Below are 121,741 nucleotides of genomic sequence, written 5' to 3'. Positions count from 1 at the left end.
ACTGCCAGCTCCCTAGGACTGTGTCCATCAGGCGATGGGGGACCAGGCACAAGGTGTGGTGGACACAGTTGTGGCAGCTAATAAAGATGGATGAGGGGAGAGATGAACACTTGTGACCTTGACCTCCTTGCTCCCACCTCCCCCTTCGTAATTCATCCATCCGTTTGTTCAGCCTTTCAGAGCAAAAGTCAAGAGCACCAGCTATGTGCCAGACACCCAGCTCTTATCTTCTCTAATGTCATTTTCCCTCTCTGTAAAATGGGTGCCCTCTTTCATGGTCATCGTGAAGATCTAAATGAGCTAATGCACAGAAGGCCCTTAGCATCACCCTCGGCTCCTTGTAAATTCTCAATAAATAAACATGTCGTTTTTCAGTGTAACCAGCACTGAGAGATGCCAGCTCTGGGCCAGGCTCTCAAGGGTCCAGTGGAAAAGGCTGATATATAACATACACTTCAAGTAACCGAGTGCAGTGCTTAAGGGCAAGGCGGGGCTGGGAGCTTGTGGTCCATATGCCTTAATGTCTTCTCCCTTCCCCTGGACCTGGAGAACTTATAAATGGGGTGACTTCTGCCATTTTGCTTTGTCTCTTCCTTCAAACTCGGGGCTGGACCATGTCTCTTCCGTATGTTTCAAATGTTGGCGTTATCTACCCTTTACTCTGCACGGTAACACAATACAACAGGCACTTCACATGCATTAATCTCAATTCATCATCAAACACAGATTTTGTTAATACCCCCATTTTACAGATCAGGAGGCTGAGCCTTCAGGAGGTCAAGCAACTTGGTCAAGGTCATTCAGCCAATAGACGGCGAAATGAGGATTTGTCTAGCGGCCCACATCAGGGTTATGGAGAGAAAGCAGTGTTAGTTCGGGTAGACCCTGAGCCCACACCCAGCTTTTTTACTCATTCACTAGCTGTATGACCCTGGGCAAGTCCCTGGAGCTCTCTGGCCTCGGTTTCCCTATCCCTATAAAAGGAAGAGCAACTCTAGGGGCACCCGGGTGGCTCAGTCTGTTACTTGACAGACTCTTGATTTCGGCTCAGGTCCTGATCTCACGGTTCGTGAGTTTGAGCCCCTCGTCAGGCCCTGCACTGACAGTGTAGAGCCTGCTTGGGCTTGTCTCTCTCTTTCTCTCTCTCTCTGCCCCTCCCCCGCTCGTTCTCTCTAAATAAATAAATAAATAAATAAATAAATAAATAAATAAAAACTTGGGGCACCTGGGTGACTCAGTTGGTTGAACCGACTGACTTCATCTCCGGTCGTGATCTCACGGTTGGTGGGTTTGAGCCCCACGTTGGGCTCGCTGCTGTCAGTGTGGAGCCCACTTTGGGTCTTCTGTCTCTCTCTCTCTCTTCCTGTCCCCCACTCACACTCTTACTCTCAAAAATATTTTTTTTCCACTGCATTTATTGCTAATATAAAAAAAATGTTAAAAAGAAAAAAAAATTCGTTCTCAGTTCCCCAACGGCTCTCATCCTTCCCTTTTGGCCACACAACCCCTGACCCATTTCCTCAGGGCCAGTTCAAAACTCACTGCCGCTTTCACAGGAAACAACCAGTGCCAGGGATGCAGGGAAGAAGGTTAGACGAAGGCGACAGTACTGTCCAGGTTCCACCCAAAGGTAGGCCGGGTGGAGATTCACAGAATTCAGACGAAAGGGCTGGTGGCCTCACAATGACATAGTCTAGCTAAAGTGGGCTGGAGAGGAGATAGGGTTGCCCATCAGAAGCTTTAGAGGACATCTCATGGGCTTGTGTCAAACCCAGAGAAACCGACACCAGGATGGGGAGACCAGGGAGGCAGTCTTGCAGAAAGGTTCACAATTCTCCCACCGTTGGGAGGTGTGGAAAGTCTAGAGGGCACCGAGTCTCACTCGTTTGGGCAGAAAAACTTACTCTAGTGTCGGGAAGCCACAAAGATGCCACGGACACTGAGAGAGGCTGTGTACGAAGGGTTGCGCAGTTTCACAAAGCACAGTGATCACAGACCAGAGAGGTGGGGATCGTGCTACTGACGCAGAAACTACAAAATCCAAAAGCAGGGAGAATGGCCTTTCAAGAAGTAACTCTACACGGGTCATCCATACTTGACCCCAGATTGACCTGGTGAGTTTCACAGAGTAACTGGCAACTTTGAGGGTAAGGTTTGTCACATAAAAAGGACTTAAGCAGCCAGAAGGCAATGGTAGGAAACTGTTCCAGAGCTTTCTGGAATCGAGGGCAGTACCGGGGGCTGGGTGGGCAGGTGCACAAGAAATAGCACCAAAGAGGTTTCCTGTTCAGCAGTCCGTTGGTGAGGGGGAAGAGGATCCAGGAGGCAGTTGAGGGGAGCAAAGATGGGGTCCTGAAGGCGAGTCACTGGAAGCTGGATCAGAAGAAAGACGACACCCTGGGCCCCAGTGATGAAACACAACTCTGGACCCCAAATGGGGAGGTGGCGGATGGGGGTGGGTGTCACTGACTGAGGGTGGTGGGTGGAACAGCCTCCCGGTAGCCATCCCAGGGTCACAGGGAAATATATGGCCGCTAGGTCACAGAGGGCTCCTTCCAGCCCAGATGGGAAGGCACAGTCTCACAGAGGAGGTCCATTGACGCCTGGGTGGTAGAAGGCACAGAGGTCCTCATATCGACAGTGACCCTTTGTGGCAAAGTGTCAGGGCGGTTGGATTTGTCTTCCATAACTTGGGGGCCATCCTTGGGTGGGCAGGTATTTTTGATAAGAGACCAACTTTTGAGCCTTCGAGGATTTCTCTGCTCTTTGTGAAAGCCTCCCCTGGAAGGACCCCCATGGCCTGGTCCAGGAAAAGGAGGTCCAGTATTGGCCCCCCACCAACCACGACCATATGGGCCACATCTGGGGCCTAGGCCCCCCCGAATTGGGCATCTGCCCCGGGGAGGAGGTGGGAGACTCAGCAGTGGTGGAATCATTGGTCCCCTTGAGCCTGGAGGACCTCCGTGAAGAGAGTCTTCATTCCTTTCTGTCTGGCTCCTTGCGCTCAACATCGTGTGTGTGAGATTCATCCTGGGTGCCGGTAGCAGGAGTTCATTCATTTTCATTGCAGTGTAGTATCCCATCACATGCACATGCAACAACTTATTTATCCATTCTTCTGATGGTGGACATGTGGGTGGATCCCAGTGTGGGGCTGACTTAGGGCCACCAGGCTTTCCATTGGCCATGGCGGGAGGGCCCAGAAGGCTGGGTGGTCCTATGGGACTCCCATCCTCCTCGTCTCCAGTCTCTTCCCGCGGGGGCTGCTGCGGTGGCGGCGGCTGCTGCTGACTCTGCCTCTTTCCTTTCGGCATCGTGGTTGAGGCAATGGCTACAGCGAGATTTGGAGGGCAGTGAGGAAGGGCAAAAATAAATTTTAAAAAATGAAAAAAAAACACATAAAAATTTTTTAAAAAAGGAACAGAAACTCTATGCATGTAGAATGTCTAGAATAGGACCTGGCATACAGTAGATGCTCAATAAAAGGTGATCCCTCATCCCTTTCTTCTCTCCTTCCTCTGGCAGGGACTCCAGGCTTGGGCATATGCCAGGCCAGGCTGACCTAGCTGTCTCAGAGACAGTATTTGCATTCTTTCTTCCCATTCTGATAAGGCCTAGAGGACTGTCGGGAGCCCTCCACCCCCATCCTCAAATTCTCCATTCCCAGGGAGCCTCAGTCTGCTGGGGGGTGGGAAGAGGGGAGATAAGAGGATAGTCTTCAGTTTGATGGAGACACAGGGCATTCAGAGAGGTGAGATACCAGCCCCAGGCCTGACGCTGGATGAGAAACCACAGCATTGTGCCGCCTCATTGTACAGGGTGTGCGGCCGGGGGTGTGGACACAGAAGGTAGAAATGTGGGTGCTCGGGCACGGAGGGTGTCTGGGGCTCTGTCCCATGTTAAGTGAGCTGGGGCCACTCGCCCTTTGGAAGGGGGAGGGTGTCATGTGTAGCAGTTGGAGAAGTTGGCATAGTCCAGCTGAGACTTGGTGAAGTGACAGCCCAGTAGGTAGCTGAAGCTGTACATAGTAGGACAAACAGGAATTGGCCCCTGAGGGCCTGAGGCCACCCAGAGTTGGCACACACTCTTCCACCCACCACCTACTGACACCCTCTCGAGCACTGAGCGCTCCTGGCCCCCCGAGGGCCTCAGATCTCACGGGCTGCAGGAGAGTAGGCTCCCCCACCCCAACAGGGTTCCCATACTCAGGAAATAAGTATGCCCTCCCCCATCAGTGCAGAAGGGACTGTGGCTAGACTGCAGAGACCCCTGGAACCAGAAGGGTCTGTGTCCATCAATGCCCCCTACTTCAACTCTTGGGAGAGGGCTGCTGAAAAGGGGAAGGAAGTCCTGCCCAGAGGCAGAGGGATGGTCAAGTTGGCCTGACCCTTATCTGGAAGCCCCAGAGCTCAGGCAGGATTCTGCACTGGGACTGGCTTCTCTTTGGTGTCATTGACTTGGAGTCAACAGCGGACGTTGGCTCCCAGGGCCACGGTCACCAGCATAGTCCATACGTCAGGACTGCTGGTGGCTGAAATGGAGGTGATGGCCTGCCGTGGGAGGAGGCAGGGGAGAGCACGAGCCTGGACTCCCAGGGATGCCCCTGGAATCCTTGGACTACAGACTCAGGGCTAAGGGGGCTCTCCGGACAACCTCAGGGTCACACACCGTCCCCACCACCATACTCGCTCACCTCTGAGACAATCTCGTTGCACCATGTAAAAGAGTCCGGCCCCCTCTGAAGTACCCCTGCTCCCTCAAATAATCGAGCTTCTCCCAGGAGACTTTAGCCTCCTCTGTAATATTCCTCTGAGATACTCCAAATCTTCTTCACTCCCCATAATCTTCTCACACCTTGTGAAATAACCCAGCCCTCAGTGAAGTCCTGTAACCCCCACTGTACCAGAGTCCATCATCTCTGAAGTACTCCAGACCCTGCTGTGAGGCTCCAGCTCAACTTTAAAATTTTTCAATGTTTATTTTTTATTTTTGAGAGAGAGAGAGAGAGAGAGGCACAGCGTGGGAGCAGGGGAGGGGCGGAGAGAGAGAGAGACACAGAATCCGAAGCAGGCTCCAGGCTTTGAGCTGTCAGCACAGAATCCAACACAGGGCTCGAACCCATGAGCCGTGAGATCATGACCTGAGCTGAAGTCGGGACGCTTAACCGACTGAGCCATCCAGGCGCCCCAACTCCAGCTCAACTTTAAAATGTGTGCCCCAACTTTCATACCCCAGTCCCCCTGAAACATACCAACACGCCTAATACTCCGCACCTCACTTTAGTACTCTAGTCCTCCCTCCCATTAGAGCTCTCCACCCCTAGTGAAAATCTTGCTGCCCCTTCAGGAACACTCCAGGCCTACTCTGAAACCCAGCACCTCCATAATGCTCTGTCCTGCCCTCAGGGACAGTGGTAGTACTTGAGTCAGCTCCTGCTGGTGCTCACGTCCTCCGGGGCTTCAGACAGCTCCTGGACATCACTGAAGTCCAACGTCAACACCCCTGGTGGGAGGAATCTGTGAGATGGCTCCACTGCCTTCCCCGTGGTGCTCCCAGCCAAGTACTGCCCTCCTCTAGAAACACTCCCCCCACCCCAGGATAAGAGCCCCCCCTAACCGGAAACATGGTAGTCCTCACAGAAGTTGGGAGCACCTAGGCCCTGGGGTGGCATACCCCTGACCTCCCACGTCAACTTGTCATGAGCCCCCTGGCTGGGTCAGCCGCCCAGAGGCAGTCCCACAGTCTCAGACAGCCCCGTACTGTACCAGTTTTCCCACTGTCCTGCTCTGGGACACCTGTCCTGTGGCTCCATGGATCTGTTGATAAATGGGCAGCTGAGCCAAGGCCAAGCTGTCTCTCTGTCCAAGGAGCATACTTCGGGGCCACCAAAGAGCAGAGTTGAGCCCCTGGATTGGGGGGGGGGCATACCCTCCCTGCTCTGTGTTTGTCCAAGTGCCACCCACCAGGTCGCCCTTATGTGACGGTGAGTATAGGCAGAGCCTGGCAAGTCCCTGACCACAGATGGCTGCATGGGAGGGGATCTCAATTATGGGTTCTGTAAGCAGAAGGTACTAGGTTCCAAACCCAGCTCTTCTGTGTTACTTTTGCCAAATCGCTTTACTTCTCTGAGCTGCAGTGGCTTTACCCTTGCAGCAGAGAAAACCATTATCTTGCCCCTTCCCATTTGGCTTCAAGGCTCAAGCGAGATAGTGGTTATAGAATGAATCTTTCTTTTAACAAACATTTGAGCGCCTACTATGTGCCGGGCCTGCTTTAGACATAGAAAGTATTTATTATTTCTCCCTGCATCAATCACCTTATGAGAATGGAGGGACTAGGGTAAGGATCGGTGGGAAAGATTCTAAAACTGATCAGACCTCCCTCCCTGGCTCCTGATGGCTCTTTATACTTTATACATCTGGTAAAGGTGCTTTCAAAGCCATCATTTCTTTTACTCCACATTCTGGAAGATAGCTATTACTGTTCTGGTTTTATTGATGTAGAAACTAAAGCCTAGAATTGTTAAATCACTTGCCTAAGACAACACAGTTAGTAACTTGTGGGGCCTGAATGACCCACGCTGCCTTTGACAAGGAAGGAGGTCAGAGGATCACCACACACCCCACAGCCACCCCTGGCTCCTGTGCTGTGCAGAGATGAGTCGGGTCCCTTCCTGGGGGTCCTGGCAGAGGGGCTTCAGCCAGTACCCTCCCTGTCCTCCAGGAGCCCCCAGTTATATACAGGCCAAGAGGACCAGGCAGACTTCAAGCAAGACATCTGGAGATTGAACAGCCCTCATTGAACGTCTTGTCCTACCCTATCCTTGTACAGATCAGGAAACAGAAGGGCAGAGACAGGCACTTTCTCAAGGTCATACAGTGGGTCAGAGGTCCTGCCTCTTAACTAGGTGAAGACGTGCCTGCCCATAAAAGGCCAAGCATGTGAAACGCCCCCTACGGTGCAGACAAGAAATGCTCAAGGTTCAGAGAAGGGAGAAATACCACCTGCCTAGAAGGCTGAGCCTGGGCAAAAAAAAAAAAAAAAGAAAAAGAGGAGAGAGGCCACCACATGGGGAGCACCATGGAGCAAAGGCTTGGTGGTGGAACTGGTTGTGCATCCCCATGGAGGCCCACCCCCTGCCCACATGTGGATTTCCTCCACCTGCTCACTCTGGCGCCTCCTGAGACCAACGATTCTGCTGCTGAGCTGTCCTGACCGTTGTCGTTCTTCCTCTGCTCTTGAGCTGAAACTCTGCCTGTCTGCCTGAGCTTCCACCCACCGGTCAGAGTTCTGCTTGCTGTCTGGGGCCCACAGAATGGGTGTCATCCCTGGCCCCAGAGCCATTGAGCGGGGGGCTCTATTAGAAGTTTCTCCTGTGGGCAGTCTCCTATTTATCTTTCAGAACCCACTCGGACACTCCCTCCTCTGTGAGGTCATCCCCGTCCCTCAAGCGAAAGTGATTCCTTCTTTCATACCTGCTTGCCACCAGCGTCTATCAAGCACCTACTAGGTGCCAGGCACTTGCAAGGTGCTGGGTAGACTTAGAGACAAAACTCCTGCCCTACCGGAGCTGGAAATCTAGGAGAGAAAGAGAAAAACATATCAACCACTACTGGCTTTAGCGGGTTTTTCTCCAAAAATATCTAACCAAGGTTCACACACTATATTTGGTAGTGATGTCTCTTTGGTCTCTTTCAGTATAGAACAGTCACCCCCCCCCATCCTGCCCCCCCCCCTTTTTTTTAATGGCAGCAACTTTTTAAAGTGACCAGGGCAGTGTTCTCATAGGATGTTCCACACTGTAGATGGGGTTGAAGTTCCCCTCATAACGCTGTTTACCTTAGTCCTCTAAGCTCTGTGTATCTTGTACCTGGAAGTCAGGTCGAGAGCAGGGATTGGCAAACTTTCTATAAAGCCAAGTAAATATTTTTGGCTTTGTAGATCATACAGCATCGGTTGCAACTATTCAACCCTCATTGTAATGTGAAAGCAGCCACGCACAATACGAAAGCCCCTGGAGCATGGCTGTGCTTCAATACAACTTTATTTATGGACACTGAAATTTGGATTTACCCTAATTATCATATGTCAAGCAGTATTATTCTCCCTTCGATTTTTCGAACCACTTAAAAATGCAAAAGTCATTCTCAGCTCAGGGGATGCACAAAAACAGGCAGAGGTCATATATGACCAATAGTTTGCTGACCCCTTGATTGCTTTTAGGTTAAGCTTCTGTAGCAAGAATTATTCACAGTGATGACGCATCCTTAATAGTCATCACCCAAGGAGTCACATGGTGCCAGCTTACTTTAGTTACGAGGTGTCTACCTGACTTCTCCATTAAAAAGGAGAAATCCCTTTTGCAAATCACAGATCGGCTGTGCCGTGCTCCTTCCCAGCACCGTGTTAACTGTCTGTCCCTTAAAACCTTTCACCGGGCATTTTTGGCATCTACAATGCACTGGATTGTGTCCCCCTTCCCCCCAGTTCACACGTTGCAGCCTTAATCCCTGTATTTGACTGTATTTGAAGATAGGGCCCTTCTGGAAGTAATTAAAAGTTAAATGAGGTATAAGGGTGGGGCTGGAATCCGAGCAGACACCAAAGAGTTCACCTTCTCTCTGTCCTGTGAGAATGTACCTGGAAGGTGGCTGTCTGCAAGCCAGGAAGAGAGCCCTCACCAGAAGCCAATCCCACCAGACCTTGATCTGGGACCTTCAGCCTACCAAACTGTGAGAGATAGGTTGTTGTTTGAGCCACCCTGCATTTTGTGACGACTGCCCAAGTTGACTCACACATCACTGATGATTCTTTTGCCTAAATTGATTATCTAATTGAGGCTGCAAAATGGGTTTTTTCTAGTTCTCACATCCCTTCTAGCGTATTAGGTGGCACTTTTTTTCTGCAAAGAAAAGCTTTGCCTCATCCACTAGGAATGAACTGCAGATCCTCCTAAGAAAGCAGGATAAATGCTTAATTCTCTGAGGGAAGCTATTTGTTTTGTTTTGGTGTTTTCTTTTTAAATGGGAAATTCTAGAACCTATTTGTATGCTGCAAGGATAATTCTGTGCGGAGGGAGAGATAGATGATGCTTGAGAAGGGGTTACGGAAGGTGGGAGGCATGCAAAAGGTGAGGGCATTTAGAGTACAAGTGAGGAGGGAAGAGGGGGGAAGGTGAAAGACAGAAGAAAGGGCGTGAACTGGTCCTCTGGGCAGATCTATAGGGCCAGCTTATTAGGAAATGCACTGGATGGTTGCCGGGGCTGGCTCATGTCCTTTTGAGGCTGGGAGTTGTGACCCTGCCTGCATAGCAGGTGGTTGTCTCCTCTGTACCCAGAGAAGGTGGGTGGTTGGATTGCTGCAGGCTTGGGGACTTCTGGGCAAGTACACTGGAAGGGAAGGGAGGCAAAGCAGAGCACGGTCTTTGCCAAGAAGGATATTGGGACTGACAACAGACACTATCTAGGCTGCTTGAAGGCAGCAGTGAGAACAGGAGGAGAGTGACGGCTAGATGGGAAATGGATGGCAGGTCTCAGCAGGCTTGCTGGACTTTGATTTTTGGTTTTGCTCGGAGTTTTCAGAAATGTTTTAAAGGAAAATGTGAGGGGGGGGTTAGAAGGATAGTGGGGGGTTTCAACAGGCCCCTCCTATGGCCTCTGGTCTCTCTGCCCCTGTGCCCACCAGTCTCCTGTGCCACACAGAGGTCAAGGACTGGAGCCTGATTCCTATTTGAGACACCAGCACCCAGCCTGGCATAGGGTAGTCACAGGGAAGATCTGAGGTTTGATCGAATGGATGAGTGAATGATAGCGAACACTTTTATGGCCCTCACTATGTGCCAACGGCTCATTGATTTTTCCCAAGACTCCTGTAAAGTGGGGTCTACTGGTATCCCCATTTTATGGATGGTGAAACCAAAGCACGGAAAGGTAAAATAAGTTGTCCAAGGTCATAGAGCTGGGAAGAGGCAGAGTTGGTCCACGAACCAGGTAGTCTGGGCCACAGTCTGTGTCCCTACCACCAGATTATTCTAAATGGATAAATGAGAGTCCTAGACTCTGTCCATCTGTCCCGAGTGATGCCAGGTATCTCTTGAGATCAGAGCCCTGATCTGGTCAAGAGAGATTCATAGGCAATAAACAATGAACTGGGAAATAGACCATTTCAGATTGTGGCAACTGCCATGAAGGAGACAAACTGGGTGTCAAGGGCAAAAATAAGGGGACCCTCCCTGAATGGGGTGGTCAGAGACGGCTTCTCTGAGGAGGGCACTTCAGGTAAAAGATGGAAAGGAGCCAGTACTGTGAAAAGCAAGAAGAGTGTCCTAGGAAGAGGGCACAACATGTGAGAAGGCCCTGAAGCAAAAATTCAATGTATTCTGGCAACCGAGAAGGATCCCAGTGTAGCCGAGGAGGAAGATGGCCCAAGTGGGACTGGAGGGGTGGACAGGGACAAGGCACACAAAGCCTAGGGGGCCATGGCAAAGCATTTGAATTTTGTTATTCTTTGTTATTGTGGCATTTTATTTTATTCTTATTACTCCAAGCAAACTGGGAGGGAAGACACAGGAGAATTTTAAGCAAGGAACTTATGTGGTCCAATTGGTATTAAAAAAAATTTTTTTAATGTTTATTTTTGAGAGTGAGAGAGAGACAGAGGGGGGGGGAGGGCAGAGAGAGAGGGAGACACGGAATCCAAAGCAGGCTCCAGGCTCTGCCAGGCTCTGAGTTGTCAGCACAGAGCCCTATGAGGGGCTTGAACTCACAGACCGTGAGATCATGACGTGAACTGAAGATGGACGAGCAACTGACTGAGCCACCCAGGTGCCCCTCCAATTTGTATTTTAAAGCATAAACAGGGGACCTGGCTGGCTCAGTCAGTAGAGCACAGGACTCTTGATCTCAGGGTTGTGAGTTCGAGCCCCATGTTGGGTGTAGGGATTACTTAAATAAATAGACATTTATATTTAATTTTTTTAATATTTATTTTTGAGACAATGCGAGAGACAGAGTGCAAGCAGCAGAGGGGCAGACAGAGGGAGACACAGAATCCGAAGCAGGCTCCAGGCTCTGAGCGGTCAGCCCAGAGCCTGATGTGGCGCTCAAACTCACGAACCATGAGATCATCACCTGAGCCGAAGTCAGACACTTCACCGACTGAGCCACTCAGGCGCCCCTAAGTAAATAGACATTTAAAACACATAAAAGCATAAGCAGTTTTGCTCTTCTATTCATTTGCTTATTTAGTCATTGATTCCTGAAATTTTCCATTCATTCTTTAATTCCTACCTTCACTTATTTATTTTTCCATTGGGCTTTCATTTGTTCACCTGTTAACTCCTTTGTTCCTTGATGGATTCATGCATTCCTGTGCCCGGAGCACATGTTACCCTGTGCCAGAACTACTCTAGGTGCTGGGAGCATTGATAAGAGTCAGACACTTGCCCTTGGTAGCAGGTGCTGCCAGTGGGGGTGGCAGTCAGAGAAGGCCTCCTGAGGAGCCAGAACTGGACGAATGACAGAGGGAGCCTGATAGATTGGGAATCCCTTAGGGACAGGGACCAGTCTCATTAATCTCTGCGTTCCCTAAGCCTGGTACCTGACAGGCAATAACTAATGTTTGTTTGTTTGTTTGTTTGTTAAGCGAATATGTGGACCAATAGCCAGTTAGGTAGCGTTTGCTGTTGGCTGTGAAGCTGCCCAGCCAACGTGAGACCACCGTTCCCAAGTCCCTGTGTCTCTGCCTCTTCCAGTTTCTTCCTTCCCATCACTGCTTTCCCTTTGCTAAGAGAAAAGCATTCTTACCTACATCCCACAATCACACTGGGACGTACCTGAGCGTGTGTGCACAAGCACACTCTCACACACATACACCCACATCATTCACACACATCCCTGCTCGTACATAGAAACACATGTGCCTGCAAAACGTGTCCCAGTTGTTGATTCCAACATTGCAGTCATCGATTTCATTGCCTATAATCACTCATCCAAGCACACGCACGCGCGCGCACACACACACACACACACCTGGGCTCACACACCCTCCCTGCCTTCCCACCATATCCTGAACACACCTACTTCACCAAATGGCCCTCCCACACACATCTCCTCCCCAGAGGAGGAGGGGTTTTCCTGGTCCTTGGTTTAAGGCTGAAGAAGTTAACAGTGGAGGGAGGATTGAACCTCTCCCCACCCCCCCCCCCGTGTGTGTGTGTGTGTGTGTGTGTGTGTGTGTGTGTGTGTGTGTGTGTGTGTAGGGGTCAGGGATTCCTCCTACTCAGAAAGGCTGGAACTGAGGGTGACACTCAAGTTTCTCTAAATCTTGGGTGTTTGGGGGAAGCTGACACTCTTCCCTCCCTGGGTGCGGCCTGAGGGCTGATTCCTCTGACAAGCAGTTTCCCAGAAGGGTCCCCGCCCTCCCCACCGCCCTACATCCCTGTGCCCCCACGTCTCCGGCTCCTGAGATAGGCAAGTCAAGGCGATTGGATCCGCAGTGGCTCCGGTGACAGCAATCTGATGTCAGCGGGCCGTGGAGAACTTGGGTAAAGCCTGCCTGCATTTGGTCCTCAGTTTTCCCAGCTGCAAAAGGGGGCGGGGGGTGGGCTTCAGTGATAGAGAACAGCTGCTTCTTCACCTGGACTCCAATCAGTCTAAAAGAGCAGGTGCTTCTAGGGGGTGAGGAACTTGCTCCTTTGGAGGGGCCGGTGCTAGGGGAGGCTGTGCTAGGGGGTCCGGGTCTGGGGGAGGAGCTGGGGAGCAGGGCGAGGGCTGGGAGAGCCGAACCCCGGTAACCCGGGGGAGGCGGGAAGTGGGAGCAGGCGGGCCCGGGATTTGAGGGCCCCTCCCCCCCGGGCAGCCGGCTCGGGGCTGGGGCGGGCCTGTGAGTTCTCGCCGCCGCCGCAGGGCTGCAATAAGAGAAGTCCGAGGCGGCTTCCTCCTCCGGGCCCAGAGCGGGCGGCGGTCTGAGGCCGGCAGCTCCCCAGCTCCCCGCCCCCGCCCCCCCCACGGCGTCGGCACTCGCGGCTGCTGGGAGCCCGGCTGGCTCTCCCGGGGTCTGTCCGAGGCGGCCTCCCCTGGGACCAGGTAGGCGGCCGTCAGGTGGGGCCGGACGGGCAGCGCGGCGCCCCGCCTCCGACCCGCCCGCGCCCTGGACGGAGGGCTGCGGGAGGCAGGCTGAACTTGAGCAGAGCTGAGCGAGCCGAGGGCCGAAGGGACCTCACCCCCCTCCCAGCCCCCCGGAGAAGGACTTGAGGAGGAAAACTGAGGAGACCTGGAGAAAGAGACTGATAAAATCTGGAGGGGGGGGGCTGAAGGAATATTGGGGAAAGCAGACCGAAGGGACCCTCTGCCCGCCCCCCCTCCCCCAAAATGGTAGGGAAAACGGAGGGAACCTGTAGAGTGAAAGTAATAGAATTTGGAAAGGGGGCTGAGTCAGGGCAGAGGGACTAAGGGGACTCTCCCAACAGGGGCTGGGGGATAAACTGAGGGGACCTTGAAAGTGAGGAACTGGGAAGAAGCTGGAGGGTCTGGAAGAGGGGAACTGGGGGTGGGGGAGGGTGCTGGGAGGACCAGGTGAGAGAGTTTGCTGGAGGAGGTCAAGGAGAACCGTTTCTGGAGAATGCACAATGTGGGGCACAATTCTGGGGGTCCAGGAAGTCCCCCTATCCCAAATCAGCAGAAGTCGAGGGTGAGGCCTGCAGCCCAGAGGGCGGGGAGGCAGCCGAAATCGCAGCCCCCTAAACTTTCCCGCCCCCGGCACTGGTGGGAGGGTCCCGGACGACTAGGGGACTCCTCCGAGGCGCTAGAGGCGTGGGTCCCGGCTTCCTGGGGAAGTCCCCGCCCTCAGCAGGGATGGGCCCCTCTGGGTGCCCCCTGCTCACCCCCCCCCCCCCCCAGTGGCGGTCTCGGTCCGCGTTCCCCTCGGGATCCGGGAATTGCTGGCAGCCCCGACGGAAATCCTGCTTTTGACCGCGATTGCCCGGAGGGGCTGTCTCCGTAGCAACCAGAGGGTGGAGAGGGAGAGACCAGCGCTTGGCTGCTGTTAGGCGCGTTGCCCACGCAGTCCCCTTTGGTACCCCCTCCGCCCCCATTTTGGGTCCTCAGTCAGGGGCAGGCTTCTGGACAGAGGAGTAAGGCAATGATGCTAAGTGTTCAGACATTCTGGGGCGAGGATCTGCAGTCGGGGGGGAACTGAGCCAGACTGGGCTCTTGATTCCTGTCTAACTTTGGGCCAGTTACAGGGCTTCACTGGGCCTCGTTTTCCTCATTTGAATTATGGGGGGCGGGGAATGACCTCTGCCCCCACTCAGCCCCCATCCCCCCATCCATCCCAAATCCCCAGAATCAGGTGCAGAAAGCGGTTTTTGCACAGTGTCCTTAGAGGGGTTATGAGTTATTACTGACCTAGGGGGATGCTTTCCTTCACCTTCTCAAAAGCATGGAGGGGGTACAGGAAGCCTGACAGGGTCTCCGGGAGCAGCACACAAGTGACATCCAGTAAATAAATGTTTATGGATCTGTTGAAGCCCCATACTGGGAAAGTGAGCAGGTTTGAGGTTCGGTCCCCCAACCCACTGGGTCCCACACCCAGTGACCCCCGAGCCTTTAGGCATCCTTCCATCTGTGGGACCGTGGAAAAGCAGGGCTCCGTTCTCACTTTACAGACAGGAAGATGGAGCTTCAGCAGTGAAGGACTGACAGGGCCAGCAGTAGGGATTTGAATCCAGGGCCTCTTGTCCCTGACGTGGTGAAGGAAGTAGCCAGAGCTGAGGCCTCGGTTCCCCCCCCCCCCACTCCTACTAAATCCCCTGCAGCCCTGTGGAGAGGGGAGTGGGTGACTGGGGAATGGTGGAAGATGGTGTGGTGTTCCTGGGCTGCATGGCTGGTTCCTGCTCCCCAGTGGGCCCGAAGCTGTGAGCGAGGTGTCAGGATGTTTGTGAGTATGGTTTGGACTTTGAATGAGCATGAGCCTGTGAGCATATGTGTGGGTGTTAGGGTGTTCTCTACAGCCACCTGGGGCTAATGTGGCAAAGGAAGTGGCCAGACCTTGGGAGCCTGGGTAGGGGGGACCTCAGAGCTGGGGAAAGAGAAGCCAGGACCCCTTGTGCACCAAGCAGACCAGCAGGCCAGCAGACCCCCTAGTTTAAGGGTGTGGGCTGGTTTAAGGTGGAACCAGGAAGGAGGCTTCCTGTCTGGAAGACTCCTATTCCCTCAGCAACCCCTGAACCACCCATGGCTCCCATCTCCCCAAAACCTTGAGTCCCTGAAGACCCTTATTTTAGAAGCTGGTGGGTGACTTTTCAGCAATAGATGAGAAACTACCATTACCCACACACATGGAGAAAATTCAGCTGACACATTTAGGATCATGTGGAGTAAGAGCAGTATGACAAAGATAGGCCCCCTCCTCCACATCCACCCCCCCCCCCCCGCCCCCTCCACCTGGCTCTACCAGGTGATAGAGTCTGACTGAGGTATGTCTTCTTAGGCCCTGGGTGTTCAGAGGTAGGGGGTTGTTAAGGCCTCAAGAGGATGGTGTGGGCTGGTTAGAGGTTCAATGAGAGCCAAGGCCTCAGTGAAAAAGATGGGGGTTAGTAAGGACCCTGGAGTTCAGTGAGGGGGGGCAGGGCCTTGGCAGGTGGGAGACGGAAGCCTTCAGGAGGGTCAGGTCTTGGTGAGGGGATGGGGTTCAGTGGGGCCAAGACTTGTGTCCTGCCCCTGGCTGGCCCAGAGCCCTGAAGAGTAGCCGGAACTCTTGCAGGATGGTGGTTTCCGGCTGCTGCCCAAAGTCCCAGTTCCCTCTTTCTGAAATCCCCCCCCCCCCCCATTTGACTGAACCAGCCCAGCCCTCCCACCTCACCCTGGGAACTTCTCTTTCTTCTCCACCCTTGCCTGCTCCACCTCCCTGGGCCCTGGAGGGGCTTCCTCAAGGGAAAGGGGCGGAAGTGAAAGTTCACTGAGCGCCAGCTGTGCGCCTGGTGTTTTCACAGTTGATCCTCAGACGCAACCCCACGAGGTAGAGATTTATATTCCTATTTTCTAGGCAAAGAAAACTACAGCTCAGAGAGGTGAACCAACTTCCCCAATGTCTCGAGCTAGTTGTCGGGCTGTGTAGAATTCAGCTTAAATCTGTTTCCAGGTCCCACTTGGATACTTGGCAGGGGTTGGGGGGGGGTGGAGGGGTGGGGGGAACAGGACATCCTGTGTCTACATCAAAGCCCTGACATGGCTTGGAGAAGTGTGGACCTCAAGAGAGGGTGGGTGGGCCCGGGGCTCCTGTGTCCAGGAGTAGGGCTAGGCTGGAGGCAGGCTCCCTGCTGCGTGGCCAGCTGCCATATGGCGGGGGTGGTATGTTCAGTTGGCCAGGGGCTAGAAATATGACGTATACGAGTCAGGGACAGCGTGACCTCCTGCACAGGCTCTGAAGAATGCAGCCACGGTGTGAACTCAACTCTGGACCTGAATTAATGGTCCTGGCTTTGAATCCCCTGTGTGGCTGTTTGACCTTGAGCAAGTCACTTCCCCCACTACACACTAGAGGGGGATGAACTGATAAATGGTCTCTGGGGGGCCTTCTAGCTTTGCTGCTTGTGGTTTTCAGCCTCACTTGACCACTGCACATTGGTCAAGAGCCACATCTCTTCAAGCCTTCCGAATAACTGCACGGATGCAAAAACTGAGGCTCAGAGGGGCTTATATCATTCATCCAAGGTCCCAGAGCTAATAACATAAAGAACAGGGACGCCTGGCTTGCTCAGTCGATACAGCATGTGACTCTTGATCTGGGGGTTGTGGGTTCAAGCACCATGTTGGGCATAGAGCTTACATTGAAAAAAAAAAAAAAACAAAAGAACAGAGTCGGGTAAGGCCACACAGAGGGAGGTGTTGAAGGCAGGAACACCTTGGTCTAGGAATAGACCTCAGCTCTGGTACCCACAACCTGATTTTGACACAGATGTGGCTATAGACACTGACTCCTGTCGACCAGCTGTTTAAGGGGCAAACTCATAAACCGACCCGAGTTCCTGTGGTGGCCAGAATGCTTGTGGCCCCTCTCTGAGCTGCTGGCTCCCTTTCTGGTGTTAGCAGGCAGCCAGTTCAGCTCTGAGAAGAGAAAAGCCTGGGTTCAGATTCTACGGCTGTGGAAATCACGACTGTCCGAGAGAACCTGGGCTTTGCCTCTCAGGGCTGTAGTGAGGACTTAGAACGTGTAGCACAGGGCCCAGCACATTGTAGGTGCTCATTAAGGGACACACATTATTGCTTCTACCAGGGCTACGAAATAGAACGGTGCCTACAGTGGAATTAGAGCCAAATTGATTGGGGTTGCATTTTAGTCTCCCTTTACTTACTGTGTAATCTTGAGGAAGTTACTAAACATCTCTGTGACTCAGTTTGCTTATCTGTAAAATGGGGGTAGTAATAAAACCTACTTCCTCAGGTAACCAAATGAGATCATGCATGGGAATTGCTTGGCACAATGCCAGGCGCTGAGTAAGTGTTTAATCAATTGGACATTTTAAAGCATAATCATTATTAGCCAGACTTCGAGGAAGTCAAATACCCTTGGCTTTGCACCAGTTAGGATCTGCGGGAGAGTCCTAGGGGCTGTCCGTATGCAGATACCCAAGCACGGAGGACCCAACCTGCTTCCTCTGCCTTGGAATCTTTCGTTCTCGGTCTTTCTCTTCATTCCTACCTTTCGCTTTTTCTGTCTCTGGCTCTCTGTTATCTTTCTATTTCTCATTTCTATCTCTCTTTGTCTCTTTCTTTTTCTTTCTTACTGTTAGCCGGCTGCTGGAACCAGCTAGGATTGGCTCTGGGGAGCTGACTGTGTGAGTCTCTTCCCAGCCCAGTGTTCAGGAAGTCACCTCGGCTACTTGAAATCAGCCATGGTGGGAATATTTATACCATGGAAATCAGCAAATGCTACAAACCAGGACCTTTTTCTTTTTTCTTTTGAGAGTCAGTGTACCAGCACACTGCACTGTTTCTCTCTGTGCCTGTCCTTCTCCTTGTCTCTCTGTATCTCTCAGTCTCTGTCTCTGCCTTCTTTTTCTTGGTTTCCCCCATTTCTTTCTTTCCTCTGACAAAGCTTTCTGAGTGAGGGCACATCCAGTGTGGCCCCCTCAATGCCTTGGGCCATGCAGATGCCAAACCCTTGCCCCGCCCCCTCACCTCACTTCCCCCAAACCCCTTGGCAAACTGGTGCCCAGAGAGCCATGCCTGGCCCTGGGCTTCAGTCCCCATCGGGGAGTTCCAAGTCCTGAGAGCTGTTCCCCATTGCCTGCGCCCTTCACTGTCACGTCTCCCTCAGCCCACACAGCCCTCTGCCTCTAGAATCTAGAGGCTGACGGTTCCTAAACCACCCCTCCCACCCCATTCCAGTCATGCAGAATTTGGGGCTCCCATCAGGCTGATTTAAAAATGTTGTGGTAGGGGGTACCTGGGTGGCTCAGTCGGTGAAGCATCCAACTTCGGCTCAGGTCCTGATCTCAATGTTCGCGAGTTCGAGCCCCACGTCAGGCTCTGTGCTGACAGCTCCGAGCCTGGAGCCTGCTTCAGATTCTGTGTCTCCCTCTCTCTCTGCCCCTACCCTGCTCACGCTCTGTCTCTCTCTCTCTCTCTCTCTCTCTCTCTCTCTCTCTCTCTGTCTCAAAAATAAATACACATTAAAAAATCTTTTTTAATTTTTCAAAAATGAAATAAAAATGTTGCGGTAGGGCGCCTGGCTGCCTCAGTCAGTGGAGCATGTGACTCTTGATTCCGGGGCTGTAAGTTTGAGCCCCCCATTGGGTGTAGAGCCTCCTTAAAAAAAAAAAGAAACAAAATAAAAATAAAAATGTTGTGGTAATATTTATCTGGGCATTGTCGGAAGTGGCAACCTTGTATCTATGTGGGGACCCAAGAGGTTGTGCGAATTTGTGTCTCTTCCAGAGAGGCGCTCTGTGTGGGTCTGTGACTGGGGAGAGGGGTCTGCAGATCTGTGTCCCTCTGGGGGCTCCGTGCATTTGTGCGTGCTTGCACGATTGGCTGTAATTATCCGTGTCTGCGACCAGGCAACGGAGAGAGGTGGTTCAGATGCTGGAGCCCAATGTCAGGATTCATCCTGTTGTGTGACCTTGGGCCCAAACTCTCTGTGCGTCGGTTGCCTTATCGATATTAGTAGTGCCTCGTGGTGGCGTTATGAGAATAAAACGTGGGGATATACGTAAAGTGTTTAACGCGGTGGCTGGCGCGTAGTGAGGGCTGTAAACTCTGGGTACGGCGTTCTTGTGGAGAGGCTGTGTGTGTGGCTGTGTGCGTAGATGGGCGAGGGCCGGAGGTGTGTGTACGTGGGAAGGTGGGTATCCTTGAAGAGGTATGTGTGGAGAAGAGCTCAGAGTCTCTGTGAGGTGCTGTGTGTAGGCGAGGTAATGTGCGCGTCCAAGAATGTGTCAGGAGGGCTGTGTGAATCTGGGCGTAGGCCCCGTGTGCCATTTGAGACGTGTATGTGTCTTCCTGTGAGAAGACCTCCATTCTCACCCTGCAACCTTTGTCTTCATCTTGTCCCCATCTGTCCCCTCAGTGCCTGAAATCCTTTCCCTCCCTGGGCCCTGGGTGGCCTCACCCTCTACCTGTATTCTCTCCCCGGCTCTGACCAGCCTTCAGTGTCCTGGGGCCTTTCGGACACAGTGGTTGCACCCCAGGGGAGGGGTCCCGAGGTGGAGATCCGCAGCAATGGCTTAGTGAGCACGGGCTATTTTAGGGCTCTTACCACAGCCCGCCTTCACAGTTCGCCAGATGGGTGTCCCTCCCCTACACACACAGGAGAACAGTTACGGTGAAGAGTGAGAGGTGCTGGTAGGTCTAGAGTGGGGGTCGGGGCACTGATGTGACAGAGCCATCGGCTAGGCAGCTGGATCTGGTGGAGCCAGGAAGCCTTCCTGGAAGAGGTGAGTGTGCTCAGTAGGAGGGGCAGGATCCAGAGAGAAGAGGAGGAGGCTATCCATAAGGGAACTGGACTTAGGGGTCAAGAAAGGCAAGACGAGGGCACCCGTCACGAAGGTCCTCAGCCCTTCTGGGAGAAATCAGGGTTCACTGGGTTGGCCCCACCCTACAACTGTCCATTCCTCTCACATCTTAGGAAACCGAGCCCTCTCCCCAGCAGTTCCTCTCTAAGTGTTGCAATGGCAGAGTTTCTGGCGGGGCGTGGGGAGCCCTTGCTCAATGATCTGCCTGCCCTGTTGCTCAGAGGACATAGCTACCGGGAAAGCCTTGGCTTGTTTAGGGGCTCCCCAAGGGATCCTGGTGGCCCTGGCTTCTAACCTGGGCCTTTTTTGACGTGGGGGTAGGAACCAGCTCTGGAGGTAGGTGTCCCCCTTCAGTCTGCCACCAGACGTAACCCTGGGGCTGCTGGGGGTTTACGGAGCCCGGGGTGGGCGCGGGGGCATCGTGCAGAGGAAGGGCCAGGGACTGGGGGCCTATGAGTGAGAGAGCACCGCTTGGTAGAAATCCAATGAGAGGGACCAGTCTAGCGCAAAAATATGAGCATCTGACTCCGAGTCTGTCAACCCGAGAGGCAGCCTGTGTGCCTTTGCGCGTGTGCGCGCGCGTGTGCGCGTCCACGCGCGAGAGCTTGGGCTCGTGTGAGAGCTGGTTCGTGTGAGTGTGTTGGTGTTGGCGGGCACGCCCATGCAAGTGTGTGCGGTGGGTGTTGGTGTGTGACTCTGTGCCGGGGCGTGTTACTGTCCGTGTTGGTGAGCCGGTGTGTCAGGTGGATGTGAGTGTGAGAGAGTTGGTGTGGATGATGTGTCCTGCGTGAGGGTGGATGTGTCAGCTTGCCAGGGGCGGCAGGAAGGAAAATGAAGGCAGAAGTCATGCCGGGACAGAGCCCAGGCCTGGCTTCCCGAAGAGGGCAAATCTGGCAGCTGGCTCGCAGGAACCTTGGCCGAGCCTCCGTCTTCCACGTCCTTCTCTCTCGCCCTCAGGTCTCTGGCCCCTCCCGAGGACCATGCCGCAGCCCCGCTGACCCAGGAGTAGGGGCCTGAGGGGTGAGTGGGGAGAGCGGGGACTGAGGGCTTTCAGGGTCAGGAAAAGGGGTGGGGTGGCCTTCCCGAGCCCCACAACCCATCACAGCCCCCTCCTCCTACGTGGGCCCTGTTGCTAGGTAACAGATGGGGGAACCATAAAGAGGCAGCCTGAGAGGCCAGAGGCTGGACCCACAACAGGAAATGGCCTTGATCCCCCTCCGCAGGGAATCTCCAGGTGCAGACACACAGAGCCCTCACACACGCTCACGCGCAAATACGCCTCGATACGTAGACATGCACATACGCAGAGGGAGACACACATATACACCCAGAGACATCCAGACGTACTTACACACACACACACACGGACACACACACACACAGACAGGCATATATGCTCCCGCACAGGGCTCTACACCTGGTCATGACACACAGACACGGAGGCACCTACTCACACAGGCCACCCGCATGCACGGAGAGATACACACACACACACACACGCACACACTTGCACAGAAGCACGTACATACGTGTGCAACTGATGAGACATGAACACACCTGGAGCCATCACATGCACAGACACGCGCCCACACTCGTACCCGCACAGACACACACTCACAAGAGGCTGCACAAACACGTATAGACACACACCCACAAATGTGTGTAGTCACAAATACTTAGAGACGCACAAAAGACGCACATGCACCAACACTCTGAAGAGTGTCACAAAACCACAACACGTTGATGGAACAGGAGGCAAAAATATATGAATCAACCCAGCGGCGTCCCAAAGCAGCGCATTGAGGGTATACATTCTCTCTCCGAACAAAGCAGCGGGGAGATAGACCCAAAGGTAGCCCTGCCCCACCTTCACCCCTCACTAGGGCGGGACCCGGAGAGGGGAAACTGCATGCCTGCGTGAGTGTGCGTGTGCACGGGTGCACGCGTGTGTGCATAGGGCAGCACGTCCGGCAGGGGCCCCAGAGTGAGGCATGCCCCGTTCTGTAGCAGGGCACCTGGAATGGGCTGTGTGTTCTGCAAGAAGTTGGAGCCGGGGACCAAGGAGGATGTTGGCCTGCAAGGGGACTTCAGGGGCAGTGGGGCTGTGGACCACTATGGCCCTGACCCTACTCAGGCCCGGCCTGTGTCCTCCTTTGTCCATATCCCCAACTACAACAACTTCCCCACTCAGTCCACCAGCACCCCCTTCCTCGATGGGGGTGTCATCAGGGGCATCTCAGGTGAGTCCGGTGGGTGGGAGGCAGGCCCTGCCTGGATCCTGGGAAAACCTGGGGGAAAGGGAGACGTCTTTAGGAGCCTCCAGTGTGACGTGGGAAACACGGCCCGGCTTTCAGAGCACAGTCTGAGAGGGAGAGTGTACAGGCCTACCTTCAGAAACCCAGTTTCAAGGGTAGACATAGCTCTGTTCCCATCTGAGAGAGGGACCCTGATGACGGACCCAAGTGGGAAGTCTTGGCGGGGAAGAGGAGTGGGTGACTTGGGAACTCCCCAGGGCGGGTGGGATGGGCTTGAGGGCATGTGTCCTGAATCCACGTGGAGCCAAGCTGTGAGGCCCAAATCAGAACTCCACTGCACTCCAAAGGCCTTTGGGAACCAGTCACTGCGGCAGTGGGGAGGCATAGAGCCTGTGTGAGGAACAGGATTCTGGGGGTGCAGTCACCTTGGAGTCCCCTGTCCCATGCCCTACTCTGCTGAGTAGCCCTGACTCTGCAGGGGCTGGGGTGACCCTGTTCACCGCTCTGTATGACTATGAGGCCCGGACAGAGGATGACCTCACCTTCACCAAGGGTGAGAAGTTCCACATCCTGAATAACACGTAAGTAACCAGGTCCCCCAGCTCAGGACATGGCCTGGGCTGGGAACACGACCCAGATAAGAATCCTACCTGGTCCCTCAGAAAGCTCCAGCCTAGTTGGGGACACAGATACATGACAATAACAACTCTGAGTAATTGCTGCTATGTAGGGGGAGCATGGGAACATAGGGGCACAGAGAGAACACTATATGCAGTCTCCAGGATAGTAGTGATCAGGGCAGGCTTCCTGGAGGAGGTGATTGCTAAGGTGAGACTAGAAAAAACAAATAGATGTTGAGGGAAGAGGTGAGACGAAAGGAAGAGAGAGTGAGAGAGAATGAGAATCCGTGATGACTTCTGGAAACCACCCGGTGGTTCAGTCTAGGTGGATTATAAAGTACGAGGTACAGAATGGAGAGAGCAGAAGCTAGAGAAGTGGGTGGAAACAGATTCTGCAGTACTTTTTAAGCCATGTTGAAGAATCTGGATTTTATCCAGAAGGAAATATGCAGTCATTGGGGGTGGTTGAGGATTTTTCAGTGGGTAAGTGACCGAATTAGCTGTCCACTGCCTACCCAAACCCCAGCCCAGCTGAGGAGCCAGAGGAGAATGCCAGGAGTCCTACGTGTCCCCAGACATGTTGCTTCTGTAGGGAGAAGTCTCTGGGGCAGCTGCAGTGGCTGAGGGCAGAGCAGACAAAAGCCCTGGGGGGTGTGTGTGTCCCCAGTGAGGGGCTGGCAGGGCTAGTCTCCACCTGACCTTTTGCACGGCCCTGCCTGGCCCCAGGGTGCTCCAGGGGGCCGGGTTGCCACTGACACCCTGTGTCCTGTGCCTGCAGTGAGGGTGACTGGTGGGAAGCTCGGTCTCTCAGCTCTGGACAAACTGGCTACATTCCCAGCAACTACGTGGCCCCTGTGGACTCCATCCAGGCTGAAGAGTGAGTAGGGTGTGGGGGGGGGGGGTGGGGGTGGCTATCCCTATGGACAGGACAGGACCCTGGAGTCCAAGGCCACCTCTGAGTCACAGCCCCACTCTGAGCCTATCTTCTTATTTACAATTCTGTGAGGTCATTTTGTGAATAAGAGAACAGTGATGATAATGACAGTAAACAATATTTATGTAGCACGTACCATGTTCTGGGCCCTCGTCAAAGTGCTTTCTGTCTATTAACAGAGTTAGGAACTAATCTTATCCTGTTTTATGAATGAGGCAACTGAGGCACAGAGAAATCAAATATCCTGCCCAAGTTCACATGGCTAGTAAGTAGGTGGAGTTGGTATTTGAACCCAGATAGTCTGACTGCATTTGCTAAGCATTCTCCATATTGACTTTCTGTGATAACAACAGGACACGCGCTTTAAAAAATTGTAAAACGCTGAACAATTGCAAGGGGACACTACTTAGAATTAATTCTGTTAAGGAGGCAGGGGAGTATCATTCATGGTGTACCATTATAACCCGAGATGTGATGACAGGTGCTTTGCCGACCTTGAGGCATTTAATTCTCACAAGTACACGTTTGATATTATTATTGTCCCCGTTTTACAGATGAGAAAACCGAGGCTCGTAAAAACTTTTTATCTATGTGCACCTATATATACATATATGGGAAAAGAAAAGATTGGAGAGACCAGGACTTGGTGACTAATTTGACACTGGGTGATGGGAAGTGGGAAGAATCAAGGATGGCCCAAAGTCTTCTTGAGGAACCGAGTGGGTGAGGGTGCCATTTGCTAAAGTGGGGAACATGGGAGCGGGTATAGGTACCTGGGTTCTGGGGGTGGGGGACTCGTTGGGGTGAGATTCGTAGAGAGGAACAGCCAGGTGGAGGACCCTGCCAGGAATTGGATTAGGCTGTGGTTTGTAGCAGAGGGGCCCCGCCCAGGCCAGCCCAGGCTGCTGAATTAGCCCAGAGGAAGGGGTATCTTTTCCTAGTTGGCATTAAGGTTCTTCGTTTGCTGTGGCCCTTGCAGAGGCACAGCTGGGCCGAGGTGGAAATCTGGGGCTCTTCAGGATGGAGGTGACAATTAAAGCTGCATAGGAGGGTGAAGGAAGAGACGGAGAGTGGGAAAGAGGTTGGCCCTGGGACCCAACTTTGGAGAAAGCTGCCTTAAAGGAGAAGTTGCTGTTGGAAAGCCAGGCCAAGCCAAGTCAGAACAGCCAAGAGGGCGGAGGAAAGATTGCAGGAAACAAGAAAGGGAGTGTCAGAGGCTGCCACTGGGTTTGGCAATGGGGGTGACCTTGGTGAGGGATCTCTCTGTGTGAAGAGGGGGGCGAAGGCCAGACAGCAGGGCCTGGTAGGGAGTAGGAGGTGAGGAAGCAGAGACCCAAGTGTGAAGTGCTTTATCAAGTGAAGGGGAGGTGAGAGATATAACAGAATGTTGATGGCAAGTTAGGGCTTAGAACAGTTTTGGGGGGAAGGAAGAAACATGGGCATATGTAGAGGTTGGTGGGATGGAGAGGCTTCATGTGGGGGCTGGCTGGTAGGGGAGAGATGTCTCTGAGCAGAGGGGAGTAGATGGGGCCCAGAGCTCGGGGAGGAGTGAGGCCTTCATCTGGGCGAAGTGGTAGGAGTCATGGAGGACAGAACGGGTGATGATGCAGAAGGTAGGAGGTTTGGGGGGTTCATGCTTGTGTCCACACCCTCAAAGCAGTGTCACGAAGCTCTGAGCTCACTCACTACAGTGTCATGGTTAAGAGCAGTGCTGTGGTTAAGAGTGCAGGCTCTTGAGCAGACAGCTTGGGTTCCTATTCTGGCAACACAGCTGAAGAGCGTGTGGCCTTGGGTGAGTTGCTTAACCACTAGGTATCTCAATTTCCTCATCTGTCTAATGGGGGGGGGGGTGGTGTGTGTAACAAAAGTACCTACCTCATAATGTTATAAGAATTAAATGGGGGGGCCTGGGTGGCTCAGTCAGTTAAGCGTCCAGCTCTTGGTTTCAGCTCAGGTCATGATCTCACAGTTCGTGGGTTCAAGTCCCACATCAGGCCCTGTGCTGACAGCTGAGAGCCTGGAGCCTGCTTCGGATTCAGTGTCTCCCTCTCTCTCTGCCCCTCCCCTGCTCGCACTCTGTCTCTCTCACTCTCTCTCAAAAATAAAATAAACATTTTTTAAAAACTGCAGTTTGGGGTGCGTCCGGGTGGCTCAGTCGGTTAAGCTTCCAGCTCTTGACTTCATGATCTCAAGGTTCATGGGTTCAAGTCCTATGTCAGGTCCTGCACTGACAGCGCAGAACCTGCTTGGGATTCTGTCTCCTCTCTCTGCCCCTCCCCCACTTGTGTGCTCTGTTTATTTTTTTCTCTCTCAAAATAAATAAAGTTTAAAATTTTCTTTCAAATTGTTTATTTTTGACACAGAGAGACGGGGAGAGAGAGAGGAGGGGGAAGGGGGGCGCGGACAGAGGATGCGAAGCAGGCTCTAAACTGACAGGAGCCAGCCCAATGTAGGGCTTGAACTCGTGAACTGTGAGATCATGACTTGAGCTGAAGTCAGACACTCAACTGACTGAGCCACCCAGGTGCCCCCGCCAATTTTTTTTTTTTTTTAAGCTATCATTTGGTCCCAGGAAGAATATCCAAGAGAGAGCAGGAATGCTTGGGCCTGAGGTTGAAGTTGAGACTTAGAAGAACATCCAAATTTAAATTTTTTTATTTTTTTTTACATTTTTATTTATTTTTGATGGGCAGAGAGAGACAGAGCACAAGTGGGGGAGGGGCAGAGAGAGAGAGGGAGACACAGAATCGGAAGCAGGCTCCAGGCTCCGAGCTGTCAGCACAGAGCCCAACGCGGGGCTCGAACTCACAAACCATGAGATCATGACCTGAGCCGAAGTCGACGCTTAACCGACTGAGCCACCCAGGTGCCCCAAGAATATCCAAATTTAAGAATGTGGAGGAAAAGCAGCAGTCAGAGCCAGACAGGAGCAGTCAGAAAGAGGGGAAGAAAAGCAGGAGTGGCTGTCGTGTGGAAGTCACAGGAGGAAAGCGTTTGAGGGTAGGGAGGAGTGTGGGAAGAAGGATCTGAGAGATTGCCTGGGTAGTGAGAAAAGAACTAGGCTGGGCAGGTAGACTTATCAGCCAGTCCTATGGGCAGATCACTTCCTCTCTCTGAGCCTCAAGTTCCTCATCTGCAAAATGAGCCCCTAGAGGATCAATAGTGAGATTCATTAAGGAATTGGTGGCACCCTGATGAGGTCACGGACGACTGGGGTCCTCGCGATTTTAATTGAAGAGAAACCCAGAGAATGAGGAGAAGCCTAACCTTTATTGGGCACTCCTGTGAGCCAAGAATTCTACATTCCTGTCTCCATGCTCCTCATGACCAGGCTGCAAAGCAGGTGTATGAGCCCCGTTTCATGGGTGAGGAGCTGGAATCTTGGCTCCTGAGGTGGCTTTTCCCCACAGGAGGCCGAGTTGGGGGTTGAACTGGGTGGATCTGCCTCTTTCTGGCCCTTCCCAACAGGTGGTACTTTGGAAAGATTGGGAGGAAGGATGCGGAGAGGCAGCTGCTCTCCCCAGGGAACGCCCGGGGGGCCTTCCTCGTTCGTGAGAGTGAGACTACCAAAGGTAGGGTCCTGGGAAGGGGCAACTGGGAAGCCAGGCTATTATGGTGGGGCTAGGAGAAGTGGCGAGGGGCTTGGGTCGAGGCCCAGGGCCCAGACTGGGACAGGGATGGGGGGGGGCAGAGATAAGACCGGGACCGGGTTCAAGGGATGTGGCCATCCACATTCCCAGTCCTCAGGCATTTGAGCCTCTCAGGCTCCCGGGTCAGGAGTGGGGAGGAGAGCAGGCTTGAAGGTGACCCTTTCCCACAGGTGCCTACTCCCTGTCCATCCGAGATTGGGACGAGGCCAGAGGCGACCATGTGAAGCATTACAAAATCCGCAAGCTGGACACCGGTGGCTATTACATCACCACACGGGCCCAGTTCAACTCAGTGCAGGAGCTGGTGCAGCACTACGTTGGTGAGGCTGGCCCTCAAGGCTGGTGTGTGCTTCGGATCCCTGAACCAACCCGCTGAGAATTAGGCCCAGGGAAGGAAAGGGGCTCCCAAAGCAGTAGTGCCTGGGGTAGAACTGGAACCCCAGTTTCTGGGTTTCCAGCCCAGGATCCTGCTCTGTAGGATTCCAGAGGAAACAGGGGTGAGGCTGTCCACGTCCAAAGGGTGCCCCCTAATGTCCGAGCTGGGTAGGAGGCTGAACAGGCCTGACTTGCAGGATGGGCTGATGGGTTGAGAAGAAGCTGGGAATCAATGCTCAGGTTTCTGCTTTGGTCGATTAGGCCAAAGATGAGGTCCATGGAAGGGTGAAGGCCTCATGTCCACATCTTTGTCTGGAATCCCTGACTCCATTTCTACCTGTTAGAATCCCACCTTAACCTTGGAGGCCCAGCTGGAGGCCACCTCCTATGGGAAGGACACCCCCACCCCCACCCCGTCCCTGCAGGGATCATCTCTCCCTCTTGGTGCCACCTCCTTCCTTGGACAGGAACATGTTACTACTCAGTGGGTCACCTACTCAGTGGGTCAGGTTGTCTTCTGCCCCAGCCTGTGACCTCACCTGTGGCCTAGTTCCTTTCCACTGATCTCAGAGGGGGTTGGGGGAGCCTGGGATGGGATGAGGAATGTGTGGGGCATCCTGGCCTGCCTGTGACCTTCAACACCCTCCACCCCACTCCTCAGAGGTGAACGATGGGCTATGCCACCTGCTCACAGCGGCCTGCACCACCATGAAGCCGCAGACAATGGGCCTGGCCAAGGACGCCTGGGAGATCAGCCGCAGCTCCATCACGCTCCAGCGCCGGCTAGGCACCGGCTGCTTCGGAGACGTGTGGCTGGGTACGCAGGTCCCGAGGTCCCGGGGGCTGGGCGAGGGCTTGGGATGTCGGCGAGCCGGTGCTGACGAACCGCGGCCACCTGGCAGGCATGTGGAATGGCAGCACGAAGGTGGCGGTGAAGACGCTGAAGCCAGGAACCATGTCCCCGAAGGCCTTCCTGGAGGAGGCGCAGATCATGAAGCTGCTGCGGCACGACAAGCTGGTGCAGCTGTACGCCGTGGTGTCGGAGGAGCCCATCTACATCGTGACAGAGTTCATGTGCCACGGTGAGGGGCAGGGTCAGGAGGCGGAGTCTGGGAGGGCGGGATTTGGGAGGAAGTTCAAATAGGGATCTCTAGGGGAGGGTCCTGAGTGGCGATCTGTGACGCGACGGGACAGGGGACTCGGTAGAGTCAGAGAGCGAGGCCGGGATGGGTGAAACCCCGTGAGTGCTGGTAGTGGGGCGGGGCCAAGGTAGACTGGCCGGGGCTGAGGCTACGTCTGGGGGGGTGGAGCCTCGGCCGCGGGGGGGCGGGGGGGGGGAGGGGGCGGGGAGTGTCAGCTGGTGGGTGGGGCTTGGGCGAGTAAAGACCGAATCTGTGAAGAGGCGGGATCTGGGGCGTGTCTAGGGGTTCGGAGGAGGACGAGAAATGAGCTGTAGGCAGAGTCCGGGTGTCTGTGGGACCTGGGCCTGGGTGAGACCCATGAGGGATTGAGGCACCTGGCAGGATCCTGGGTGGGGACCGATCTAAGTGAGAGGGCTGGGAACGGGGCGGGGCCAAGCGCCGTGAGAAGGCATCTGGACAGGGGCGGGGCCAAGCGAGAGAAGGCTGGCCTGGAACCCGCGGTAGTCTTGCAGCTGATTTTCTGAGCTCCTTTCCTCAGGTAGCTTGCTGGAGTTCCTCAAGGACCAGGAGGGCCAGGATTTGACACTGCCCCAGTTGGTGGACATGGCAGCCCAGGTAAAAGGCAGCAGCCCTTATCTCAGACTCCACCCCTATTAATTCTCCACAAATCCTTGTGCCCTCGAGCACCTACCCTATCCCTGGAAGTACAACCCCATCCACGGGATCATCTGTGCGACCTGAGGCAGAGCACTGCCCATCTCTGAGCCTCAGTGTCCTCATCTGGAAAGTGGGTTTTTCAAATGATGTCTCACGCAAGCCACACACAAATGTTCCCTTCTATCCGTACCCTGGCCCCCCTAGGTAGCTGAGGGCATGGCCTACATGGAGCGCATGAACTATATCCACCGCGACCTGAGGGCAGCCAACATCCTTGTTGGGGAACGGCTGGTGTGCAAGATCGCTGACTTCGGGCTGGCCCGTCTCATTGAGGATAATGAGTACAACCCCCGGCAAGGTGGCCCGTCTCTCCTTACCTTCCAAGAACTCCCTATTATACCGAGGGGCTGCCGCAAGGCCCCACATACACAGGGATTCCCCCCACTCCCAGACTATCCCGGGTACTCCCATCCTGATGTAGTGTAAGAGGCAACTCTTGAGTTCAAATCCCAGCTCCTCTACTTACCAGACGAGTGGCCTTGGGCAAGTCACCTAACCTCTGTGAGCTGTTTTTTCTCATCTATAAAATGAGAATATCCAGACAACAGTAAGCCAGGAGATATACACCAGGCACTGCCGTAATTCTCAAGTGAAAGGCAATAGAGTGGAACGATAGGAACTCTGTAACTAGAATGCCCAGGAACGAATCCTAGCCACTTGTAAGCTATGTGATCTGGGCAAGTTACTTAACTACTCAGTGCCTCCTTTTCCAAATCTGTACAATGTGGATAATAATAGTATCTACGTCATAGGTTTTTTGGTGAGGGTTCAGTGAGTTAATGCATGTAAATCACTTTAAAACAGTGCCTGGCAGGGGGGCCTGGCTGGTTCAGATGGAAGAACATGTGACTGTTAATTTCGGGATCATGAGTTTGAGCCCCATGTTGGATGTAGAGATTACTTAAATAAATAAAAACTTTAAAACAAAACAAAACAAACAGCGCAGGCATGTAGTAAAGGCCATACAAGTATTGGCTGTTACTATTAAGAGAATTATTACAATGTTTGTGAAGTACCCAATACTATACTAGATACATAGTAAGTGCTGGCTACATACCGGGTCCTTTCTGTAATGCTCAGAGACCTCTCTATTTAGGGCCCCCAATCCTAAACACAACATTCTTTCTCCCTCTCTCTCTCTCTCTCTTTAAAGTTTATTTAAACAATCTCTTCAACCAACGTGGGGCTCAAACTCATGACCCCGAGATCAAAAGTCGCCTGTTCTTCCAACTGAGCCAGCCAGGCACCCCTGCACGCCATTCTCTTAATTCAGCTGTTCCCAGGGACCCCCTCAATAACTTTCCCTTCTCTCCCAATCTCTCCAGGGGCCAAGTTCCCTATCAAGTGGACAGCCCCAGAGGCTGCTCTCTTTGGCAGATTCACCATCAAGTCAGATGTGTGGTCCTTTGGGATCCTGCTCACTGAACTCATCAGCAAGGGCCGAGTTCCCTACCCAGGTTTGCTGGGGTGGGGAGGTGGAAGGGTGGGTGGTCATGGGAAGGGCTTCCTCCCCGTTGCCTCTTCCAGAGGGGCTAGATCCCCCGACTGACAGAGCCCCACCCTGCAGGCATGAATAACCGGGAAGTGTTGGAACAGGTGGAGCATGGGTACCACATGCCATGCCCTCCGGGCTGCCCAGCGTCCCTGTACGAGGCCATGGAGCAGACCTGGCGTCTGGACCCAGAGGAGAGGCCTACCTTCGAGTACCTGCAGTCCTTCCTTGAGGACTACTTCACCTCCACAGAACCCCAGTACCAGCCTGGGGATCAGACATAACCTGTTTGAGCATCAGTCACCTTTCTAGGGTACCCACCAATCCCTTCCAATCCCCAGGGCTCCGGTCCCAAAGCCCCAGGCTTAGAACCCTACAGGGTCCTAGCAGGTCAGAGCAACCTGCTTGCTCTGACACCGTCGAGGCCAATCCACTCATTTTAAAGGTGGGGTAAATCAAGGCTTGGAGATCATCCCTCACTCTGGCCCCAAGCACTGTTTCCCCCCTTCCCACTTAGACCCCTACCTCTCAACTCTCTTCCCACCTCTCCTCTAACAGAAATGCTTAGACTTAGTCTAGTTATTTATAAAACTGTATATCCTTTCCCTCATTTTCCTCCTATCCCTGTTTTTTTACCCTGTCATCCCGCCCTGAATTCACCTCCAACTCAATTCTCTTGTGTCTGTATTTTGCAAAGACAGGGAAAGTCTTTCCTGCTGGGTGGACACTGTAGTCCGGGACCGGGGTCCAAGCCCAGGGTGAGGGAGAGGCTTGCTGAGGGCTCACCACCTCTCTGAATCATGTGTGTGTTTATTGATTTTGTAAATAAGAAAAGTGATAATATGAATCCTTGAGCCATGAAAATCCCTTCTGTTAGGGCAAATGGTGGCCAGAGGAAGGTGAGTGTGACTGCTTGGCTGCTGGGGGGAGGGGAAGGCGAGAGAGTGCCCTAACGCCTACTAAACACAAGGAACTCAAAGTGTGTTTTAGGATACCCAAAAGTCCTGATGTTTGTCCCCATGTGAATTTAGGACACGTTGAGAGGTGGATAACAGAAGATAGGCAACTGGAGATCAAAATGTCCCCTTCATTACTGAAGTGGCTTTCCATCTGTGTGCCGTGGGTTTGCTAATTCTTTACCTGATTTCAGCAGATACACCATTCATCACAGGCACAAGAGCAGAACCTTAGGCCTCCTCTGACAGGGGCGATGGGGAAGACAGTGGACTCTCTGCAGCTCCCCAAAAAGGCACAGAAGGGAGGGGAAGGGAGAGGTCTGAGAGCCAGTCTAGCTCCTTGGATTTCACTCCAGGCATCTCTGCCTGCTAGGGGATGTTGGAGAGGTTTGAAGGCAGTTTTGTTTGTCACAGTGACTGGGGGGCTCCTACAGGCGTGTAGTGGGCAGGGATTAGGGGTACTATACAACCCGCCACGCACCTGTGCAGTGAAGAATTGTCCCATGCCCTTGCCGCAGCTTTGAGAGACTCTGGCAGCTGATGTGCCTCCAAGTGGAAACAAAAGGAACAGGGAATAAGGGTTCCCACCTCTCCCATCAGGAAATTGTTGACCCCTAACTTACCGAGGGAAAGGATGGGGGAAAGAGTCTGGGAGCCAGGAACTGCGGCTGCGTCTGGCAAACAGTTACTAAGCATTAATTCTGGGAAGGGCCCTTTGCTAGGCACGACCCCAGGAAAACCAACATGAACAAGACCTGTCTCTGTTCCGGCAGAGATCACAGCCAGACTTGGGAGAAATCATAGTAATAATAATGACTCACTTATTAAGTGTCTGCTGCATGCCAGATGTGTTTACATCCATCTTTTCATTTAATCCGGTTCTGAGTCTGATGCTATGATTAGCCCCCATTTACAGATGAGGAAATTGAGGCTCAGGGGTTACATGATGTACCAGGTTCACACAGGTGCACGTGACAGGGCTGGGACTTGAACTCGGGTCTCATACCAAGGCCCATGATCTTTCTAGACTCTGGGCTTTGGGAAGTGATCTTATCTGCCCCAGGTAGGTATTTGGAGGATCCTCCTCCCTCTAGATATCAGTAGAAAGATTCCCTGGAAATGCCCCCAGGTTGAGTGTCCTAAGAAAAGGGGACAAGGTGGCCAATACAGATTGAGAGTTCCTCGTGCTCAGCCCTGTGCTAGAGACTGCTGAATGGGAGCAGTAAGATGGAGAGAGGCCAAGTGGCTGCTGAGAGGTGGTCACAGGGGCAGGACACTTAGCTCTGCACACTCAAACTCGGGCCATGGCTTCCTGAGAGCCAGTCTCTGGCTGACTAAACTCACAAGGGCCTGACATACAAGCTGGAGGCCCAGTGATTCTGCCTGTCCTGGAGTAAGCAGACAAGAGCCCAGCTTTGGAACTTCAGTGCCTGGTGTGAATCTTGCCTCCACCACTCACTAGCTTTGTGACTTGGGCCAAGTTATTAATCTCTCCAAAGCCTCAATCTCCTCACCTGTGAAATGGCAATAAAATGCCCAACTCACGTTAGTTCTCTTTGTCGCTACCATTTACGAATTATTTATTCTACACCAGGCGTCCTGCTAAGTGCGTGCTGTCATCTGATCCTCACGGCACCCCATGAGGAGGAGGCTATTGATCTTCTTCATTTTACTGATAAGGAAACTGAGGCACGGTGGAGTAAATAGTTTTAAGTAGTTGAGTGGGGGCTTGAACCAGATCCCCTGACCCCAAAATTAGTGTTCGTAGCCTCAACAGTCTTCTCCTAGGACCAGAATACTCTTGTCTATCCAATGGGGCTATGCCTGGTACCTGGACACCCATTTAGTTTCAGTGAAGGCCCAGCAGGGTAGTGAACCTCCTGGAGTTTACCAGGCCCTCACTGCTCCTCAGCAGGGACCAGAGCTACCTGAGCCTGGAATCCCTGTATCTGCTGGTTCCCTGTGCCTCCCTCTGCTTCCGCCGAATGAATTCTCCTTTGCACCCCCTTTTCTGTGCATCCTTCTGTTCCCTTCAGATAGAGCACAATGCAATTGATTAGGCCTCTGTTTTCTCAATTTCAATCACATCCTCGCCCTGCCTCCCTGAGATTACAGGCGGGTCACCTTGATTGCGGGTTTCCACCGTTCACAAAAACTCTTCAGTCGTTTACAAAACCATCTCTCGCCTCATTCACTCCCCCACCTGGCTCCTCTCCTCCGTGATGCTGTGTGGATTTTACTGGCTTAAGACTCAGAGGGCAATTTTATTTCCAAGTTCATGGTGGGGGAGGAGGACACCCAATTGACTAATGCCGGGTGTTTCACATGCATCATCTAATTTGATCCTCACCACGAGGTCGCGTGTGTTTATTCCCATTTTACAAAAGAGGAAATGAAGACTCCGAGTGGCTACAGCACTTGCCCAAGGTCATACAGCTGGATGGTAGAGTCAGGATTTGAGCCTTTTGACTTAAAATCTCATGCATCCTACTGTGTCATTCCCTGATTTCATGGGGCAGCATGGAAACGTATAATACTAACCCACAGTCAACTTCAGGGAGGGCATGGTGCAGCTAGGAGTCTGGAGTAACCCCACATATGCTGAGGATTATGTTCATAACAGAACTAAGTCATTTATTAATTTTGCAGACATTTACTGATGTCTCCTGTAGGCTGGTCTTGTCCAGGAGGCAGAGCAGTAAATAATTACAACACTTAGGGGCAAGGTCAGTCTGGAGGCCAAGGGAGACTTCTTTGAGGATGTGAATGAGAAATCTGCTTGATGAAGCAGCCAGAGGGTGAGATCATCTCCCATGGAGGGAACAGCATGTGCAAAGGTTCAGAGGTATGGTAGAGCAAGGCCAAGTCAGGCAAGTGCAAGTAATTATGTATGGGAGGATTGAGGGTGCAGATGAGGCAGGCAGAAGAAGGTTGGAAGATCAGAGGCAAAAGGTAGGAGGGTCAGAAATCCAGAGGTATGGCCCCTGAGTTGTGAAGAGAAGCCAGAGCAGAAATCTGGGGGGGTGGCCAGGACTCACTGGGGGTGAGTGTATCTTCGATCCTATTGTTCCAGGACTGAGCTGAGTGGACTCACTATCTACTCCAGTAGTTCTCTCCCACGCCCTATTTTACACACACACACACACACACACACCCCCCATACAGCGCCAGGTTTGTCCTGCAGTGATGTCCATACTCCCTCTCGTGTCCACTCTGGGTACTACACCTAGAGCTCCAGGAAACTTTCCCCTGGGATGGGGAGACCAGGTCCCTTCAGGACCTTCCCACCACAGGATGGGAAATAAATCACAGTTCTTGCTCTCAGTGAGCTCACACTTTAATGATAGATGAATGGGACATACCCAGGCTGAAAATGGCAATAAAGAATGCATGGGAGAATAGTTAGGACTCAGTTGGACAGGGAGAAGTCTGGAAGGCTTCTCAGTGGAGGTGTTGCTTCGCCAGACACTTGAAAAAGGAGCGAAAGTTTGCTTGGCAAAGAAGAAAGAGAAGGGCATTCTAGACTCGACAGAATTAAGTGAGCTCAGAGGCAGGAAATGGGACCGTGCAGGGAGTTACAATTAGGGAGGTGTGACTAGAGTGTAAATTTTCAGGGGCATTAGTAGCTAAAGATGAAGATAGCCAGGTAGGCAGTGGTCATGTCTGCCAGGTGCTCAGGCTAGGATTCTAAGCCTTGGGCAATGGAACACCACAGGATTTGGAGCAGGGGAGTAACAAAGATTTGCTGTTCAGAATGAACCCTTTGGCGACCAATGCAGAGGAAGGAATGGGGAGGGGGTGCGGCAGGGGAAGAGTCAGAAGAGGGATATCCCTTCGGACACAAAGAACTACACCAGGTCACACTAATAGGAGACGACATAGCTTTGAGCAGGTCTGTGAACTGTACGTATCAATACATGTGATGTCACTTACATGTCAGTGGGATCCCAGGCTGAGCACCCACGAACAATTCCATAGTGATGTACACTCAGACGCATAACTCAGGTACACAAGCCCAAGGGAAACCAAGGACACACATTAACCTCCAGACATAGGCTGACAGTGACACACACACGCACACACACACACACACACACGCACGTGCACGCAGTGTGGCTGTCAAGGACCCTACCCTGCCCCCTTCTGTGTCCCCCCCCTCCCCCCAGCGTCCTTCATCACCTCCAGCAGGAACAAAGCTGACCTTTGCCCTCTGGCCTCTGGCCTCTCCTCCCACACCCCCTGCCCAGAGGGAGGAGCTGTTTGAAGTCTGGACTGCAGCTGGGGTTTCCTGTTGCCTGGAGGAATGTGGGAGGACTTGCAGGGGGTGGGGCTAGCCTAGGAGGAGGGATAATGGGGGCCTGGGGGCCTTAGTTCCCACTGTACCATGATAGGCGGGGCTTCCTGCTTCCATGGTCTCTTGGGCCCCCGCTCTGAGCTGTTCCCATCCTGGGGAGGGGAAGACCAAGGCCATAATGGGCCTCTTGATCCTGGATCTGTGGCTCAGAGACTTAGAACAGTCCCTCAACCTCTCTTGGACTCAGTTTCTCCTTCTGTGGACTGGGCTGAACCACCCTCTAACAAGCCACACCTCCCCTGAGGTGAGCTCCAAGTCTGAGGCTAGGCCCAGAACTTCTGTCATCAGGGAAGGCGGTGCCCATCCCTACCCAAGGCTCATTTCACGCTGCCCTTCCCATGAGCCCCAACAACCAAGGGCCCGGCTCCAGACTGCTGTGACCTCTCATTTATTGTCGTTATTATTATCATGACTCAATCCCTCAGCATGCCCTTGTCAGTTTTCAAAGCGAATTCTTGCGCCCAGTAAATCTCCCTGGCTGTGCCGGGAAGACAGGGAAGGAATTACTCTTCCATTTTACACATGTGGTAACTGAGACTCAGAGAGGTTAAGGACACGCAAGTAGAAGCAGAAGCAGAACCAGATCTGTCTGGTTCCTATTCCCACATGGCCTCCAAACTGTCTTGCCACACGGTTTTAGCCCTAGACTCTCCCCTCTACTTCCTAGGGTCTAGGTATACCACCTACTGCGTACATTAAAACAGAAGTGGTTGTAGTGAGCTGAGCCCAGAAAGGGATGATGCAGACTCTTCCAGAACCTGGGTCCTCTTCTTCACATCTGCCTTCTTGGTTGGGGGGGGGGGGCTAACAGCTCCCCTGCCCAGCCAGTAGTGACCATGACACTATTTCAGAGGACTAGGTAGCCCCTTTTAGACTGCCGCTACTGGAGCAGGCATGGAGATTAGACACTAGGTGGCAGCAGCAGCCCACGGGAAGAATCAGTTTGAGTTTGTCTGAGAAGACCCCCCCCACCCCCACCCCCCCAACACCGCACGAGATTTAGAGAAGCTCCAAGAGAAACACCAGCCTCCAAATGACTGGAAAACCTGGTAATGCTCGGTTTCCAGTGATGTTCAATACCTTAGGTGCTAATAGTACCCACCCTCTTTGGGGAAGGGACAGCCTGAAGCAACCTGGGGTGGAAGGTGCATGCTTGGAGACACAACGGAACTTCAGTTCCTCTCTTCCTTGGCCTGCCCAGCTGATCTTCCCCTCTGCACCTCGTCATTAAACCTCTCACGTCTTTCGCGAATTCCTCTTCATCTCAATCTACCTGGGGTTTCTCATCTCCCCTAAACCATCCGGTACTACCCCACCCAACTTCCTCCCAACACTTGATTCAGACAGGGTGGGATCTTCAGCTCTGTGGCAAAGCCTGGTGAGTAAGGATGGGGGGGGGGGCGGCAGGTGTAAAAGAAAGGGAAACCCGAGCCTCTTCCACCCTCCCAATGCTAAAGTCGCTCCCATGGGGGACCAGCTAGAGCAAGATGCAAAAAAGCCTCATCTACTTGTGATAACTTTAGAATCAGGCTTTGGACCTGCAAAGAGCCCCTAACAACTTAAACCACGGCTTTCATTAATATCTGACCTTATAATACTTCCCATTCAATGAATAAATCTTTGAACCCAAGGCTTGCCTGCGAAGAGGAGCTGCTCCCAAATGGGGGCCTCTCCAGCTGGCCATGCCAGCCCCATGATGCCAGATCAACAGGTGCACTGTTTAGAGTCCTAGGTCTGTTTCATTGCCGTTGCCCTCCCCGCCCTCCCCCATCAAAGGGCCAATAGAGAGTGGCCCCCAGAACCCCCTTTTTTGCCCTCTGGGGGTTTCAGACTGTCCTAAAGAGGTGCAGGGAAGGTGGTGACAGGGAGCTACAGTTGGTGAAATGTCACCACCTGCCTTTGTCACACGCTGGCCATCACACGGCAGGGCCAAAGGAGGAGTCAGAAACAGGTGGGCCAAGGACAAAGGCACTGCTGGAGGAACTTCAGACATGGAGCAAGACAGACAAAGCCAGCAGACACAGGGCAAAGGAATGTCAGACACACAGATGAAATGGGACTCGCAGAGTACCAGTCAGGGCTAATGTTGGTAGATACTGAGGACAGGACAGTGATCCTGCATTATTCATTTTGGTGTCCCCTGTGAGCCCTGCATATCTCAGTTAACATGTGTTGAATTAAAGTACCGAGGGAGGATACACAGATGCTGGGAATGAAGGTCAGACAGAGACCTGGGAGTCACAACTCTCTGTCATGGCCCAGAGATTAAGAAGTGGGCTTTGGGATCAGACAATTCCTGCCTGGTCTGGCTGGGCTCTACCAGTTCCAAATGAGGGGACCCGAGCCTCACTGCCCTCATCCCTAAAGTGGAAATGGTAACAGCACCATTTCACCAGGTCCTTTTGGGACTGAAGGGTCCTGCTGTGTCCAGTAAATGGCAGCAGCAGCAGCAGCAGCAGCAGCAGCAGCAGCAGCAGTTTTCCTTCCTGGGCTGTCCAGCTACTTCCCCTTGGTAACCAGGCCCAGGCAGGGCACATTCCCATCTGTGGGGATAGGCCAGGCAGGGGGCCCAGAGCTAGGGGCTGGATAACAGATGTGACCTGAAGAGGAGGTAGGTGAAAGTGCTGAACCCAGCCCCCTGGCCGCAGCAGGGGTTCTGAACTGTTGAATGCGAATCTTGCTTCCTGAAAAAACCAAAATGCTCAGTAGAATTCAGGAAGGGGGGAGGGGTGCCATTTGTTGATTATCCAGGACTTTGGTGCCCTGGCCGCCCTTGGACTTCTAGGAAAACTAGGAGGTGGAGGGGCTAAACCCAGAGCTCAGAGTTTGGGATGGGGGTCCCTGAATGAGGAGGAAGCAGTGGTGGGCTTTGAGGTTTCTGGAGCAGCCCTCCCGTCAAAAACCGTTGTGCTTTACTCAATAGGAAACCTTTTCAGAGACGAAGAACGTCCCCAGACTCAGAAAGCGAGTCCTCCCCTCTCTCTTTTCCGTCTATCATTTAATTGGGGCGCCCCAGAAAGTCGCAGGCCCTTTGGCTAATCCCTTGATTCCCTATTCGACTCATTCCATTCTCAGACCCCGCCCCTTCGCTCCCACCCGCAACCTTCGCTCGAGCCAGAGCCTCCCGCGGAGAACAAGGAACGTGGGAAACATCCCTAATCCTTGGGGAGAACCAGCACCCTTGGTAAACGAGGACGCACCCCCGCCAGAAGGGCCCGCGCGCTGTCCCCGCGGGCCCAGGGCCGCGCCGTCGGAGCAGCCGGCGCGGCCCCGCCCGCCCCGCTCGCCGAGCGGCCGGGGTGGGGACTACAAGTCCCGGCGTGCCGCGCGCGCGCTCCCCCCTGGGGTTCCGGATGGTGAGCGGCGAAGGTAAGGCGAGCTCGCAGAGGCAGCGGCGGCGGCGGCGGAGACGGAGAGAGGCAGGCAGGCAGGGCGAGGGCGAGAGACGGAGGGAGGGAGCGAGCGAGGCAGACCAGACAGACAGACAGGCGGGCGGGCGGGCGGGCGGGCAGAGCGAGCCACCCGCCAGGCTGCGCTCAGCCCCGCTCGCAGCGGAGAGAGCAGAAGGCAGGAGGAGGGAGGGGAGGAGGAGGAGGGAGGGAGAGAGGGAATCCAGCTACCACCACCCAAAGCCAGCGTCTGCTTTCTGTCCTCATTTCCTTTTCCCACCCAGCTCGGAAAGCAGAGAAAGGCAGAGAGAGCGAGAGATAGAGACAGTCAGAGAGACAGACAGACAGCCAGAGAGCGGGAGGGAGGAGGGCGGAGGAGGAGGAGCAGGAGGAGGACTACGCGGGGCGCGTTCCCTCCCAGGTTTGCAATGGGGGGGTGGGGGCGGGGGTGTCCAGGGCTGTGAGAGTGTGTGCGCGGCGGGGGGAGCGAGGGGGGCACAGAGAGCGAAGGAGTGATCGAGGTGGGGGGGGCGCCGCGGGAGCGGGGGGCCGTGTCCAGCGGAGTTAGCGGCGGAGAATGTGAGCCGAGACGCGAGCCATGCTGTCAGCAACGGCGGGCGGCTCAGGGCTCCTCCACGACTCCTCTCCCCAGCAGCCGGGCTCCCGCGTCGCTGCCGCCGCCGGAAGACAGACGCCCCCCAAAGCCCCTCGCCTGGCTCGGACCCACGGAGCCGGCAGCCCAGCACTCCGGTGAGTGGCGCCTCCTCCCCAGCCCTAGACCCCGCTGGGGACCGGCCGGCCGGGCTCTTTTGTGCAGCGCACCGGGGGGGGGGGGCCCGCGCCCCCTCCGCGCGCCCCGGTCCGGTCCGCGGGACCCGGTGGCTGCGGTGCCCGCGGTGCGATCGGTCTTTGTTTCCACCGGGGCCCGCGGCTCGGCTGGGCTCGGCTCGAAGCCTGGCAGGCAGCGCCGGGAAGGGGGAGGGGGAGGTGGACGAGAAGGGGGGGTGGGGAGGGGGGGTTCTCGGGTTTCCTGGCCGCCCCGCAGCTCCCCCGGCTCGGGGGCGAGGTGCGCGCCCAGCGCTGCCGCGCGCCCCCTCCTCCTTCCTCCTCCCTCGGTCTTTGGATTTAAAACTGCAATTTGCTCTCCAGCTTGCTGAGAATGTGGGGGGGGGGGAATGAAGGGGGGACCGTGGGAGCGGAGAACAAGGCTGGATTTTAGGAACGGCGCTGGGAAAGGGGGAGACTGCGGAGGGAGGAGCCCCTCCCCTCCAACCCCCAAATCCCAAGGTTCCGCTGGTGCTCTGGGAGTTGAGGGGCGGGGACCTAATGACCCGGAGGGGGTGTGGGGCGGAGGAGGGATTTGGGGGTGGCCAGGGCCGGAGGGGTTGGGCCGCATGCCCGGTTACCTGGCGAACAAAGTCGGCTCACTTTTGCATAAATAAATAAATAATCGCCTATCAATGCGTTTCCTCTGGGGCTCTGATTGAATCGGGCCCCCTCTTCCCCAGGGGGTGGGGTGCTGAGTGACAGCTGTCAGCCCCCTGGGCCCGAAGCTGGGGGTGAATTGCTGAATCCCTGTGCCTTTTGGCTGAGTGCGCCTTCTCCTGCTGGGTCCTGGTCCCCGGGCAGAGCCAGAGGGGCAGGGGGCTGGCTCTGAGTCTAGGAAATAACCTTGTTTCCTGTTCTACAGGAAAAGGGACAGCAACCCAGAGTTTGGGGGCTGGGGATGAGGACTGATGGGAGCTGGAGGGGTTCCCTAGCAGCCTGACCCCCCCAGCCTCCTGCCAGGCAAAGGGGCCAGCTGAGGGAGGAAGGATGTGGGCCTTGCTGGCCGGAGGCGGGAGCTGGGGCTGTCCCTGAGGCGGGCAGCGGGCACAGAGCGGGAGGAGGGAGAGAGAAAGAGAGAGAGAGAGAAGCGGGGGCGGGAATTCTCTACCGCAGACCCTGGGGGCCAGGGCCAGATGTGGAGGGGTGGGGAGTCCCCCCTCCCTCCTAGCTTGGGGGCCCTGGGGCTGGGCTGGGAGGGGCTGAGCCTGGTGCCCTCGGTTCTGCACCAGTGCCTGACTGGCAGGGCCAGCTGAATTTGGGCCCAGGCGTCACCCTGGGAGGCAGGGCCAGGCTGCACCAGCCTGGTCCCTGAGCACAAGGAGGGACCCTTGGGGGGCCTGTGCCTGTCTGGCTGGGCAGGCGTTTCCCGCCGGACCAGTTGGTGTCAGGCGGGACTTGGCCCCAGCTCCCTGGGCAGAGCTCAGGGTGTGAGGACAAGCTTTGCCTCCGGGTCAGGGTGGCCACATTTTGTCCGCTGCTGCTGCTGCTGCTGCTGGCGGGGCGGGGGCATGTGCCCGGGCCTGGGCAGAGTCCTGCCAGGAGTATTTGGGGTGTTTCTATTGTTGGCTTGTTCCTGTTCCTTGTGGCCCCGTGTGTGTGTGTGTGTGTGTGTGTGTGTGTGTGTGTGTGTGTGTGTGTAACTGTGTGAGCTGGGGCTTTTAAGTGAAAGATTACCAGTCTGTCCATCCCCCCCACCCTTGGCTTGGAGGCTGGGTTGTGGTGGTGAGCTGTGGGGGGACCCCCCAGGTGGCATGTGCACGCTGCTTGCCATCTCCTTCCTTTGAGCAGATGTATATTTATTTTTATAGCAATGGAAAATCAAACTGGATAGTAAGTTGAATTCATTTTTTTTCTCCTGCTGTGTCAATAGTTGGAATAACCCCCAGAGACTGGTGAACTTCTTGCCCCAGAGCTCTTACCCTTCAGAGGTTACAGAGATCCGTGAGGGTATGAGTTTAGGGGGACCAGTGGGCCCCAGTCCAAACCAGTGACTCTTGTTTCTCTTGGTCTGGCACTGGGGCGGGTGTGGGGTGGGCAGGTGTCGCCCCCTCCCCAAACATCCCCCCTATTCCCCAGGGTGTCGTCTGGCCTCACAGTCACCTCCTTGGTCAGTGCCTAAGCTGTGCCCAAGCCCTCGGGGACATTCTCCTGGTGGGCTCCCTCCTCCTGCCTGGGCTCCGGGCCCACGTGCTGATATTTATTTTCTGTAGTAAAATCCATTTTTAATGCCGTTACTTTTGAAATAATATAGAGAGAAACAAATGTGATGTGTTTAAGTTGCCCTCTGTGAGTTTTTAATGTGATCTATGGCTGAGGTAGTGATGGAAGGAGCTGTTGGGCTTGGAGAAATTTGGTGTCATAAAGAAAAAGAGCTTGCTGTTTATTACGGTTGCTGGGCTGGGGGGTCTGGAACAGGGTCGGGGGGCAGGGAGCCCCACACCCCCAGGTGCTGTGGATGGACAGTGCTGCGTCTCGGTTTGGCAGTATGTGTGGTCCATGATTATTTTGCATTGCTTCCCAGCCCTTGACTGGGACTTGGATGAGGGGGCTTGGGAGTTGGGGGGCTGTTTCCCCCATTCCACCTGCTTAGATCTTGGCAGGGAGGCTTCTGGACGCCCTGCTGAGCTAAGTGGAGGTGTACTGTTGGGAGGTTGGCCTTGGACCCTACAGGAGATTAAGGGATGGGATCTCCACCTGAGGTTGTGGCTATTCTGCAGGCTGGAGGGGCCAAATGTCCCTGGCTGGCAACTTGTGGGAAGGGGTGTGGGGGGGGTTGCTGCTGCTGTGGATTCGCAGAGCCCTAGAGGGACATTGCTGGTTCTCAGATCAGTCTAGAGCATTGACTTTGAGCCACTCCCTCCACTTGCTTCTGTTCCCAGTTGGGTAGGGCAGGCAAACCTGATCTCCCTTATTTCCCTCCAAACCCCCGATGTCCCACCCCCAGGCCAACTTTTTTGTTTGTTTGTGGAATACAGAGCTCTGCGTCTCATGCCAGTCACCCTAGACCAGGGGGTGCCATGCCATGGCTTCATACCAGATGACCAGACTCTTCTGGTCTGGTTGAGTGAGGTCAAGCAGACTCACTATTATGGGATGGAGCCCAGCTCTGTCTCTGGGTCCCCTCGGTCTCTTGGGACAGCTCTGGAGAGGGCAAAGCCAGGATGGGGACTGCAGGAGGGAGGAAGGATAACATTGTTGCTAATGCCAGCATGTGCCCCCCCCCCCCCGCCCCAGGGAGAGAGCTGGGGGAGGGGAGTCGGGGGGAGCAGAGAGACCCGGACTGCCACATGCCAGGTGGAGAGAGGGGAAGATGGTGGCAGAAGCCAGCGATGAGGGGGTGAGAGAGCAAACAGGCAAGGAGAAGAGCCAGTATCACAGCCCCTGGAGGTGGGGCCCAGGGGACCAAGAAGGCCTAGGCACGTGCTGTTCCCGACCCTACAGCCTGAAATGATGAGGCGTTGTTTTTGGAGGAGAGACAAGCAAATGTCTCTGGGAAGAGGGAGGAGGACAGGTGGAATAGGAAGAGAGGGAAAGACTCTCACAGGAGGAGGGAGAATAGGGAGACAGGGGGATTCCAGGGGTCACTTGACTAATGGTCGTGCCCAGGGCAGCGGCTCCTCTCTGCCTTTTCCAAATGTCTGGGAACAGAGCAGAGCTATTCTTTGGACCTGGGGGCGGGGCCTGAAGCAGGTACAATGCCCCACAGGTTGTGCACACACTCTAGGCCAGGAGGCACATGGGGTTTTAAAGGCAGGGACCATTAGGGTTCTAGAGATGTCAGGGGCATCATCCAGTTGGACCCCCTCCCCCAACCTTGTTTGACAGGAGAAAACCAAGTCTAGAGAAGGGAGCCATTTGCCCAGGGTCACAAATACTCAGCAGTGCCAGGCCTGGGACCTAGGCTCTTTGCACTCTACCACTCTGTAGTTAGAGAATAGGAACAGCTGCAGGGGGCCTCCTGGGTGCAGTGGGGGACTGGAGCCCGGAGAGAGGAGCAGGCGGGCACCCTTGTGGCCAGAGCCCCCCCAGGGGAGGGGGAGGCGCCGCTGCCGGGAGAGAGAGGGAGGGAGGGGAGAGAGGAGGGGAAACAGTGAGTCAGGCTTCCAAGAGCTGAGGATGAGAGAGCCAGAGCTGGGAGGGAGAGGGCAGGGAGGACTGCTCAGAAGCTCAGAGAGGGAGGGGGCCCAGCCGGGGGCAAGGAGAGCTCTAGAGGGAGGGAGCCAGCCTCTGGCCCTGGCCCAGCCATAGGGCTATGCGGAGGGAGCAGCCAATATGGACTTTGCTTGTGGTAGGTCAGCGTCCCTTTCTTTCCCTAGGATTCCACGCCAAGGTCTCAGGAGGAATAACTGTGTTCTCCCCTCCCTTCCTCAGTTTCCCCATCCCCTGTGAGCCTGTGGGATTTGGACTATTCTTGGAGAGGGAGTAGGGGGCACAGAGCCAACTAGGAGGGTCCTGAGGGATGGATGTCACTTCTAGCTCCTGACCGTGAGCTGGAGGTACTCTGGGAGCCTGTCACTGTCCCTCTTAAGTCCTCTGAGTTACCAAGTGGAGGTGTGGGGGTGCAGGCCAGGAATGCTGGGGTGCACTGTGTGTGTGTGTGAGAGAGAGAGAGAGAGAGAGAGCGAGAGAGAGAGAGAGAGAGAGAGCGCGTGACAGAGAGAAAGGATGAGGTGCTGGTCTGGCAATGGTAGGTGAGCTTCCCGGGGCCTCTCAGGATGGCCAGTGCCTAGACAGGATCACAGTGCTCACATGTCTAGAACCAACCTCCACTTGAGGAAGGGGAGATACTGCTATATTCCCCCTATATCCCTATGGGTCAAAGGCTCTAGAGAAGCTGGGAGGTGGGAATAACCCCAGTGGGAGCCAGTGAGAATTGCCTGTGCAGCCCTGCATGCCTAGAGCTGAGACCAGAACTAGAACCATCCCCAGGGACTGCCTGGAAGAGAGGAGGGAAGGACCTCCCCTCCCACCCAGCTGACAAGAAGCTGTGGCTCTTAGCCCCTCCTTCTCCCAAGACCTAGCACCCCCCCAACCCCTCCTTCCTGGATCCCAGCATCTCTGCCATTGGCTAGAGGATAAGAAAGGTGGGCACTGAGGATCCCTCTCCTGCCTGGCCCCGCTTTGGTAGAGGGGTTGGTGAAGTGAGGGTAAAGTGAGGCCCTCTGCCTCCCCCCTTACATACACATACACACACTCAGCTGCAGTGAGGCCCCGCTTTCTCTCCCCTTTCTGCTCTGGGGTCCTTGGCCTGGGAGCCCAGAGGAGGGGCTGCTTCTGCAGCTGGCTAGCCCCGAACTCCCAGCTCAGCCCAGCTGCTACTGAAGCTTCCAGAAGCTGCAGCTCTGCATCCCCTCCCCACCCCTGAGCCAGGAGAGGCCTTTGCTGACCTGGGGGAGGGTACCTTGGGAAGCGAGTGGGCACCCTTAGAAGGACTAACACAGACAACCAGACAGATGGGTGGTGGAACAGATGGACAGAGACACCCACGCACAGGCAGACGGAGAGAGACGGACAGATGGACCAGGACAGGGAGAGACGGACAGACAGAGGTGCTGGCAGAGAGAAGAGGAGTCTGAAAAATGGAAGGGCCTGGGGAGAGACAAACAGACAGAGAGACTGAGACGTGGAGACACAGAGATACCAGAAGGGAGATGAGGTGACTGAGATAGGAGGAGGAGAGACATGGGGAGAGAATGAGAGACAGGAAGAGATAAAGAAAGGGGGAAACCCAGACGGAGAGAAAGAGAGAGGGGAGAGGCGGAGAGGCTTGAGGCTACAGACCACAAACAGGGATTTGATGAGAATCTGGAAGGTGTTTTCTCCTGCTTCCCTCCCCAAACCCTTGGGCCAGCCAAGTCTCCATTCCTTCCACCCCCGGCTCAGTTTCCAGCTGCTAAAGAGGTCAGAGAGAAAGAGAGAGAACAAGAAAGAGAGAAGCGCGCAGAGACCCCCTCCTCCCTGCTGTTTTTGTGGGGGAAGGAGTTGCTGGAGCAGTTTCCCCAGCTCTGACCCCTATCTCAGGGTGGACACCCCTCTTGTGTCACACTCACCACTCACTGGGTGTGCATCTCCTTGTGTAAATGCACCCCCATACTCATATCTGTACACACACACACACTTTGTGACATATGAATCTCACCCTTGCACTCACCCCACATCTCAGAAATGTAACTGGGGAATTCATGCCTGTGCTTCCTTACCCATATAGGCAGTGACACACATGCCTCGTCATGGGATGTCAGGACATTGACACGCACACACACGCAGTCACACTCTCACCCATATACAGTGGCACTCATACCGGAGCAGAGGGAGGGCTCTTTCTGGAGGTGAAGATCAGTGTTCGCAGGTGTCTGGGTGGGGGGGTGGTATGCCCTCCCCGTCCTTCCCAGCTGGCAGGGTGGGGAGGCTGGCGGCCCTCTCAGCCACTGGGAGTCTTCCTAGGGAGTTGGCTGGTGGGTTGGGTGGTGTCAAAGAGCTATCTGAAAGTTGGTCAGGGTGAGTGTGTGCACGTACACACACACGGGCACATGTGTATAGGTACAAGATGGCAAGTATCTGTTGTGTGTGTGAGAGAGGAGCGCGTGTGAGGTGGGAGATGTGGGTGTGACGGGGAGATCCAAGGTGCGTGGACTCTGTGGGTGTATGTGTGATAGCTACTTGGCAGGTATGTACATGCGCATGTATGTATATGTGACAGGTGCGAAACCTGGTTTCGCAGAGTGGGAGTGTACCTAGTGGGTGTAGGGACTTGTAGCACTTGTACGTGAGGGTACAGGGCCCTGGGGGTGAGCTACATGTATGTGAGGGTGCAGTGTTATGCAGATGTGAAGGTGCGGGGGTGTAGGGGGGTGTAGGCAGTGTGCACAGGGGTAGCTGCCTGTGTGAGGCTGTGAGCTTGCAGCCAGGGCTGGAGGGCTGTTTTCCAAGGCCAGGATGCCGCTTGAACAGAGGCCATCAGCATGAACACATGCAAAGGGGCTCCAAGGCTCACAGTTGGGCACTGACCCACACAGACGCACAAGGACAGACATACCCGCCCCTGTCCTCCCTCTTCCTCTCTCCTGGCGTCAGTGGTTTTCAAAGGAGCCTCCATGAGGACTGTTTGCTGTGCAGTTCCCCCCACCCCCCAGCCTGTGCCTCTTCAAACACAGTGATGCCCTCCAGGCAGCTTTGTGGAGGCTCCTGCCTCAACCATCTGAAGGCAGATGGGTGGGTTGAGATCCGCTGCTGCCCCCCAGGGAGCGAGGAGGCGGCTCTGCTCCTCTGGCCTGGGCACAGGCTGAGACAGATGGACAACCCCCCCCCCGTACCCCCACTCTGTTCTCCACACCCCCGCACAGGGTCTGGGGGTGGGCAGGCATCCCCGTCCCCAGAAGAGGGGTTCTCGCAGGCAGTTCTGAGCGGAGGTTAGGACTCTGCCCATCATCTCCCCGGAGGGACACCTGTCCTCCCGCAGCCCCATCATGTGTCTGAGCACAGGGACCCAACTATAGCCCCCAACACCTGAATATACAGCTGCCCCTCCCTTACTCACAGCTCCAACGCCCCTGAATACACAACTGCCCCACCTATAACACAGCCCCAACACTTCCACAAACATACCACCTCTCCACATAATCTACTTTTCTGACATCCAGCTGCCCCATATACACACACAGCCCCGTCATGCCCCCAAACACACAACTGCCACCCACCTCCCCACAGAGACACATAGATACAGCCCTAGCAGTGAACCCAAACCCAGGTTGTTATGATCCCCAGCGTACTCCCAAACACCCAAGACCCAACACCCACACACTTAGCAACTCCCTCTTTAAACCGGCACCTGCCCAGATCCCCCCAGAACCCTGCTGCAGCCCTAATACCTTCGGCTTCCTCAAACTCTCAGAGCAGCAACACCTCACCGGACACATACACAGACTCCTTGCAGCCCTAATGTTTCCCCCACCTGCAGCCCAGCACCTCCCCAAACACACCGATCCAATCCCTACACCTTTCCAAACACACAACTTCCCCCCATCCACATCACATATACGCACACTGCCCACTCAACACACAAGGACGCTCCCTGCAGCCACACCATTTACCTCAGACGTGCAGACATGGCTTGAGTTCTAGTATACTTCTAAACAGATGATGTCCCCCCAGCTTCTCGTACCTTCGCAGGCATGCACATACACGCATACTCCCCATAGACCCAGCACCCCAACAGGCAGTCCTCTGTATATCCCCAGTAAGCCCCAGCTCCCGTCCTTTTCTCAGCCATCCAGGGGCCCAGGGACAGCCCTACACCTCTCCAGGCACACATAGCAGCAGCTTGGTGACAGCCCATTCACCCCCCCAGAGCCCACAAGTGGCTCTTCCCTGCCCTGTCGCATACCCCACCTCAGTTGCTCTGCAGCCCTCACTCCCAGCCCCAAACATGCCCCGCCCCCAGCACTCTCCATCACGGCTTCCCCCCCCAACCTCTGCTCTGGGGGGCCCCCTCCCCCAGACACCCTCCCAGACAGCTTCAGTCAGCCCTGCACACACCCTTGCTCACCCTTGTGTGCTCTCTCTCCTCTGCTGTCCAGCACCCCCCTCCTCCAACTTCCCGGGGCCTCCTCTGCCTGGGGAGGCACCTCCGCCTCCCTCACTGCCCCAGGCCTTTCATTCCTGGACAGTGAGCCTGTACATCTGGTTCAAAGCTGCCCCACCCGAGACCCTGGGCTCTGGACACCTTGGCCTGGGCTTTGGGGGCTTGGGGCCTCTTTGGGGGCTCTTGGCACCTGGTCACCCTGGTCTCACAGCCAAGAACTCTGAGTACCCAGCTTTGCCCTGGATCCGGCATATATGCTGTGGGGGGGGGGGGTGCAGGAGGATTTACCCCCAGCCTGCACAATCTCAGGTGCTTGCCAACCCCCCACCTTGGCTTACCTGAGAGGGACATTGGGCCTGGGGCTTCAGGGAGAGAGATGGGTGAGGTGTTGGCTTGACATACTCCCTGCCCCCCCACCTTCATTGCCCCCCCCCCCAGATCTGGCTTCGGGGCTTGGTCTCCCTGGGAGTCAGTTCCGACAGTGAAGGTTACTTTACTAGATGCATGATTTTAAACGGAATCTCCACCATCTGTTCCACCCCCTAATTACAGATGCACAGAATCCGCCTCAGAGGGCAGCGTGAGGGGAGTGATTTAGAGGCTGAGCTGCTTCTGCCTGCATTAGGGCTGGGGAGACTTGGGGGGCGTGCTCTGGGTATTGCTCACAGCCCCCCCCCACAACATCCCATGTCTTTCCCGGGGGCCCCTCATGCCTCTTCTCTTGCTGGGGAAAGGCTCATAGAAAGTTTCCCCCGACCCCCAAGACCTGAAAGAGGAAGCAACTGCAATACTGAGGGAGGGGTCCCCAAGACATTGCCTGCGTCCCAGGCCCCAAGTCCTGGGATGCAGGCTCCATTAGAGCCTTAAAAAATTCAGTGGATCGATCTCCTGCCTGCCTCTTTGCCCTGGGGAGCCACAGACTCTGGCCTGGCCCAGCTGTCTGCCCACCCCAGGGGTAGCAGGGGATTGGTGAGGTAGAAGGGGGGTCAGAGCAGAGGTGGGGGCAACTAGGTTCTGGCAGCAGAGGACGTGGGCAGACACGCCAAGACCCATCAGGTGTGTTTGCACGCATGTGCCCATCCGCCTTGGTGCAACTAGAAAGCCTGATTCCCAGCTTGAGCCATGCTCTGTGGGGCTGGACCAGCACTGGGGGTCGGAGGGGATGGGCCAGGGCCTGGGCCTCAGGGTTCTGAGAGACGCTGGACTATATACACTCTGAGGACTGGACCACCTCCGCCCATAGGTGCCAGGGACCTGGCCCCCAGCCTGCTTGGTGGTGGCAGTGGCGGGCACACTGCGGTAGACGCCAGAGCATTCACTGCGGGGAGAAAGGGAGCGAGGTTGGGCTGGAGGAATTTTAAAGATTGCTGCAGGCAGGAGGGTCTCTGGAACCCCGTGGAGCGGGCAGTCATGCAGAAGTAATCCTATCGCTGCCTGCCTGGAGGAGTGGAGGGGAGAGGGGGCAGGGAGGGAAAGGATGGAGCTGCTGCCCCTTTCCCACCTCAGCCTCTGCCCCAGCCAGCTGTGGAGGGCGCCAGGGACCCCAGGGGTCTTCCCTGAGGAGGCACCTGGTCTTCTCCATTCCACTGTGGCATGTGCCCCCTGGAGGGGCAGCGCCCCAGCTGTTGCTCAGCTCCAAGCTCCGGGTATTATAAATAATGCAGCTCAGAGGTGGGGGCCGGCTCAGCCCCCGGTCACCTTGGGTCACCCACTGTGGCGTCTCCAGCTGGCAGTCTTGTGGCAGAGCCCCTCTCCCTTCCAGCCTGCTCCTCCTCTTTTGCTGTGTGAGCTTGGGCCAGAGGCCCAGCCTCTCTGGGCCGGGCCGTGGAAGAACCCAGAAAGCCCTGTCCTTTTGTCCCACCCCCTAGCCCTCACAGGTTAACTAGCAGCTGGCTCAGCCAATCCAGGCTGGAGATGGCTGTCCTGCTCTACAGGGGCCTTACCCATTCTGGCTCCTCCATTTTGCAGATGGAGTAACCGAGTCCAGAGAGGGAGGGATGGCCAAGGCCAGCCAGCTGATGAACCCCTCCTTCCTGCCCCATTCTGCTGTCACTCAGGCTCTTCTCAGCTTCAGCTCAGCTAAGAGCAGGGCCTGGGGGGTGGGGTGGGCGGGGGATGTTTGGGAAAGTGGTTGCGGCTGAGAGGTTGCCATGGCGATGCTGCAGGATGCCGAGCTGAAGTGGGGGTCCTACAGGGTCTCTGGGGCCCCCAGCTCCACACCCCTGTGGTCTTCTCCCCATCTTCTGTCCCCCACCCAGATGCCTGTCAGGCAGCTTCGGTGACAGGCTGGGTGGGTGACAGGTGGTGCAGGTGATGGGCTGGGTGGGTGACGAGCTGGGTGGGTGACAGGTGGTGCGGGTGCGAGGCAGGCAGGTGACAAGCTGGGTGGTGACGGGCCCTGCTGATGACAGGCAGGGGGTGTGGTTGGCGAGGATGCTGTCTCCTGGCTGGTGGCCTGTTGCAGCCCCCCACCCTCATGCGTGTGCACACACATAGACTCTGGGCGCAGAGCTTGGGGCTAAGATACTAATGAGGCTTATTACGTGTGGAGGGGCAGGTGCCCAGGCTCACTAATGAGAGGCCTTTAACAAATAGGGGAGGCAGCTGGGGGCTGCGAGGAATTTGGCTGGCCCTCCAGAGCTGAGGCCCTCGGGGTCCCAAACTGGCTGGAGGACGAGCCATCCTCCAGCCAGATTGGGACCCCTCCTCCCCTACCCTCTGACTGCTTGGGTTTATGCTAGTATTACTGCAATCATGATAGTTAACCATTGTTCAAGCTTTTGCTACACTGCACCAAACCCTGAGGTGCATCTTCTCATTTCCACTCAACAGTTCAAGGAGGGAGGCACCGTTACGCACTTTGCAGATGAGGAAACTGAGGCTGCAAGAAGGCGAGGGACTGAAACATAGTTTCTGGCGCAGCTGGAATTTTAATTCAGGTCTTCCTGTCCCGAGACCATGCCCTTAACCACCCCATCAGTAACACTTCAGTAGAACTCTTGGTCCAGACTCAAGACCCTTTTTCAAGGCCTCAGTTTCACTCTTCTGGAAAACGGATGCCTGGTGGAGGGGTGATCACCATAAGCTTCTCAGCTGTGACTTGAACGGCTTTCAGGGATTCCTCCAGGTAGCTGCCCCATACTCGCCCCATGTGGCCCAGATTTTGGACTAGAGAGAGGGCAGGGCTAAGTGTTGAGGGAACTGAGCTGAAGAGGGGACACCTGGGATATGTGAGCCACTTCCTGCATTGTGCGGTGTGGAGGCTGAGGCCTGGAGAGCAGCAACCGCCCAAGGTCACACACCCAGTGAGCTGTAGGGCCCCAAGGGATCCCAGGTCTCCTGGCCTGTTGAAAGGGCGGGGCTGGGTGTGGTGCCTTGGCTGGGAGGCTACCTCCTCCTGGGCCCCACCCACCAGCCTTTGCTTCTTCCCTGGAGTCTGTGAGCCCCCAGCAACTGGGAGGGTGTAGGGGGCTGTTGGCTGCCTCTTTAGGGCCATGCCCCCTCCCAATCAATCTGGGTCCCTAGTGTCAGTTGAGCCCCTCCCTTTAGAACCCATTGGGGTGGAAACTCCCTAGCAACAGCTGATCGATGGGTTAGGGCCCTGACATTGGCCTGGGGCCACAGCATGACCCTGGAGGGACCAGGCTGGGGCTGGGGGCTTGGAGGGGAATTTAAGGGAGAAGAATTAGGCTCATAAATCTTGGAGCAACTCACTTCTCCTCCTCCTCGACCTTAATCTCTTACCAAACCTGCTCTCCAGCTGCGCATCCAAGGCTGGGGGTTTAGGGAATCCACCTTCTCATTCCCCTTACCCTCCAACTGATGCTCAGCCCCTCCTGACATTGTACCCCCTATAGGGAAGAGAGTGGCAGCCACTGCTGTTGGACAAAATTAGGATCTTGTGTCTCCAGACTACTGCATTTGGCCTCTGATTCATAGGGGTAGGTAGGGCAGAGAGCTTCAGTGCCTCAGTTTCCCCAGCCTTGAGTTTGAAATCCTCTCTTGATGCCTGTCCGCTCAATCAGGAAGGAGCATTAAGTCCAAGAGGGATCTCACAGCTGCAGGACACATGGCCCTGTCCTCAGAAGCCCCAGTCTGAGATGAGAAGCACAGCCCTGGCCTTGGGAGCCCTCAAACCCAGAGGTGAGGTCTAGAACCCAGGCTGGGCCTGTGCCAAGGTTCAGGTGGGGAGTGGGTGGTGCTGAACGGCTTTCTGAAGCAAAGGCTGAGGCTAGGGGGAGGCCAGAGGAAGGGTGATGGTTCGCCTAGAGGCCTGGAGAGCCATCTTTGGTTGGGGGTTGTGGGGGGGGGAGCCTGGAAGTGTCTGGCTTTCCCACAGGCCTGGGCAGCAGTAAGCTGAAGTTCTGGGGCCCTCCTGGCTCCCCAGGGAACCCACTGCTGCCTGGCCCTGGGGACCCAGGCGTCCTGGCGGGTGAGGGCGGGTCTCCAGCAGGCGCCCTGCCAAACCCCGCAGCCTGCTCACCAGGAATCTTGTTGCTGAGAGATGGAAAATCCCGGCCCGGCCTGCAGCTCATCCCTCCCCTCCGGGAGGAGGAGGGGCCCAAAGATTCCTTCCTGCATTCCCCCTCCCATTTGGGGCAGGGCTCTCCTTGGTAGTGGGTGGGGCTGGGGGGCCCAGGACAGGCCTCTAAGGCTCTGGGTCACATGTCCTGGAGCCCAGCCCAGCCCGCAGTGGGCACCAGGGCACTCTGGAGGCAGAATGGGCCTGGTGCGGATGAGGAGGGGTGGGGGTGGGGTACTGAAGCCAGAGGGGGCCTGGATGGGGGCTGAGCCCGGCCCTGGCCCCACTGGCTCCCCCAGGGCGGAGGGTGAAGAGTTGGTTCTCTCCTTGGACAGGAAGACGAATGATCCCATTATGGGAGCGTGATTTTATTCCACGTGTCACGGAGTCTGAGATTAACTTGCTCACCAGTCTGTGACAAACCCCTCACACCCTCACACCCAACACACACACACACACACACACACACACACACACGCACACAGAGACACACATATCCTTGGTCTTACAATGCACATCCCACAGGCACAGATAAACGTTTCCACAATACAACACACAGCACAGTCCCACGGAGGTACAAGGAAACACTCACATCTAGACACACAGCCTCAAAAGCACAACATTCCCTCACTCACACCAAGGCCACATAGACCCACAGCTACAAACAGGCAGTCCGGGGGGACGCTGGCAGCCCTACTTGGACAGGCACAGATCAAGGACACACAGTGCCCCGTAGACACAGATACACTTAGACACACACAAACCCAGACACAGTCATGCGGACAGGCATAGACCAACAGGCACACACACTGAGACAAAGGCCCAGATACATACAGAGACAAAGACAGGCACAGACACACAGCCGGCAGTGCGCACACAAGCACAGGCGTGCATACCCGGACACAGACAAAGACAAATAAATGCCCAGAGGTTTTGCTGTGGACAGATGTAAGGAGCACGCACATCTGGGCCTCCTCGGCCTCCCTGCCTGGGGACATAGTAATCTGGCGCCTGTGGCTCCGGGGAGAACTCTGAGGAATCTCTCAGAGCCCCCCACCCTGGGCCCAGGGCCAGCCCCCACCTCTGGCACAGGGCCCATGGCCGAGGCTATGGAAGCCACACCCTCAGTAGAGCTGCGACATCTCTTACCTTACCCTGCCTGTTGGACACACACAGGCACACCGTCTCCCCCTGCGCATGCTTACAGCACCCCGCCCCCCCGCCATGCCCACACAGAGTTTCTCACTCACCCCCCCCTTAGATGGCCCCTTCTTGCTCCTTGTCTTTCTCCGTCACCTTCCCCCCCGCCACCCCAAGCACACATGCACGACCTCGAGCACCTACACCCACAGCCCTGTGACACACACCCTCACCTTTTCTCGCACAGACCCACACGAACCCAGCACACAGGCTCTCTTTCACCGGCACCCTCCCCTTCCCATACAGAACCCCCCCAGGCCCATATACGTGCGTTCCTTGACATCCCCCACCCTCTCTCTCACAGACTCATTCACAAATGCAGCACACACACCCGCTCCCCGACATGCATCCTCGCCACTTTCTCACATGCGTGCGCGCGCGCGCACACACTTTCAGAGCCTCCCTCACACCATCGCTTTCCTTCCTCTGTCTCTCACAAACATTCCCTCTGCCAAGAGTGTAGCTCTGCCGCAGAGCAGCCCCTGACAGTATTTGTCACTGTTCTCCACCGCGTCCTTGGCCTGCCTGGCCTCAGTCCCTTCCCCTCCACCTCCAGCCCTGTACGCTGTGGCCTGGTACTCTTCTGTCATTTCTCTGTTGAGCCAACACGTATATACGGAGCGTCCGTTCAACAAATGTTGATTGAGCATGGATTATTGGCTAAGCACTGGGGACACAGGGGACACAGGCCCTTCCCTCATAGAGCTCTCAGTTTTGTGACCAGTTTGTTGCTTATCTCACCTGATGAGATTTTAAGGTAACCCTGGGTCCTGTATGTTGAGGGATGTGTAGGAATTCACAAGAGGAAACATATGGGGAAGGTGTTCCACACAGAGGGAACAGCATATGCAAAGCCTGGAAATAAATCAAGGTATGGTATGGTATGGTAGGCACATGGGGTGATGTTGAGAAGAGACGCTGCATAGAAGGCAGAAGCCAGATGTCACAGAGTTTAGCTGCTGTGATCACAGATTTGGATTTTGTCTAGTGAGCCGCAAGGAGTCATGGGAAGTCTTTAGCGACAAGGTAAGGTGGGAAGAGACTGGAGGCAGGGAGGCTAGTCGAGAGGCTTACGTGGTACAGATGGGAGATGATGGTGGTCTGATCTAGAAGAGGCAAGTGGAATGGAAGAGGAGGCTCGTTTAGGAGCAAGGACCTGTGGCATTCCCCATTCTTTCCTGCGTGACCTCAGGAAAGTCACAGAACCTCTAAGCTGGGTCCATCATGCGAGAGTGGGACAGTACAGGAGCTGGGCTTGTAGTAAATGTTCAATCAGTGATAGCCATTGTTTCATTAACAGTAGGGCACGGGGACATCGGATGAAGAGCACTGAGCCCCTCCTGAGTGCTGGGTACTCTGCCAGGGCTGGGGCCCAGAGGTGAGGTGGTCTGCAGCTCTGGGTAGCCCAAGCACCTGGTAACCACGGCTCACGCAGACAAGATAGGGCTGAACGTGGGGATGCGGGCGAAGCACCCTGGAAGATTAAAGGAGGATGAGGCAGCACCCGTCAGGGCTCTGGGAGGCTCACGAAGGAGCTGGCATTGAGCCAGACCCTAAAGAGGCTGGTTGAACTTGGGCAGGCAGAGGTGGAGGGAGGGGCTTCAGATAAAGGGAACCATGTGGACAACAGCCGCATGTTGGCCTTGGGCAGGCCAAGGAGTCTAATCTGGCTGTTGTGTGGGACACAGACTGGGGAGTCTTGGGATGGGATTATGGAGGAGAGGCCAGGTGACCAGCGGCCCGGCAAAGGGGTGGTCAGCATGGGGTTGAGCCGCACTCTAGAAACCTGATTTGTTGGTGGTGACACGGAATGTGGTCATTAGAGACTGTGCTCCAGGTTCTGCTGCTAAGCCATTGGGTGACCTCAAACAAATACCGTGCCCTCCTTGGTGTCAATTTCTCCATCTGTGTGATGAGGTGATTAGTCTTGAGTAGGAGGGAATTCTGGTATCATGTCCTAGGGTCTGGTCTAGCCAACTTTGCAGGGCATCATCTGGCCTAGAAGTCTGGGCCTCAGCAGTGCTTTCTTCCTGAGCATTCTGAGCAAAAGAAAGGAACAAAATGAGGGGTTCCCCAGAGACAGATTTGGGGCCCTCTGAGTGAGGGGCCAGGAGCTCAACATGGAAAAGAGGCATCTTTGCCAGGATCAGACTCCAAGTCCCAGAGGTAACCCAGGAGAGAAGGCCAAGGTCCCTCTTCCCTCCTGCCCTGACCCTTGTAGTGGTAGATGTGGGCCATGTGCCCAGGAGGGCACAGTGCCCAATCCCTGGCCCAAGGGGTGTCAAGACCCTTCCTGCCCACTCAGGGAGGAGCAGGGCTGGAATTCCGGAATGTGGCTCCGGGCTTGGAGTCCCCTGGGGGCGAGGAGCCAGGAGGCCTGTGGGGGGGGGGGGGGGGGGAAGCAGGTAAATGCCTGTGGGTTCCACCATTGATATTTGGGGTTGCCAGGAGTTGTGGTATAAGGCAGGTTCTGGTGACCCCCCAGCTGCCCTGGATCCTAACTGCAAAGGGCCCTTTAAGCATCTCACCTGTGAGGTGGGGCTGGTAGAGAATTAATTTCCTGTACTATTTTAATTTTGCTGTATTTAATTTGCTGTTTATTTTAATTAATTAACGGCGGTAATCGTCTATCATAACTTGCTGCTGCTGGCTCCTCTTCTTTTCGGAGGGGTGGAAGGCCAGGCCAGGTGATTGCTGAGTCAGCTGTGGGGGAGAGGGAGAGCCCTGGGGGTATGTTCCTTTTTGTCTTTGCCCTTCTCAACCCGGGGTCTTCTCTACTCTCCCTGGCTCTCCTCCAAAAGCCCCCCACCCCCACCCCCACACTCCTCACTTGTGATGCCTCCTACTCCTTTCTCCCCAGGTTGGCCTCAGGGCTTCATGTGAAGTAAAGAGAGGCCAAGGCCCCTGCCTATGCCCCAGTAAATATATTTGAATGTCAGAGGGTGGTGGTTTAGAGGGTAGGGAGCTTGGCATGCAACCCAAGCAGTACTTAGAGACTGGCTTAGGAAACTTTCAAAGTGGAGGTCTGCTTTTTGAATAGCAGCCCCCTTCCCCACTCCAGTGCCCAAAGAGCACACACATTTGTGTGGTCAGGCCTATAGGACCGTAGCGTGTCCACCCACCTGCAAACACATCCACAGCATGTTTTCAGTTATTAGTTAATCTCTAGGATGGACCTCCCTTGTAGGGATGAGGAAATGAAGCCCAGAAAGGCTAAGTGACTTGCCCAAGGTCACACAGCAACTAAGAGAATCAGGGCCCAGATTCTGGTTGTCATCCCTCTGGCTGCGTAGAAAGAGTTAACAGTGGGGGGGGGGGGGGGGGGAAGTGGCTTGGGGATTAGGGTAGGGGGGATTAGGTCAGAAGACTGATGGAGCCAGGAAATGGGGTCCTCTGGCTTTGGAGGATGTGGGGAGAGCAGTGGGTTCTTGCCACAGGGGGCTTCCCGAGGTATGAGGTCTCTGCCACCTGTTTCCATTTCCCTGTGTGTCTTCAGTTGTCTGTTTGGAACTGGGGTTTGCTTTGTCACTTGCACTGTACCATACCAGGGGGGCCCTTCCATGGCTAGGTGGAGCCCTACTTTTATTTAGCAAACACTTACACAGCATTTCCCATATTCCAGGTACTCTTCTAGCTTTATAAATGGATATTCATTTCATCATTAAAGCAGCCCTATGATGATCATCCTTGTTTTATGTATCAGAAAACAGGCTTCGAGGGGCACCTGGGTGGCTCAGTTGGTTAAGCATCCAACTCTTGATCTCGGCTCAAGTCATGATCTCGTGGTTCCTAAGTTCGAGCCCTGCATCAGGCTCTGTGCTGATGATGCAGAGCCTACTTGGGATTCTGTCTCTCCTTTTCTCTGCCCACCCCCCACTTGTGGACATGTGCATGCTCTCTCTCTTGCTCTCTCTCGCTCTCTCTCTCTCTCAAAATAAATAAATATAAGAAAATTTTTTAAAAAAGAAAACAGGCTTTGAAAGGTTAAGTAACTTGCCCGAGGTCCCATAGCTAGTACCTGGTGGACAGCTTTTGCATTTGGAACTCTGGGATCCAGAGTCCTTGTTCTGAACTACCATACTCCCCTCCCCTCTTAATGCTGTAGGTGGGAGATGGGAGCCCTGAATTCCCTGGAGATGTGGCATCTTTGGGGCGTCTCTAGTCTAAGTTGAAAGGGAGATCTGGCCCCACCCTCGCCAACCCCAAGTCTGCTAAGGCAGACAGATCCCACAAATCAAGACCTGTTTTGTGGGGGAAGCAGTCAGAGCATCAGGTGGGCCTGGCTGGAAGGCACAGGTCAACAATTAGGAAGCCTTGGGTGGAGGCTGGATTGGGCTGCAGTGCTGGCCATGGTGGGGGTTGGGGGGGAGGACTGGGGGGACAACTAAGGTGGGCCTCAGACTGTGCCCTCAGAGAGCTTGCTGTCTGGGAAAACAAGGCAGATGTGTCTGAACAGTTACCAATAGTTGTATAAGACAACAGGAGAAAAACATCACAAAGCATGATGCAGACAAAAAGAGTTTGAGCTTTGGACCCATGTAACTAACCTTAGTTACTTGACTCCTTTCTAAGCCTCAGTTTCCTCACTTGTCAAGGGGAAATAAAAATGGGACTGACTCGGGGCGCCTGGGTGGCGCAGTCGGTTAAGCGTCCGACTTCAGCCAGGTCATGATCTCGCGGTCCGTGAGTTCGAGCCCCGCGTCAGGCTCTGGGCTGATGGCTCAGAGCCTGGAGCCTATTTCCGATTCTGTGTCTCCCTCTCTCTCTCTGCCCCTCCCCCGTTCATGCTCTGTCTCTCTCTGTCCCAAAAATAAAGAAAAACGTTGAAAAAAAATTAAAAAAAAAAATGGGACTGACTCTATAGGGTTTTATGAGGTTCAAAGGAGATAAAGTGTGAAGGGTGCTCTGGAGCAGGGGCTCAGTGAACATCCATCTATAGATGCTGAGAGCCAATCTCTGGAGAAGGAAAGGGTCCCACCCCTGGGGCTGGTATTGGAGCAGATCAGGATGGGAACGGTAAGGATGAGGAGGGTAATGAGAATCTCACTTTTGGAGTCAGGCTGCTTGAGTTTAAATCCCAAACATGACGAGTTGCTTACCCTCTCTGGGCCTTGATTTTCCTATCTGTAAAATGGTATTATAATAGTGTTTCCCACCCCCCACAGGGTATTATGAGGATTAAACTAGTTAATTCACTTATTCAGTAAGCAATATTGAGTACCTGCTAGGTACCAAATATATTGCTACTCACTGCAGATAATAAGTGGTCAATACATGTTAGCAATCTTATTATCATTATTCATATTGGGGGTGGCTATTCAGGGAGGAGGCAGAGGCTGAGGCTTTTAGAATGGAGTTGAGTGACACAATAAAATGTTGTAGAAGTAACAGCAGGCTGATATTTATTGAGTGCTTACTATGTGCCAGGCACATTAGCTCAGGTACTTGCATTATCTCCGTTTTGCAGATAGGAAACAAGTTCAAAGAGGTGTAGTGACATGCCCAGAGAAACACGGCTTGTAAGGGGTAGAGCTGGAGATTGAGAGACTCAAAAGCCAGGCTGTGAAATCACAAAGCTATAAACCTGCTTAAGAGATGTTGTAGGGTGGGGGCAGTGATCCAGCAGAGGAAGGAGGGGGAGACCTTGCCAGGAGAGGGACAGAAGTGGGCAAGGCCTCCAAATTCAGGAAACAATGAGGGTATGGACCAAGTCAGTATATGCTCCCCCAGTGGTTTTCCCCGGCAGTAAACAAGGTATGAGCTCAGGGTAGGGAGCAAGTGAAGACTGGAAGAGGTCATCTTGAGAAATGGGCACAATTGAAAACGATGGGGAGCCAGCTCATTCCAGGCATAGCCCACAGTATCAGCAAAGGCCCAGAGGTGAGAATGAGAAGAATGGTTTAGGGCTGAGAAGTGGAGGAAGTGGCTAAGAGAGGTCAGAATGAGGGTTGGGAGGACTGGTGGCCTCAGGGGCCTAGGGAGAGTGACAGCCCCAGGGAAATAGGGAGGGTGACAGATTCAAGAGGCTTAGCTAATATAGAAATAGAAATAACCCCCCGTCTGGACAGGAAATAGAGCATAGTGATCAAGAGGGCAGGCTCTGGAGGCAAATCCTAGCCAGGCTGCTTCCTACCCTGCGATCAGAGCAAGTTGCTTGAGGCCTCATTTTCAAAGTGAGGAGTAATGCCGGTACCCACCTAAGATGGGACAGTCTGTGAGAAGGGATTAGCACAGGGCCTGGCACACGGTAAGCACTCGATTCATTCATTCATTCCCCAACTACCAAGTGCACATTTAGTGTCAGGTACTTTCCTAGGACGCACAGCAGAGAACAAAGTAGAGAAAAACCCCCGCCCTCAAGGAGCTTACATTTAGAGGGTGAAACAGTTAACGCCAAAATAAAGTACATGGTGTGTTAGATGTTGATGAGTGTCAAGGAGAAAAATGAAACAGGGAAAGGGCTTGGGGAAGGCCAGGGTGGCAGGGTTAAGTAAACTTATAAATGGAGATTATTATTAGTATTATTTGTATAGCAGGTTTTAGTAGAAAAAGCACCTTCCAGTTTATAAGGTGTTTTTCCTTCATGAGAATCACTCAAGGTGTAGGCGTTGCTGTCCCCCTTTTGTAGATGAGGACACTGAGGCTCAAAGAGAAGAATCTGACCCAGGAGTCACAATTGTGAGGATAGTGCTGGCTCCCTAGGACTCCGGGTGACAAGAGAGTGTTATTCCCAAGAGTCTAGAGGACAGGAGGAGAGAAGGGGGGAGGATATGGGCAGTGGCCAGTGACCAGGGATGGAGCTGAACTGGAGAGCAGGGGCAGAGGCCTGCTTCCTGGAGCCAGAGATACAGTCAGCATACCCCAGCATGGCCTGATCAGGGTGAGTTCAGAGAGTGGCTGGACCCAGGGGCAGCCCTGAGGGCAGAGCGGGGGCAGCAGGCTGGGCCTGAGACACTGTGTGATTGAGCAAAGGGGCAGAATCTGTCCAGAACTGAGTGAGTGTGTGGGTGGTATGGAGACTGGGGAGGGGGAAAGAGGAGAGGAAGAAGTTAGCTCCACTGACCAGACAAGAGGCCACAACGAGGAAGGAGGTTGGCGGGGGCCGGAGCTGGCTGTGAAGGCTCTTGAATGTCAGGCTAAAGACCTCAGCAGCAGTAGGGAGCCATTACAGGTTTTGGAGCAGGGACATTGTGTCACGAGAACGACACTGAAGAAGACAAATGTGGCACTAGGCAGAGGAGGTTCAGTGGAGGCATTTTGGAGGTGGGGAGCCCACTGGGGGACTGTCATAGCTAAGCAAGAAAGAAATGGCGAGGTCAGGTTGGAGAAACAGCTTGGACTAGTGGAAAGAGGGACCTGGGAGATGAATTCCTGACCACTAGCTTTGGGTCTTTTCTTTCTTACTTCATTATTATTATTATTATTATTATTATTATTATTATTATTTTTGCCTCACATTTTCTGAGGGGCCCTGGGCTAGTCCTTTCCCATCTATTTCCCCATTTGGATTGAACTAAAGACTCCCCCACCCCCTCTTTTTTTTCTTTTTCCCTAAACATTTGAGCAAAGGATCCATTTTGAGAAGATGATGGAACTTCTCTTGAGAAAAATACAAAAAAACATTTTGGTTACAATGTTGGGAGGTTTACAAATCTGCCAAAGTCCATCCATGGAACCAAATTAGGTGATCAATAGTAATAAAAATAGCAGGTAGCATTACATGCTTATTACAGGCCAGGGGCTTGGCAGAGTGGTATACATCACGATCTTGTGAAGTCTGTTCAACAACCCTGTGAGGTAGGTACCATTATTATTATTCTGTTTTACAGATGGGGAAACTGAGGAAGCCTAGAGAGGTGGAGTGATTTGCCCAAAGTCAAAGCTGGAATTGGAGCCTGGGTCTGTCAGCTCGAGAGCCCAAGATCATCACCGCTAAAATTAAGGCTAGGATTCTAGTATGGAGGACGGGGACATGGCAGGGAGGGGTCAGATGTGGGAGGATTTTCAAAGAAAGCTGTGGAAACGCACAGCTAGAGGTGAACTGTGGAAAAGGACAGTGGTACCACTCAGTCCCGAGGTGATAGGTGGTTGGAAGCGAGGAGCTAGAGATGAAGACTCCATTTGAAACTCCCTGGTCTAGCTTCTGGGGGGCGCTGGGGGAGGGTACCTGTCCCACATGACTCCTAGGTAAGTGACTTGCTCTGGAGACTGCTGGGAAGAAGTAGGGTATGGGGCTACTCTGTCTTCTAGGTCAGATTATGCTCTGCCCCCTTGGCAAGAGAGGACTCACTCCTGACCCTTTGACTCAGCCTCCAGTGCGATCTCTGGTATCTACCCTCCCTTCCCATTCCCAAGGCCATTAGGAAGGGCCAGTGGGCTTTGATCCCTCTAGGGGAGCTCAGAAGTGGAGACACCCTTTCCATCCCAGAAAAGAGTATTGGGGCCCATCTCCTGAGATGAGAGTGGAATCTGGACCCAAACAGCATGTGGTGCATGTTAGGCTCTGGTTTAGACCCTGGTCAGCAGTACCATCTGGAAGGAGGTAATCTAGATGAGACTAGGGCATAGCCTTAGGCTGGAATCTAGATTTATGGTGGGTTGGACTTGGCCATCTAGAACAGAGGTTGGCAAACCTTCTGTAAAGAGTTCGATAATACAAATTTTAGGCTATAGACCATTGGGTTTTGGTCATGACTACTCAATTCTGCCATTATACCTTGAAAGCAGTCATAGACAATGCATAAAGGAACGAGCATGGCTGTGTTCCCATCAAACTTGAGTTATAAAAACAGATAGCGGGTTGGATTTGGCTCTTGGGCCATAGTTTGCCAACTCTTGATCTAGAACCTCATTCTTCCTAAGGATGTCTAGATCTTAAATGTTACTAGACAGTGATCTAAGCAAATAAGGTTGTGGCCTCAGGCTATCAGGCCGGTTAACATGGAAAACAGTCTGTACCACACTCTTGCTGGGATCCAGATATTGAGAATTGGTGAACAAGACATGTCATAGACAGTGGTTTAAAGCAGACTAAGCCGTAATCTCTGGCTGAGCCTAGATTCACAGAAAGCTGGGGTGGGGTGGTGTGGGGTGGTGAGATTTAGACCAACACGTAAGGTTGTGGTCTGAATATAGGGAAGTGGGTGAGCTAAAGCCACACAGATATTGATCTAGAGCAGGCAAAGTCTTGGCCCTAAGCCAGAGTACCATATGATCTAGAACAACACTGTCCAATAGAAATGTAATGGGAGCCATACATGTAATCTAAATTTTCTAGTAGTCACATTAAACAAAATTAAAAGCGATAAATGAATTGATGTTAATAATGTATTTCATGTAACCCAATATACCCAAAACATTACCGTTTTAACATATAATCATTATAAAATAGTTTCCTTTTTTTCTTCTTCTTCGTATTTAGGCTTCCAAACCTGATGCATATTCTGTGCTTACGACATATCTTAATTCCAACTAGCCGCATTCCCAGTGCTCAAGTTAGTTTCCACCATATTGGGCAGCACAGGTTTAGAAATGGGCTTTTCTTTGGGACCAGGATCCAGAGGAGTCATGAGCCAGAATGATCTGGAGTGAATAGAGTTGGACACGCCAGGGGTTATACTCTTAGCGGACTTGAAGTGGATGTAGACTGGCTCACCCTAGGGGAGCATTTAGGCTCTGGGTTGGGAGTTGGGAGGGGGTCCCTCCTTTGCAGTCCTGACCAAGAGGCCTCCAGCTCTTCCCTCCCTCATCCCAGAGTCACCTCCGACTCTGGAGTCTGGTCTGGCCTGGCAGGTGGGGGTGGGGCAGGGTAGCAGCTGGACCCTTGAGGGAGCAGGAGCTCCACCCCTCCAAGCCAGCTGCTGCCAGCCTTCCTGGACTGACTGTGTGGAAACAGGGGGCCCAGAGACAGAAATAAACTGCCAGGTTTCCGGGGCGGAGTGGGGGGCCTGCCAGCCTTTGTGCTTCCTTGCTGGAGGGAGGGGGGGCAGGAAGCAACTCCATGCCCTGTCCCAGGCTGTTACCCCTCTGTGCCATCTCCCCTCACCCCCAGGTGCCTTCACTCCCATGGCTCTGAGGCTAGGCTAAGTCTAGAATTTGGTGGGTTAGTGAACCCTGTGGGCCCAGGAGCCTGGGTCAGACCCTTGGGAACCAAGGGTGATCCCCAGGGCCCTAGACAAAGCTTTGTGGCCATGGGGATAGTGCCTATGTGCTCATTTCTAGGACTCCATCCCAGGGAAACCTGCTAGCTACCCCAGGGCAGAAGCTGAACAGATTCAGAGGGTTGCCGTGGGGTATTAGACTAGGAATTGGAAGATCTGCATTGGATGCTCACCTCTGCCACTAACTGGCCAAAGGCAACTTTGGCAAATCACACGTTGAGCCTGTTTCCTTCCCTCTAAGAAGGGTGTTTGTCCTGCTGATCTCAGGGCACTGTACTTCAATAGTTAACTCAGACTCTGGAGCCAAAGTTTATCTGACTCTGGCCTCTGCCATTGTGTGAACTTTAGCAGGTCACTTAACCTTCCTGAGCCTCAGTTTCTTCATCAGCAAAAAGGGGATATTACCTACTTTATGGGAACCTTATAATGAAGTGAGTTAATACATGCAGGGCAAGTACTCAGTGTTGGCTATTACCATTGGGTAGTTGATAAGTTCAGTTGAGTTGTAAGTGAAAATACATTATTCACATGCAAGGGATTCTTCCCCTGAAGAGTTCTCTCGGACCCCCTCATTTTATAAATGGAAAAACTGAGGCCCTCAAAAGGGAAGGTGTTTTGCCCAGAGAGGCACACAGCAAGTAAAACCTTTATTCGGTACCCACCAGGTAGCACATCCCCAATTTACAGGTAAGGAAATCGAGGCCGATGATTGGCCACTGGTGCACAGTGGCGCTATCCAGTGAGGCCTGAGTCCGCCGCTGGGGAGGGAGTGCCCAGGCCATCCGTGCTCACCCGAGGAGGGGCGTACAGGTAGCGGGCGCCCTGGAGCCGCCGCCCGAGCCAGGCGCGCTATTAATAATCCCGCCGCTCCGCCCGCCCGAGAGCGCAGGTCCGGACCGCCGCCGGGCGCCTCCCGGGCCTGGGCCGGGGCCTGAGCCCGAGCCGGATCGCGGCGGCCCTCCCCTTCCCCCGCCACGTGACACCCCCCGCCCCCCCGACTCCGCGGGCAGCCGAGGGCCCGGGCTGGCGGAGGGCGGGCCGGGGGCCAGGAAAAAGCCGAAAACACCGAGGCTGGGCCGCTCCCCTCCCGCTCAAAATAGCCCCCGGCCGGGGCTGCCACGCATTCCGCCGGGCCCGGGGCGCGGGAAGGGGCGGCCGGCCCGGCCCCCGCCCGGCCCGACGTGGCTGCCTCGCCGGGTTGGGGGGGGGGGGGGCGAGGGCGGGCCGCGCGGCCGGCCGGCATGTGGCTCTCCTTCGGGGAGCCTTGGCAGCCCGGACTGCGCGCTGCGCCGGGATGATGGAGAGCTTCTGGAATTTCCTGCAGCTGGAGAGCGCGGCCGGCCGGGGGAGCGGGCTGAGCGCGCGGCTCGGGAAGGGGCGCCTCGAAGCCCGACCCTAGGGGGCGCCTCCGCGGCGAGGGCCGTGGGGGGACATCTCTTTACCCGCCCCCAGGCCGCTGGAGTGGAGGGCGGCACACCTCCCCTCCCCCCGCCGCTCTTCGCGGGTCTGGCGGGGGTCCAGTCCCGCCCCTCCCGGCCTGGGCGGCGGAGAGGGGCCAGGTGCAGGCAACGCCCCTCCCCCAGCCGCCTGGTTTCCCTCTCGGCCCGTCACCTCCTCCAGGAGTCAGAAGCTCCACGGCCTCATCTGGGAGGGGGGTGGGGGGGTGGCAGGGATCAGGGGGCAGCGCCGGCCTGCCAGGTAGCCGGAGAGGCGGCGGCGGCGGCGGCGGGAAAACTCGGAGGCGGACTGTTCCGGCCCGAGAACTGCTGGGCCTACGGACCAGAGCCTCCTGCTCGAGCAAGAGGAGCCCCAGGGCTTCTAGGAGGGAGGCGAGGCCGTCTTCTCCCAACATCCCCCCCCCCCCGCCACTCCCCTCACCCCCCCGCAACTGCCGAGCGGGTGGGGGGCGGACGTGCCGGAAAAATCCTGGACAGTTTTCTGGACGTTGGCGGCAGCTTTCTTTGGGGGCAGCTCTGCACCTTGCAGGTCCTGAAGTCCAGAAAAGGGCTCCGGGAGGGAGGGGGTTCCTTTTACAGGAGCCCTGAGATCCAGGGGAGTAGGTAAGTGACCTCTCAGGGCTCACTTTTGGAAGGGGGAGGGAAAGAGGTCTACCTTGCCCTTTGTGGGGGAGGGGAAGGGATGCTTTCCCACACTTTGCTAGTTCCAATACCATTTGGCGCTCTGCAAACTGTTGAACCGTTTGGCAACTCAGGCGCCTCCCTCGCCTGGGGTGGACTACCTCTCCCCTTGCCAAGGGTCCCTGTTCAACTTCCATTTCCTGCCCCAGCCCAGCACACCCTCACCACGTTAAACAAAAGCAGTGGAGGTGGGTACAGTTGGAATCCCTCCTCTGCTACCCACTGGTTGTGTGACCTTGAGCTAGTCCCTTCACTCCTTAGTCCCTTTGCTCATCTGAAAAACTAGATAATAGTAGGTAGGCCATGGCCTTGTGGAGCTTCAAGTTGCACAATGTTTAAAGCAATTACCACAGTGTCTGCACGTAGTAAGGACAGGAAAGAAAGGGCACCTGTGTAACATACAGTCTCATTCAGAGCCCTTAAAGTATTTGAATCCCCTTCCCCTCCAACAACCCTGTGAACTTTGGCTTCCCAAGGTAAGTAGTGCCTCTCAAGCTGGGGAGGGTGGAAAGATGTTGGTTTTACTGGGTGTTCATTTATTCGTTGAACACATAGTTAACGTTCTCAGCTAGCTCCAGACTAGGGAAGAGACATTGAATTTGTGCTGGGGACTGGCCACCAAACTTTGTTAAAGCTGCAAGGGCTGCTAGAAGTCCTTCCTGCTAAGCGAGCTCTTAGTACAGATGGAGGAACTGAGGCCCACAGAGGGGGCCATGTCTCTTCATAATACTCCTTCTAATGTTCCTTGGGAGTGGGAGTGGGGGCTGGCAGGGAGCTCTGGGCCAGGGGAAGCTGGGCAGCCCCTGGCCTGGCTCCCTGGGGTATGGCCTAGGCAGTCTGAGAGTCTGGTGGAATCCTGCTTTCCTTTCCCTCCCATCACCGCGCTGACCTTTCACTCCACCTCTGCTAGAGTGGGTGGGGGTGGAACCCAGATACCCAGATTCAAATTAAGATCCCTGTTGGCTCCCCCTCAGCCCAGGATGTTAGGCCTGGGCCTGTGTCAATTCCCACCCTTCCCTCCCCCCATGACCCCCCCCCCCCCTCCAGCTCTCCCTGTTTCCTGTTGGATTGGCCTTCCTTATGTACTGGAAGGAACTCAAGGCTCCATTTGTTGTCTGTGTGAACTTGAGCAAACTATGTGCCTCTGTGAGCCTCAGTTTGCTTTTCTGCAAAATGGAGTGGACATAAAAGCTACCTAGCAGAACACCTCTTTCAGGAGCATCCCAGAGGCTTTCTGGCAGAGGTTCATTTAAATAATAAAAGCCAGAGATTCCCTAGAATGTACTTTCAAGGCCAGCAATGGGGAACAGAGCCTTTCTTTACCTGTGGTTTGGGGAAGCAGCTTGGGGGGTGGGGGTGCCAGGGGCCCTGGGATAAGAAGTGGGGTGGGGATGAATGTCCACCAGACCATTTTGGCATAGTCCAGATTCGAGCAAATTTATGTGGCCCAGATTCCAGGGCTGCCAGGTGTCCGTGTCTTTGAACCCACTGCTGGGCAGTTCTCATAAGCTCCTCTCTAGGACTGTAGACGCCCTCTCCTGACTAATCCAGCCCCACCTCCTTCCGCCTCAGGGAAGCCCTCCTGGGCTTCCTGTACCCCCTCAATTTCTCCCCAACCCATAGAGAGCTCTCTGTGAGAGACTGAAGAGAGAGGGACCAGTAGCCACAGTTGGGCTCTGTGACTTCGGGCAGGCCACTTCCCCTCTCTGGGCCTTCATTTCCTCCTGCATAGCAGAGGAGGCTGGATTAGTGACTCCCTAAGGCACCTTCCAGCTCTGACAGGCTCCGAGACTGTGTTGACTGATGTATCCTAGGAGATAGGAGCACACAGAACCGAGTCAGATGGGAGATTCCTGTGGAGGTATCCCCACCTCCAGAAGACTGGAGTGCCTCCCTTCCCTACACGCATTGCTCAGGGACACTGGCAGAGATTGTGGTGGGCGGAGGGGGCATGGCACCCAAGCGAGTGGTACTGCTGATTCCCAGGGTGTCTCTTGTCAGTAGAGAGGCCTGTGCCTAAGAACAAGAGCTTGTGTCAGTCGGGGCTGTGAGACCGCTTGCTTCTAGGGGAAGGGAATGTGTGTGTCAGTGACCAGTCAGCCTCTAGGGAATGGGGGGTGCGGTGCACGAGGCAGCTAGCTTGTGGGATGGTGTGTCCCGAAGAGCGATCGAAGGGGCCGTATATTGGGGTGTGTGCAAGACAAGAAAGCTGGCGGTGGCAAAGAAAGAAACACAGATGAACCAGAGAGCGAAGCTCTGGGTTCGGGCAGACGGCGCGGGGAGCCTCCAGCCCTACTGGGAAGAGATGGAAGATTCAGCACAGTCTGACACAGTACGGTCTTGCCTGTGCCTAGGTTAGTCGGCTTGTTTACAGGTGTTGAGCTGAACCGCACTGTTCGGGATTGCAGTTGTCATGTTCTATTGTAGGGGTTTCGTCAAGGTTTCCTGAACAGTGAGTGTCTGGCTGTTTTGAGGGGTGTGTGTACGGGACTGTATTTATTGTAAGGCAGTGAGCAGCTCCTGTCCATTTGGGGTGCTTATCAGATTGCGCGAGAGGCATCGGTTCTGGCTGTTCGAAAGCCTTAGGCTACATTAGGGAGATTGCCTGGCTGTAAAGGAAGGTGTTTTCAAGCTGTGAGCGAATCCTGGCCGCGTTTTGGGTGCCTCTTTCCCCTCCATCTCTTCGGGGAGGGAGGTCTCCTGTCTTAATCAGTGCCTCCGCAGGTAGGCAAGCAGGCGGTTGCTAGCCTGCTCACACTTGCAGTAATTTTACCACGGTGCCTAAGTCAGGAACAGGCGTGAATTGACCTTTTAACCCCTTCCCCGCCACAGGATTAGACTCTGTTTCCTGTTCAATCTCCTCCAGAACCAGTTCCATCCCGCCTGGGGGGCCCCCCCAAGGAGCGGATAAGCAACCCCCCATCTCTCCTCTCCTCCCTCCCCTGTGGAGCCTTTGGGGGGGGGGGCCTGAGGGCCAGGCTGGTGCAGGGTCTGGCAGGAGCTGAGGGCCCAGGCGGGAGTGATAAATATTGAAGAGGAGGGATTTCGGTGTGGGCTGGAGCAGCTGCAGTGGTTCGAGTGTCACACTATCTCTCCCCAGGTTTACTGACCCATTTCCATTCACGCGGCTGCCGGTTTCCTAGCAACGGCAACAGTCCCCCCAGAACAGGCGGAGTGTGTGTCTGCCATTAGCGACTGCCGCAACTGTGTCAAGGTTACCCCGCTCCCTGCAAACCCACCCCGGCGGGTTTGTTTTCTGCCAGCGCCTGGCACACACAGTGCCAGCCAGGGAGGGGGAGGGGAGGGGGCTGGGGGCCAGCCCAGGGGCTTGGGTGGGGGTGGGGGGCCCCCCCAAGGAGGAGCTGCAGTTCCCGGTCCAGTGGGAGCCAACTTGGACTGAGGCCGAAGCAGCTGCCCCCCCCCCCTCCTTGGCTGGTGGAATTCCTGAGCCCGAGGGGAGCAGGGGGCGGGGCTGTCCCTCAGCCCTGACCCCCGAGATTCCAGAGCCTGGGGGGAGGGGTGTGGGCCGAGGGGCCTCCGGGAAGCCTGCCTGATCTGACCCCACCTGGCTTGTTCTGCTCCTGCCCTGGCTTCCTCCCACTCCTGCGCAGCAACATGCTCTTCTCTGCTCACAGCTCTTTGTCCCAACCTCTGTGCCTGCTCTCCCCCCCCTCAGACTCCCCAGGGCAGGGTTGTATTTCTCCCATCAGACTAGGGGCTCCTGAGGTTGGGGTTCATGATTTGTTCTTTCCTTCTCCTCAGTACCAGCTCCTGACTGTTTTTCCAAATGTCATGGGAGATGAGATTAAACAGTTGGGGTGGCAAAGGATAATTTTTCTTAACAGGGACTAGCAGGGCAAATGCCCTCATTCCACCTCCTCAGTGAAGTCAATTCTGCTTGCAATCCCCAGGCCCCCCGGCACCCCCATCCCCCAAGTGCAGAACTCCAAGTTCTGCGCCACTTAAATGGGAGTGGCCATAGGAAATAAAGTTATCTCTCTTTTTCACCCTAAAAGCCTGGCTGCAAAGGGTTAAAGCAGCTGCACCCCCCCCCCACCTTGCCTTGGTATGTGAGCTCCCCCAGGCTGGGGGGATGGGAGGAGGATGGGGGGGGGGGGGTCTGTCGCCTTATAGCCACTCATGTGGTCAGCTCAGACCTGACCAGTCACATTCCTGCCCAGGAGGACTGGGGCTTGAGGTGGAGGGGCAGGGGCCTGGAGGGGGGCTGGGTTGGTAGGAATGGAGAGGGGGTACCAAGAAGCTGGAGCAAGGGGCTGCTGGGAACATGGAAGCATTATGCCACATAAACCCCAGAAAGCCTGAATCAATCTACCCTCCATTCCTCTGGGCCTCGGTCTCCCTGTCTTTCTTCCCAGTTTGCACCTGCCAAAACATTCCCGTGATCCACATAGCTGTGATACAGGTACAGACCTGGTCCCACTTCTAAACAAAGAGAAGAGTGTGGCAGAAGCAGTTTCTGACATGCAGAGCGGCACAGAGACTTGTGGGTAGCCTCCAGTGTGACTTTCCGGTGCTTGGAGGAGGTCGGCTGGGTTTTTGGCTGGGTCAGAGGCTCTGAGATCTAGGGTACAGAGCAGGCTGTGCTAGACAGTAGAAAGAGGCCTGGGCGGAGCCCCAGAAAGCCTGGTTCTTTGCCCGGCCCTGTGCTTGGCTCCTCATGGCCTCAGTCTCCCCATCTGAGGGGCTTAGGCCTGTGGTCTCTAAAAGTCCTCCTGTCCTATAAGTCAGTGGCTCTGGGTTAGGGATGAGGAGTGGGGGGCAATGGTCTGGAGGGATGTGGGAAGCTGCCAGCTCCAGGGGGAGTTTGCAACGCGATCCCAGAGCGAAAATAGCCCAGGTCATTTTCAGCTGCTTAGGCTGAGGGAGGTATCTGATCCTGGCAGGGCAGGGCAGCTTGGGCAGGGGGCAGGGAGGAGCATTCTGTAAAGCTCCCTGGGAAACCGGACCCCAGGATGGGAGGGTGGGGAAGGGTTGGCAAGCCCAGCCGGGCTTCCTGAGACCCTCTGGGTCCTGGTAGCACCCCCACCCCCAACCCCACCCCCACAATGAAAGGACTAGGAATGCAGAGGGTTAACCGGAGGTGAGGGTTGCACTCCGGGCCCCCTTTGGGTCCTGGCCTGGATGAGGTGAAAGGTCAGCCCCAAGGAGTCCAGGCACAGCTGGGGAAAGAGTAACCCGATCCTTCTCCCTAGCTGGCTCAGGGGATCACAGAGCCGCCTCCCCCAGGAAAGGTGCTTTGACATCCCCAGGAAGGAGTTTGTTTCTACTTGTTCTCAGCAGGGGTTGGGGGCTAAGGGAGGATCTTGGCCCAAGGGGTCTGGGAGAGCTGCAGGCCTGGTGCCCCAGCCAGTATGGCAGTGCTTTGTCATCCCGGGGTCAGGGGAGGTGGAGGTGAGCCTGCTGGAAAGGTTAGAGGTAGCCTGTTCTGGCCCTGCTCTCACTCTCTGCCCCATTTATAATGACTGACGGCCAACCTTGGAGATGCAGAGCTTAGAGGCTCTTCCCCCTCAGCACACGTACACTGTCTGATGAGTGAGAGAAACCGCCTGATACTAGACTGTGACATTGACATGTGTTTGGGGTGGAGAATTACACCTTGACTCAGATTGTTTTGCCGTCCGCGGTTGTGTGTGTGGTGGGGTGTTAGAATGTAAGGTGGTATGATTGGTAGAGACAACACACAGAAGAACACGGGCTCTAAAGTCAAGTTTGACTTGGGTTCAAATCCTTGCTTTTGCCTTACGTGAGCTAGTAAACCTAAACCTCAGTTTCCCCACCCACAAAATGAGACTAATACCACTCCCCACAAAAGGTCATTGTAAGGATGGGCACAGAATAAGGGCTCAGTAAAAAGTAACCTTAATGGGCTTGACCGTCTGCTAAGGTGACCCTGTTGAAGCTCCTGGTCTGACTCTAGAGCCGGAAAGAGTTGGTGAGCTACAGATGGTCTGAGAGAGAGGGGAATTATGAGAATGTGACTGCATCAGTGTCCCCAGAGCTGTGTGTGTGGCTGTGGGAGTATCCAGGTCACTTGGGGTGGGATGGTGTGAAACGAATGGTGTTGAGCCTGTGGCAAAAGGTGTTTGGGGCAAGGTTCTTAAAGGTGACCTCTTGGGTTGGCGACAGCCCCCCTACTCCCCACCCTGGCAGGCTTTGTGCAGCAATGTGTGGGTGTAGCTGTCCCTGGAGTGTGGCTGTAGGTATGTTTGAGAAGGCGCAGGCATCCCAAGAAAGAACAAGTCGCCTTTTGTACGCATCCAGCCCCAGGCTGGGCTGGGCCCTCTCTGGGGGATCCCCTGTTTCCGCGCCCAGCTCCCCGCCCACGGACAGCGCCCCAGCCCCGCCCGCCACCTGATGAGGGGTGGCCAGGTGGTCTGAGCGCCCCCTCCCGGGGACCGCACTTCTGGCCTTGGGCAGGGGTCTGGGGCTTTCGGGCTGGGGGAGTGCCCGAAACCCTGACCCCGCCTCTCGTGACATCACTCCAGGTGCTACCAATCTCCAGGAGCCCTGCCCACGCCCTCCGCCCCCACTCCAGGCACCAATCTCTTGCTCTCCGGAGGCTCGGTGGGTGGAGAAGGAGGCAGGGCCTGGCGTGTGGGGCTGGGAGACCACAGAGGGCCTCCTCCTTCCTGCTCTGGGAGGGGCTGAACATGCGACCCTGAGACCTTGGAGCTCAGCTCCCTTTGAAGGAGCTCACAAGACCTCTCACAGGGAGCACTCTTCCTTGCTCACCTATCCAAATCTTACCAGCTACCACCTTCTGCAGGAAGCCTTCCAGAACCGGCCTCGCCCTCCCCCGTCTTTTTTCTGATTACCTCCCCCCTTTTAGCGACTCTCTGTAATAACGGGATACCAGTATACCACTAACTAGCTGTAGTCCACTGATCAGTTTACTGTGTACCAAACTGCTCTGTGTTTTTCATGGAGGATCTTACCTGATGGATCTCAGATTGTTTTCTACTTTGTATTATGAGCCTTTCCCACCCACTGGATTGGGAGTTCCTCTGGGCAGGGGCTCCAGACACAGCCTGGCTCAGCATAGGCACTACTAGATGTTCAGGATGGATGATGGATGAAGCAGGCTGCAGAGGGAGAGGACCCCGTCAAAAGTCACGCAGAAAGTAGGTAGAACAACCAAAGCTAGAAATGGGGTTTCCTGGCCCCACTTGGGTTTTTGGTTCTGGTGTGTGACTGAGTCAGGAGTTGCACAGAAAGATGCCATAGACCTTCCTTTTTGCTATAGGAGGGCCTTTGTCTACCCTCCAAAGATCAGAAGCGCCCAAAGTCTGATCTCTGCAATCTATACACCTTGTACCAGGATCCCTGACTTCTGGGAGGCTGAGGTGGAGATGCTGGGGGAGCAGGGAGGGGTTTTGCAGGCCAAATGGGCAGTTCAGGGCTGTATTGTGGGCCCAGTAGTTGGGGGGGGGGGGTACTGGTTCTGGGGACATAAAGATTTAGCTTGCAGGTGGGAGGTTCCAAGTTGGGAGGAGTGTTGGGAGCCAAAGTATGTGGGGGTTCAGTGCAAGAGAGGCAGAGATTATGCTGGGCCAGCAATCCCAGCACCAAGCTGGCCCAGTGGAATGCTGGGAGGCCCGGGGGATGGGGCCAGGCAGCCAAGGTGTCTCCGGTGGCACAGAAGCAGTTAAGAGCTGCCTCAGCCCGTTCCTTCAGACAATTAGTGACATCTCGCTTGACAACACCACACTGAGCCGATGCAGACCTCAGCCCCCCTCCCAGCCCCCCCACGGCCGCTTCAGCTGTTTATTCTTGGGCTTTAACAATTGGGATTCTGACTTGGAGGAGCGGGCGCCCCGCGCTGCCCTCTGACCCTCCGTCGCCTTGGCAACTGGAGCCCGGTAGGCCTGGGCTCTGCGTTAGGATTACAGATCCTGAATTCACAATCTTGCTGCTCCCCTGCAAGCAAAAACAGCAGCAGCAGCATGCGGGATCTTCAGCTAGACTGGAGGGGATGGAGCCGGAGGGTCCCCAGGGGCTAGCCTGAGGCCCGGGTGGGAACCTGGGATGCCCACAGGCGACCTGTAGAGCCGTGCCCCGCTGGCAGCCTCCGTGGGGTGGAGCAGGGCCCAGAGCCCTCCTCAGCCCCAACCTCTCCCATCCTCTGTCTGGAAACTTTCTTCCTGGTAGAGCCCCGAGGGCAGGGGCGAGGCTTCTTCATCACCCCCCCCCCCCTTCTTTTCCCCTCAGTCAGCCCCCTACCATGCCCAGAACTCCAAGTGCCAGCCGACTGTGCCCCTGCAGTGCCTGCAGCCATGGCAACAGGCCCCCCCCCTCACCAGCTCTGCTCCTTCCTTCCCCCCCACCGCCCCCCCATCAGCCAACTGCCCCAGCTGAAACCGGAGCCGATGCATCTGTGAGCCTCATGCCCAGACCCACATTCCATTTCTGTCCTCTGTCCCCCCCAGCTCTGGCGACGACATCTCCCCCCTCCTCATGCCCCCTCCCTCCTCACTCTGTGCTGTCCCCCCTCACACACATACACTCTATCACTTAGGGTCTCCCCCCTTCTTCCCGCCCCATTCTCTGTGTCTCACCCTCTCCGACTGTCTCTCTTGGTCTCTGGGTGTGTCAAGCCCTGTCTGTCTCCAGCTCCCTGTGGTGTCCTTAGTTCTCTGTGCCTTGCCCTGTCTGTGGCAGGCTCCTTCTCCATCTCTTCCCCTCTGTGTGGATCTTGCGCTCCCTTTCTCTCTCTCTCTCTCTCTCTCTCTCTCTCTCTCTCTCTGTCTTTGTCTCTGCCTCATCCTGCCTGTCTCTCTGTGTCTTTGTCTTTTTCTTCCTCCTCTGTCCCTCTCTTCTGAGTTCTCTTTTGCTGTGTTCCTTCCTCCAGCATCCTGTCCTCTGTCTCTCTCATCCCCTCCCTGCCCCGTCTCCTCTTTAAGCATCATTCTCCCCTGTGTCTTTTGCCCCCGTGCTCTTCCTCTTTCTCTCTCTTCCTGAATCTGATTCCTTACTTCGTTTTGCCCTCCCTCTTCTCTTCTTCTGACTCTCCTCTAATTACATAGATTTCTTTCAAGTTGTCTTTCTCTATTTTCCATTTGGTCATTTCCCTCATGGCCCCTGGGTTGGAACAGGGATGGGCCCCCCCCCCCAAGAGTCACCCCAAAGGAGTCCCCTTTCAAATAGGGGCCAGATGCGCTGGTACCTTGTTGGGCATCTATAGTTGAATCTGAGGTGGGGAAGGGAGGTTCTAAGGTCAGAGAGCCTATAGGAGATGGGGTGCCAGATGCCAAGAGTGCCAGCCTTTCCAGGCTTTAAGAGCACAGACTCCATCCATCTAGTCTACCTTCTACCAGTCCAGGCCAGGGCAGAGAGTAGTTCCAGGGGCTGAGCTGGCCCAAGAATCCCCCTGGCTGTAAGAACTCAAAGAAGAGCATGTCTGGGCCTTACCAATTCCTGGGATTGGTTTCCTCCCCTGCTAGAATGATGGCTGTCTCCGACTGTGCCTCAGTTTCCCCCAGTGGCACAAGGGTACTACCCCAGCTCTATTTCTGACTTCTTTAAAGTACTTTGGGTTCCTGGAACAAAGTTAAAGTTATGCAGAACAGGGAAGGGTTAGAGTAACTTCTGCCCCCTTGCTTATCGACACCACGGGGACTCCAGCACAGAGGAATCTGTCTCAGGGTAGGGGTAGAATAAGGGTCTGGTCATCTTAAGTATGAGTAGAGGACCGTGCCCCACCCCACCGCCCCACCCCCAGGACTACCAGCCCCTGCTGTCAAGCCCTCTCTCCCAGTCTGGGCAGTGGCCTCTAGCCCTCTTTCCCACTCACTGTCCCTCTTCAAGGAATGAGCTTGGAATCATGGGAAACAGGCCCTGGGTTGGGGGTGCCAGGCCTCCAGGGCCTAGCCCTTGCCTCTGGGTGTGATGGGACCTGGTCAGGCAGACAGTTCTAGGACCCTGAGGTCTGGGCACTACTCACAAGGGGCCAGGCGGGGGAGTAGGGGTGCCTGGGGGAGGCGGGTTGCACGCAAGGCATGCTGGGCCCCCTCGGTGGGTGGGTGGGGGGGAACAAAGCTGGCATCGAGGCCTCAGCTAAAATTAGCCGCTTCCCTGCGCGGGAGCGAGCATGCCTGCCAGCCGCCCAGATCGCCGCTGCCTCGGCAGGCCATCTGTCGCCACGTTTTGCTCAGTCCCCCAGGGCTCCCCCAGCTCCAGCCATCCCCAGGGGCTAGAGGGACTCTGCTCTGAGACTGTCCCTGGCCAGGGCTCTGGGCTCTGCTGCTGTCATGCTGTGTGACCTCAGGCTAGGCCTGTCCCTCTCTGGGCTCCTGGACAACAAGCAGACTCTGCACACTGACATCCCAGACACCCCAGTCCTTCTAAGCACCAGATCCAGGCGCTGGTCATAGGCTCGTTTGTGGGCTGCCTCCTCCCTTAGATCTGGCCCTCTGGTCCAGTGTTTGAAGATGAGCCAAGTGGGGTTTAGGGTAAAGGTCGCGATGTATAGCAGACTCCTGTCAGTTTCCTTGGTCTTGACGCTAGGGCAGCTCTGTGGCCAGCAGCACCCCAACAGCCTCCCCTTCCTCCCACCCAACTCGTTATTGACCTCCAAGCAGTCTTAACAGAAACAGCTCCAGGTGGGAAACTAGGGCTGGAGACTGAGTTCAGCTGCTACGAACTTGCTCCATGGCTTGGACAAGTCTCTTACCCTCTCTCTTAGTCTGTTTTCCCCCCTCAGTAAGAAGCTCCCCTTTTTTGAGCACCTGCCCGCTTCGTATCACACTGTCTTGTGAGGCTGACATTACCATCCCCGCTTTACAGCCGAAGAAACTGAGGTACAGAAAGCTGAGGTTCCTTGTGAGGAAGCAGTGGAGTCAGGGACTGGACTGCTGTGTCCTCCTTCCCATGGCCCCCAGTGCTCTGCTTGCTGGTCTCCAGCCTCAGCTTCTTTCTGGCCCTTCCCTCGCTGCTGCCCCTTCCCCCTCCCCAAAAGCCATAGAGACTGAGCTGCTGCTCCAAGGTCACTCAGCTTGGCCTGGGAGGAGCTCAGACTTGAACCCAGGCCCCTTGGCTCCTGGCCTCCCTCACTCTCTGGCCAGCGGGCTGGGCCTGTTCCCCGGGTGAGTCATGCCCCTGGACTTTGGCCTCCTTGTCAGGCTCTGTGGCCTGAATTTGGAGAGGGGGCCTTCATAAGGACTAGGGGCTCCGTGCAGGTCTGAAGCTGTCATCACACTCCCTCCTCAGTCCCGGGCCCTAAGGACATGGTAATAGCAGCCTCTAATCCACCTCCCCACCACCCATCTCTGAGAAGTCTTAACAGGAACAGCTAGCTCCTCAGGCCTCAGCAATAGCTGTCCCTCCACTGCTCATGCTGCCCCCTTCCAGGATCACTACATTCAATTAGAAATGGGGCAGGGGTGGCAGCTTGGGGAGGTGGCATTTCCACCTCCGTGTGGCCAGGCAGCTTCCTTCCCAGCACTCATCTACCGCAGCGCCAGGCAGACAGGTTACCCAGGAGGGAGGCCGCAGCGCCTCCCCTCCTGGTGTCCAGGGACCAAGGTCACGCCCAGAGCCCTGTGCGCCTCCACCTCCTCCTGGGGCCAGTGGTGTTTATCACTGGGGCAACATGCGGCTGTGCCCGGCTCTGGCAGTGCTGGGGTGACATTCATGCCCTGTGAGCTGTGACGCCTCTGCAGGCAGAGGACAGCACCACCCAGGCTGGCGACAGTGATGGGGGAGCAATGGGGGTGGGTTGTCACCTGTTCTGAAGCAGTAAGGGGGTGATATGTTGTGTGCCCCTCCAGCAGTCTGAAGGGAGGACTCATGGGGAAAGGGTGAGGTTGTGGGCAGGGGTCCTCTATACCTTCCTCACACCTGGGAGGTAAGGCTTGTGTGTGTGTGTGTGTGTGTGTGTGTGTGTGTGTGTGTGTGTGTGAGAGAGAGAGAGAGAGAGAGAGAGAGAGAGAGGGGGTTCTCTGCGTTTCACATCCCATCGTGGGTGTAGGGGTGCCTGGCTGCATGTTAGTTACACCATTGTGAGGGTGACAACCTGTGTCCCTATCTCCTGTTGTCTGGGGGTATCAGATGTGCCCATCTCACACTTTGGGCGAAGTGACAGGTTATGTACTTCGCTCATCCTGTTAGGCGGGTAGTTACCAACCCATACGCCTGTCTCTGACTGTTGGGTATGTGTGAGATGTCACCATGTGCCCATCTCATGCTGTTGTGGGGAGTGACATGTGTGATTATCTCATGCTGTTGGGAGGTTGTCAGTAACTTGGGAGCTTGTCTCTCACCCTAAAGAGACAACATGTTGCCCAGTGGTATGGGGCCCACAGTTGGCGGGGCCTTCCCGTGTAGACCACAGGACCCCAAAGGGCTGGCCAGGGGAAGCATTCAGAGCCGTGAGCACAGGGACAAGTGTGAGGGCGGGGGGGGGGTGTCTGAGTCCCACATGACCTGCCTTCTGACCCATGTGCCAACCCTTGGGACTATTTCCCAGAAGGAAGGACCCAGTGTTTTTCAGACGATGTGGCAAGCGGCCTCTGGGGCTGGGACAGAGGTGACTGGGGAGGTGGGGCACCAGGCAGGGTTGGCGTGGGGGGACCCCAGTCCCTGCCTCTTCTGCCCCTGAAACTGTTAAACTAATTAAGGCTGTGGAGCCGCAGGATTAATCGGGGCAGCTCAGCGCGGGCCGGGAGCTCAGGTAGTCGATTAGTGCGCCGCGGAGGATATTGGATTTCTGAACCGCAAGTCAGCACTATTCGGCCTGTTATCTCGCCGAGGCTCGAGGGTCAGGAGGCGGGAGGCTCCGGGCGTGCTGGCCGCCCCCACCCAGCCAGCTCTCAGCGTCCACTCCCCCTGCCCACACGCCACCAGGGCCATCTCCGTGCCCTTACCCAGTCCCTCTCCAGGTGTGCTCTGCATCTCGGCCCCCTGTCACCCTCCCAGTCCCTTGACCAGTGCTGATCTCCCTTCTCTGTCCCTCCTGGTCTCACTCACACTCTGTGCCTGGGGACACCCACTCCCGGGCCTCTGACCTGCGTCTCCACCTTCCCGTCCACTGTGGCTGTCCCCCACCCTCTGAGCCCCTCCCCATCACCAGTCTCTGCCTCTCTGGCTTTTGTGTTCTTGTGTGCCTGTCACGCAGTTTCTGTCTGTCACTGCCTGTCTGTCTCTCATGTCTCTCTGTCTCAGTTTCTCTCCCTCTGTGTGTCTGTGTATCATTCTCTGTCCCTCTCTGTCTTTTCCTTTCCCTCTGGGGTTCAGTCTCCCTCTCTTTCTCTCTCCCACTCCTTCTCCCTCTCTCTCTCTCTTCCTCTCTCTCTCTCTTCCTCTCTCTCTCTCTCTCTCTTGTGTGGTCTCGGCTGGTGTCTGCAACCAGAACAAATCTCCCCCAGCCAACACCCCCTGAACAAGGAGGCCAGAGCAGCTAATGGGAAACATGTGATTCTGCCTTGCGCCTGGAGCACCGTGAAGGGAGCCTTAGTCCCAGCTCAGCCCCCCTGCCCCCACCTCCTGCATTCCCCCCACCACACTGCCCCCCTCCCAGCATCTCCCCCAGCCTGTGCGGGCACAGTTGCAAGATCCCCAGTTATTCCCATTTCAGGGGGTGTGGGGGGAGCTGGCATTTATCAGTTGGGGAGTATCAGATTGTGGAGGGGCTGGGAGCAGCTTTGCTCCTTAGGTCCCTCTAGCCTGCAGGGCCAGGCAGACCCCATGCAGACTTCTTACCACCCCCCCCCCCCCAACCACCACCACCATATGTAGAAGAACAGGGCCAAGATGAGCTGAGCTGTGGGGGCCTGGATGGGGGACAGCCAGTCCACCCCCACTGGAGGGCTCTGGGGCCACCCAGATTTCCATCTTTTCCGCCCTCCTGGGCCTCTGGAGAGCTGCAGAGGTGGGGGCTCCCAGAGGGCTTGGGAGCTGCCGGGCTGCATTTCTGTGCCCACCCAACCACGGGGAAAGGGGGGATGGACCAGAGGAGGGAGGCTCTGGCAGGTTGGAATTCTCCTTCTCTGCCTGTGGATAAATTGTCCCTAATCCAGGCTTGGGGAGTTGTCTGGCTCCTACAGAGAGAGAGAGAGAGAGAGAGAGAGAGAGAGAGAGAGAGAAGGCAGGAGATAGGAGGGAGGAGGGAAGCAGGCACACAAACACAGTGACACAGACACACACTGTTTCACAAAGGGTCTCACATGCAATGCACATGCACACAGACACGCACCGAGGAGTTACACAAAGGTACTGCACAAACACTGAGGCACTATTGTGCTGACAGGCACACCATGGCACACAGACCTTCACACACATGTTGACACTGACACATAGCTATTTTGGCACACACATACAGTGATATGGCACAAGGACCCACTGACACACACACAGGCACCCAATGACGAGGTTACACAACACACACGAGTGGACACACGCACCAGCGCATCCTGACCCACAGTAAAACAGATCCACGGGGACACCGTGACCAGACACACTGTCACACCATGACCCTGAAAGCCCAGAAAAAGGCAGAGGTAGGAGGGAGGTAACACTGATCCACAGTGACACCAGTGCCCGCAGTCACAGGCCTCGAGATTGGAAACCTGCAGGGACAGCAGAAGATCAGCCAAGCGCACCCCCCCCACACACACACGCACACATCCAGAGAGCTCTGAGACACCCCCCGCCCCACACACACACATCCAGAGAGCTCTGAGACAGGCAGAAGCCAGTTCAGCTCCTGACACAGCGCGATGCAGAGAGCCAGGCAGAGCATGTGCACACACACAGGCACACTCAAACCCAACCACAGCTGGGGTCAGGGTGCTCGCACAAAGACAGACACACATTTCTATGTCCTCATAGGCGTGCAAACAGGCTCAGCTGGACACACAAACAAAGCTGAATAGAGCCGGATCAACACAGCCACACGTATAACTGAAGATACTGAACCCAGGTACACATCAGCCTTTCACACGTGCGCACACACGCACGCACACACACACACACACACGGCTGACCACACAGACTATAACTGAGCAAACCTAGGATCCTCTGCATGTACACTCTTAAACACATATGTATACACACAGACATTTAGAAACACACAGAGGCCAAAAAGACCCAGGAGCCCACATACAGGTGTATTTACCCAGACAGCTGAACATTCACAAACGTTCATTTACACAGGCACGATCTCTACCACACATACAAATTCCCAGGCAACCAGGACCTGTAAGCAGTCCATGAGGCCTGGTTCCCAGACCCCCTCTGGGCTCCAGTACAGACCTCGGGGAGGCAGACAAATGGGCAGGAAGCAGGAGGGTGGTGAGAAGGGCCATGGTTATTAAAGAAAACAAGAGACCTAACCAAGTTGCTGATGGAGAAGAGTACACGCCAGCTGCATATACACCCCGCGTGGAAATCTGCATTCACCATCGCTTTGAACAGCAATTCTCACACCTGCATTATAAGTAAGCTGTTAGCATATACAGTTTCCCCAAAGTATTCCTCCCCATTCATAAGATCTCCCCATTTTGTAGATGAGAAAACCAAGAGCCAGAGAGGGTAATTGACTTGTCCGTGATCATATGGTGAGGGTTGAGCCAAGGACTGTGACTCCCGACGGTCAGGTTCTTTCCACCGTAGCATGTGTGTTCATGTTCATGCATGTGGGTACCTACATATACAATGATACTGTTTCCCAGTAGGAACCTGGGGTTTCAAGAGACAGGCTTGCCGTTCCCCAGTGAAATGAGATTGTACCTGATTTCACTTTTTGCAAGAGTGGACCCCATCCAGGACAGCCTCCTGGTCCCTCTAGCTGGCTCATCCTGTGACTGTGCTCATGCCTGGGGTGTTGTGTTTGCTTCCACAGATGGGAGCTTGCCTACCTGTCTACCCATTGGCCTGGACCCCAGAGCCTGCCCAGCTAAGTGCGAGCAGAGGGCCCCGGTTTCGGGGCAACTCTCAGGCTGCCGCAGGGACTACCCTGGAATCACTGGTGAAGACAGGCCTTTCCTGCTGAGTCGGACCTTGTCTGCATAGCCTGCTCAGGTAACAGTGTACAGGGAAGCCAGGTCTTTGCCTGGGCCACCACCAGGAAGTGGGGATCAGGGGGGACTTATTTCCCAGTTTTAGCAGGAATTCCACCCCCCAACCCCCAGCTTAGGCCAAAAAGAGGCCCTGGATAGAATCAAAATATATTAATTAACCCAACTTACTCAAAACTCCCCCATTATCCAGAAAGGGCAACTGAGGCCCGTGGACATACAGCAAGTCCCCACGAGTCCTGCCTCCTAGTCCGGGGACTCTTCCCGACACTTTGTTGACGTGAGAGAACTGGGAAGAGAAAGGGGTTGTGACAATGACCAGAACGCAGGGCAGAGATGGAAGCCAGAGTGCCTGATGTATGCAGCTGAACTCCCCCCACCCCCCAACCCTCCTGGAGTTTGTGGAAGCAGAGAGCTGGGAGGCCAAGGTGAGGTGCTGGGAGGACCGGGGTCGTTCAAGTATGCTAGGTTACCCTCATAAGATGAGGCGGGGTGGGGGTACTGCCTGACTGCCTGCTTCTGGCCCAGTTTAGCCCACCCAGGCTCTAGAGCCACAGAGGCCAGGTGGGGCTGCCCTGCCCTGCAGAGGCAACTCCCTGAACTGACACATGAAGCCTCCGGGGTTCCAGGAAGCTCCCTAGAGCCCAGCCTGCCTGGGGACTCCACCCAACTTCCAAAAGAGCATTCCTGGGGCCTGAGGTCTGGGGGTGGGGCCTCCTGGGATGGTAAGGGTGGGAGGTGTGGCTATGGGAGGATGCAGGGCTGTGTGTACCCAACTGTAAATGCACAGGGCGTCTTGTGTGCCAGCACTCAGGCTGTGTGCAAACAGGTGTGTGTAGGGCTCTGTCCTTAGGTACACAGGGTTCTGTATACAGGAGTTAAATAAGTGGACTGGGCTAAGGGACGTTCGAGGGCTCGGTATGTACTACATTGGAGAGGTGAGTGTGCAGGATCCAGAGTGTATACTGGGTAGCTGCGGGGATGCTGCAGTGTTGTGTGGACCACACTGGATGGTGTATGTGTGCCGGGTGCTGGAGGGGTGTCTAGACAAGAATCTGACACACTGGGGTGATAATGTGGGCACACTGGGATGGTGTGGAACGTGCACACAGGATCTCTCCCGCATGTCCCTGGGGAAGCTTGTGTTCAGGGTTCTGGGTGTACACTTGAGGGTGGTGTGTGCATGTGGCTCCATTTGTGCTTTGGAGGTGGGCTGGGCAGGCCTTCAGCTGAGCCGGGCTCAGCAGTGCCCAGCCTTGTGGCCAAATCGCTGAAGTCACTTCCTTTCCAGCAGCAACTTTCCAGGAGGAGGAGTTCTTCAGACCTGGGCGGGGAGGCGGGGGGGTGGAACAAGGAGCTCTCAGGGGAAGGAGGTGGGCGGGGGTGAGAGGCTGTGGGGAGGGCCTGGTGGGGCTGGAGGAGGGGTGTCCTCTGGGAGACAGAAGGAAAGACTAGGACAGGCGTCTGGAAGGGCCAAGGGCAGGAGGGGATGGGGGTGGAGCAGGGCGGGAAGCACAGTCCCTGGGTGACCTCGGAGGGAGGAAGGGAGGGCCGCCCGGCAGGGTGACCCTCAGGTTCAGCCAGAGCTGGCGGTGGTGCCCGCAACACCTGGCACCCAGGGCAGGGGGCTGGCAGGGGGCGGAGTCTAGGGAAGACCTGCTTGCCAGGTGCCCTGCTCTGGGCAGGAAGGGGGTGGGCGAGGGCTGCACAAAGGAGCTCTGTGTGGCTGGGGGTAGGGTGGGGTGGGGTGTGCTATACCGTGGGGGGGCCCTGATGACTCCAGGAGGCCAGGCAGGACTTGCTTCCCCTTGGGGGCATCAGTGGCTCTAAGGGGACACCTAGTGGCAAGGGAGGGTAGTGCATTTGGATGACTGAGGTGGGAGGGGGTAGAGCAGAAGGCAAAAATTAGAACTGGTGATGAGGATTGGGACTGTTGGAATAGGCTGCAGGGGAGGGGGCTCACTCTCTGGACAGTGTAGAAGTTTGTATCAGAGGAGCTCAACAAACCTAAATTCAGACCCCAGCCCTTCCATGTCCTGGCTGTTTATCCTCAAGGGCATTACTTAACCTCTCTGTGCCTTTATTTAAATGCCCAATAAGTGATGGCTGCCATTATTATTTTCATCATTATTCTTCTTAGTAGGATTTTGGGCTGGAGTCTGGTAGGAAGAGAATCTTTAGGCACCGTTGGGTAGGTGAGAGGGGGCTAAAGGAGATTGAGAGGGGGGCTGCATATCCTGGGGGATAAAGGCCCCAAGGGAGGTGATGGGGAAGGGCCCACAGCAGTAGTAATAGCCCCTTTGATACAGTGTTTTCCCTCTGAGGACATCCCTGGGCCTTCAATCCAGGCTGGGAGGGAAATGGTGTTGGGGGGGTGGGGGAGGAGTGTGCAGGCTGGAGAGAGGGTCATGAGGCCGGAAGTGAGAGCTGGGGCTGGCAGCCTGGCTCCCCTGGGGAGGCTGTGGGTGGGGGAGGGGGAGGCGGGCTGGGGAAGGGGTGGGGTGGTCACAGCCGCAGCGGGGGAGGGTGGGGCTGGGGACTCAAGGATGTGGGCTGGCGCTTCCCGGCACTGTGCACAGCAGGTTGGGGCCCCCAGCCCCCCTCCCAGCCTGTTGGTGTCCCCACGGGCAGGCTCAGACACACTGACCCAGAAGCAGACTGTCAGACAGAAGGACCCTTTTGACTTTGTTCACAGACATGGGATAGGTGGTGCCCTTGGGAGGGGTCCAAGAAAATGGCTGCCTGGGTGTGGTGAGGAGGGGAGCCAGCTGCTTCCCTCAGATCCTGGAGGCTGCAAGGGAGAGCAGTGGACAGAGTCAGGAGGTCTGGCAGGAGGACATGCCCAAAGGTCCTCACGGGTGGGTGGAACAGAAGCAACCACTGGAGAGGAGGTTTTCTCTTTTGCCAAGATCACACCCTTGGGCCCCAAGTGGGAGGTCTCCAGAGCAGGGAGGTTTGGTGAGCCCCACCCTCAGGAAGGGAGACATCTCAAAGACTCTCAGGGAGCCATGGGTCAACCATACTGTTGGAAATAGGACTTGGAGATTCCACAGTCTGAGCCCCTTCCCTCCTTTGTGAGGTTCTTACCCACAATCCTGCCTTCAAGACCAACAGTTGAGAGAGCCTGGCCTGGGAGGGGCCAGTCCACAGTCTACCACCAGTCATGGGAGAGAGTAGGACCCTGAGTGATGGAGTAGGCAGGGCAGGGAGGCGCAGCTGTGGCCTGGGAATTGCAAAGAGAAAAGGGACGGTGGACAGAGGGATGTTTTCTGTCTGGCTGGATAGGCGACAGAAGGGCTCTGTCCGTGCTCTTTTGTGGCCTTGGGCAAAGTCCCTTTCCCTCTTTGGATCTCAGTTTCCTCGTCTGTAAAATGGGAAGAGCACAAGGTGGCACTAGAACAGGGTACCCATGGGGGAGCTGATTAAAAATACAGATTCCCAGATGTCCCTTCAGACCCGTGAGTCAGACTCCCCTGGACCAGGGCCTGGGTATCTGGAATGTTACACAGCTCCCCAGGCCCAGGGTTTGGAAGCCAAATGGCTTGGCGATTTTAAGGTTCCTCCCAGCCTTAAATTAGACCACAGCTCTAGAAGAAGGAGTGGCTGAAGGACAGTTGCAGGAGCTTGGAGGGGAAGGAGACTTCGGACTTAGGGCAGAATTAGGAATCCTGCCACTTAAGCAGCTATGTGACATCAGGCAAGTTCTGCAACCACCACTCTGAGCCTGTTTCCTCTGTGACACAGGGATCGTAAACCATGGCTCCTGGGTTGCTGGGAAGATTCCATGGGTCATATGTGTGGAAGTGCTTTGTAGATTGCAAATCGCTGCCCACCGCAGGGGAGTGAAAGAATGTTCCTTTCCACACCATCCTGTCCCTGAGTTGGCTCTGCAGTGTTCCCGTGGGATGATAGCACTGGGCAGCAGCTGGTGGGAGTCTACATGTGTCTGTGGGGGGTCGACCCACGGGATCAGGTCAGAGCCAAACACTAAGGAGTGATCGGGGTCCAACTTTTAAGACCCTTCCCGTGGTCAGGGCCCTGAGTCTTCAGGCTCCCTTGGGAGTCAGACATGCCTGGATTTAAATCCCAGCTCTGCCCTGACCAGCTCAGGGAGTCAGTCGGTAAATATTTACGTAGCATCCGAAGCCCAGGCCCTGAGGTCAGGGGATACCGTGGTAAACAAGACGGATACAGTCCCTGCCCGTGAAGGGCCCACGCTCTGGGGGGAGACAACACCTAAAAGCCAGTCATACAAGTAATTGTTTGCAGTTGTGATAAATACTATGAAGGGGATGTGGAGACAACTCTGAGAGTAGGTAGCAGGGGCCAGACTGTGGCCAGAGGTGCGTGGGGCCGGTGGAGGGTCAGAGAGGGTCTGTCTGATAAAGGTGAGAGAGGGGTCAGACAATGGCCCTTTCCACATTCTTGTCTCTCACCCTCACTCCGCACCCTTCCTGGGTTCCACTTTTGGTCTGGAGAGGGGCGAGAGAGAGCTACATGGAAAAAGGCCGGGCTCATTGCTCTGTGTACCTCGTTCATTCATTCATAAGAAATAGTAAATATTTTTTGAAGCATGCCTGTGGGCCACGTGCTGATCCGGGTGTTGGATTTTGGAAGTGCCTTCGTGGTTCTCACCACCTTCCAGTAGATGGTTTCCTCACCTGTAAAAGAGGGGATGACAATCACACTGATCTCAGGTTTGCAGGGGGCTTAGATGAGATCACCCACAAAAAGTGCTTATTAGCCCATCGTCTGGCAACAGAGAAAGTATCCCCAGAGTGTGAGCTTTTATTGTTGTTGACTCCCTGGTATGATTGTTAAACCTCTGACCTGAGGCACTCTTCGCTTTTTCTTTGCAGCTCTTATCCCAGTAATAATTAAATCAGTTATGATTATGTGATCACTGTTTGTCTACCCGGTCTTTGTGCAAAGTAGGCACTCCATAAATAATGAGTATATGAATGAATGATGTGACTTCATCTCTGAGCCTCCATTTCTTCATCTGCAAAATGGGGTTATTAATAGCCCCTACCTCACAGGATTTGTATGAAGAATTAAATGAAACGATGCCTGGACAGCTTCCAGCCCAGCGCCTGGCGCGCAGTAGGTGCTCACTAAACCTGAGCTGCGGTGGTCCTTTCCAGGCGCTGTCCACGCCCCGAGGCCTGGGCTCAGGCCGAAGCTGCTCCCCAGCACCCCCAGCTGACAGCCAGCAACCGGCAGAGCCCCCAGGCACGGGGGCCCTCTCTCTCCCAGGTCAGCCGGGTGTGTGCACTGGAGGGAGCACCGAGGGAGCCGGGGGTGGTGTGCGGAGAAGACCGGGCCAGCGGGCAGCGGTTGGGCTGTGGCCACCAGACCATTCAGATCCTCTGTTGCCTGTCTTGTTGTCCACAGAGATCTCCAGTGTGACAGCCCAGGCGGCAGAGCCGAGGGTGAGTGGCCAGGCTTCTCCTGGAGTCCTGAGGATGGGGGCAAGAGGGAAGAGGTCATGCCCTTGATAGGATTTCCTGGCCCTCTGCGTAAGTTTGATCTGGAGTGGCCGCCCCAGTCTGCCGATGGGCTTCCCTCTCAAAGGCAGGCATCCTCTTCTCCCTGAGCCCATAGCCAGCGTCTGGAAGTGGGTGAGCTGTTACTTGGTAGAACTGGGACCCCTGAGGGGTTCATGGTGCATGGGGTAGTTTGGGAAGGGCTGGGAGTCAACGGGACGTTGGGCTTGAAGGGACTCATGGGAGAGGTGCAGGGGTTCACTGAGGACGTGGGAAGCTGAGAAGGTCTTGGGCATTGAGTGAGGGCTCTCTTGCCTGTCCTGCCCGGCAGGTCTTGGTCCCGGCTTCTCGCACCCTCATGTCAGCCCCGGCCCCGCCCGGCGGCCCGCGGAGGACAAGGTCAGGATGCGTGTGAAGCCCCAGGGCCTGGTGGTGACTTCCAGTGCCGTGTGCAGCTCTCCTGACTACCTCCGGGAGCCCAAGTACTACCCCGGCGGCCCCCCTACCCCACGGCCCTTGCTTCCTACCCGGCCCCCTGCCAGCCCACCCGACAAGGCCTTCGCCCACACCTTCTCCGAGAACCCACGCCCACCCCCACGCCGGGACCCCAGCACCCGGCGCCCACCAGTCCTTGCCAAGGGGGACGACCCGCTGCCCCCAAGGGCGGCCCGTCCCGTCTCACAGGCCCGCTGCCCCACACCCGCGGGAGACGGCAACAGCTCCCGACGTCGCTGGGACAACGGGCGGGTGAACCTGCGTCCAGTGGTGCAGCTGATTGACATCATGAAGGACCTGACGCGACTCTCCCAAGACCTGCAGCATAGCGGTGTGCACCTGGACTGCGGTGGCCTCCGACTCAGCCGCCCACCTGCCCCGCCCCCTGGTGACCTTCAGTACAGCTTCTTCTCCTCACCCAGCCTGGCCAACAGCATCCGCAGCCCTGAGGAGCGGGCCACCCCCCATGCTAAGTCCGAGAGGCCCAGCCACCCACTCTATGAGCCTGAGCCCGAGCCTAGGGACAGCCCCCAGCCTGGTCAAGGCCATAGTCCCGGAGCCACGGCCGCGGCCACCGGTCTGCCCCCAGAGCCTGAGCCAGACGGCCCTGATTACTCAGAACTTGCTGACGCCGACATCCTTAGCGAGCTGGCCTCCCTAACTTGCCCCGAGGCCCAGCTGCTGGAGGCCCAGGCCCTCGAGCCACCATCTCCTGAGCCAGAGCCTCAGCTCCTGGACCCCCAGCCCCGCTTCCTGGACCCACAGGCTCTAGAGCCGCTCGGGGAAGCTTTGGAGCTGCCACCCCTGCAACCTCTTGCTGATCCTCTGGGGCTGCCAGGCCTGGCTCTCCAGGCCCTGGATACCCTGCCCGACTCCCTGGAGTCGCAGCTGCTTGACCCTCAGGCACTTGACCCCCTGCCCAAGTTGCTTGATGTCCCTGGCCGCCGTCTGGAGCCTCAGCAGCCCCTGGGGCCCTGCCCACTGGCTGAGCCCTTGCGCCTGGACTTGTGCTCACCCCACGGCCCCCATGGGCCTGAGGGTCACCCCAAGTACGCCTTGCGGCGCACTGATAGGCCAAAGATCCTGTGTCGCCGGCGGAAAGCTGGACGGGGACGCAAGGCAGACGCTGGACCAGAGGGCCGCCTGCTGCCCCTGCCTATGCCCACAGGGCTGGCAGCTGCCCTGGCCGAGCCCCCGCCGCCGCCACCTCCACCACCTCCTGCCCTGCCGGGCCCGGGCCCAGTCCCAGAGCTGGAGCCAGAATCTTCCCAGACTCCAGTAGCCCCTACCCGCAAAGGGAAGTGCCGGGGTGTGCGGCGCATGGTGGTGAAGATGGCCAAAATACCTGTATCACTGGGGCGGCGGAACAAGACCACATACAAGGTGTCATCCTTGAGCAGCAGCCTCAGTGTGGAGGGCAAGGAGCTGGGCCTGCGCGTGTCAGCCGAGCCCACCCCGCTGCTGAAGATGAAGAACAATGGACGGAACGTGGTGGTGGTCTTCCCGCCCGGGGAGATGCCCATTATCCTTAAGCGTAAACGCGGCCGCCCTCCTAAGAACCTGCTTCTGGGTCCCGGCAAGCCCAAGGAGCCAGCGGTGGTAGCGGCTGAAGCGGCCACCGTGGCAGCAGCCACCATGGCCATGCCAGAGGTGAAGAAACGGCGGCGGCGGAAGCAGAAGCTGGCATCTCCCCAGCCATCCTACGCAGCAGACGCCAATGACAGTAAGGCCGAGTACTCTGACGTCCTCGCCAAGCTGGCCTTCCTGAACCGCCAGAGCCAGTGCGCTGGGCGGTGCTCACCCCCCCGCTGCTGGACACCCAGCGAGCCCGAGTCGGTACACCAGGCACCCGACACCCAGAGCATCTCCCACTTCCTGCACCGTGTGCAGGGCTTCCGACGGCGTGGTGGTAAAGCAGGCGGTTTCGGTGGCCGGGGTGGGGGCCATGCAGCCAAGGCAGCCCGATGCTCCTTCAGTGACTTCTTCGAGGGCATCGGCAAGAAAAAGAAAGTGGTGGCAGTGACAGCTGCTGGCGTTGGGGGTCCCAGCCTCACCGAATTGGGGCACCCACGCAAACGGGGCCGGGGGGAGGTGGACGCCATGACTGGGAAGCCCAAGCGCAAGAGGCGGTCCCGGAAGAACGGGACTCTGTTCCCAGAACAGGTGCCTAGTGGCCCAGGCTTTGGGGAGGCAGGCGCCGAGTGGGCCGGGGACAAGGGTGGCGGCTGGGCCCCTCACCATGGGCACCCAGGCGGGCAAGCCGGCCGAAACTGTGGGTTCCAGGGGACCGAGGCCCAGGCCTTTGCCTCCACTGGACTAGAGAGCGGGGCTTCAGGCCGCGGCAGCTACTACAGCACAGGTGCACCTGCGGGTCAGACCGAGCTCAGCCAGGAGCGCCAAAACCTCTTCACCGGCTATTTTCGCTCACTGCTCGATTCGGATGACTCCTCCGACCTCTTAGACTTTGCCCTCTCGGCCTCTCGCCCCGAGTCCCGGAAGGCATCAGGCACCTACGCAGGGCCCCCCACCAGCACCCTGCCCTCCCAGCGGGGCCTGGCCACCTTCCCCAGCCGGGGAGCCAAGGCCAGCCCAGTGGCTGTGGGCAGCAGCGGGGCTGGTGCGGACCCCTCCTTCCAGCCCGTCTTGCCCTCTCGCCAGACCTTCCCACCAGGCCGGGCAGCGAGCTATGGGATCACCCCGGCCACTTCAGACTGCCGGGCGGCCGAGACCTTCCCGAAACTGGCTCCCCCACCTTCAGCTGTGGCCCGCTCACCTACCACCCACCCACCCACCAACACCTACCCACCCCAGTATGGCGGCTACGGGGCTGGACAAAGCGTTTTTGCCCCGGCTAAGCCCTTTACGGGCCAGGACTGTGCTAACAGCAAGGACTGCAGCTTCGCCTACGGCAGCGGCAACAGCCTGCCTGCCTCTCCCAGCAGCGCCCACAGCGCCGGCTACGCCCCACCGCCTACTGGTGGCCCCTGCCTGCCACCCAGCAAGGCCTCCTTCTTCAACAGCTCTGAGGGGGCCCCCTTCTCTGGCTCAGCCCCCACACCCCTGCGCTGTGACAGCCGGGCCAGCACCGTCTCACCCGGCGGCTACATGGTACCCAAGGGCACCACCGCCTCTGCCACCTCTGCTGCCTCTGCCGCCTCCTCCTCCTCCTCCTCCTTCCAGCCCTCGCCTGAAAACTGTCGGCAGTTTGCGGGGGCTTCTCAGTGGCCTTTCCGGCAGGGCTATGGAGGCCTGGACTGGGCCTCGGAGGCCTTCAGTCAGCTCTACAATCCCGGTTTCGACTGCCACGTCAGCGAGCCCAACGTGATCCTGGACATCTCCAACTACACGCCGCAGAAGGTGAAGCAGCAGACGGCCGTGTCCGAGACCTTCTCCGAGTCATCCTCCGACAGCACCCAGTTCAATCAACCGGTCGGCGGCGGTTTTCGGCGGGCCAACAGCGAGGCCTCGAGCAGCGAGGGCCAGTCGAGCCTGTCCAGCCTGGAGAAACTAATGATGGACTGGAATGAGGCGTCCTCTGCCCCCGGCTACAACTGGAACCAGAGCGTCCTCTTCCAGAGCAGCTCCAAGCCGGGCCGTGGACGGCGGAAGAAGGTGGACCTGTTCGAGGCCTCACACCTGGGCTTTCCATCGTCCGCCTCGGCCACTGCCTCAGGCTACCCGTCCAAACGGAGCACCGGGCCCCGGCAACCACGAGGTGGACGGGGTGGTGGGGCCTGCTCGGCCAAGAAGGAGCGAGGCGGTGCAGCAGCCAAAGCCAAGTTCATCCCCAAGCCGCAGCCAGTCAACCCCCTGTTCCAGGACAGCCCGGACCTTGGCCTGGACTACTACAGTGGAGACAGCAGCATGTCGCCACTGCCGTCCCAGTCAAGGGCCTTTGGTGTGGGTGAGCGAGACCCTTGTGACTTCATGGGACCCTACTCCATGAACCCGTCCACCCCTTCTGACGGCACCTTCGGCCAAGGCTTCCACTGCGACTCGCCCAGCCTGGGTGCTCCTGAGTTAGACGGCAAGCATTTCCCGCCTCTGGCCCACCCACCCACGGTGTTTGATGCTGGCCTGCAGAAGGCGTACTCACCCACCTGCTCACCCACACTGGGCTTCAAGGAGGAGCTGCGGCCGCCACCCACAAAGCTGGCTGCCTGCGAGCCCCTCAAGCATGGGCTCCAGGGGGCCAGCCTGGGCCACGCAGCTGCAGCCCAGGCCCATCTTAGCTGTCGGGACCTGCCACTGGGCCAGCCCCACTATGACTCCCCCAGCTGCAAGGGCACAGCTTACTGGTACCCGCCAGGCTCAGCTGCCCGCAGCCCACCCTATGAAGGGAAGGTGGGTACGGGGCTGCTGGCTGACTTCCTGGGCAGGACGGAGGCCGCGTGCCTCAGTGCCCCACACCTGGCTAGCCCGCCGGCCACGCCCAAGGCCGACAAGGAGCCACTGGAGATGGCCCGGCCGCCTGGCCCACCCCGTGGCCCCGCTGCTGCCGCTGCTGGCTATGGCTGCCCACTCCTTAGTGACTTGACCCTGTCCCCTGTGCCGAGGGACTCGCTGCTGCCCCTGCAGGATACCGCCTACAGGTATCCAGGCTTTATGCCGCAGGCGCATCCCGGCCTGGGTGGGGGCCCCAAGAGCGGCTTCCTGGGGCCCATGGCGGAACCTCACCCTGAGGACACATTCACCGTCACCTCCCTGTAGTGCCAACTGAAGTGCCGACTGGACCTCGAGGTTTTGTTCCTGGGTGAGTCTGGGGATGCGGGTGGAGTGGGCGGAGGCCTGGGGGGTGGGAAGGATGAGGACGTTAGAGCTTGGACAAGGGGAAGAGGTACAGTGATGAGCAGCAAGGATTTAAGGACAAGCTCAGGGACCCGATAATAGGAAGTTGGGATTCAGGAAGGAGTCTGGGATTAGGTGTTGGGGACGGTCTTCAGGAAGGGATGGGGTGCTTGGGTGGGGAACCCAGCATGAGGCTTGGACGTTGAGTTACTGAAATGGTTGGAGAACCCTGGACTGGATGTGGCCATCTGGTTTGGTTCATCAAATGTTCATCTTCCTTGTCCAGGCCAGCTCCTAGGCGGGCACTGCCTGAGTCCCAGGAAATACCTACCACTTGACCTCTCACAAGGGAGGGCATGTGCAGGGCCCTGTGGGAGATGAGTGAAAGGTGAAGCAGGGTGATAATTAACTGCCAGGGCCCATCCAGGGTACGGCCCCTGCCAGCCTCCCACACTTCTCTAGGAGCTTCATTTAGTCCGAGATGCAGTCTGGCAGGGGTCAGGCCGAGGGTGTGGTCACTATGTCCTGGTCACACTCTGCGAGGGCTTTTCACAGAATGGCCTGAAGTGTCTTTCCTGGTCCCTCGGGGTGCACCCAGAGATTATTTGTCAATATCTTCGACCTGAGGTGGGCTCAGAGTGGTCAGAGGCAGGCGGGCTAGGGATCCAGGAGTGGAGAAAGGTTGCCGGGATCCTGCTGTGCCTGACAACCCGCACCCAGTGGGTCTGTCCCCAGGCGGGATATTTCCTGACCAGTCCCTTTCCGGAAGCCGAATGCTTTTCCAAGAGTTCTGCTAAATTTCGCTAGATGTTTAGGCACCGTGTCCTCATTAGGTGGAGTCAAAAATTTTAGTATTCTTAAGATTTTGTTTAAGAAAAGGAAAATAAACGAGGGGGAAATGCCTCCAAAATGGTAAAAAGAGACAGGGTTGGAAGAGTCATTTTCTTGAAGCACAACCAGCTCCAGAAAGACAGCCACAGCTGGTCCATCAGATCTTCACTGTTTGGACAACAGACCCGTCACCGAAGTGGCTCAGATGTGGTAGGTGGTGGGGAAGGGGGCTGGGGGCCTGTCTCAGCCCTTCACCCTCCACCTCTGCTGCCACCGCAGCCTCCTGGGAGTGTCTCTTCCTGGAGGAGGAATAGCAGGGCTCCTGGAAAGTCCCATCCCTGCTCTGGGGAGGCCATTCGAGGCCAGGGTGACTCAGGGTCCTGAAGTTGTGTCAGTGGAAACTTATTATCCCCTTTCTGCCTGACCCCACGTCCCTTGGTGCCCAGAGGTGGCAAAGGGCAGCACGTGGGAGTCAGGCGGCCTGGAGAAGGACCGTTCCCCAATTGGCCATCAACTTGCTGTATGCCCTTGACCACGCTTTTACTCCCTCCAGCTCTGGGCCTCTGTTTCCCCATCTGTTCAAGAAATTTGACTTTGATCATCTTTTAGGTGTTCCAACTCTGCATGGCATAGACAGTGGACCAACCTTTTTTTTTTTTTTTTTTTTTTTTTTTTTTTTTTTTTGGCAGCATAGTTTCCTCCTAATGAAGCCAGGCCAAGATTAAAATGGCCTTCCATTCCCCATGCGTCTCACTGCAAGCAGCAGTGCTGCAGATCTGAAGCAGGCCAGGGAGAAGCTGCTTAGGGTTTAAAATGTCAAACTCTTGATCCTTCTCACTGGAGGGGAGATGTCTCATGGATAATCCAGAAATGTGAAATAATCCAAAAACCGTTCCTCCTGGGCTCTGGGTGGGAAAATAAATGAATGTGGGGGCTGGGTGTTTGAGCAGGTCACAGCTCAGTGAGATACATAATGGAGCCATCCAGTGAGGCCTGAACACAGGAGGAACTGGGATGCCATCCAGCCCCACATTCTGGCCACGCTCCCTACTCAGGGCTGGGAGTTGACAGCACTGTCCTCAGACTGATGCATTCAGTTGCTCCAGAGACATCTGTCCAGCACCCACTGTGACCCAGGCATTGGGAGGGGGCACCACAGTGAACACCACAGAGGAGGTCCTGGTCCTCAGGGGACTTCCAGTTTAGAACGAAGGACATTTGATAATCATTTGGTAACGATTGCTGTACAAAGGACTGCAAAAGAGGAAAAGGTAGGAGGCCGTGGGAGCCTGCAGCAGGCTGACCAGATCCTGAAGCTGATGCCTGAAGGGGCATCAGCTAGACAGGGAGTGGGAAGAACATTCTGGGCAGGGGAAACAGCGATGGGTAAAGCCCTGGGGTAGAAAGGAGCTCAGATTTGAAAAACTAATAGGAGGACAGTAACACTGACTGAGCAGGCAGGGCAGGCAGGGCATTGGAAGGAGTTTGAACTATATTCCAAGACCAGTGGGAACCATTGAGGAGTTCTCCGCTAGAAGGCTCCCCCCACCTCAGCCCCCCCCCCCCCCAACGAGCAAGTATCAGAAGTAGTGGTTCAGCTCAGCCTCACATCTTGAGCCCCTCGATGCCCGTCCCAGTACCAGGCATAGGGGAAGCAAAGCAGACATGGCTCCTGTCCTCAGAGCTCAGCATCCACCCCAGGAAGCTAAAACCAGTACCTGGTGGAAAGTGGCAGGTGCCCAGACGTAGGGAGAAACAAAGCTTATGTACCGGGAAGGTGGGTGTTAGGGTCAGAAGTCATCTTTCAGAACTTCTGGTAAAAAAAGGGACACATATCTGTGCTGGGGCCTTCATGCAATGCTGCCTCGCTGACCCTTCACAGCAGGCCAGGAAATGGTTGCACCCTCCCCCTGGCACCCCATCAGAGAATCGAGGAAGCAGGTGCAGCTCTGAACCTTGCCAGGGTATCCACAGTTAGTGAATGGTGTAGTCAGGATTTGAACTCAGTATTGCTTCCCCAGAACCTGGGTACCCTGCCATGCCACTCCCCCTCCAGCCCATGCCACTGACTCACCATCCACCAAATGACAGATTGGACACTCCCTACAAATGTTTCTGGGTCTGACATTTTAAATGGATTTTGAGGTTCTATGGAAGCATTTGAACTTGACCTTGAAAAATAGGCAGGATTTGGACAGCCAGAGACTTGGGGGGGGGGAGGGCATTCCAGGCAGAGGGAACTGTGGGCAAGGGGAGGTCACACCCCACTGTGAGTTAGAAGAGGAAAGCTCAGGGGAACCAGAGTTGGAAATGTGGGACCCCCTTGGTCAGAGAACTGAGCTGGTGGGACAGAGAGGGAAGGGGTAGGGGGTGGGGAGCGCTTGGGCCCCATCTCCAGTCCCTTAGATGGAAAGCAGAGCCAGGGAGACTGACTCCACACTGGGCCCTCATGACTGAAGATCAGCCCTTCCTAGACCCTGGGGATGGGGATGGGGATGGGATCAGGAAGGGCCCTCCAAGGTGCTCAGGAATGTCAAGTCCCCCTGTCCTCCCTATTCCCTCTCAGGCCTGGACCTGAGGCCAAGAGAAATGTCACAGGTCTTCCAAGGTTACACCAGCCTGGGGCCTGACCAGAGCAGGAAGCAGTTTCCAACCAAGGCCACTAAGCCAGCCAGGGTCAGGAGGCATGCCCGGACCTGGGCCAGGCCCCGGCTGCTCTGTGCTTTGTCTCTCTGTGTCTTGAAACCTCAAGAGGTCGCTTGATCTTGCCTCTGGCTCTGAGCAAGAAGCCCTCACGACTGGGGTCAGCCATCTCTCCCCGGCCTCTTGTGGGCTCTTTTTCACACTGTCCTCCCTCCCATCCTATTTCTTGCCTCTCGCACAGCCATTTTCAGGCCAGGCCTTCTCATTCTGAGCCCTCATTTCCTGGAAATATAATCTCTCTGTGAACATGCCCTCTCATGCTCCTCCTCCCCCATTTCCCCACATCCCTGTGGACCCGGAAGAACCTGAGGGGGTGAGGCCCTGAAACGGGAGGATCGTGGCAAGGAGCATGCGTGTAGGTGCAGACCAGCCTCTGTGCAGGGCCTGGTTCCATCCCTTACCAGTTATGTGACCTGGTGAGTCACATCACCTTGCTGCATATCTTGTAGAATTAATGAGATTACCCCTGAAGCCCTTAGCCCGGTCCCTGGCACACAACAGGCACGTAGCCAGTGGTTGGTAAATGAGTGGATAAATGCCTCCCACCAGCTGAATTCTGTCACCCAGTCTATGTGACACACACACACACACCTCTGACCCTTTCCTCCTTGCTCTGGACTTTATAGCCAGGCTTCCTTCACCTGCTGTCCCTGCTGTCTCCTAGGAAGGATTTTGTATCTAGTGTGGGTTTGGGGCCTTTGGTGGGAGGCTGTGAAACAAACACCACCTAGCTTTTGGCCGATTCGTCCCTGGAGAGGGGAGTGGTGCAGAGACAAGGTAAGTCACAGGCTCCACCCCAAGGCCTCTGAAGCCTGATGGGCAACGGGACCCAGACTTCTAAATGACCCAGGTCAGCTAGACACGCTTCCCATGCGGTTCTTCGCACCAGTCCCCTCTCTCAGTGCAGATCATCTGAAAAAGATAGCCTTGTGACTTTGGAATACATCGTGGGTTTTTTTTCTCCCAGCAGATTTTCCATCTTTGTCGTCATGACTTTTGCTGCCATAGTGCCCTCTATGCTAGAGGGCAAGGGGACGTAGGTTAATTCTGTGTTCAACACACACGAGCCAGCCACACCTGCCCTGGGCCAGGTGTTGCATCTGGTGCTGAGGATACCACTGAACGAGACAAGCAATGTCCTGCCCTCATGGAGTTTACAGCCTATAAACAGGTGTTCATTGAAAGCCTCCATGTGGGCATCGCTCTCCAGGGCAAGGACTGAAATAGTCCCACCGGATATACCAGGGGCCGCCCTCCTGAACCATGAGCAGGGCGAGCAGCAAGAGCTTCCCGGAGGCAGAAAATGGGTCTTGAACAAATTTGAGGCTCCAGAAGCTGTAGCCTTGGGTCAGTGCAACCAGTGCCTGCCACATCTCTGCCCTAAGTCCTGCCCCCAGCCCGAGTGCATTCTCCCCTTTGTGGCCACCAAAGTGCTTGTTCAGCATTTCTGGATGCATGGTGTCTGGAGCCCCCTCCCCCCCCCCCCCAAATATTTACTGGATGAATTAATTCAAGTACATTTGCTCCTGTGACTCCGTTGCTTAACATCTTTTGATTGCATCCTCTCTCCAGTCTTACAAAAGAAAGGCCCAGCTACCTAGCCTGGTATTCCAGGTAGTCAGGTCTTTTTCGTCTCTGACCTCCTCACACACTCTCCCTTTCCAGCCCTAGAATGTGGAATTAGGAGGGAGCTTTCCAGGGCAGCCTTTCCCCAGGGTACCCTGTGCCTTTCCTCTGGCTGTCCCTGGCCTGGGCTGCCCTTTCCTGCCTACCATCCATCTCCCACCTGTCAGTTCCTATCTTTCATTCAGACATCACCTCCTCCAAGAAGTGTTCCAGGATCCTTCCCAGGCGCACTTAATCTCCAGCCTTTTATGCATCCATGACAGCCCTTCCTGGGAATGTCCTCCTTATCACGTCCTCATCGGCTCCTTTAGACTGGCTGCTCGTCTCTGTGCATGTTCCCTGCCTTCCGTGATGTCTCATCGTGCCTGGGACATTGTTTTTTGCCTTGAGTCAAAGAGGAGCATGTACAAAGCAAAACAAAACAAAAAACAAAGAGGAGCATGTAGACCATAGAGAATTGAGAGAGGGAAAGGTGAGCACTGGGAGTCGGTAGGAGACCATCTCTCTCCCCCTTGCTGTCCTCACATAGGTTCCTAAGACGGGGCAGGGGAGGGGTGTATGAATAAACCAGTCTGAACTCTGCAGGCTAACTAGGTTTTTGGAGTTCTCCAAGTACAACCCTGCCCAGTTTACAGACAAGGAGGGGGACTCGCCCAAAGACACAACAGCCACCCTAGCAGGAAGCATGGAATGACAGAGCCAGGAGGGGCCCTTGGGGATCACTCGGTCACGTGCCCAACATATACACATCACTAGTGCCCGCCTGCGGAGTCACCTCTGATCAGGAAGGCAGAGAGTACGGGTGTTGGGTATAGAGCCTCCTAGGACTGGTAAGCAGTGTGCAGCAGCAAGGTGGGAGATACACACAAGCTTGGTGGGTGACCATGGATACGAACCCTATTTGGTCGCCATAGCCTCCCCCTCTATGCCCAGCAGTAGAGGAAGTGGGGAAAGATCCCTAAGGAGAGAATGGCTGGCAGAGCCAGAATTTAAGGAGTGCCTATGGTCAGTAGCGGGACACAGATTTTGAAAAAAATGTTCTGGAGTGGGGAAGAGAGCCACACCCACACCCTATAGCCAGTCCATCCCGCCAGACTGTCTCCCATCTGTCAAGTGTGGTCTGAGCCCCAGGGAAGCAGTATCCTCTCTACATTTGAGGGACTCACCGGCCTGACTTTGCCTGAAGATGTGAGAGGGGTTGCCTTTGGGCAACTGTGGTTTGCCTCTGACCCCTTTTCTTTGGGGACTGAAGATCTCTTCCATTACCTATTCAACCCCCAATTTTACATAGAAACGGAAGCCCAGAGAGGGAAAGGGCTTGCCCTGGGTCACACAGCAAATCAGTCTCTCAAACTTCCATGCATTCTGTGTGCCTTCTGCTCCACTGCCTTGTTTGGTGTTGAGACCCCCTCCTGGGGGGCAGAGACCAGAAGGGGGGGGTTAGACCAGGGCTCACAGCCTGGCAGTTAGTGGGTGTGAATACATGTCTGCTGGTTGCTTAAACGAAAACACAAAACATGTGCTCCTTTGCGGGGAAGAGCAGCCTGGACAGCCTGATATCTGCATGATCTGCAGCACTGTGAATCCCTGCTCCGCTATCCCTCCGTGCTCCCAGTGCCAGCCCCTACTGACCGGCAGAGACCATTTCATGCCTTGGCGGAGCGCAAGGACTCAGTGGAACGTGGTTCTGCAGTTGTTCAGTATGGAGGCACTAAAAGGTTAAGTCTCATGAACAATGGCTGGTGTCCTGGGGCGCCAGGTGCATGCTGGCACTGGGGATGTAGAGGCACCACACACAGGTCTCTGCCCTGGAGGAGCGTGGAAGGGAATGACAAGTGCACCAGTAGCTATGGTAACAGGGTGGTCTAAGGAGGCGTCCTGGAGATGTGCAAGACCTGAGCTGGACCTTGACATGCTGATTGGACTTACACTGGTCGTCGCTCTGGCATTGGGTCGGCACATATTCTTGACGCCGGCATGTGCTGGGCGCTGCGCTCAGCAGTGAGTTGAAGAGCCATAGTCCCTCCTGCCAAAGCTGGGTTGGGTGCCCCCTCTGTGCTCCCTGAACCCACCCCCACCAACGGCTGCCTTTAGCACAGCCCCCATCTCCCGACATTTGTAAATTGCCTGCTTTGGGGGTCGGCTTTGCTTCAGTCTCTGCTCTGTGAGCCCCGCAAGGGCAGGGGCCAGATCCGTCTCCTCTGCTTTGTCCCCAGTGCCCAGCACAGGGCTGCCTGGCATGGCAGCATTAGTTTTGTTTTGTAGAAGTCAGGGTTCTACACGGCTACAGCATCCTCCCTTCTCCTCGCTCAGGAACCTCTGGTTTTGATTCTCTCCCCATCCCCCAGATTCTGGCCCAGTCCCGAAAGCTGGGGAGGGCAGAGGGAGGAGGAAGGTGAGACAGCGAGGGCTGAGCCGAGGGGTGAGAAAGCCTCCCTGCTGCCTGGCCGCCGGCACCACGGGAATGGTTCTGGCAGGAGCTGCCTGCTGGGCTGAGATCACCATGGAGACCTGGCTTGGAGAGGGTCACTGGCAGTGGCTAAGGGCCGGAGGGGGCGGGGGTGACAGGGATTTGTGCAGAGGCTCCCAGCCTGCCCCGGGGCCCTTAGGGGGAGCAGAGAAGACTGGGGTTTGGTATGGTCCACTTGCTGAGTGGCTTGGAGCAGCTGGTCCTGAATCTCCCCCTCACTTGTCACCCCAGCACACTATACCCGTCTCCCCAACGGCGGTTCCTCAGCTTGCCAGCTGTTCCTCAACTGCAGCAAGGCTGCCCTACAGATAGGTACCCCCAGGCCCCAGCTGAACCCACCCGTTCCCCCAGATACAGTAGTCCTGTGCCCTCGTGGATGCCCTGCTTATCCCTACAGCTGTTCCTGTTTGTCACCCTAACTGGAGAACTGACATCCATTCCCAGCAGCACCCCCTGGCCCAAGAGCTGCTCTCCCACCGTTCACCCTAGTTCTAACACAGCTGCCCCCTGACAGGCGCACCCCGTCCCCCTGCGGCTGATCCACCACCCTCCCTCACTGCAGGGGACCTGACGGCTTCACGGGCTGCAGCTCCTGCCCTTCCCCTCCCACCTCTGCTTGCTGCCTGCCTGGGTGATACACCGGGATGGGGGCTGCCCCAGCCTTGTGAGAGCCCACCTGGTTCCCCTGGCCCTGGGGGGAGTCCTGGCAAGTCCAGCCTCAGGACAAAAGTCTTCCCCAGGGCCGACTGCCCAGCAGACAGCAGCCGAGGCTGAGCAGAATTTAAATGTGGCCCTGTTGCGAAGGGAAGCCAAGAAAGGACAAGGGAGGAAAGGCTTTCTGTGGCCGCCTGTTTCCTGCAGGGGTGGGGGAGGGAGGACGGCCCGCTGAGGGGTCTTAGAAGGCAATTTTAGAACCCCCCATCCCTTATTTCTGCTGGGATGGGTCACTCACCAAGTGTGGGATGGGAATTTCAGGGCTCTGGGAGGAGGCCCCCAGAACTCAGGCTAACGACTGCCGGTCTTGAGAATAACCCAGCCCATCCCTGTCCTTCTGGGCATCTTCCCACTTAGCCCCAGCAAAACCTTGGGTTCTGAATGGGGAGGTCTGGAGAAGGCGTACTTCAGACCTCCAATGTCTAGTGATTGTAGAGACTGGGAACTTGGGAGTTTCTGAGCCTCAGGAGGGCGAGGGGTACAGCCAAACACTGATGGTATTGTGCTGGGCAATTTCTTTATTCCTTTATTCAGACAGACTTCCTCCTCACCTCGAGCCTCTGTAAGGAACAGAATAGCATTGGGGGGGGGGGGGGCTGAGAAAGGGTTGGAATTAGAAGAAACGAAAGTGCACGGGTATGCAGTTCACACCTGTGCTGTGCTCAAGCCCTGTCTTCCCCACCATGTCCTTCCTCAGAACAGAATTCCTAAACTCATTGCTGGACGAGGAAACTGAGGCTTGGGGCACCTAGCTGGCCCAGGTCCCAGGAAAATAATAACGACTTGTAATTAGGATCCTTTATTATGTTTTATGTACCAGGGTTAATCTACCTTAAACCACTGAATTCTCCCAGCAAACATATGGGCTGGTTTCATTATCCCCTTTTTTACAGATGAGCAAACTGAGGCTCATAGAGATTCACCGACTTGTACAACGTTATAGAGCTATCCGGTAGTAGTGCTAGCATTTGAACTTGGTTGTGTCTGACTCAGGAGCCCAAGTTCTTAACAAACTGCACTGCCTGGAGCCCTGACTCCTCTCCTTTACCTCTCAGTGGTACGGGCCTTAGATACGAACCTATTTTACAGATGGGGAAACTGAGTTCAGAGAAGGCCAGAAGCAGTCCATTGTCGCGGGGGGGGGGGGGGGGGGGTTACTCTTTGGAGTTTTCTGGGAGAAGGAACGATGTCATTAGCTTCTCCCAGGATGCTGGTAGGAAGTGGGTGGGGGGGTCCCACTCTTAACATCCCTGTTCTCAGAATTCCATGTCTGTGCCTACAGCTGACTTCTGCCTCTTTTGTGTTTCTTTGCAGCTTTCAGAAAACCAACGCCAAGACCCCTCCCAGCGTCCACATTGTCCTCCGGCAGGAGCGCCTGCCCCTCTGCCTCCCGCCCCACCCCCCGGTACCCCTTGCACTCCCACATCCCCCCACCTCTCCCTGCCCATCTCCTCCACGCAGAAGCCGAAGGTGAGCCCTTTCTGCACAAAACCAGCAATTGTAAATACTTTTTAAAAATGTACAAAACTTAAAAACAAAACACAGTTTTAGAAAAAGACAAAAAAAAAAGAGAGAGAGAGAGAGAGCGAGCGTGTGCAAGAGGTTGCGAGCGGGGCCCCGAGGTGTCCAGAGCCCCTGCAAGTATGCACTGAGAAATTTATCTACAGGTCGTTTGACAAAAATGAACAATATCCTATTTATTGTATATACTGTTTTATTATAAATCGTGGATTGTATATTGCATTCTGTAAACCTGCTGTGGTCCCGTGGTGTGCAAATTCGCATGGTAGGGGGGAGGGAGAAGAACCTCTTGCGGGAGCTTTTTTTTTTTTTCTTTCTTTCTTATTTTTCACTCTTTTGGGTTTTCTCTTCTGTTGTTGTTGTTGTTTTCTGTTTTGGCAGGACACACCCAAAGATCCAAGTTTGTATTAAAAAGAAATGAAAAAAAGCAAAAAAAAAAAAAAAAAAGCCACCTTGTGTCTTGTGAAAGGGGGTGAGTGAGGGTGGATGGAATGGAAGAGGCATGGCCGCGTTTTGTCAGGCACCGGTTCCCCAAAGTTGGAATACCTTCATGTGTCCCCTCCCTCTGAGTTCTCCCTTCTGCCTGGGATCAGAGTCAGCTTTGCATCTGGGAACCGCCCCCAGACCCCACTCCCGGATTACCGCCCAGGCCCTGGGTCTCCCTTGCCCCTGGGGTTCCCCAGCCAGCTCCATAGGGCTTCGTGGTCCCTGGTCCATGCATTATGTCCCAGACCCAGGCATTCTGCCTGGTCTTGGTCCTGGGTCTCCCCTGATCCTGAGACCTGTATTCTGTCCCATGCATCAGGACCCCAAAGTACAGGGATGCTTGCCTCTAGGATCCCCTGTTCTCCCCCCAAGTCCTAGGTTTCCTCTCCCTGAGGGGTCCCCGTTATGAATCAGGTCTTGGGTCTCTCTGCTTCTGGACCCTTTCATTCCATGCTAGATCCCAGGTCTCCTGACTCTAGTCCCTTCATTTGTACTATGTCACCCCAGCCTTTGGGCCCTACAGTTCTACCCTGGTTCAGGGACACCTGTCTTTGAGATACGCGTTCCAGCCTAAACCCAAGAACCCTTGTGGGACACACCCCTTCCCCACAAAGACTGGAGTACGCTTGCTTGCGTATCTCCCATTCACCCCAGGTCTTGGGTCTCCTTGGTCTCCGGGCCCCCCATTTTGCCCCAACACACCTGCATTTGCACACCTGTGCAAATTCCAAAGTTTGACTAAGCCAGTAACCCTGATACTTTTTTTTTTTTTTAAGTTTCTTTATTTTGAGAGATACAGAGACAATGTGAGCAGGGGAGAGGCAGAGAGAGAGAAAGAGCGAGAATCCCAAGCAGGCTCCATGCTGCCAGTGCAAAAAGCCAGATGCAGGGCTTGAACTCAGGAAACTGTGAGATCACGACCTGAGCCAAAACCAAGAGTTGGACACTCAACCAATTGAGCCCCCCAGGCACCCCAACCCTGATATTTCTGCCTTTCTCTCTCCACCCTGAACCCCAAATCCCAGGTCTGTTTCCTCCCAGCTTTTATAAATTTTGTATAAAGAAAACCCATTTCTGGCCTATTTCTGGTGGGCCTGGAAAAGCTAAATTGTTCCCCACTCCCTGACTTTGGGGAGCACTTGGCTGTCCTTGACCACTTTGGGCTGCCTGGTCTTTAGCAGACAGCTTTTCCCATGGATCCACTTCATGCTGAAGTTCTGTGAAACGTGGCTCTCTGTGTGTCTCCCGCTGAAGATCAAGGAGATCCCAAGGGATGGGCTCCAAATGGCCCAACCCGCAAGGCTCGGGTCTTGAGAGAGTCTGAGGAACCCTTGGTGTGAGGGGGAGAGAGACCCCCAGCTTCTGGGGACGCCTGTGTGGAGGAGGAGGCCAGAGGATTCAGATGGGGCAGGTAAAACAGCCCCCTAAAAAAAAAAGTCCCCTAAAACGGCAGCCTCTGTGCTGGATGTGAGGTTTAGCCACCCACCAAGCCCCCTCTAAGCATCCATAAAACTCAAGAAGACACTGTCGCCTCACTGCACGGCGAGGCGAAGGCAGCAACACTAAGCTCAAGGCTACATTCCAGTATGGCGCTGCAAGTGGGGGCAGGGAGCAGTAAGACCCAGTAGGAGCCTGGAAGGGGGTCTTTGTTACCTGAGGAGTAAACAGCACGTGCAAAGGCCTGGGAGGTGGGGGCGGGGCAGGCAGAAGCCACACATCTTAGGTCATTTTGGAGCAGACGCTGTGTGTGGAGGGGAGAGGACAGGGAGAGGGCTTGGACAAGGTCGCTCTGGAGCCCGGTGGAGGCTCTTTGGAGTAGGTGGCATGGATGGAACCAGTGGGGGAGGCGAGGGAAGCTCGTTTTCAGCCCCACGAATTGCCTGCAGGGAGAAAATAAGTGTGTTCAGTGCTGCTGAGAAAGCAGAAGAAGCTTGGGAACGCTGTCCAGGTGGGGCTGGCTTGGGAGAGGTTGGGGGAGGGGGCTGAGGGCTGGGGGGCGGGGTACGGAGGGTGCCCAGAGGAGTTTCGGTGAGGTAAGGGGGCAGTAGGGAGAGTTCAGTGGAAGGGACTGGGGGCTCTACTTGAAATGGGGAGGGAGGGCAGTGAAGGCTTGTGTGCCCAGGAATTGGTGGGGGTGGGGAGGGAAGACCCAGGAAGGAAATGGAAGTTTAGGGAGGTGATTATAGCCCAGGAGGGGGCTCATTAACTTGAAGAGGGTTTTGGAGAAAGGATGAGGATTCACTGCCAAGAATAGAGCTACGGTTTCTGGGATGGGAGGGAGACTTGGAGAGCAAGCTCCTGGAAAGTGAAAGTGGGGGGCGACGTGAGAATGGGAGCGCAGGGAGGGAAAGGGTCTCAGTCTTGAGGCTTAGTAAGGGGTGAGGAGGGCAGAGGTGTATTTTGGAGAGCAGACTTGGGAGATCTGCCAGGGCCAAGGGCCCGGCCTTTGGGATGGAAGTCTCTCCGACCCCATCCAGGTGGGTAGGGCAGGGATGGGGGTCACCCTATTTTGATCTTTTCAGAAATTTTGGCCTCACCACAGTCACAGCCCTGCACCTGATTCCAGAAAGCATCAAGGCAATGCGGCTCAAAGATGTTTGGGGGTCAGCACTGTTGTTGAATACTTCCCTGAAGTTTGTGTTCCTCAAAACAATCCTTGAGGTAGAGAATTTACTCGCCTCATTTATAGATGAGAAAATAGGTTCGAGACAGGGAGTAAGTGACTTGTCCAAGACCACATGAGAAGTGGGCAGAGGTAGTGTGTCTCAGAGCCCTTGGTCTGTCTTTCTTTCTTTCTTTCTTTCTTTCTTTCTTTCTTTCTTTCTTTCTTTCTTTCTTTCTTTCTTTCTTTCTTTCTTTCTTTCTTTCTTTCTTTCTTTCTTTCTTTCTTTCTTTCTTTCTTTCTTTCTTTCTATTTTCTTTTCTTTTCTTTTCTTTTCTTTTCTTTTCTTTTCTTTCTTTTCTTTTAGTCCTTGGTCTTCCATAACAATTTAAATTAAGAAAAAAATCTTGCTTAAAAAATTCACTCAAGGGGCACCTGGGTGGCTCAGTTGGTTAAGCATCCGACTTCGACTCAGGTCTTGATCTCACAGTTCACGGGTTCCTGCCCCGAGTCAGGCTGTGTGCTAAGGGCTCGGAGCCTGGAGCCTGCTTCAGATTCTGTCTCCCTCTCTCTGCCCCTCCCCCACCCATGCTCTGTTTCTCTCTGTCTCAAAAATAAACATAAAGAAAAAATTTTTTTAAATTCAAAGTCTAAATAAATATAGGAAATGATTTATTTATTATGTACCAGGTACTGTTCTAAACTCTATATATAAAATTCATTCCATGTCCACAACAATTCTATGACAAGGCTTTATTGTAATGATTATTATCCTGTTTTATAGAAGGAACCTCAAGTGCAGAGAGGTAAAGACCACTCAGTGAGTAAATAGTGATCCCAGAGTTCAAACCCAAGTAATCTGGTTTGGGAGTCAGCTTTGATGTACTGTTAAAAGTGAAAACCCACTCTACCCACATCCCTGGTAATAACCTACGTGTCAACATTTTCAGGTCCATTCATCTAGATCAATGTTTCTCAGCCCAGAAAGTCTGATTTCATTGGGCTGGATGGGTCCTGGGTAATGGGATTTTTAAAAGCTACCCTGGTGATTCTAATGTGCAAAGTTCAGAATCTCTAATCCAGCTATTGTGCTGAGTGTTTACACACAAGTACCCACCTGTGTGCACACACCTATATTTTTTAATTTTTTTTAATGTTTATTTTATTTTTGAGAGAGACAGACAGACAGACAGAGTGCGAGCCAGGGAGGGGCAGAGAGAGGGAGACACAGAATCGGAAGCAGGCTCCAGGCTCCGAGCTGTCAGCACAGAGCCCGACGCGGGGCTCGAACACGCGAACTGTGAGATCATGACCTGAGCCGAAGTCGGACGCCCACCCGACTGAGCCAGCCAGGCGCCCCTGCACACACCTATATTTAATGTGTTGTCCTAGGTGTTCGTAAGATGTACACATCTTATGTACACATAAGAAGAAGATGTGTACATCTTATGTACACATAAGAAGTATGTGTACACTGTGGTATCCATTAGTGTTTTTCACTGAGTGGCTGTAAATTACTATGGGTTTTCTGAGTGACTGTTAGAGACACTGTAAACACATTCATTCAACAAATATTTCTTAAGCACCTACAAGATTCCAGGCAATGGCCTAGGCATTTGGGGATATAACAGTGAACAAAACAGATGGGGTCTGTGCCTTTGAGTGCATAGTCTGTTGGAATTGACAGATTTGGTCTTATGTCTTTGCCTGTCTGTGGCAGGGGGATAGCTGCCCTTGGAGGTTGCTGAAGGGTGAATGGCTGCCTGGGAGAGCTTAGGAAGGTGAGATTTGCTAGTTGGCTGTGTGCATGGTGGCCTTTCTAGCCCTATGTGCAAATATGTTAGAGAAGGAGACATAGGGCATGTTTCTGGGTTTGAATGAGTGTGGCTGGCTGTGTGGCATGTGTGTAAAGATGTGCATGATCTGGGCCTGTGAAAATGTAGGCAACAGCACGAAGAGAGCATGATAGGGAAGGCTGCGTGCAAGGTAGGCAGGCACCAGCCCAGGACTGCACACAGATGGTGGCACATGCACACACACGCGCATACAGCCAGCAGCTGCAAGAAGGAGGCTGGTTTCCAGTCCCAGGGCACAGACTCCCAGGACCCGGAGAACTCTGCTTTGGGTATGTGGAGGAGGCACAGCTGGGGCTGGAAAGTCTAGAGTGGGAGGGAGGGAGGGACGCTGGGGAGCCACATCCTTGATCTCTGGTCTGTTTCAGCAGTTCCAGACTTGGTGCTCTGGGTCTTTGTGTGCCTCTGGGTCTCCCTCTCTCTGATGTCTGGATATTGGCATCATTCTCCCTCTTCTGGGTCTTGGGCTCCGAGGCTGATCACATGACTCTGGGTCACCACCTCTCCAGCCTACTTGGCTCTCTGTGTCCCCTCTCCAAGTCTGTCTCTGCCTCCGTGTCTGACTCTGTCTCCGTGTCCTTCCTTGTCCTTGCCAGGTGGGGGGAGGGGGTCCAGTGCTCAGGGAGCAGGTGTCAGCTCACTCAGGCAGCAGGGAGTGAAGCCAAGGAGGGCACAGAGCCAGCAGCCCCTGGACACACAGCCACACTCCAGGACACACTCAGGGCGCTCACAGGAATGCACAATGACATACATGGAGAGATGGGTTCTCAGGGACATACATACAGGTGCACAATTCAACATACAGCTAAGCCCAGAAACACAAGGATGCCAGACAAGATCACATGCAGATAGCAAGGGATCATGCACACACACACACACACACACACACACACACACACAGGCAAATACTTATTCAGGCACACACCAGAACAGTCCCATGCACACCTGCGACATTCTTCAGAGAAAAACCCAGAGCCACGGGCACACAAACGGATACAAACACACACACACCTTCAGGCATGTGCAGGCACACAGGCTCAAAGATAACAAACACAATCACACGCTCGTACACAGATGTACAAAGACACAAGTACACTCAGTTACACCTGGGCTATCATACACCCAGTGCCACATACGTTCGGGATAGGGAGGTAAATGAGCACGGAGAGGCAAATACCCTCAAGGACAACCAGAGACGGAGGCACAACCGGCACACTGAGGGACACACCCAGGCACAGGCAAGAACATCCTCAGGTACATACAACCCCCCCTCGGGGGCTCACTCTGGAGCACCTGGGGACACGCCCACAGGCGGCCGGAGCCTGCGGGGACGTGGGGGGGGGGGAGGGGGGCGGGGGAAGCAGGGCGGCCTCAGCGCACCTGGCGCCCAGGGCTCGCCCCCAGGCGCCCGGAGCGTGCGTGCCCGTGCGTGCGTGCGTGCCCGCCCGTGCGCGCCGCCACCTGTGGGAGGAGAGGTGCGCACTGCGCCCGGGGCTGCCCGGCTGGCGCGGCGCGGGGGGAGCGGTTGCCATGGCGCGCAGAGCGCGGCCGCATACTAATGGGGAGGCCACGGGCGCTGCCCCCTTGCCGGCCCGGCTCCCTCCTCCCGCTCCTTCCTTCAGGCACTACGAAGTCACCCCGCTGGCGCCCCCCCCCCCCACTCAAAGGACCCGAGACCTGGGGGCTCTCGGGAGGCCCCGGGCTCCGGGACCCTCGCCTCCCCCAGTGCCCCAGAGAAGGCCCAGGCCGGGTGCAAAGAGGGCCGAAGGAAGGCCTGGGGAGCTGCCCTGCCTGGGTGCGGGCACCGAAGGGGCACGGGAGCTGGGAGCGCAGGTGCCGCCTTGGAATGGGGGTGGCTATCCTGGGAGGGTGGGAAATAAAAGGGGGAAGGTAACCCTTTTGTTGCCCGAGGGCCCCCCCAGTCTGTCTCCCCCAGGCTTGACTGGGGAGGGGGAGGAGACTTGACCAATTCTTGTACAATCCACACCCCTCTCTCTATCTGCTTCCAGCATCTCTCCGGTTTTGGCTTGACCTACAGGGGAGGGAGGGCGCATCACTTCACCGCCACTCCAGTTCTGCCCAGAGTCTGACTGGTGATGTGGCGGTGTGCACTGAGGACTGAGGGGAAGGGGGCAGTGGCACCGGAATGGTTAACACCTCCCCGTTACCTCCATCCCAGTCCTAGAGTCCCCCTTTCGTACAACCTTGACCCCCTACCCTCTTAGCCCCACTGTTTTAATTGGCTTCGAGGGGCACGGCGGTACCCTGGGGTGGGGGGGGGGGAGCCAACAGAGGGTTTGCAGGTAGAGACGGTGGGAGGGGGGCCTAATGGGGGGGAGCCAGGCGGTTGCCTAGCAACCCCACAGCTGTCTGTTGACCTAGAAGAAGCTGCGCTGTCTTGACACAGCTGGTGTTTACATGTAACCGAGGCTCTGGCTTAGCGCTTGCTTGGAGGAAAGCTGAGGCAGGGCCCTTGTGGCAGCCTGGCCCCGGCCCCCGGCTGTGGTGGGCTCCGTGCCTGCCTGCCCTCTCTGCTTCAGCTCCCACCTCAAGTCCAAAAGGAGAGAGAGTGGGAGGGCAGATCTCAGAGCTGGAGGCTTTGGAGCTGGGGAAAGTTGATGGACACACACACACACACACTCAACCTGAGGCCTTTAACACAGAAATGGTGGGAGAGACTAAGAAAGGGACAGGGGAGCGGGTGCCGAGTTTATGCGCAGATTTCAACCCACGCACAAGAACACCAACATTCACAGGGACACACGAACATTACGGACCCACAAAATCAAACTGACCTGGGCACACGCACACACAGGCACAGACGTGGCCATTGACATGATGGCATCCAGACAGACACACAGTAACACAGTAATCAAATGACTGAAACCCCGACACGACACGCAGACATCTTGATACAGAGGATAAACAGGCGCTGACCGTCTGACAGAGACACAAACACACTGACGCATATACAGAAACCCCCACGTGTTAACACCAGCACCTCTCACGTTAACACAGTTTATTCCAGCTGGAGTTTGCGGGTCTACATTATGACCCACGTACAGAGTCACCCGCATGCACACAGAGAAACCCACGACTCCCCAACCCCTTATTGATTGCCCGAGGCAGACAGCCACTGACATAGGCAAAGACACACCCAGGAGCCCAACGTGTGAGGAGGCACAGGTCGCTGAAAGACCACGGGCCCTGACATGTCCCACCCGCACCCACACAAATACCTGTAGCACAAACACATGCCGGCCTAGGGTGTGGGCAGAGCTGAGACTCCTCCCGGCCCACAGCCTGAGTATCAGCAGATGTGCCTTGGGGTCAGAGAGCCCTAGAGGCGCCAGGCCCAGGGCCAGATGAACCCATACGTCCTGTGCTGTGCACCTGTGCTGACCCCCAGCTCTAGGGAGAAAACCGCCAGCTCTTTTGCCGGAAGCCCCCAGATGGAAGGAAGAGATCCAGCTCACCCCCAGGAGTCCCTGTCTGAAGCTCTGTCCTCTGGAGCCCCTGGACTGACAAAAGAGGCACTGTCCTGTTCAGATGAGCCCCAGTCTGATGGAGGCCATATTGCCCTCCCAGGCGGCTCTGGACACCACGAACACACACACACACACACACACACACACACACACACACTAGCATGTGGCAGCTCCTGGGGGGTTCTCGAGGGCTTCCTGATAGAGGTGAGCCCAGGGCCTGGCTTTGGAGCCCAAGAAGTGGGGGAGGGAGTGTGCTGAGGAGGGCCTCCCTGTCTTACCCCATACCCCGCCCCTCATCCAGCAGTTCCTCCTCCCCCCAGGGCCCAAGGGGCCTGCTGGGGCCCCACAGCCCCATCAGCCCAAGCAGTGAGCAGAGGAGGAGAGCGGATATTTTTAGCTTCTCTGCCACTGACATTTCGCAGCAGGCGACCTGGGGTGAAGCTGAGTGAGTGCTGAAGGCTGGGAGAAGCCGACAGCGCCTTCCCGCCCCCCCCCCCTGCACACACACTCACAACTGTGCGCTGCACGCACATAGCCGCATCCCTCGACACCCCAACGTTCACATAAGGGGCACAGCTTTAGGGACGCAGTCACACCGAGGCACGCACACACGCACCCGTGCACACACTCGGTTCGCGTGCCACTTGTGCCAAAAAGCTCACACACCCGGACACAGAATGTATCTGTTCACACACCCGGATGCCCACAGACACAATTCATCCGCATAACACACTTCCCCACACCCGTCCGAGTGTGCGCACACTCGTTTGTCATACACTCAAGAAAGATGGTTTAGTAACTACTGTGTGTTGGCACTATTCTGAACACCGGGGATACTGGGAGCAAAATCGACAGAAATCCTCCAGCCTTCATAGAGTTTATGTTCTGGCAAGGGAAGTTTGACAATAAACAAAAAAATAAATAAAATACTGCTTTAAGAACCGCACCGCTAGCTAACCCAGTCCCCCACGTATACAACCACACATGTGAACAGTTCCCTGACATTCACCACCCCGCAAACACACACAGCTTGCACACACAACCTGTAGCCAAGACTCCTACAGACAACTCCACCCATGAACCTCACGACGACCACCAGCATGCATATGCTGCCACACACACCTGCAGTTACACACTTCCCATATAAGTACACACGCAGCTCAAACACATGATGCACGTGGACCCGTGCAGCCACACACACACACACACACACACACTGTACAGAGCTGTACACACTACACACACAGAACACAGCCTCCGCAGGAACATGTAAGTAAGTGCAGAATCGATCCCACAACCCTCTCCCCGCCCCCCCCCACACACGTGCAGGACCATTCCCTCAAGTAAAATTTCTCTCTGCCCATAACAAACATACACATACACACATTCCCACAATCCTCCCCCATCCCAGGGAAGTCCAAGTCTGTTTGCCGTACACGTTCACAGGTATGCACACAGAGTCCTAGCACACTCACAAGGTCATAGGCACCCCAACTCCCACGCCCTAAAGAGGCCCCATACCCCAAGTCAGTTTCATACCCATTGTCCCACCCACAGCCCCTCCCTCCTTTCTCACGAGGCAGATCTGGTCACTGGGCACACCACCCCCCCAGAATGCCCCCGAGACTCCAATTCTGCTGTCCCTGTCCCAGCCCCCAAGGGGCAGGACTCCCTCCGAGGCGCTCAGAGGTGGCCTCTGGTGCCCTGGCTGGAGGTGGAGGCAAAGGAGTCTATGCTTCTCAGATCTGACCCCAGCAACCTCCTTGCCCTCCCCTCTCCTCCTTCCTCTCTCCTCAAATTCCTTTCCTTCCATTTCTCCCTCTCCCCGTTCCATCTCCCCAGTAGCCCTTGTGCCAGAACCAAATTCTCCTCTTTTCTTCCAGGTTCTGCTGTCCTAGAGAGGACAAAAAAAAAAAAAAAAAAAAGCAAGAGTCATTGTCAAATCCTGAAGTCCTGAGAGGGGGAAAGAGATAAACGGGCCACCAAGAAAAGGGAAGGGTAGGACTGATTGGCCCACTGGCCCATGGGTCAGCCTGCACAACAGTCACAGGGAGAAGAGGCCCTGTGTGCCCCGCTCTACTGTGTTACCCTGGAGCAGTTGCCGTGCCTCTCTGGGTCTCTCTTCTGCCTCTGTACAAAGAGGGAGTTGCAGTCGATGATTTCTGAAGCAATGAGATTCTCAAAGACACTGCAGTGGTTGTATAAACAGGGAGAAGGCCTGGAGCCTTGGGAGTCTGATTAGAGAAAGGACAGCCCGCTCCCCAGAGGCTCTCCAACCAGAACCCCCTCCTCCCCCTTCTAGGCCTGGGTTCTGAGAGGCCAACAGCACCCCCTGCCCCCCAACACATATAAACACGTGTGCTCCCCTCAACCCCTAGCCATGTCCTTTGCCCTCTGTGGACCACTGGCATCCAGGCTTGTGTATTTGGGGCTCACATTTGGGCTCTGTGCCGTGAGCCAGTCTATGTGTGCACTGTCTGTCTGTCTGTCTGGTTGCCAGCAGCCTTCAGGCGCCAGGAGGGGAGGCAGCAGTCGGGGAGGTGGGGGTGGGGAAGGAGGTAGCGTTGACAAGTTCCAATGTCTGGCTTTCCCTCCTGGAAACCCCGAGCTGGGGCTGGCCCCCCCTTCCCTTCCTGTCTCTCTCGCTCAAGCACGTCCCTTCTAAGAGCCCCTCTCTGCAGACACCCCCAGTGGAACCAAGCCCAGATCTGCTGCCAAGAAGGCCGACATTTCTTAGACTTGCCACGTTAAAGGGGCCTGCACAGGCACGCACTCAAATCCCCCCTCCGTGTCCTCCTCCTGCGCACATTCAGACGACCCGAAACACACAAAGACACGGTTGGACACAGCGGCCACCTGTGCACACAGGAGGTAGCACATGGAGCGCATCTGACCCTGGGCTCACAGACAAGTACAAACACGGCCATGTACTCCCCCCTCCTTCCCACACTCAGCTTACCACAGACTCAGAAGCACGCACAGTTTGCAGCACACGGTGCTCACAGACACGCACAAACATAATCACACGCAGGGCCTTGTCGTGCGGAGGAACAAGTGCAAATCCACAGCATATTGTCTCCCCGCCACCGCCACCGCCACCATCACCCTGTGCAGATGCAACACGGCAACACAATGCCTGTGCTGCCTGTGACCTTGGACACACGGCCAAGCGTATCAGTCCCACACAGTGATCCCCTGCGTCGCTGTAGATAACCACACTTACAAAGTCTCCTGGGCACAGAGACACGGTGTGCCCACACCATGGACATTTGGAGTAGCCCACACAGTTACACAATGTCCTCCTGGGCGTGGACCCACGTCCACGATCGTGGATTGTAGCACTCCTCTGTGCACACACAACCACCGTCCCTTGGGCACACACGGATGAGCTTAAACTCGCAATTACATCATTATCCTCTTATACACAACAACAAATTCACAGGGGCCCCAAACACACCCAGACATGGCATGCGTGAACTCAGGCCCGCGTGCTGACCCTTCGGTGCGCACACAGATTCCTTGTCACTAACAGTTGGCTTCCGTGTGCACACACCGCTAGACACAGCCTCTCTCCGAACGCAGGCATGTGTTCAAACTCGCGGCACATGCAGCTTTTCCTGGTGCTTACGCAGACGCAGAGTGACCGCCTGGGTGTGCACAAACTAGCACAAACACACACACAGCGTCACCCGTGCACACCAAGGCAAACACGGACTCACAGGTCGCCCCCAACATGCTCTTCCCTGCACACCTAAGTGTGCACGCTCCCAGAAAAGACCCAGCTATCTGAGCCTCACACACACAGACACTGCAGCCCTCTGGCTCCCAACCCCAGGCTCCTGCTTCTCTCCCTTGGCTGGTGAGGGTGGAGAAGGACTGGGAAGGCTGGGGGCTGGCTCAGCCCTTGTTCCCTCCCTCTGCCGGCTGGCTCGCTCCCTCCCGTCTGGCAGAGTCAGCCAACCCAGCCCGGGCTCCAGCAGCCCTGGCTGTTCTGGGCAAACTCTCGGCGGGTTGGTCTCGGCTGATGCCGCATCAGCAGCAGCAGCAAGCAGCAGCAGGGGCGAGAAGGCTGCGGGCGGCTGCCAACGTGGCAGACGGCGGGCAGGGCGGCAGGAAGGAAGCGGGGCCTGTTCTGCGCCCACTCACTGGGGGAGACAAAACCAAGGGGGCTGGATGAGTGAGCGGTGCAGCTGGGCAGGGGGACCTTGTGCCCAGCCTGGGCTCTAGGCCCACATTGGCCCCAGACTCACTGGGTGACCTTGGGCAACTTGCTCCCCTTCTCTGGTCCTGTTTTCGCCTTCAGTAAACAGTCTGGACTGGACTGGACGCTCCCTTCACCTCCAAAACCTTGTATCCAATTCGGCGTAGAGAGCTCATAGGAGGGAGATGTGGGCTCATTCTGTGGCTTCAGGCTGGTCCCTTCCGCTCTGAGAAACTTAGCCCTTCGGTCCAAACATTCCTGAGCTCTGTGCAGCTGTTACCGTGGACACAACATTTTTGTTCTATGAAGGTAGCACCATTTTACAGATAAGAAAACAAAGGTTTAGAGAGGTCAAATGATGCACCCGACGTTACCCAGCAAGTGAGTGAGTGGCAGAGTTGGGACAGGAGCTCAAGGCTTAGCAGTTCGCCTCTAGAATCAATGCTGCTCCCTTTTCTTTCAGTCGTCCGCACCCCCACCGGTATCTGGGCTGCCCCTCTGAAGCTCCCCACCTCCCAGCCCGGGGCCCCACCAGAGCCACCTGGTTCTGCCCTGGGGAGTCCGGGTTCAAAGGCCAGACAGGCCTCCCACTAGCATTCCCCGCTGCCACTGGGAACACAGCTGTCAGCAGGGCTGGAGAGCCAAAAGCCGCCTCCCAAGCAGACCCACATAATTGGTACATTGTCAACTCAGAAACAGAGCTGTGCTGTGGGATCTCGGGCAAGCCACAGTCCTCTCTGGGCCTTCGTGTCTTCATCTGGTCGCAGTCTAGATGATCTCCAAGGGCCCTTGCAGCTTGGACAGTTGCCTAGGGAGTGACCGAGGAGAAACGTGGTGGGGAGAGGCAGCTGTACCAAAGTCCCCGGGAGGCCATGGGTGTGCCTCAGGTGTCTGGACCGAAGAATCTGGCCTCTGCCTCCCTTGTAGGTTGGGGTCACATCTGGGTCCTCTCTGAAGTCCCAACCTGGAGTGTTTGCAAGATGGATGGATGGACAGACAAGTGGACAAACAAAGGTATGAAGGAGAGAAGGGAACAGAGGCCTTCAACCAGTGTTCTAGGGCCATAGCACCCCCTGAGGAGGAACGAGGACAGAAGGCAGAGGGAGGCTCTCCTCCTACCTTCCCCCTTTGTTTATTCCACAGACCTCTCTTGAAGGTCACTGTGCCCCGCCCCGCAGGGGAGTCTGTGGGGAGGACAAATGTGGGGCAGCTACCTGAGGGGGAGGGTGGCGAATGCTGAGGGATCAGTCCTGAGGCCTGCGGAGGAGGCTCCCAGCTCATCTGTGAGGGTGAAGAAAGGGCTCTGGGAGGAAGAGTCACAGGTATTGAGCTCAGGCCTCTGGGAGAGGTCAGAGTAAGCCTGGAGAAGCACGCGTGCTCCAACGTGTGTCTGGGGGGGGGGGGGTGCAATTACCATCCCATTTTACGGATGGGGAAATCAATTCTCAGGAGTAGAGGGACGGAGCCAGGCCGTACATCCAGGCCTGCCTGACTGCAAAGCCCGTGTTTTCTGTGCTCGGCCACGCTGCCTCCCGAAGGAGTGAATTGCTAATGGTGGCATTTCAGATTTCAGATGTAGTGACAGCAAACTAGGGAAGAGGTTCTGGACAGATGGTTCCCAATCGGGTCCCTGCCTCGGGCTAGCAGAGCAGAGGGTTGTCAGGGCAAGCAGAGCGCCCTCCCCTCCATTCCTCTTGTGTGTGGGATGCAAGCAGGTCCCCCCCCACACACACTCTCCTCACCAGCCCCCTCCAGCCCTTTGGCCCTGCCTGGGTGACCTGCATGAGCTCAGCTTCCCAGCAGCCCTGCGGAGGAGTCGGCCAGGGCGGAGGCTGCCTCTGCCCTCTCCCTGCTTGGCAATGCCAAGGGAGGCGGGGCCGCGGAGGGGAGGGGTGGGGGGAGCCCGCCAGCCACCAGACCTCCGGTCCTATCCCCCAACTCAGGCGCCCCTGGGGTTTGCTGCAGAGGCCCAGGCTGGGCCAGGTGGTGCGGGGCTGGGACGCGCTGGTCAGGCCTGTCCCCGTTGCTGCAGCCTTGTTGAGCTGCCATTAACAAGTGGCCGGAGGTTGCCGTGTCTCCATGGAGACCAGACAGTCAGTGCGGCTCCGGGGTGAGGGCCGTGATTAGTGAGTGTCAGCTTTGCCAGCTCTGCTCTTCCCACCGCCCGCTGCTGGGCTCAGAGACAACAGGCCTGGCCGGGGGTGGGGGGGGGGGGAAGCACAGGGAGGGGGTTCCCAAGCCCGGGCCCAGGTGCTGTGTCTTTGTCTCCCCCAGGGCCTCCTCACTTCCCCCTGCCTTCCCTCCAGATCCACCTTCCCAACAGCCCCCAGGGGTGAGCCTTCTAAAACACAAGCTGAATCCTGACACTGTCTTCCGTAAGAACTTTCCATGGCTCCCCATTCCCTCGAGGCTGAGTCAAATTCCTTATGATGGCATTCAAGGCCTTCCTTCCTTCATTCCTTCATCCGTTTATTTACTCACTCATACGACAAATCTGTTTTTGAGCACCTACTGTGTGCAGGGAGACTACCAGGTAGGGATACACGGTCAGTAAAATGAGGGAGATCCCTGCCATCACGGAAGTGAGGAAGACACACTATAGACAATACAAATCAATCGATGCCTGATTACAATCATGACAAGGACTGGAAGGAAATGGAGAGGGTGTGTTGGCAGACATTAATTTATAGGGGGCCGGCCTACCTAGAGCAGTCAGCGTGGCTTCCCTGAGAGGACAACATTTTGACAGAGTCACAGACATTGATGGGGATCCACCAGCGGGGAGACAGGGATGAAGAGCTTTTCCCGGAACAGCCTGGGCCAGGACCCCAGTCTCCTGCCCTGGCCTGCTCCTCCCTCCCCACCTCCACCCCCACTCGTGTTTCCTATCTTGGCTAAAGCATCGGGCTTTGGGGCGCCTGGGTGGCTCAGTGGGTTGAGCATCCGACTCTTGATTTCGGCTCAGGTCATGATCTCGTGGGTTTGTGAGTTTGAGCCCCGCATCGGCCTCCACGCGCTGACAGTGTGGCTGCTTGGAATTCTCTCTCTCTCCATCTCTCTCTCTGACTCTCCCACGCATGCTGTCTCTCTCCTTCTCTCTCTCTCTCTCAAAATAAATAAATACACTTAAAAAAATAGTCAAGCAGAATAAATGTGTGTTTAAAAAAAAAAAAAGTCAGGCTTATTCAAGGAAGAGACCTGTGAGTTATCACCGACTCCCCCCGCGCCACCGTGCTCACCTCTCGTCAATCCAGTATTCTGTCTGTTCTACCACCTACCACCGTCATCTCTCTCCTCGTTGCTACTTCGGACCCCATCATTTTCACCCCAGTCGCACTTATCCATTCACTCACTAGTTCCTTTGTCCATCTGATCATGCATTGAGCGCCCCCTACGTGCTGGGCACTAGGCTGGGCTTTGTGGACACACCAGTAAGCAGGACCACCCAGTCCCTGCTGCTGGCCGAGTCCAGTTGGGGAGACAGACAAGTCCACAAGTCCACAGAAGGAGTAGGAGGACCTAATCCGGACCAGGGATGCCTAGAAGAGCTTCCAGAGAAAGTGTGGCTAAACAGAGACCCGAGGGAGAGCGAGGAATTTGCCAGACAAAGAGAGGGGGAAGGTATCCCACGCAGAGGAAAGAGCATGTGGGCAGGTCACATGGGCAGGCGGGAAGTAGGAGACTCGGGGCCTCATCTGCAGGCTGGTGGGGAGCCACTGGGGGACTCTAACCCACCCACGGGGGCGCACACTCAGATCTGCTCCCCGACATCCAGTCTCTCCCCTTCCGTTTCACTCTCCACACTTCAGCTAGAATCATGTTTCTAAAATTGGCACAATCGTGTCCCTTCCCAGCTCTTAAAATCCTGCTCTGTCCCCAGTGTTTTAAAGTCCAAACTCTCAGCAGCAAGTCAGTCGAGGGCCTTGAAAGCAAGCGTCTTCCCAGCCTCATTTCCTATCACTCCTCCTCCCAGCCCACTCTGCTCTGCCACACCCAAACAGGTCATATCCTTTCACAGCTCTGGGCCTTTGTCCATGTAGCACATGCTTCCCTGAATGCCCTCCCCCACTTCCCCAGGTGAAGTCTTCAGGCTTTGGGGCCCAACGCGGATGTCCCTTCCTCCAAGAAGCCTCTCCTGACCCCTGTCCCCAACAAGAGTTAAGCTTCTCCTCTATGCCCCCATTATCTTAATAACGGAGAGCTAACACTCATTTGATGCTTTCTCCTCTCTGCTCAGCTTTATACAAGTATTTCACGTTCGCAATGGTCTTTACGAAAGTATCTTATCATCAGTCCCATTTTACTCACGTGAAACTGACGCTCTGAAAGGTGAAGGGGCTGACCCAGTTTGCAAAGGTAACAGGTGACTCAAGCCCAGGCGCCTGGCTGCCACAGCTCATGTGCTTAATCCCTAGGCCACCTCACCCTCTACTAGGGTTTTCTAGCGACGTATCTGCCTCCCTTAGCAGATGAGCAGCACTTGGAGGGCACCGTCCAAGTCTGATTCATCTAGGTCCCTAGGGTCTAGCATATGTTCCCACACACAGGAGCAGGTACAAGTGTGTGTAGAGTGAATAACTTTTGCCAGAAGGCTACCAGAGGGTTGTGCACGGGGCTCACGGGTTTTTGAGGGTGGATTAAACCCCTTCGTCCTGAGTGGGTCTGGCTATCGTCCTGGGACAGACACCCAGTCCAGCACCTAGCTCCTGATCCAACCCCAACAAGGGTCTGGTGGTGACCTTGGGATTCCCATCCCTTAGCTAGCGGCCCCTTCAGAATCAGACAGATTCAGCTCTGAATCTCAGTTTTGCCCTTAGATATAGCTGTGCTACAAGCTGTGCTTGGGGTACCAAGCAAATGACTTTACGTCTCGAGTGTCAGTTTCATCATCTTCAAAATGGGCTCAGTAGTGGCTGCTTTTATTTATTTATTTATTTTAGGACTTTATTTATTTATTTTTTTTATTAAAAAATTTTTTTAACGTTTATTTATTTTTGAGACAGAGAAAGACAGAGCATGAATGGGGGAGGGTCAGAGAGAGAGAGGGAGACACAGAATCTGAAACAGGCTCCAGGCTCTGCACTGTCAGCACAGAGCCTGACGCGGGGCTCGAACTCAT

The 121,741-nt window shown here is 55.5% G+C and overlaps 3 protein-coding genes and 1 long non-coding RNA gene across 20 annotated transcripts; 2 read left to right on the top strand and 2 right to left on the bottom strand.

Moving 5' to 3' along the window:
* Positions 1–1,398: 1,398 nt before the first annotated feature.
* On the bottom strand, positions 1,399–5,004 carry LOC101084040 (proline-rich protein 3-like). The gene is given in 2 exon segments (XM_019836466.3): positions 1,399–2,663; positions 2,666–5,004. Coding segments are annotated over 2 exon segments (855 nt in total). The 5' UTR covers positions 3,438–5,004; the 3' UTR covers positions 1,399–2,580.
* A 7,406-nt stretch (positions 5,005–12,410) lies between these two features.
* On the top strand, positions 12,411–32,046 carry FGR (FGR proto-oncogene, Src family tyrosine kinase). 7 transcript variants are annotated; one of them, XM_011284511.4, is made up of 13 exons: positions 12,411–12,544; positions 20,972–21,034; positions 22,022–22,254; positions 22,748–22,850; positions 23,668–23,766; positions 27,292–27,395; positions 27,644–27,793; positions 28,510–28,665; positions 28,751–28,930; positions 29,529–29,605; positions 29,852–30,005; positions 31,033–31,164; positions 31,275–32,046. In XM_011284511.4, the coding sequence occupies exons 3-13, from the start codon at positions 22,035–22,037 to the stop codon at positions 31,481–31,483; spliced, it is 1,584 nt and encodes a 527-aa protein (XP_011282813.1). In that variant the 5' UTR covers positions 12,411–12,544; positions 20,972–21,034; positions 22,022–22,034; the 3' UTR covers positions 31,484–32,046. The 7 variants fall into 7 exon arrangements, with proteins under 7 accessions (XP_011282813.1, XP_044891313.1, XP_023114138.1 ...); XM_045035378.1 differs by having other exon boundaries at positions 12,416–12,544; positions 22,025–22,254; XM_023258370.2 differs by lacking the exon at positions 12,411–12,544 and adding an exon at positions 12,907–13,085 and having other exon boundaries at positions 22,025–22,254.
* A 7,814-nt stretch (positions 32,047–39,860) lies between these two features.
* AHDC1 (AT-hook DNA binding motif containing 1) lies at positions 39,861–104,223 on the top strand. Of its 11 annotated transcripts, none has more exons than XM_045035370.1 (7): positions 39,861–39,878; positions 40,554–40,648; positions 83,184–83,362; positions 88,503–88,614; positions 88,753–88,790; positions 89,176–94,092; positions 103,786–104,223. In XM_045035370.1, exon 6 carries the CDS (start codon positions 89,250–89,252, stop codon positions 94,047–94,049), a length of 4,800 nt encoding a protein of 1,599 aa, XP_044891305.1. In that variant the 5' UTR covers positions 39,861–39,878; positions 40,554–40,648; positions 83,184–83,362; positions 88,503–88,614; positions 88,753–88,790; positions 89,176–89,249; the 3' UTR covers positions 94,050–94,092; positions 103,786–104,223. The 11 variants fall into 11 exon arrangements, with proteins under 11 accessions (XP_044891305.1, XP_023114134.1, XP_023114133.1 ...); XM_023258366.2 differs by having other exon boundaries at positions 40,551–40,648; XM_023258365.2 differs by lacking the exon at positions 39,861–39,878 and adding an exon at positions 40,039–40,319.
* Positions 104,224–106,139: 1,916 nt separating this feature from the next.
* Positions 106,140–117,747, bottom strand: LOC123379532. Its single transcript, XR_006584087.1, has 2 exons — positions 115,381–117,747; positions 106,140–106,358 (listed from the first exon to the last, which is right to left on the bottom strand). It is a non-coding gene; the product is annotated as an uncharacterized LOC123379532 (long non-coding RNA).
* Between the last annotated feature and the right edge of the window lie 3,994 nt (positions 117,748–121,741).

Source organism: Felis catus, chromosome C1, assembly GCF_018350175.1.
Source record: "Felis catus isolate Fca126 chromosome C1, F.catus_Fca126_mat1.0, whole genome shotgun sequence".
Lineage (NCBI taxonomy): Eukaryota > Metazoa > Chordata > Mammalia > Carnivora > Felidae > Felis > Felis catus.
Note: the sequence above shows the minus strand (reverse complement) of the source record. Positions and strands in the feature narration are given on the sequence as shown.

What these genes read in the sequence shown, in the direction of transcription:
- FGR (XM_011284511.4), top strand. Translation starts at nt 22,035, where the DNA reads ATGGGCTGTGTGTTCTGCAAGAAGTTGGAGCCGGGGACCAAGGAGGAT. An exon ending in TTCCACATCCTGAATAACAC is followed by an intron (nt 22,851 to 23,667) that starts GTAAGTAACCAG and finishes CTGTGCCTGCAG; the next exon opens with TGAGGGTGACTGGTGGGAAG. An exon ending in GACAGAGTTCATGTGCCACG is followed by an intron (nt 28,931 to 29,528) that starts GTGAGGGGCAGG and finishes TCCTTTCCTCAG; the next exon opens with GTAGCTTGCTGGAGTTCCTC.
- AHDC1 (XM_045035370.1), top strand. Translation starts at nt 89,250, where the DNA reads ATGCGTGTGAAGCCCCAGGGCCTGGTGGTGACTTCCAGTGCCGTGTGC.